General features: G+C 41.4%; 3 protein-coding genes and 1 pseudogene across 4 annotated transcripts; 2 read left to right on the forward strand and 2 right to left on the reverse strand.

The window, feature by feature from the left end:
- Nucleotides 1–30,704: 30,704 nt before the first annotated feature.
- On the reverse strand, nt 30,705–39,880 carry LOC100589933. Its single transcript, XM_003262268.3, has 3 exons — nt 39,376–39,880; nt 34,809–34,937; nt 30,705–32,486 (listed from the first exon to the last, which is right to left on the reverse strand). Exons 1-3 carry the CDS (start codon nt 39,736–39,738, stop codon nt 32,469–32,471), a joined length of 510 nt encoding a protein of 169 aa, XP_003262316.3. The 5' UTR covers nt 39,739–39,880; the 3' UTR covers nt 30,705–32,468.
- Nucleotides 39,881–45,233: 5,353 nt separating this feature from the next.
- ZBTB33 (zinc finger and BTB domain containing 33) lies at nt 45,234–52,890 on the forward strand. Of its 2 annotated transcripts, XM_003262270.3 has the most exons (3): nt 45,242–45,464; nt 47,167–47,268; nt 47,912–52,890. In XM_003262270.3, exon 3 carries the CDS (start codon nt 47,914–47,916, stop codon nt 49,933–49,935), a length of 2,022 nt encoding a protein of 673 aa, XP_003262318.1. In that variant the 5' UTR covers nt 45,242–45,464; nt 47,167–47,268; nt 47,912–47,913; the 3' UTR covers nt 49,936–52,890. The 2 variants fall into 2 exon arrangements, with proteins under 2 accessions (XP_003262317.1, XP_003262318.1); XM_003262269.4 differs by lacking the exon at nt 47,167–47,268 and having other exon boundaries at nt 45,234–45,464.
- Nucleotides 52,891–53,140: 250 nt separating this feature from the next.
- Nucleotides 53,141–105,794, reverse strand: TMEM255A (transmembrane protein 255A). Its single transcript, XM_003262272.3, has 10 exons — nt 105,510–105,794; nt 98,651–98,793; nt 89,149–89,211; nt 86,411–86,500; nt 82,325–82,393; nt 80,802–80,873; nt 80,304–80,392; nt 72,050–72,212; nt 62,756–62,899; nt 53,141–55,527 (listed from the first exon to the last, which is right to left on the reverse strand). Exons 1-10 carry the CDS (start codon nt 105,565–105,567, stop codon nt 55,369–55,371), a joined length of 1,050 nt encoding a protein of 349 aa, XP_003262320.1. The 5' UTR covers nt 105,568–105,794; the 3' UTR covers nt 53,141–55,368.
- On the forward strand, nt 65,291–68,063 carry LOC105738082 (annotated as a pseudogene).
- Nucleotides 105,795–144,179: the final 38,385 nt, after the last annotated feature.

Genomic DNA, 144,179 nt, shown 5'->3' on the forward strand with positions numbered 1-144,179 from the left:
ATAAAGTTCCAGCACTCTCTTTCCTTACTCCCTTGTTCTCCTGGTCTTGGGGACATCAGACTTCTTTAAACATTTGGTCTCACTGTAGAAACTTTGAGATCCAGTGTATTAGGGTTCCCTAGAGGGACAGAACTAATAGGATATATATATATATATCCTCCATATATATATCTCCTCTCTCTCTCTCTATATATATATATCCTCCATATATATATATCCATATATAAATATCCTCCATATATATATCCATATATATATATCCTCCATATATATATATCTTCCATATATATATATCCTCCATATATATCCATATATATATCCTCCATATATATATATATCCTCCATATATATATATATCCTCCATATATATATATCCTCCACATATATATCCTCCATATATATATCCTCCATATATATATATATATCCTCCATATATATATATATCCTCCATATATATATATATATCCTCCATATATATATATATCCTCCATATATATATATATATCCTCCATATATATATATATCCTCCATATATATATATATGTATATATATGGAGTTAATTAAGTATTAACTTACACGATCACAAGTTCCTACAATAGGCTGTCTGCAAGCTTGAGGAGCAAAGAGTTCCGGTCTGAGTCTCAAAACTGAAGAACTTGGGAGTCCCATGTTCAAGGGCAGGAAGTGTCCAGCATGGGAGAAAGAGGTAGGCTGGGAGGCTAGGCCAGTCTCTCCTTTTCACGTTTTTCTGCCTGCTTCATATTCACTGGCAGCTGATTAGATTGTGCCCACCAGATTAAGAGTGGATTTACCTTCTGCAGCCCACTGACTCAAATGTTAATCTCTTTTGGCAACACCCTCAGAGACACACCTAGGATCAATATTTTGTATCCTTCTATCTAATCAAGTTGACACTCAGTATTAACTGTCATACCCAGAGTGGCTGTTACTTCCCAAAAATATTATTCAGTCTGTAATTGATAAAGTGGGGTTTTTATCCTGGTATGTCAGACTTGTGGCTGAGACATTCTGACACTTGTGAGGCTGGAAGGGAAAGAGGCAGTGGATAAAGTGGGCCTTGGCTTGTTCTCATAGGTTGCAATTAACATCTGAAGCACTTGCTTTCAACCTGAAGAACTTCCTTTATTATTTCTTGTAAGGTGGATCTACTAACAACAAATCCTCCCATTTTTATTTAACTGGGAATGTCTTTGCCTTCATTTCTGAAAGGTAGCTTTGCTGGATGTAGGATTCTTGGTTGATAGTTTTTTCTTTAAGCACTTTGAGTATTTAATCTTATTGCCTCCTGGCCTTCATTGTTTCTGCTGAGAAGTCAACTACCAATCTTACTGGGGTTCCCTGGTAAGTGATGAGACGTTTTTCTCTTGCCACTTTCAAGATTTTCTCCTTGATCTTAGCCGGTTTTACTATGATGTAATCTGTTTGTGGATTCTTTACATATATCCTTCTTATAATTCACTGAGCTTCCTGAGTGTGTGGGTTGTTTTTAAAATAAATTTGGGAAATTTTCTGCCATTATTTCTTTGACTATTTTTTCTGCTCCTCTCTATCTCTTCCTTTCTTCTCTTGTCTATCTCTTCCTTTCTTCCCACTTAGGTTTGTGTGGCTGATGGTGTCCTACATTTGTCTAAAGCTCTATTTATTTTTCTTCACTCTTTCTTCTCTCTAGTCTTCATCTTGCATAATCGCTATCAATCCTGTTTCAAATCTGCTAATTCTTTCTTCTGCCAGTTTAAATGTGCTATTGAGCCCTGCTAGTGATTTTTTCATGTCAGTTATTGTACTTTTCAGATTCAGAATTTCCATTTGGTTCTTTTAAAATAATTTCTATCTCTTTAATGATATTTTCTACTGGATGCAACATTGTTATCATACCTTTATTTTCTGAATCATGCTTTCTTTTAGTTCAGTAAACATATTATTTTTTTTCTCTGTAGAGATGGAGGTCTTGCTATGCTGACCAGGCTGGTCTCAAATTCCTGGCCTCAGGCAATCCTCCGGCTTCAGCTTTCCAAAGTGCTGGGATTACAGGTATGAGCCACCACACCTGGCCTGCAAACATATTTATAATGGATATTTTGAAGTCTTTTTCTGTTAAATCCATCATGTGGTTGCTCTCACAGGCAGTTGGTGTTGTCTGCTTTTTTCTGCTGTATGGGGCATACTTTCCTGTTTCTTTGCAGGTCTGTATTGATCTGTTCTCACATTGTTATAAGGAAATAGCCGAGAGTGGGTAATTTATAAAGGAAAGAGGTTTAATTGACTCACAGTTCAGCGTGGCTGGGGAGGCCTCAGGAAACATACAATCATGGCAGAAGGTGAAGGGGAAGCAAGGCACCTTCTTCACAAGGCAGCAGGAAGGAGAAGTGCAAGCAGGAGAAATGCTAGATGCTTATAAAACCATCAGATCATGTGGGACTCACTCACTATCACGAGGACAGCACGGGGGAAACCACCCCCATGATCCAATTACCTCCACCTGGTCCCATCCTTGACACATGGGGATTATGGGGATTAAGGGGATTACAATTCAAGATGAGATTTTGAGTGGAGACACAGACAAACCATATCACATGCCTCATAAATTTTTTGCTGGAAATTGAAATCATTTTTGAGACAGGGTCCCACTCTGTCACCCAGGCTGGAGTGCAGTGGTGCAGTCATGGCTCACTGCAGCCTCGACCTCCTAGGTTCAAGTGATCCTTCCACCTCATCCTCCTGAGTAGCTGGGACTGTTAATGTGCACCATTACACCTGGCTAATTTTTTTTTATTATTTTTGTAGAGACGGGGGGTCTCTCTATATTGCCTAGGCTGGTCTTGATCTCCTGGGCTCAAGTGATTCTTCCACCTTGGCCTCTCAAAGTGCTGGGATTACAGGTGTGAGGCATTATGCTCGGCCACAAAATTTTTGATAATATGTTGTAGCAACTGCCCCCAACCTTGGCCTCTGGGACTTGTTATTTGCTGGTATATTTTTTTAGTGATTGGCTGGATTATTTTAATGAAGCTTATTCCTTCTCCTCATAGTCTTAAGCCTCTGATGATGCTCTTCAGGAATACATGACTTTGGATGTGTACACTGTCACTCTAGGATGGCAGTGGTGTTAGTAGGGCTCTCTATCTTTCCCTTACCATGCCCAACTATTAAACTCCACTAATTGCCTGCTGATCATTCTATTGTTTTCAGCAATGCTCTAGGACATAAATTGTTCTACAAACTAATTCAATTAAATTGTGGTTTATTTGAAGGAATAGTTTTTGAGGTCCACGTCTGATATAGGTTCTGATACCAGGAGTGCTCTTACTAGCCATCTTATTTCCTGATTTTCTCCTGAAAACTATCCAGCTTACAGGCCACACTTTATCTTCATTAGATCCACAACTCTCAACTGCCTTGTATAACAACGTCCACTGTTCTTGAGAGCAGTCTTAGGTTTGAACTTTACACTCTGTTGCAAATGAAGTCAATCCCATTAGGAAGAGATTAGGAGCTACCTGTTTTGTAGCCTGTTTCTCCTCCAAGGCAAAATCTTTGAACAAGAGCTCTAGAGACAGGGTGGGGACAGTGGCAAGCTTCTGCCTGAGTGGCAACCCCATTCTATGGGCTGAGGCCTTGGCAGAGTGGGGTGCAGCACCCTAAGGTGCTCTTGGCTCGCCTCTTCAGCATGTAACCACCACCTCATGAGCGAGGCAAGGAAAACTTGAGCCGCAGTTTCCTCAGTGTGTTGCATCTTAGGTAGAGCCTCCATTAAATAACTGGGGGACAGAGTAGGCAGATGAAATGAGCCACCATCACTCAGCTGTACTCATCTGATACTTAGCCTCAGAAACAAGTAGCTGGTGTCGGTATGAATGATGCTGAAGTGCTGCTCCTCTTGGGAAGAAAGTCCTCTGGCTGGGAGCCAGAGGGGAGAGGGAGCCCTATGCTCTTGTCTGCAGCAGTCTGAAGTAGAATTTCTGCCTTACTGATCTGGGAGGGGAAAAGGAAGAAGCTGTAGTGATTCAAATACCACGGACTTGCTTTTCTTATTGAATTTTTGTAGGTTCTCTTAGATAGATGTTTCTTCATTTGCTGTTTTCCCTTAGGACCATTTCCAGGGGCTTTAAGTTGTTGTTTTAAAAATAATATTTACCACTTTCACTTGGGAGTGCATCAGCAGAGTTCCTCAAGCTGTCATGCTGGAAGTTGAACTCCACGTTTGCTAGTTTTTTCATTTGCACAGTGATCTTGTTTTTTCTATGCCTAGACAAGGTTATGAAGTGGTATTTTTTTCTCACTTCATCAAGATCACAGAGTGATTTTGTCTGACAGTAGTGCTCTGTAAGACTGTTTATGTTCAATAGGAAAACAGCAAGACCTAGCTGTGAGTACCAGGCCAGTGCTGGCTGTCAGGGGCTGCGATATGGTTTGGATTTGTGTTCCTACCCAAATCTGATGTCGAATTGGAGGAGGGGCCTGATGGGAGGTGATTATATCATGGGGGAGGATTTCCCCATTGCTGTTCTCATGATAGTGAGTGAGTTCTCATAATATCTGATGGTTTAAAAGTGTGTGGCACTTTTCCCCCTCATTCTCTTGCTCTCCTGTGACCATGAAAAGATATGCCTTGCTTCCCCTTCAACTTTTGCAATGATTGTAAGTTTCCTGAAGCCTCCCAGTCATGCTTCCTGTTAAGCCTGTGGAACTGTGAGTGAATTAAACCTTTTTTCTTCATAAATTACCCAGTCTCAGGTAGTTCTTTATAGTGTGAGAATGGACTAGTACAGACTGCTTATCACCTTCTCACAGTGTAGAACAATCACTTCATAATTATCCTGTCTAAGGGGCAAGGAAGCTTGGGCATTTATCCACCAACTCCCAATAATCATTGGTTGAGGGCTGCTCCTGGGGGCATTTATTCCCCGGCCTTCCCTGTTCAGGCAGACGGGCTTCAGACCCCAGAGGAAGCATCAAGCTGTTGGAAATTGGGCCAAGTACATATGGCTGAGATCTAGTAGGACACGGACAACATCTACTATAAATGACCTGCCAAAGATCCTGAAAGGGCCAGGATTTGAGCTCAGTGTTATCTGATGACCATGTCTTAGCCACCATTTGATTTGGTGAATGGAGAGGTTTGACAAGAACAGCAGAACTTTGCTAGAGGGATTGTCAAGATTACTTGCCTGAACAGTTTCTCATTTATATATTACACAGACTGTTGGAGATACCTGCTCTGTTCCCAGCTCCTGGCTAGACTATGGGGTCACAAAGATGAAAGAGGCATGTTTTCTGCTCTTATGGTACAATCTGTTTGTTGAGGGTGGGATATCTGAAGGGAAAAGCTCACACTTCGTCCCCAGTCCTACCTGTGTTGGCTAGGGAGTCCTTCCTGGAGGATGTGTTGCATAAACAATGGAGAGAATTTAGGGAACATCGAGCCTACTCTTTTTACTTTACAGATGAAGGAACACAGGCCCACAGCAAGGGAATGGTCTGCAAAAGAGAACATATAGACTGCACCCTGGAGAAGGCCAGCCTCTAAGTGGCCATGCCCTTCCTTAGCTCCCCAGTCACCCAGATACAGGAAGTGCTCACTATATAAGATTCAGCTCCTCAGCACTTAACAACTCCATCCTGCCCAGAATGCTTTCCTTCAAAGGCCTGCAGGCTTAAGGCTCTGTCTCAAGCCTGAGCCTTTTTACCTCTAAAGAAAGTAATCAACCTCCTCCAAAGGCATTCAGTATCCTGGTACGGGAGAATATGTGTGTATACCAGGGTCTGGGAATTTTGAGAAACCATCTTAAGGTTTGGTGAGTTACTTTTTCCCCTTATGTGAATTTATACAGTCCTCTATGGAGTTCTGGAGGGAAAATGAACCAGACAAAATTTTTTTTTGAGACAGGGTCTCACTCTATCTCTTAAGCTGGAGTGCAGTGGCACAATCTTGGCTCACTGTAGCCTTGACCTCATGGGCTCAGGTGATCCTTCCACCTCAGCCTCCTGAGTAGCTCGGACTACAGGCATGCAGCACCACACTCACCTAGTTTCTGTATTCTTTGTAGAGACAGGATTTTGCCATGTTGCCCAGGCTGGTCTCGAACTCCTGGGCTCAAGTGATCCTCTTGCCTCTGCCTCCCAAAGTGCTGGGATTACAGGTGTGTGCTACTGCACCCAGCCGAAGATGTTTTTTTAAGTAAAAACAAAGTATGTTTTTATCTATTTCCAAACTATAGCATGAATTTCCCCAAGAAACTTTTAGCAGATGCTCTCCTCCCTTTTGCAAATATACTAAAACTATTTTATGAAAACAGTATTGGGAATATGGACCCAAAACACAGTTATCCTGTTGTGGAGATTTGGCCAATGGTACATTTGAATTCCCCTAAAATGAGCTCTGTTATACTGACCTACTTTTGACTATATCTTTTATACAGCACTGTAGAGGGCTTTCTGCAGGCCCAGAGCAATGGAGTGGCCTGCATAAGAGAACACACAGAGCTCAGCTTAGAGGAGGCCAGCCACTGAATGGCCATGCCCTCCCCTGGGCCAGGGATCATTCAATTAAGAGAAACACACACCAGCCCAAGTTCAGCTCTTCAGCATCTACCACATTATCTAGCCCAGAACTGTTTCACTTAAAGGGTTGAAGATTCAAGTCCCTTCCCCAATCATAGCACTGGGCCATTTTACCTCTAGGAATAGTAAACCTCCCCTAAATGCATTCAGTATCTTGGTGTCCATTCTTACAGGCCCTTGAGGGAGTGATACAACTTCTACCCTCCTCACAACTCTCATTTCTCCCAATTTTCTTGCAAATCTGTGCCGGAAGTGGGAAGCACAACACATGAACAATAACTAGCTTGGTGCTTGGTGTTGAATTAACTTTTTTAAGAAAGCAGGCTAATAGGTTGGAAATTGTTCTGTCAATATTTTAGAATCTAGTAATACAAAAGACCCCTTCTAAAAGCACGTTCTGTTGTGTTACACAAGCAAGAGGACAAAGGTGATTTCAGAGGTAGCATTCAGGTGTGAGCATCATAATTGATACATTTGGACCCCTCCAAAGCACAGGCCACAAACAAAACTAGGGCCTCTATGAGAACTGCAGAGTTGGATTATGATTTTTTATTTCAAGCCGAAGATTCTTGATTTAGGCAAAATAATGGAGGGAAGGCAGAGAACAAGGAAGAGTCTCTGTCCATCCCCTTTGAACAAGAGAGACAAAAAAAATTAAACAAAGGATGTTTTAAAATCAAAAGGTGAAAGACTGTGGAGACATAGGAAGAAAGAAATCCATGGCAATGGCTGTGCCCAGAGCTGTTATTGAGATGTGCGGAGCTTGATGATAAACAGCGGCTAGCAGCTAGGTACTGCCTCTGGAAGGTAGCCAGTGGGGCACAAGGAGGTAGCTCTGGCCAGCTGGGCTTTACCATAAAAAAACATAAAGGAAAAACAGAACTCTGGTTCCTATATAAATCAGTCCCTAACATCTCCTTCCATAGCCCTCATCGTGAGGCCAAGCAATAAGACTGCAATTTCTCTTTACCTCTGATCCCTATCCTCCCTTTAACTCATCTGGTCACATTAAGGGGTTTCAGTGCGATTGAAATTATTTATAAGGAAGAAAGGAAAGTCAAGACTGAGTGGAGGTTTCACAATCTGATTTTCCCTGGCCCAGGTCCCCAACCCCAGCACCTCAAGAAGCACAAAATACGATTCTATTCATTTTAAGCACAAGGAATTTCCAAGGATTTCTCACAAATTCCACAGGCCTACCCACCACATCAAAAAGGTCAACTCCAAAAGTGAGTCCGACAGAAATATTTTAAGATGCTAAATTGTCTCTTCTATTTATTTAACATACAGACTTAGATTTAGGAGCCTCTTCTTGGCTCAACCTGTTAGGTGAACACATTCTATAGTATCAAAATTTTGCATAACTCTCCACTAAGTAAATGTTTAGTCCATTCATTCTGAACTGGAAGGAAGGAGACTAGCTGCCAGCTGTGATCCTAGTCAACATGCAGGATGTGATGAAATGAGGAAGTCTTCTTCATGGTCATCGAGTTACTGTCCAAGAGTAGCAACCACAGCCAACGACAGAGATCAAATTTCATTCATCTCACTCTGCTCCTTCTCACCATTCTTTCCCCTACGAACCATAGGAAAGACTCAATCCACAGGCAAAATAAAAATGATACTCTGAATAACTCTTTTAACACCCTCCTGATATTTAGGCACCATGCCCAAACTGTCTTGTTCTCTCCCACAACTGGTAGCATTCTACTATTGTACATCAATATCGCAGTTAAATAGAATAACACTAGGAGGGAACTTTAATTAATCATGATTGCATACTTATTGCAGGAAAAGATAAATAACCAAGAAAGCCACTTTTCCTCTGCTGAGTCTTTTTCTTTGCTTAGCTGTTTTTTCCATATGTGTTGCTTTATATAACTATTTAGAGAAAGTCTCAGGGATCAGCACACATTCAATCTAATAGCATAAGTGTTTTTCAGCTAATGCCATGGCAATAAAGTTTGCTCTCTGGAGTGATGGCTCTTAGACACTGTATTAGTCTGTTCTCACACTGCTATGAAGAAATGCCCAAACCCGGGTAATTTATAAAGGAAAGAGGTTTAATTGACTCACTGTTCTGCATGGCTGGGGAGGCCTCAGGAAACTTACAATCGTGGCAGAAGGCAAAGGAGAAGCAGGCACTTTCTTCACAGGGCAGCAAGATGGAGGAAGTGCAAGCAGGGGAAATGCCAGATGTTTATAAAACCATCAGATCTTGCGAGACTCATTCACGATCATGAGGACAGAATGGGGGAAACGACCTCCATGATCCAATTACCTCCACCTGGTCCTGCCCTTGACACATTGGGATTATGGGGATTACAATTCAAGATAAGATTTTGGATGGGGACACAGCCAAACCATATTAGACACTACAAACTCACAGAGAATCTCTGGAATATACCATGCTCATTTCTGACTATCTTTGCTTGTGCTGTTCCTATTCTGCTTTCCTCACCTAGCCAAATCATTCATGTCTGTTTTCCTCTCACATTTTCTGCCTCCTTTCACCCGTCTTCTTCTTTTTCCTTCTGTTTCTCAACCTCACCTGCCCAATTGTCTCCCCTTCCAGACCCCCTGTAGACCTGAAGTATCAATCACTAATTAAGAGGCAACAGTCATGACTTATGGCCTCTCCCTGAAACATAACTGTTTTGTGGGTGTAATTCTTATGTTCCCTACCTGCATGGTAAGCAGGTAAGGGAACTTGTATTTTCAGACTGGGTTTCCTACTCTTCTTGTTTCCTTCACGGAAGCTAGGAGTGGTGCTTTATGTGTAATTTTTAAAAGGGCAATGATTATAGTAACAGCTAAAATTTTTGGAAGGCTTAATGTGTGACAAGTACTGTGTGTGAATTAAGCTTATTGCTATTTCACAAATGAGGAAATAAAGACAGAGAGAGATTAAATAATCTGTCCAAATCACAGCTGACAAGTGGCTATAATGGAATTCATTGACCAAACATCCCATTCTGTTCAGTAGACTCAAATGTGAGGGGAAAATAGACATACATAATCTCACATTTTTTTCAACAGAAAATAAGGAAATAAGCTGTGCACAGTGGCTCATGCCTGTAATCCCAGCACTTTGGGAGGCAGAGGTGGGGGGATTGCTTGAGGCCAAGAGTTTGAGACCAGCCTGGGCAACATAGTGAGACCCCCATCTCTAGGAAAAAAATAGCTGGGTGTGGTGGCATGCACCTGTATGTAGTCCTAGCTATTTGGGAGGCTGAGATAGGAGGATTGCTTGAGCCCAGGAGTTCAAAGCTGCAGTGAGCTATGATCAGACCACTGCACTCCAGCCTGGGTAACAGAGCAGGAGCCCATCTCTAAATTAGTTAATTAAAATAAAAAGAAAATGAGGAAATAAACAATGACATGGGATTCTTGTTCAATCTCATTTCTTTAAAATATTCCATTAACCAGACTAAATCTAACCCTTGGGTATTATGCTGAATTAAGGATTCATTTTAATATATAAGTACACAATATTTCTGGATACAAATTAAACAGAATAGACTGCTGGGTATGTACTAGATATTTTTCTTTCATTCTTCTATTTGCTCATTAGATTCCCTTTTCTGTGCTGCCATTTTTTCTTTATAATCATTAACCCATCCATTTATTCTCTGTTAGGAAGTAAGGCAACATATATACAATGAATATAATAAGAAAAGAAAAATGAAAAAAAGTTGTTTTAAAAAATAATGTTAATAGTGTCACTTGAACCCAGAAGTTTGAGGCTGTAATAAGCTATGATCGCGCTACTGCACTCCAGCGTGGGCGACAGAGTGAGATCCTGTCTCTTAAAAAAAAAATGTTAACTGTGGCTTAAGACACCTTTTTCAAAAGATAAAGCCATTTTCCTTTGCCTGGGTGAATGCTAAGCAGTCTGTGAACTCACAGTATCACTGGGATTTGGAAGTCTCACGTGTTAAAAAGTAAGACATGATCAAAGCTTGAATATAGCCAATAGGTCTGCTTGTTTGAATCCCATCATTTCAAGATATGCGTATTTTGTTTAGTGTTTCAGTGTATTGATATGGTTTATGTAACAATATATATAAAACTACTTTGTGGAGTATTTCCTGCAATTTCATGTACTCGCATTCAGAAGCAATCAGAAGCCATTCTTCTTTTTTCAAAACAAGAAAAACAATATTTCTTCCATCATTCTATATATATATTTGGCACCTGTTAATGTCATATATGCCAACAGCTACTTCAGACATCTCATTTTGATTGACTAGTATTTCATTTTTCAGTCATTGTCAGTCTTAAAGATTAATGTTTTGTTTTTCTAATAAATATGTAGTTAAATGAATTCCATACTTATTTTTAGATCGACCTTGTGTTTTCTTGCTTATCTTTCTGTGTTAACTGAAATTCTGTTAAACCTAGAAAATTACTTGGAGTATATGTTCAGATGACACAGGGCAGGCAAGCCCCCAAACTGGGGCTTAGCCTGGGAGAGTTCTTGGCTTTGCCCAGGAAAGAATTCAAGGGTGAGTTGGTGGTATTAAACAGCAATCTTTTACTTAACTGGAGCTGTTCCTTGTGAAGCACGGCTAACTCATTGACATAGTGCCCAGAGCCACACTTGTGGGCTGTTGGCAATTGTATTTATATCCACTTATGGTCCCCTACCCACCTTAAATTTGGAGAGCCTCATGTAAAACCAGAAACAAGCAGGGGACTAGATTCCCTTATTGTCTTATTTATGCCCACATTGTTTCATAATTATAAATGTTAGACAGGAACATAGGTTCCTTGGATGGAAGGATACCACATAAATATACTCAGATAGATGAAAGGCAGAACTCTTTGTTAGTTACAGCTCCAAATGAGAGAAGGCTGCCAGGTAGAGCCACACCTGAAGTTGTAACCCAGGACAGAGCTATACCTGTAGGAGGCAGCCTAAGTATGGCAAGGGAGGTTTCATGGGCTCCCTGTGGATTTGTTACTTTGAAACTTAGGCAAAAGGGCTGTCCCTAGTTGTCTGGTACCTATCCCTGTGGTGATTACAGCAGGTACATAGTTGCCAGGAATGTGAGAGCCCCATAAGGGAAGTGGTTGAGATGTGGATTTAATCAGCTGCTCAAGAAGAGGAAATGACTAGCCTCTAGCAAGGGCCTCAAAATTGGGTCAAGATGGCACTGAAGAAAAAAAACCCCACAATTGGTGGAGCCAAGATGGCCGAATAGGAACAGCTCCAGTCTACAGCTCCCAGCGTGAGCAACACAGAAGATGGGTGATTTCTGCATTCCCAACTGAGGTACCGGGTTCATCTCACTGGGGAGTGTCAGACAGTGGGTGCAGGACAGTGGGTGCAGCGCACCGAGTGTGAGCTGAAGCAGGGCGAGGCATCGCCTCACATGGGAAGTGCAAGGGGTCGGGGAATTCCCTTTCCTAGTCAAAGAAAGGGGTGACAGACGGCACATGGAAAAACGGGTCACTCCCACCCTAATACTGCGCTTTTCCAATGGTCTTAGCAAACAGCACACCAGGAGATTATATCCTGAGCCTGGCTCAGAGGGTCCTGCACCCATGGAGCCTCGATCATTGCTAGCACAGCAGTCTGAGATTGAACTGCAAGGCGGCAGCGAGGCTGGGGGAGGGGCGCCCACCATTGCTGAGGCTTGAGTAGGTAAACAAACTGGCTGGAAAGCTCGAACTGGGTGGAGCCCACCGCAGCTCAAGGAGGCCTGCCTGCCTCTGTAGACTTCACCTATGGGGGCAGGGCATAGCCAAACAAAAGGCAGCAGAAATCTCTGCAAACTTAAATGTCCCTGTCTGACAGCTTTGAAGAGAGTAGTGGTTCTCCCAGCATGCAGCTTGAGATCGGAGAACGGACAGACTGCCTCCTCAAGTGGGTCCCTGACCCCCAAGTAGCCTAACTGGGAGGCACCCCCCAGTAGGGGCAGACTGACACCTCACACGGCTGGGTACTCTTCTGAGATGAAACTTCCAGAGGAACGATCAGGCAGCAACATTTTCTGTTCACCAATATCCGCTGTTCTGCAGCCTCCGCTGCTGATACCCAGGCAAATAGGGCTTGGAGTGGACCTCCAGCAAACTCCAACAGACCTGCAGCTGAGGGTCCTGACTGTCAGAAGGAAAACTAACAAACAGAAAGGACATCCACACCAAAACCCCATCTGTACGTCACCATCATCAAAGACCAAAGGTAGATAAAACCACAAAGATGGTGAAAACACAGAGCAGAAAAACTGGAAACTCTAAAAATCAGAGTGCCTCTCCTCCTCCAAAAGAGCGCAGCTCTCCACCAGCAACAGAACAAAACTGGATAGAGAATGACTTTGATGACTTGGGAGAAGAAGGCTTTGGACAAACTACTCCGAGCTAAAGGAGGAAGTTCGAACCCAAGGCAAAGAAGTTAAAAACCTTGAAAAAAAATTAGAACTCATTTGATGAGGCCAGCATCATCCCGATACCAAAGCCTGGCAGAGACACAACAAAAAAAGAGAATTTTAGACCAATATCTCTGATGAATATCGATGCAAAAATCCTCAATAAAATACTGGCAAACTGAATCCAGCAGCACATCAAAAAGCTTATCCACCATGATCAAGTGGGCTTCATCCCTGGGATGCAAGGCTGGTTCAACATATGCAAATCAATAAATGTAATCCACCATATAAACAGAACCAATGACAAAAACCACATGATTATCTCAATAGATGCAGAAAAGGCCTTTGACAAAATTCAACAACACTTCATGCTAAAAACTCTCAATAAATTAGGTATTGATGGGACGCATCTCAAAATAATAAGAGCTATCTATGACAAACCCACAGTCAATATCATACTGAATGGGCAAAAACTGGAAGCATTCCCTTTGAAAACTGGCACAAGACAGGGATGCCCTCTCTCACCACTCCTATTCAACATAGTGTTGGAAGTTCTGGCCAGGGCAATCAGGCAGGAGAAGGAAATAAAGGGTATTCGATTAGGAAAAGAGGAAGTCAAATTGTCCCTGTTTGCAGATGACATGATTGTATATCTAGAAAACCCCATCGTCTCAGCCCCAAATCTCCTTAAGCTGATAGGCAACTTGAGCAGTCTCAGGATACAAAATCAATGTGCAAAAATCACAAGCATTCTTATATACCAATAACAGACAAACAGCCAAATCATGAGTGAACTCCCATTCACAACTGCTTCAAAGAGAATAAAATACCTAGGAATCCAACTTACAAGGGATGTGAAGGACCTCTTCAAGGAGAACTACAAACCACTGCTCAACGAAATAAAAGAGGATACAAACAAATGGAAGAACATTCCATGCTCATGGGTAGGAAGAATCAATATTGTGAAAATGGCCATGCTGCTCAAGGTAATTTATAGATTAAATGCCATCCCCATCAAGCTACCAATGACTTTCTTCACAGAATTGGAAAAAAACTACTTTAAAGTTCATATGGAACCAAAAAAGAGCCCACATTGCCAAGTCAATCCTAAGCCAAAAGAACAAAGCTGGAGGCATCACGCTACCTGACTTCAAACTATACTACAAGGCTACAGTAACCAAAACAGCATGGTACTGGTACCAAAACAGAGATATAGACCAATGGAACAGAACAGAGCCCTCAGAAATAATGCCACATATCTACAACTATCTGATCTTTGACAAACCTGACAAAAACAAGAAATGGGGAAACAATTCCCTATTTAATAAATGGTGCTGGGAAAACTGGCTAGCCATATGTAGAAAGCTGAAACTGGATCACTTCCTTACACCTTATACAAAAATTAATTCAAGATGGATTAAAGACTTTAATGTTAGACCTAAAACCATAAAAACCCTAGAAGAAAACCTAGGCAATACCATTCAGGACATAGGCATGGCCAAGGACTTCATGTCTAAAGCAATGGCAACAAAAGCCAAAATTGACAAATGGGATCTAATTAAACTAAAGAGCTTCTGCACAGCAAAAGAAACTACCATCAGAGTGAACAGGCAACCTACAGAATGAGAGAAAATTTTTGCAACCTACTCATCTGACAAAGGGCTAATATCCAGAATCTACAATGAACTCAAACAAATTTACAACAAAAAAACAAACAACCCCATCAAAAAGTGGGCGAAGGACATGAACAGACACTTCTCAAAAGAAGACATTTATGCAGCCAAAAAACACATGAAAAGATGCTCATCATCACTGGCCATCAGAGAAATGCAAATCAAAATCACAGTGAGATACCATCTCACACCAGTTAGAATGGCCATCATTAAAAAGTCAGGAAACAACAGGTGCTGGAGAGGATGTGGAGAAATAGGAACACTTTTACACTGTTGGTGGGACTGTAAACTAGTTCAACCATTGTGGAAGTCAGTGTGGCGATTCCTCAGGGATCTAGAACTAGAAATACCATTTGACCTAGCCATCCCATTACTGGGTATATACCCAAAGGACTATAAATCATGCTGCTACAAAGACACATGCACACGTATGTTTATTGCGGCACTATTCACAATAGCAAAGAGTTGGAACCAACCCAAATGTCCAACAACGACAGACTGGATTAAGAAAATGTGGCACATATACACCATGGAATACTATGCAGCCATAAAAAAGGATGAGTTCATGTCCTTTGTAGCGACATGGATGAAGCTGGAAACCATCATTCTGAGCAAACTATCACAAGGACAGAAAACCAAACATCGAATATTCTCACTCATAGGTGAGAACTGAACAATGAGAACTCATGGACACAGGAAGGGGAACATCACACTCCAGGGACTGTTGTGGGGTGGGGGAAGGGGGAGGGACAGCATTAGGAGATATACCTAATGCTAAATGATGAGTTAATGGGTGCAGCAAAACAACATGGCACATGGATACATATGTAACAAACCGGCACATTGTGCACATGTACCCTAAAACCTAAAGTATAATAATAATAAAAAAAAATAAATAAAATTATAAAAAATAAAAAAATAAAAAAAAATAAAGAAAAATAAATAAATAAATAAATAAATAGGTTTCAATTGTACTTAACTATTTGAAGTATTTAAAACCAAGCATAACCTCTGAGCTAAAATGAGTGATTTTGTAAATATTTAGGCAGTGGTGTGAAGAAGTAATTCACCCCCAAAACGCACTAATGTACATTTAGTTACAATGAGACTGAAGCAGGGAGATGAAGGCCAAGTCCTCCTGCTGTTGTTCTCAAGCATTTGGTAAAGCAACATAGGGAGTTGCATCTTTAGATTTGTCTAAAAAACACAAAGAACAGTTACAAATAAAATTCCATGTACATGTATCCCAGAACTTAAAGTACTATATATATATGGCAAAAAAACACAAAAACAAATAAAATTCCAGACAGAAAGAGGATGGAAATATTAGAGAATTATATACAGTCAAAGTATGCCTTGAAGCTGCCACACAAACTCAACATTATGAAACTATCAAATGCATAAATGAACACTCTCTTGAGGAATTTCTAATATCAAAGGAATTGTTTTTTCCCTTTTGGTGGTACAATTATGAAGAGGTGGGTTTTGCAGAATTTGTTTAGTGGTGGTAGGGTGGCTGTCAATTCAGGGTTGATTCAAACCTCGGTGAATTTGAAATACTCTTCAATTTTCTCCAGCAGTGAAGACTTATTTGTAGGTCATGAGATCAAAAGGTGACTACTTGAGACCATGGAAAACCTAAAGTTGTGTCAAAGAACTACTTGTCAGGGAAAAAACATCAAGATGAGTTTATTGTTAGTTTTGCTGCAGAAAGAGAGAGAGAGTGAGAGAGAGACAGAGAGAGAGAGAGAGCGAGAGAGAGAGTGTGTGTGTATGTGTGCACGCAGTAATGGAAACGTGCAGATCTGATGGTGGGTTGTCCAAAAAAAGCAGCCCCTGAGTGCTGTCATCCTAACACCATAGGTAGGGCTCACAGTCAGTCTTGGCTGACTCCCACAGTCAGGTTGGGAGGATGAAAGAAACCTCCCCTGTCTTAGGAGGCATAGAAAGCTCAGAGGAAATGAAAGACAAGGTTTGGTGAGTTGCTTTTCTGGTTTACATAGTGGTCTCTTAATGGAATTCTGAAAAGGAAAAGGAGCCACAAGAAACAAGAGAAAGAAAATGTTCTCATCTATTTCCAAATTCTAAGGCATGAACTTCCCCCAAGAAACTCTTGGTAGATGTTTTCTCCCTTTCTCTTATTTGCAAATATAATAGAACTGTTTTATGTAATCAGTACTGGGAATAGGGAACTAATATTGGCCCATAAAATAGACTACTTTGGGGATTGGCTATTTAGGGAGATTTGATAATAGATTTGAACATGCCCAAAATGAGCTCTATTACACTAGCCTTCTTTAGACTATATTCATGCAGAGAAAGGATCCTAAATCCTAAAATAGGAGAGGGAAAGTGAGGAGTCAGGCAGAGAGAAAAGGCCTGTAGTGTCACAATTTGCAGATTGGGAACTTCCAAAAGGATTAAATACAATGTTAACTCCATTAACTAGGATGCTGAGTGGACAGTAAAGCCCACCTGACATGGTTGTTTTGTTCTGTTTTTCAGTAGCTGCCAGGCATTTAAGAAAAAGCCTTTTCTGTGACCCCCCACACCCACACTGATGTTGACCTTGCATTAAAATGACTATTTCTGTTATGGGATCTTTGGGGTGTCAATTTTCTGGCAGGAAACCTCTGTGGCTGGTGACATCTTTGCCCTAGTTCTTGTCCTGTGTCCAGGAAGAATGAGGTATGCAGACAAGTGAAGAGTGAACAAGACAAAGAGGCGCCTGAGTTCTTGTCCTGCATCCAGGAAGAATGAGGTATGCGAACAAGTGAAGGGTGGACAAGGAGGAAGAGGAGCTTTATTAAGTGTTAGAACAGCTCAGAGGAGAACCATAGTGAGTAGCTCCTCTCTGTAAGCAGGTCATCCCATCTCTCCATCCTCTGCCCTGCTCTGGCCGAGCCCAGGACTTCTATGGACATCAAAGGGGAGGAAGTGTGTGCTGACTGGTCCATGGGCAGCCATGGGTGGGCCCAGAAAAGGCACCACAGGTCCTCACTCCAGTCGTCAGGACTGGCCGCCTGGCCTGAAGGTGGGGTCTTACTGAGGACCTGCCCTCTTCCACCCAGGAGCCTGTCTGCCTCCCGCAGCAGTCCATGGCACCCAGGCTGCTTGCACCAAGGGGCACTTGCAGGCCAGTGCTGAGCTGCCCTCAGCCCCCCTCAGCTTCCTCTCTCATGTTCGTGGGCACTGAAATTCTGGAGGGGGCCAAGGCAGCAAGGCACTGGCATGTCAGCACTGCCCTGAGCCTACACACATCCTCCGGGCTGTGACAGCACCTCCGGCTCGGCCCCAACTCCTCTCTGAGATGAGATCAGAGCAGGTGCCTGAGGGAAAAGAGAACAGGCAGTGGGAGCAGACACTCCTGAGCCTGTGGTGGTGGGGCTTCCTGGCCCCCAAGGATGCAGGCTGCAGAGACGCCCGTGTCCTGCACCTGGGAGGGCGGCTGCAGATGCACCTGAGGAGCTCCTGCCCCACCAACATGGAAGGGGTGGGGCTCCCACTTGTCCCTGGCTCCTGCCCGCTCTGTGGAGCCAGAGGCCTGGGTCTGCAGCCACGGATTGGGCAGTTATAGTTGCACTCAGGAGGACAGGGATCCTGCCTGCTCCTGGCTCCCTGGAAGAGCACAGGGAGGCTCAGATCTGCAGCCCAGTAGGGTGGGGGCTCCTGCCTGATCCATGGAGCTGGAGGCCCAGGTCTATAGCTGCAGTTTAGGCGACTGCAGTGGCACCCGGGAAGCTCCCTCCCCACCCTGGAAGGGGTGGGGCTCCCACCAGCTCCATGGAATGTGCAGCCCCAGCCATGCCTCCCTGCTGCAGCCAGCATGATTGCAGCAGCCGCTGCCATCAGTTCTACTTTCCTGCCTTAGAAATTGGTGATGGTGTAGCAGGAATTTTAAAGAATCAGAGAGACCGATGGGGTTCAGGGGGTATTTATTAATTATTTAGGTGCACCAGCCCAGTCGGATTAATATCCAAAGGACTGAGCCCCGAACAAAGAGTTAAGTTACCTTTTAAGCATTTCGTGGGGTGGGGGAGATCTGTGCAGGGGGAAGTGAGAAACAAAGGCATTTATTCAATTGAGACATGCATTACTTCATTTCTTACTTTTTAAGGAAAAACATGTTTTGTGACTTGAGTTTATCTGTCTAGTGACCTTACAGCTGCACAGCTAGGGAATCAGGGTCTTCACAATGCCTGGGGAAGGGAGGAGAGATAAGGCTCACTAGCCACAGAAAAATGGGCAGTTAGTTTTTAAAGGACTCCAGCTCTTTCTCTTTCTCAGAGGGAATTGGGTTTTCTTACGTACAACTGAATTTCTGCTTACATATTCTTTAATTTCTTTTAATTCCTGTTCGAATGGGAATGAGATCTCCTGGTTTTGGACTGGGGCTAGCAGGGCCTCAGGCGCACCACCACTTGGCAACATCAGCCTCTGTCCAGAATCCTGAACCTGTAAGCTAGAACAGGGTTAGCTGACAGTGTCCTGAACCCAAGAAGGTTGGGAGGGTGGGGTTGGATTGGAGTATGCAGGATTGACAATGGTATACCTCTTCTCCAAACTACTGGCTGGGCAGAAATCTTGAGTTCTAATGAATCTGAACCTAGTTAGGCTAACCTTTCCTTAGCACATTTCCTTAGCAGTAAAGTCTAAAATATCAAGGCAGTATCCAGGGCTTCAGCAACTCTTGTGTCCCAGTAAGACAAGCCACAGATACCTTTGGCCCCATTATCAGGCCTCCATTGCCATAAAATCTTTTTAACTCTCAAGAGGTTACAGAGAATGAATTACTCCTTAATCATACTTGAAGCAAACCTTCTGTCTAAAAATCCAATGTAGCCAGGCATAGTGACTGGAGCCTGTGATCCCAGACACTTAGGAGGCTGAGGTGAAAGAATTGCTTGAGACCAGGAGTTTGATACCAGCCTGAGCAACATAGTGACTCCCATCTCTAAATAAATAAATAGACAGATAGATAAGTAAATACATAGACAAATTGATAGAATGATAAATAGATAAATGAGTAATAAATAGATTAGATAGAGATAGATAGCCAGCTAGGTAACTAGCCAACCAGCTGTCTCAAAAAAAAAAAAATGGCTGGCTGTGGTGGTTTATGTCTCTAATCCCAGCACTTTGGGAGGCTGAGGCAAGAGGCTCTCTTGAGTCCAGGAGTTCAAGACGTTTGGGCAGCATAGTGAGACCCCGTCTCTACAAAAAAATTAAAAATTAGCTGCGTGTGGTGGTATGCACCTGTAGTTCCAGCTACTCTGGAGGCTGAGGTAGGAGACCAAGGCTGCAGTGAGCCATGACTGTACCACTGCACTGCAGCCTGGACGACACAGCAAGATCCTGTGTCAAGAAAAAAAAAAAAAAAGGAAACTGGGTTTTTTCCCTCTACTTTCACACACAGTTAATACAATACTCAGCACAAAAACACTTTTGACATCAGATTCTCCAGTGAACACCAACTGGGTGTCTTATGATTTAATTCAATTCTGACACTATCTACCTGGAGATAGTGTCAGATCCTATGGGTTAACGGCTCAGTCCCATGAGATTGTGACCCCCATTTCAGATGCCAGTCACAAGCACTAGATTGTCACTTATACGTCTGACTCCCTGGGTATAAATTGCAGGGTCGTATAACCCCCTCCTCAGGTTCAATTAATTTGTTAGAGTGGCTCACAAGACTCAGAAACACTTACTTAACATTTACTAGTTTATTATAAAGGATACAGAATAACAGCAAAATGGAAAAGATGCATAGGGCAAGCTATCAGGAGGAGGGTGCAGAGCTTCTACACTCTCTCTAGGTGTATAACCTTCCAGGCACCTCTGTGTGTTCAGCAATCTGGAAGCTCATCAAATCTCATTGTTCAAGAGTTTTTATGGTTCTGGCGTTCTATGGCACAGTAGGGTGACTATAGTAAACAACAAGGTGTTATAGATCTCAAAATAGCTAGAAGAGAGGATTTATATGTTCCTATCACAAAGAAATAATACATGTTTGAGGTGTTGGATATGCTAATTACTCTGATCATTTGATCATTACACAATGTATACATGTATCAAAACAAAATCACATTAGGCTGGGTGCAGTGGCTCATACCTGTAGTCCCAACACTTTGTGAGACCAAGGCAGGAGAATCGCTTGAGGCCAGGAGTTTGAGACAAGCCTAGGCATCATAGTGATACCCCATCTCTACAAAAGAATTTTAAAAATTAGTTGGGCATGGTGGTGTGTACCTGTAGTCCCAACTACTTAGAAGGCTGGGGCAGGAGAATCCTTTGAGCTCAGGAGTCCAAGGCTGCTGTGAGTTATAATCAAGCGACTGTACTCCAGTGAGGGCAACAGAGTGGAGACCCTACCTTCCAAACACACACACACACACACACACACACACACACACACACACACACACCACATTATACCCCATAAATGTGTACAAAATCATGTCAATGAAAAATACTTCATTTTTATGTTTTATTAATATTTTTAGAGGCGGGGTATCACTCTGTGACCCAGGCTTCAGTGCAGTGACCTGATCATAGTTCACTGCAGCTGTGAACTCCTGGGGTCAAGTGATCCTCCCACCTCAGCCTCCTGAGTAGCTAGGACTACAGGTATGCAGCATCATGCATGGATAATTAAAAAAAAATTTTTTTGTAGAGATGGGGTCTTGCTATGTTGACCAGGCTGAACTTGAAATCCTGCCCTCAAGCAATACTTCTACCTTAGCCTCCCAAAGTGCTGGAATTACAGGCATGAGTCACTATGCCTAGAAAAAAAATTTATTAAAAAGAGTTTTTATAGAACTCATCCCTTAGCCCTGCTTTCCCACCTTTCCTGGATGTTGGTGGGTGAGGCTGAAAGTTCCAACTTGCCAATCCTCTAATCCTCTATTATCTGTTTTTTTTTCAGGTGACTGGCCTTATCCTGGGCTACCTGGGAGCCACACTCTGAGTTATATCATTAGCATAAACTCAGATGTAATCCAAAGGGACACATTATAAATAAGAAGATAATACTATTTGTCAGGAAATTTCAAGGGTTTTAGGAGCTCTGTGACAGGAACCAGGGACAAAGACCTAATATATTTCTTATAATATCATAGGACTATTTCCTTCAATATGACTTTAAAAAGGTTCAGTTTTTATGATGCTCAGCTTCCCCCATGACCAGGGTGACACTATTTGTAGTAAGGAGGGACAGAACAGCTGCCAGCTGATAGTCAGTTGTCAGGACACAAATATTTCTTTATTCTGTTACCAAGCATAGCATTAACAGAAAGGACACAGTGCAATTCATTAGCTAGGTTTGCATCTAAGACTTGGACAAAAATGAAAATGTATTAAAAGTGGGTAGAAACTTTGAAAGGAAAATAAATCTCGGAATCCCCAAATCACTAAGCCAAAGGGAAAAGTCAAGCTGGAAACTGTATCGGACAAACCTGCCTCTCATTCTATTCCTAAATAAGATAGTTACAAAGATTTGTTTAAAAGCTACATACCTCTCTCACAATTTGCCCATAAGGAAAATCCTCATGGACAAAGGACAGACAGAACTCAAAGTCATCCCTCTGCTCCTGTGCAACAAATGCATATCTGATTGCTTCCTTTGCTCTATTGTTTCACTAAGCCAGAATAAGGCATAAGTGACTATTCCTGTAAATTGTGTATTCAGTGAAAGGCTAATCAGAAACTCAAAAGAATGCAACCATTTCTCTCTTATTTACCTATGACCTGGATGCCCCCTCCCTGCTTCGAGTTGTCCCACCTTTCTGGACCAAACCAATGTACATCTTACATATATTAATCGATGTCTCATGTCTCCCTAAAATGTATAAAACCAAGCTGTATCCCAATCACCTTGACCACATGTTGTCAGGACATACCGAGGCTGTGTCACAGGCGCATCCTTAACCTTGGTGTAAGGAACATGGCTGCACTGAAGCCAGGCAGACATAGGCTGAGGTAAACATCCTGCATGACTCAACAAGTTTGGTGTACAGGCACATAACTCCACTTGTTATATAATCACAGCCATGTAGCCATAACATGGGAAGGATCATCACTCAGCTCAGAGCCACTATTGTCTTTAAAAGGTACAATTACCCTGTTAATGCTGTACAGGTGTGCCCAGAGAAAGAGAGAGAGCCAGAGCTGTCTGTCTTGCAGATGGACCGAGGGAAGCCAGGACACAGTTTGGCTTGCTTGCACCCAGAGGGAAAGAGTTAAGCTGCTGACCCTGAAGGGAGAGCTGGCCGTGCGGCTGTGCGTGGGAGCAGCTACAGCAGTTAGCCAAGACAGAGACAGACAGTGTAAGAGGGCTGCTGAATAAAATCATCTTTCACCTGCCTACAACCCACCCCCTCCCCTGCCCTGAGTGTTCTTTCAGCTACCTGCCACCCATCCACCCACTCCCTTCCGACCTCGGCATAGGCTGGAACCTGACCCTGGACCTGACACTTGGCAAAATAAATTTTCTAAATTGATTGAGACTTGTCTCAGATACTTTTTGGTTTACAAATTGGTGACCACAGAGGGACTCAGCGGAGGTGGCCCTGACCTTTGGCAAATTTCCTGTTGGTGCTTGGTACCAGCTTCAGCTATCTTTATAGCTCAAACTAATAGGACAATTTCCTGAGGCCTGGGAGCTCCCCTCCCTCCAGAGAATCCCTGATCTCCCAAAATTTGGTTGAGATCTAAAGTATATTTTGCTGTACAACTCCTTTTCTGGAGTTTTACTTGCTTCCAACAAGGCAGGCAAGTTTTCCTGCTTCCATGACGATGGAAGGCAGGTAACTCCTTTCTGGAGTTTGAGCTTGCTTCCAACAAGGAAGGCAAGTTTGAGTTTCTTCCTGCTTCGAGGATCGTAGAGCGCAGTCTTCAGTCTGAGACCCATTTCTAGGTAAATAACTGTTTTTTTTTCTGTCTTAGAAATTCTCCTTAATAACTAAAGGTTAAAATTGACAATCAGCAGGTCTTAATTTCTCCTTACCATTAAAACACTCAGCGATCATATTGTTGGGGTTTTTTGTTATTGTTTCAGTCTTTCTCCCATCGGATTTGACCAACTCTACCCAGTTTGGTCAAATCTGAATGAGAATTCCAAATTATGGGGAACAAGGCCTCCGAATTGGCTAAAATTCCTTGCAGCTGAAAACAAAACAAAACAAAACAAAACAAAAAAACCATGTGTTTAGTTTCTGTGTCTGCTTCCTGTCTTTTCTTTCACCCTATTCCTCCTTCCCCTTTGCCATCGTCGACCAAGAAAAAAATCTAGAGAAGGCTTCTAATGAGTCAAACCCCTCAAAGAACTCAAAACGAAGGCACTATTCATGCCTCTTTGGAGTGTTCTGTTTTCTTTGTGGAGTTTCAAGAATCATGGGCAGATTCTTTGTAGGTCTAAAGCTCTGCTCTCCTGTATTGCCTTACCTGACCTCTTTGGCTTTTGGCAATACTAGAGATTACCTCGTACTGTAAGAGGATTTGACCTTGGCATGTGTAATGGCAAATGAGAGCTACAAAGTTAAGAGTGGCTGAGGACAGTTTACAGGAAGTGGTCTCAGCTGAGTATTTTTCCTCCTAAGAAATTGTTTAGGATCATAATTCTAGTTCAGAGGTTCATTCTAAAGGGTCTTCTTTGTTGCCTTTCCTCCTGAAATTAATCTCAATTGGCTTGTCTGCACATTTGCATGAGGAACTGAACTGTTGTTTTCATAGATAAATGAGAGACTGAGTTTCCTCAGCTCCGAAATGAAAGGGCATTTTGCTCCTCCCAGCTGAAAGGCACCCCTGGGTGATGAGTGGGAGCTTTCTTTTCTACCTGCTTTAAGTCTGCTGTTACTTTTCTACTGAAATAAAATTCACTGTTTGCATCCAACCATTTCTTTTCGTTATTGTTTGCAAACTGGTGAGTTTGTATTACTATCTCATGGCTAGAGTTCTGAATTAAAAGCTATGGGATCTTTGTATGAGTGTGCATGTGTGTGTTTATGTGTACATGCATGCATTTCATTATGTGCTTTTGGTCACAAGGTACCAAATTGGCTTAAAGTTAAGTAGTACTCATAAATTAAATAAGCCCAAATGCTTTTCAAGTTCATGTGACTTAAAATACTTAATAAGCTAGCTTTACAATTATTGGTAAAATAATATTAGAAATGTCTTAAGAATTGTCAGCATACATTTTTGTTTGCACTTACGAATCAAGAGATTTCATACTTATCCCTGCCAAACATGATTTGGCATAAGGGTTAAACTATAACCCAGCCCAAAACAGAATGATATTTGCTTGTGTAATTCTTGATAAATAAGATGTTAATACTGTTTTAATGTAAACAGCTAAATTATGGATTATTTAGTAAGATAACCATATATTTAATCTTAAGGTTCTTACTTAGGTAAACACCTGAAGTTCACAGGCTATAAAATGCTTGACAGGGAAATAATTTTAAATGATGACTATCACAGTTTTCATAAATAATCTAGGTAAACAATTAAATTAGGTAAATATAATGGGATATTTATAGACAAATTTGTCATAATTTAGAATCTAAAGTTATATTAAACTAAATAATAGATATTTCATTAAATGGGTATTTTCCAATTAAAAAAATATATAATATAGTAGGAAAACATTCTTTCTAAAAAAGGAAAGTGTGCTCTTATTTAAATGTGAATTACTTTTGTCTAACTAAAAGCTTATTTAAAGGTTATGTGTAAAACAAGATAAAAGAAACTAGGAAATAAGAGAGATGTAAGGAAAGTTATAGAAATAAAGAGGTATTTTTGGTAAAAAAAAAAAAAGCTTAAAGAAAAATAATTTTATATGAGAAAGAATATTAGGCCAGGTACAGTAGCTCATGCCTGTAATCCCAGCACTTTGGGAGGCTGAGGTGGGTGGATTGCTTGAGCCCAGGAGTTCAAGACCAGCCTAGGCAAAAGTGCGAAATCCCATCTCCACAAAAAAAATACAAAAATTAGGCAGGCATGGTGGTGCATGCCTGCAGTCCCAGCTACTTGGATAGGCTGAGGCAGGAGGATCGGATCGCCTGAGCCCAGGAGGTGGAGGCTGCAATGAGCCATGATGGTGCCACTGCACACCAGCCTGGGCAAGAGACAAGACTCTGTCTCAAAAAAAAAAAAAAAAAAAAAAAAAAGAAAGAATCGTATGTGGTAAATTTTTTTGTCCTAGAATAAAATGACTGGTTGTTTAAGAAAGAGGGATGTTCAGGACAAACCAGAAAGTCCAAGCATGTCATGAATGGTCTGTATAAGTCATAAGATTTATGGAAAAAAACTTTTATATGATCTAATTGGCTATAATTAAAGGGAAATGATTTATAATGGTCTTTCTAGAGATTGGGTTTTGATATTAAAAAAAGACATATACTAAAGAATTGGTTAGAACAATGAAATTTTCTTAAGGTATTGCTTTACTCTTAAAATTACAAGACATTTTAATTTTTTAATGCAAAGTTCAACTTTGTGTCTCACTGTTTTCACCTTTCTCTCCCCTTTTAAAAGGTCTGAAATAATAACTCTATCATTCAATTCATTTTCAGCTCCTGTAAGTTTTTTTTTCCCTTCAGGTTCTAATTTTTGTGGCCTGATGCTAAAAATGTTTTATTGTAAAGGTCTAAAGAAAACGTTTCCTTCCAACATAATATTCTGTGCTCTTGGCTCTAAATTGTTCTATGAACCAGAAAATTTGCATTTGTGACCCAGGAAACACTCTTTCTATGTCTAACTAATTCAAGTACCCTTTTCATTAGTTTTGAGTTGCAGGTTATCTAAATGGACTCCCCATAGGGAACAGCAGTCACACTGCAGATCTTTTCTTTTGCCTTTGGGTAACTGTCCTAATAAACAGATTTTATGCTTTATCAAAATAAATCCTGTCATTACTAAGTTTTGGTTTGCTTGGAAATAACACTGAGATTTAAAAAAAATTTAATTGAGGGTATTACATCCATGAAACTTTCTGTATGTGCTTTTAAAGTCCTTGTGCTATTAAGTTACGGGGCTTTGACTCCTGGGTCTAAAAAGGTCTAAAAAGGACCAAGTCCTGCTAAATCTTAAACACTAACAGCCGTTAAAGCCTCATCTTCAGAGCTGGTAGAAGATGCCCATCAAAATAAACTGCATTCATGAGACACAGGACAGAAATTAAAGCTATTCAACTCCTCAAGGCCCAGGGACTATCATGAGAGAGGTGGACATGTGAGATTGTAAGAGCTGATTTTGAGAGACAAGTTCAGTTTCTCTACAAATTAACCATTAATGTCAAAGGCACACTGATGTAAGACCAGCATATGGGTCCCTGTGTTAGATTAACAAGGTTTTCTTGAAGCATTCACCCACTCCTTAATAAAAGGTTATAAAGGTTATAAAAAAGACTTAGGAAAATTATATCTTGTGGTCAAGATGATTAAATTTTATAGGTTGTTTATAAAATTTTGAAAAACAAATTTAATTGGGCCTCATGCCATCTTTATTAGGACTTATTGTTTTGGAAATTAAGTCTCCTGTCTCAAAGAATAAAGGTTTTTAACTTTTTTAAAAAATCGAGTTATTACTTTGGCTAAATGAATGACTTATTTTACAATGACCTGTGATCCTATTTTGTGATATCATGTGTTCTAAACTATTTATGTTTGACAAACTTTTCAAAATCAAATTTTAACTTCAGACCTCATTAATTTTTTGATATTAGTCTCCTGAAGTCCAAAAGAGATGCCTTTGGCTTATTTGATATAATAAAATCATACAGAAGTATTGTTAAATATGGAAGTGTTTAACTTTCTTTGGATTATATTTGTATAAATGTGTTATTAGTATGTGTTCCAGAATTGTATGAAATTCCTGTGATTCTGATGTGTCTTATGGCATATTATCAGTGGTAATTGTGATTATTATGTTAAATTGTTGTATGCCGTAGAAGTAACCAAATTTCCTTGTCAATTGTCTAACTATGACTGTTCTAAGATTTTTTCATCCACAGTTATTTTACTTTCATCCTTTTTTTTTTTTGAGAGGGACTTTCACTCTGTTGCCCAGGCTGGAATGCAGTGGCACGATCTCAGCTCACTGCAAGCTCCGCCTCCCGGGTTCATGCCATTCTCCTGCCTCAGCCTCCCGAGTAGCTGGGACTACAGGCGCCCACCACCACGCCTGGCTAATTTTTTTTTTTTTGTATTTTTAGTAGAGACAGGGTTTCACCATGTTAGCCAGGATGGTCTCAATCTCCTGACCTTGTGATCCACCTGCCTCGGCCTCCCAAAGTGCTGGGATTACAGACATGAGCCACCGCACCTGGCCACTTTCATCCTTTTCAAAAGGTGGTTTTATAATCAGCATAGGACTCTGACAGGTGCTCCTGAATGCACACTTCAAATAACTTTGGAGATTGTGACACTAGAATAGAGGAAAAACTTCCAAGGCTCCCATGGAGAGCTGAAATGTTCATGATTATCAAGCAGAACAGGAGTTAACTGCATAGACTGAACTAATAGAAGACTGAAATAATTATGACTTTTGCTCAAAATGTTGCTCATCCTTTGTTTTTCAGAGCCAAGAAAACTTTTCTTTTGAGCTATTTACAGCTTTTAACACTGAAGTATACTCCTATAAACAAAATTTAGAGCATATTTCTTTCTACCTGATCTCTCCAAAATTTGGAAACTAGTTGCACGTATACTTAACTTACAGCAATATAGTTGGTTGCATAAGTGCAATAAGAATCTGTTTTCTTTTGTAACAGGACACAAATGGAAAAACTGGTTATTTTACCAAGGTATTGACAGGAATAACATACTTTCAGATACAGTCTCCTTTAAGAAATCAAAGTTGACTAACAGGGCCAAAAAAAGCCCCTTGTAAAAGCTATCCTCATACCTGATCTACACAGTCCCTGTACAGTCTCCTAACATGTGGTAAGTAAAGTGCCACTTTCTGACAGGCCCAGGAGACCCAAGTTTTCTTGGGACCTCGAGGTGAGGAATTCACCCAATTAATACAAGTATTTGCAGGCACAGGCTGGGCTTAAGGCATTAAAGTTGAATCTGAGATTCCTTATGGAATAAAGTTCCAGCAAAGCCAATTTTAAAAAAAGACTATATGGCAAATAATTATTCTTGCTGACTTTATGCAAATACTGCAGCCATAAGACTAAAACTTATTTTGCCAATGAATTTGTCCTATGATTTGTCTTTAGTGAAAATGGGACTGGAGAGAGAATAAAACATGTTTCAAAATAAACTATAGTATACCTGTTAGATTCTAGTTTTGCCTAGTGTTTTTCAATTTTTATTATTTTCTATAGTTTAGACTGAATTCTAATTTTTTTCCTGGCTACAAGTCTCCAAAATAATGTTTTCAAATTGTCCTTCTTTCCTTTCCCTTCTTCCCCATTTTTCCTCATTTAAAATCACTAAAAATTAAGCTGTGCTTTCTTCAAGCCCTGCAAACTGAAGCTAGACAACTTCAGAAGAAAATAACAGCAACCTATTTACATACATAAACCACTTTCATACCTGCCTACTGATGCATGGACTTCAGAGTATTATGGCCTATATAGATTTTCCAGGATTGTTCTTGTTTGTTTGTTGTTGCCTTTCTCCCTTCCTCCCTGTTTTCTCTTCCTAGGACATGAAACTTCACAACCTGCTAAACATGAGCTTTCCTAATAACATGGGACCTACTCATGTAGGAATAAAGCATCCTAGCCATGAGAGATCAGACAAATCTAAGACCAAAGGACTCATTTTCTTCTAAAATGCTTTCTCTGAAGGATTTTTAAAAGGGGGAAATGTAAAAAAAAACAAATCTTGGGACCCCAAAATCACTAAGCCAAAGGGAAAAGTCAAGCTGGGAAAAGTGAAGCTGGGCAGGACAAACCTGCCTCCTGTTCTATTCCTAAATAAGATAACTACAAAGATTTTTAAAAAAGCTATATACCTCCCTCACAATTTGCTCACAAGGAAATTCCTTGTGAACAGACAATTTAAAGTCATCCCTCTCTTCACGTGAGACAAATGCACACCTGATTGCTTTCTTTGCCCTATTGTTTGACTAAGCCAGACTAAGGGATGAGTGAATATTCCTGTAAATCGTGTATTCAGTGAAAGACTAATCAGAAACTCAAAAGAATGCAACCATTTGTCTCTACCTATGACCTGGAAGCCCCATCCCCACTTCGAGTTGTCCTGCCTTTTCGGACCAAACCAATGTGTATCTTACATATATTGATTGGTCTCATGTCTCCCTAAAAGGTTAAAACCAAGCTGTGCCCCGACCACCTTGGGCACATGTCGTGAGGACCTCCTGAGGCTGTGTCACAGGTGCATACTTAACCTTGGCAAAATAAATTTTCTAAATTGATTGAGACCTGTCTCAGATACTTTTTGGTTTACAAAACAAAGCCAGAGGCCTAGTCCAGAGCTTGGCAAATAGTCCATGCTCACTAAGGGTGAGCTGAAGGGAAGGCTTGCAGTGTTAACTTTCCTAAGATATTTTAGTAATAACATAATAGTCTCTCCCACTGTGGTTTAAAATTTCAATAGCACATAAATTTGCATGTTATATTTTTCTATTAAGATATGAACTATTAAATATACTGAACCAATTCTCTTTCTTGCCCTGAAGATTTGATTTAAGATTAGGAAGATCAAGTAGAGAAGATGTCAGAAGGCTTTAGATTTTAGATATATGTCACCCATTGCCATCGATCTCCCTGTCATCATAATCTTGGATGGGCCCTATAATGTCATCCTTGTTCTGGAGCCCAGTTGGAGTTGGTGCCACTGCAGCCTAGAATATCCAGGCTTCCCATGCTGTCCTTGCCTCCTCTGTCTATGCCTTGCTTTGCCCTGACTTTGTTTGGCCTGGTATAGGCCCCTGTCATCAGCATTCATTTGTAGTCTCCATTTTCTTAGGTCTGTTTTTTACAAATTTTTCCAAAATGTTTTTCTGCCAGATTCAAATTCTGCATGGCACAACCTCAAGTGCAGTTCACCAAATGTCTGTTAAACGAACTGAATAAACAAAAAAGTCAGTGTACCATTTTTTATAAGGCACATTTTTTATTTAAAAAAAGTTGTGAATTCCTTGTAAACACTGGTTCCCAGGACCCCTACAGATACCAAAATCCTGCATACTCAAGCCCCACACTTGGCCCTGCAGAATCCAAGTATACAAAAATTTGGCCTTACCTATCTGCAGTTTTTGCATCCCACGAATACTGTATTTTTGATCTGCATTTGGTTGCAGGTGTGAAACCTGTGGATATGGGGGGCCAATTCTATTTATTGAAAAAAATCCACATATAAGTGGACATATGCAGCTCTAACGTGTGTTGTTCAAGGGTCAACTGTATATCTGTTTTGTGTGCCAAATAAGGTATGGATAAGAATTTCAAAGGAAAAGTCATTTAAACAGAATTACAAGGAAGCCTCATTTTATGAGCTGACATTCCTCAATCACCAATAGGCCCTGTACATCTCACATACATAGGCAAAATGGGGATGGGGAAAGTCCCTAGTAAAAGAACAGTGTGTTTCAAGACAGGGCCCATCTCCATTTATGCTGAAGAGCTTAGACACAACCCTGTAGTCTAAAGGAATCTTCCGAAGAAGCTACTCATAGGGCTTTATGGGAAGGTGGCAGCCAAACATCTGTCTAGTATATTCCAAATTCTGTTCACTGTCCTCCCTTTCTGTGGAGGACTTAGGGAAATAGGAATCATTCTGGCCCAAAGGTCCTCTGCATCAAATGAAACACAAGAGGAGACTCTACCAAAGCCAGAATGAGGCCGTTCTCCCTTTGCTCTCCCATCCCCAGCCCAGAAGGCATATTGTTGCATATTCCCCAGCTCAGAAGCTGACAATCATGCATTCAAATGCATTTTGTCTCATTCAACCTCCTTGAATGGACCCTGGTTCCTGATGATAAAAACACAAAAAGGGAACCTTTTGTTTAGTGCTGCTAGAAGCAAGAGGGAGGAGGTAGTTCCCTGATTAATATTCTAGATTAATTGATCATCAAAAAGAAGCAGTCAGACCTTGGCTTTCTTCATGCTGTCTTCCTCATGTGAAACTGCCAGGCTAGAAAACAACAAAAATTTAAAAATGGAGTGTGATGAGAGTTGAGGAGTTATTGTTAATTTTTTTAGGCATGATAATGGTATTGTAGTTATGTTTTTAGAAAAAGAATGTGCATCTGATATGGTTTGGCTTTGTCCCCACCCAAATTTCATCTTGTATTATAATCCCCACATGTGAAGGGAGGGGTCTGGTGGGAGGTAATTGGATGGATGGGTTTCCCCCATGCTGTTGTCATGATACTGAGTGAGTTTTCATGAGATCTGGTTGTCTGTTAAGTGTCCGGTGCTTCCCCCTTCTCACTCTCTCTTCTGCTCCCATGTCAGTGTGCCTTGCTTCCCCTTTGGCTTCTGCCATGATTGTAAATTTCCTGAGGCCTCCCAAGCCATACAGAACTATGAATCAATTATACCTCTTTTCTTTATAAATTATTCAGTCTCAAGTATGTCTTTATGGCATGTGAAAACAGACTAATACACTGTCTTTTAGAGAAACATGCTGAATTGTTTATAAATGACATTATACCTGGGATTGGTTTCAAATTAATTAGGGGGCAGTGGCAATTTCCCACAAGTTGTTAATTGTTCAAGCTGGGTGCTATGTGCCTGAAGGATCATTATACCATTCTATGTATGTTTATACACATTTGACCTTTTCCATGATAAAAATTAAAGGAAAAAATCTGGCCATCTGCATTTCTTTTCCTTTTTCTTAGCTGTCTTTGCTCTCATTTTTGTGTCTTCATCTGCAAATTAAAACACATTATAATTTTTAAAAAGTTACCTCTAAAACCTCAATACTTTTGAGTAAATAAATATCCTTTTGCTGTTTCTCACTTGTTGTTACAGAGAAATTTATTCATTCAAACATTTATTACTATTTGTCAAAAACTGTGCTAGGCACTGGGGATAGATATATTATTAAAGTCACATTAGGTATTATATGATATAAGAAATTAATGTTAATTTTTAAATAAGTTAATGGTATTATGGTTAAGTAGGAAAATATCATTTTAAAGAGATGCATAGAAATATTTTGTATCAAAATGTGATGACATTTGTAATTTACTTTGAATCCCTTAGTGAAAAATCCATATTTGAAGCAAACATGTCAAAATGCTAACAAATGTTAAACCTGAGTACTAAGGTATATAGTATTAATTATACTATTCCCTTTATGTTTCTGAACATTTGAAGATTTTCATGATAAAAAGGGAAAGAAAACTATGTGTGTGTTGGAGTGGGGAAGGAGAATGCTTTCTAGGAGCTCAGTCTAATGGAGGAGACAAATAGGTAAAGAGATTGATATAATCCAGAGTGACAGAAGGGAGCTTGGGGTGCTCTGGACACACAGAGGAGTCTCAAAATCAGAACTGATTTGAGGAGGGTGGTTGAGGAATGCTTGACCAAGAAAGGTGGCTCTTAGAGTAGTTATTTGATTACAAAATCCATTGTTGCAATGAGTAAGCCAAGCTTGTTGGAAGAAGAGACTGGTATTGTAGGCAGAGGGCCTCTCTACCAAGTAATAGAGTCAAGAGAAAGAACGTGGAATACTGAGGAGACAGAAAGCAGTTCTAGCCTGGGCAACACAGCATGACCTCATCTCTACAATTTTTTTTTCTTTAATAGCTGGGCATGGTTGCGCATGCCTGTGATCACAGCTACTCGGAAGGCTGAGGCAGGAGAATCACTGGAACCCTGGAGGTGGAGGTTGCAGTGAGCAGAGATTGAGCCACTGCCCTTCAGCCTGGGTGACAGAGGGAGGCCCTGAAAAAAAAAAGAAAAGAAAAAAAGAAAAAAGAAAGAAAGAAGAAGGAAGGAAGGAAAGAAAAGAAAAAGAAAGAAAGGAAAGAAAGAAAGAAGAAGGAAGGAAGGAAAGAAAAGAAAAGAAAAGAAAAGAAAAGAAAAGAAAAGAAAAGAAAAGAAAAGAAAAGAAGGGTCGGGCGTGGTGGCTCACGCTTGTAATCCCAGCACTTTGGGAGGCCGAGGTGGGCAGATCACGAGGTCAGGAGATGGAGACCATGGTGAAACCCCGTCTCTACTAAAAATACAAAAAATTAGCCGGGCGTGGTGGCGGGCGCCTGTAGTCCCAGCTACTCGGAGAGGCTGAGGTAGGAGAATGGCGTGAACCCGGGAGGCGGAGCTTGCAGTGAGCCGAGATCGCGCCACTGCACTCCAGCCTGGGTGACAGCGCGAGACTCCGTCTCAAAAAAAAAAAAAAAAAAAAGAAAAGAAAGAAAAAAGTTTTCAGGCCACAGAGTATGGTGCAACAAAAAGTGACAGGGTATATGTGATTAGAGAAGGATCAGTCAGGGTCTGAACTTTACCCTGAGGGCTATGGAGAACTATTGAAGGATTTTGAGTATGGGACTGACATGCTTAGATGTGTGCTTTAAGAAAGTTTGGTTTTCCAGCAGCAAGGAAGTAAAGTGACATTGGGGACCAGGAAACTGGGGCAATATCAGAGGAAGCAGAGCCTTTGTGGAATATGCCAACCAAGAGGAAGCACCCTCTGGTCAATCATTAGCCAGGAGAGGGCACAGAAAAGGTGGCTTTTTGTGATGCACTACCCCAGATGGGGTGCCTTCCATAAATTGGCAGCCAGTCTAAAGGGAGTGCCTTTTTGAAAACTGTGCAGCGGTGCCCACTGGGCATGAGAATTACACAAAAGAGCCCTTCCACTGGGCTGATGCAGCCCTGTAAGGCTTACTTTGGTACAGCCCAATCCCCTGACTTGGTCTGGTGCCACATGGTTTGTACAACTATGCACAACCAATCTGCAGTCAGATTGCTTAGGTTTGAATCCCAACTGTGTGACCTTGGGGACAGTACTTATAACCTGCTCTGTCTCCATTTCCTCATCTATAAGATGTACCCAACAGTTATTTATGGATTAGATGGTAATAATGAATATAAAGCACTTATGGGGAATGCCTGGCACAAGGTTAGCAGGCGTTCAAAAACTCTTCAGTATTATTAGTGTTTTCAGGAACCTTCTTCTAAAATAAGTTTCAAGAAATAAAACTAGTTTTGAAGCAAGGCTTGCAGAACACTGTTGGCTTTCTTACCACTGGAGTCTGTTTCAGAATCAGAGTCACTGTCGCTATCTTCAGAATACTTATTGTGTTTTCTTTTCGATAAATTTTTCTTTCTTCCTTTCTTGGACCTTTCACTTGAATGGCTAGACTACTATTTTTCTATAAAAAATATAAATAAAAAAGTAACTTCTAAAAAAGTATTTCTGATTATCAATTTATTGCATTTGAAATACTGAAAAGGAATAGATGATAGGCAATTTGAATAAAAGTAAAGTCTAATGTTCAACTATTTACAAACTTTTTTTAACTTCTCAAGAAAGGTCTATATCTTAAAAATACCTTCTGATGTAGAAACTGAAGTAGTGCATTTCTTTGGCTCTTCATTCTTTACTTGCATATGTTCAGCAGAGCTAAATTTAAAGAAAATGGTTATAAGAATTAGAAAAGTGATGAAATATGGACTATAGAGTATAAAAACATAGACTTAAAACTTTTCAGCAACAACGACAATTGTCCAAGAACCATTAAAAACAAGGATTGGACTGCTTTCATAAGAATACAGTTCATGTCTGTAATCCCAGCACTTTGGGAAGCCAAGGTGGGAGGATCACTTGAGCCCCAGAGTTCAAGACCAGCCTAGGCAAAACAGCAAGACCCCATCTATACAAAAAATTTAAAACATTAGCCAGGTATGGTGGTGCTTGCCTGTAGTCCCAGTTACTCAGGAGGCTGAGGTGGGAGGATCACTTGAGCCTGGGATGTCAAGGCTGCAGTGAGCCATGATCATGCCATTGCACTCCAGCCTGGGTGACAGAGCAAGACTGCCTAAAAAAAAAAAAAAAAAAAATAAATAAATAAATAAATACAGTTCAAGGGTCTGCCACCTTCATAATAATAAAATAACTTACATTTGCACAATGCTTTACAGATTACAAAGCACTATTCAAACTGAAAGCAGCATGGAGGATTTATATTTTCAGAAGAAATCACAGGGTAAAAATAGAGAAAACAGAATCGGAAGGAAAGATGAAAGAAACTGTATATAAAAAGTATGAAGAAGATATCATAATTTTATTCTAAGCATGTAAAAAACAAATGGTAGAGCAGCAACTGTTCTGTCTCCTCAGAGCAAGAAGACCCTAAGAAGCTACAATCTAAAGAGATTTGGGGGACACATGTTCTCAGGACCTGAGGCTATGTCACGGTAAAAAATTGTGTGTGTGTGTGTGTGTATATATATATTTGTTTTGTTGCAGAGAATTCTTAAAATAAGCATTATTAAAGTTTTACAGTAGGCTTGGCGTGGTGGCTTATACTTATAATCTCAGCACTTTGGGAGGCCAAAGCACAAGAACAGCTTGAGCCCAGGAATTCAAGACCAGCCTGGGCAACATAGTGAGACCCTTCTGTACAAAAAATTTAAAAATTAGCTGGGTGTGGTGGTGTGCACCTGTAGTCCCAGCTACTCGAGAGGCTGGGGCAGGAGGATCACTTGAACTAGGAAGGTCAAGGCTGCAGTGAGCAATGATTGTGCCACTGCCCTCTAGCCTGGGTGACAGAGTGAGACCCCACATCAGAAAGAAAGAGAAAGAAAGCAAATAAATCAGTAAATAAAGTTCTACAATACTTTAGAAAGGGACTTTCTATATTATATAATCTTTCCCTTTGAAGATCACATCTGCAATAATTTAGGTATTGCCTAGAAAATTATTTTTAGGGTTCCCTCTGACTCTAATTCTATGAGTTCAGGTCCTTTAAGCATTTCCCAAGGGTATCTATAAGAATACACTTCAGATAATAATGCTTTATCACCTTGTCACAAATTACAGGTTTACCTGTGAAGCGCATTGCCTCAACTCAACCTAAACACAGAAATAGAGGAGAGGGAAGAAGAAACTTATGAGCAACACCAAAGAGAAAAGAAATAAAAAAAAAAAGTATTAATATTTCACATAGTATTGGATACAGGAAAATTAACTAAACCAAACTACACTGGCATCTGCATTTTTAAAAAATCCCTGTGTAATACTATTATCTGGAATGCAATCTGCTCCTGGGTTGAAGAAAAAAATCAAAATATAAATGTATTATCTGCTTTAACACTGAACTCCTCTATTAATAGGAAATTAGCACCCCATGAATAAAATTTAAAGAAAACAATTAGCATGCTAAAATCCACTAGCAACATGTTTTAATTCTTAGGTATGTTAGACTCCCTTTAGTTCCTCTTAAAAAAAGAGTACCTTACCTATCTGTTCTTTGGAGGACACTAATTTTTTATTGTATTATAATGTTTGTCATTTATTGTTTTAATTTTTGCTGTTACTCATAAGCTGAAAAAAATAAACTAAGAGAGGTTCAATTTCCCCAAAGTTCAGCTGCTTACATCTATAAAAATCCTTATAAAAGAAATATATTTGATTTCATTGTTTGAATAAATTTTTTTTACTTCTTTATTCAGGGAAAAGGTATTATAAGTATACAGAGTTAGACTCAGAGGGTTTCCCATTTCAAGAGCGGGCAATCTAAAAGTAAACATATGTCTAACAGTTCTTGGAATATGAGTATAGGGACCAAGGATGCCTGCCAGACTATAAAGACACACAGTCTTTGTGGTGTGAGGCACAAAATTAAGGCCCAATATTGTGTACTACCTTGACAATTGGGGAAACCAGGAGGGCTCCCAATGGCCTAACTGCGAATTCCCCTCTCCATTCTGCTCCTACAAATAAGGTCCCCTGGCCAAACGACCCTCCTTCTCAAAGAGACCAGACGCAGTTTCAGCTTATCTCAGGGTAGCAGATTTTAGTACACTGTCAGCTTGTGGAATTACTCAAACAAGCCAATCATATCCTTCCAAGGGGAAGCAGGTATTACCTCAATTTCTTGATACCACAAAGTCTACCTCCCACAGCCCCTGATTATTCACTGTCTTACCAACAGCAACCTCAGTGTGGCCGTTCGTGGCACGCTGTGTTCTCTCCCATTCCAGCTGTGAACATATGTGATTAATAAACCGCTGTTGATCTCATCTGTCCTGTGTTCAGCTACTCCATAACGCAAAGGGTGGGAATCCTTCCCTCATCAACATGGTGAATAGCAGACGATTATAACAGTCCCTGCTGCTACCTGGTTTTATCTGTGCCTTAAGATAAATTATTTATTTTCTATGTGCACAAATGCAAACTTTACCCAAGTTGTTCTTATATCTTTTGGTTAGGATTCTAAAATAAGAAGTTTTTTGATTGACACAAACTGGGAGGACCTTTCTATCCCAAAGGCAGGAGCGCTCCTCAGAGGACAGGTGCAGTAGTTTCACTCACCTCTCCCACATGGGCAAAAAATGTGTATCTCTAACCTAACTCAGGACTGTTTTTACTTCCTCTTCTCCCAGGCATGAAACCCTAATAGCCAACACCTGTGAAATGTTTATTACGTTCAAGGCACTACATCATTACAATAACCCTAAAAACGTCAGTACTATTTGTATCCCCCTTTTACAGGTGAAAAAAAAATGAAGCTTGGAGAGGTTACCAAGGTCACACAGGTATTAAGTAGCAAAGCAAGGCTTCACACTCAGAAAGTCTCAATCCAGAGGTTGTCCTTCTCATCACTATGCTTTATTACATCCCACTAGTGGAAGAAAAAGACTCATCAAGGTATCTCCCAACTGTTGGAGTTTCAACCTACGCCTCAATACCTGTAATGTTTTTAAATTTCTCATTTTTTAACCGAAGTGCATGTAAGGCACTCAGTATAGCACCTGACACACTCAATAAACATTTGATATGAGTACTTACACAGCAATAATTATAAGTATTTTCCTTCTCAAACCATCTACTTCCCACTCCAATATTCACTCTCATTAGAGGAAAACTCATCTCACTCTCCTCTCATTCTTCAAGGTCAAGATTGAGACCACTTAAGACCTTCCTGAAGGTAGCCACATCTGCAGTTTAGCACATCACTTTGCCTACGCTACATTCATCCAATTATCTTGTCTCAGAGGAAGGTATTTCTCCTTTCCAATTTAAACCCTTAATCTCAACCCTCTCCAACTCCCTACAAGGAATTTCCACTTAGTTAGCCTGTTAGGATCTCAAACCGATCATTCACTCAACACACAACACTTTCAGTAGATTGAGCCCCTATTAAGTGCCAGGCACTGCAAATTCTGTAATGAATAAAATAGGGGTCCTCCTTTCCACGAGCTCAGTCTAGTGGAGAATAAAAATATGTTCACGAACGATAACACAAAACAAATAAATGCTATACGTAGGTCTGTGACCCTTAGCTGTGTCTGCCCCGAGATCAGAGGCGAAAGAGGGTGGAGGGAGAACGGGGCACCCTACAAAGGGGCCCAAGGATGAGTGAGAATGTGAGAGAGGAGAAGGGCGAACAAGGAGCTGCCATGGATAGATTGCAGAAAAGGATGAAAATGGGCACAGTGAAGGTAGAAGGAGCGAAATGCAAATGGTCAGAAGCGGGCTGAAAGATGAAGCGGACTCGCTGAAGGGAAGCGGGCTGAAAGATGAAGCGGACTCGCTGAAGGCAAGCGGGCTCCTTAGAGCGAAGGTGCAGCCATGATCTCACTCACCTCTGCCACGGATTCACCTCCCTCTCCTCGTCCGGTAGGAGCGTGAGTAGTTGCCGCAATAGGCGCAGGAGGAGGCAGAAGCGAAAGTGATGCCCCGCGGCGCAGACAGCCGCTCTTGAGAATGCGACCACAAGTGGGAGCGGCAGGGCTGGTTTCGGGAGCCTTGGCTGAGCTCATTTCATTCCCCAGTCCAGAGAACAAGAGTTCCAGTGAGAGTTGCGCCCCAGCGGGGAACGGGCGGCTTTGCTGGGCTTGGGGCTCTTGGACTAACTGCAACACATTCCCCCGCCCGGAGCCCGAGGCCTCCCTCTCGGCACTACAGAACCGGACACTGGAGCTACTGCAGCCTCGAAAACGGGACATTCTCAGGAGCCTCAGCAGTATCCGTTGCCTTTGCTCCAAAAACCCAGCCCGCGCAACCGCTGGGAGCAAAGGAAACCATGTGAACTATTGCGAGTACGTTGGCAAAACATTTCCCCACGTCTGTGTGGCCTCCGGCCAAGGTGAAGAGGTGTGTGTCGTGGTGTAAATAAACCGCCACTGCAACCGATTTCGCTCATCCTTTGGTTCCGCATTGAGGCTCGCCAGGGTCTAAATCTGCACAGAGACCACGTCTTCCTTAGGCTTCTACTTGAAATAACTGAAGGGCAGGACGACAGTCCACTGGAGACATTTCACAGAATGGCCATATCAACAACATAGTCAATTCTGTTCGCGTACGGGTGCTTTCCGTGAGTGTGTGTATTACATGTTCTATAATATTGGGCGCACTCTGTGTCGTGTGTGTGTATAAAATATGTACATTTGGTTATGTGTGTATATATGTGCATATATAATAAATAGGACTGGCTCAAACAGATTCACATATTTTTTCGGAGTCTATTTGAATTAAAAGAAAAATCTGAGATGGGAAGAAAAGGGACAAAGTATTCAAAGTATTTCGTACACAACTGAAAGTGTTTATTTCAGTGTTGTCAGATTGATTAATAGCAAAAAGAAATATACAGTAGGCCACTTATCTTTGAATTTCATATAAAGAATAATGTTTAAGTATGTTCCATACAATAATACAGTAGAAAGTGACTACTTTCTATTAAAGATGAGGTGATAGCCACTGTTGTACTTCTTCCTCTCCTACTACTTCTAAAATTTGTTTCTTATATTCTTTTTTTGTTTGCTTATTTTGTTTTGTTTTGAGACGGAGTCTCACTCTGTCACCCAGGCTGGAATGCAATGGTGCAATCTCAGGTCACTGCGAACTCCATCTCCTGGGTTCAAGTGATTCTCCTGCCTCAGCCTCCCAAGTAGCTGGGATTACAGGTGCTCGCCACCACACTCAGCTAATTTGTGTATTTTTAGTAGAGACGGGGTTTCGTCACGTTGGCCAGGCTGGTCTCCAATTCCTGACCTCAGGTGATCCTCCCACCTCGGCCTCCCAAAGTGCTGGGATTACAGGCATGAGCCACCACGCCCGGTCTTGTTCCTTATATTCTAAGGCTTTTTGCTTGCTGTTTGAGAAAGGGAAGTGGGGGAAGCCCCTGATATCCACAAATTGACCTCGGACTCACAATTAGGGATGTTCTTCTCTTGTTGAACATAAACTCACAGAACACCAACCCAAGACAAGATCACTGGGAGCCTGACCAAGTGAGACAAAACAAGACCACTTCTTGGCCAAGATAGGTCACTGCTACTTTGCCAGTTAATGTACAGCTTTATCCTCCCTCTAATCTGCCCTCCCTATAAATAAAATTTATTGAAATGTGCAATCATACAATTGCCCCTGCTTTCTGATGTATCTGAGACAGAACTCCTGCTTCCTAGACCTTCCCCCAAATTGTCCAAATCCTATAATAGGTTCATTCTAACAACTTCTTATTGAAACACATCATAGTTACCTATAGTGTGTGTTGTCCCTCCCTGGAGTAAGAGTAATAAACCCAATCTGTCAACTATGGGTATGTTTCTGGTAGTCTTTGGTTGAAGGGCATTGCACTGCCTAAAATGTTCTTCCCCAGATATTTATATGGCCCTTTCCCTTAGTTCATTCCATTCTTTGGCCATACGTCATCTTTTCAGAGAGGCTGTCCCTGACCACACAATTTACAATAACACCCTCATCATTCTCTATCCCTTTGCTCTATTTTTCTTCATAGCACTTCCTACTTTCTGATATCATATTATATATTTATATTATATATACAAATGTTGATTGTATGTCTCTTCCATTATAATGTAAGTTCCATGAAGACTAATACCTCAACTTGATGATAATTATATCCACAGTGCCTACAACATTGCCTGGCACAGAGTAAATACTAAATGATATATATTTAATATGTATTGAAAAAATAAATGAAGTTTACAGTGTCAGGCTTTATAAGTTTCATTGTCACATAGTCATAATCAATCTGTTGTTTGGGCTTAGTCTTCCACTTAAATAGATTGGCTTACTGCAAAATCTCCATTTTTAATTCTTTATTTGGACTCATTTCGTATTTGATTTGACTTCATATATTGCCAAGTAATTTTCACAAATGACTCATGGGTAGTATATTCCCTCAATTTTGTTCAAGTTTGGAATAAGCTGTCTGTTGCTTTTTTTGGTAGATTGTATTATTGTTAGCAATTATCGACGACTCCTTTTCCAGTAGGAGAGTCATATATCCCTATCCAATTGACTTTGGAAAGTTTTAAGAAAAAAGGGCAATAGGCAGTATTAGGTAACTTAAAGAAAGATTTGTTGGGATTAAGCAGAAAAGGGGATAGTGGTGAGAAAGCAACATATATTTGGCACTTATTGGATTCCAGATGCTCATTCGTTCAGCATTAAGCAACCATCTCTATCTACAATTTGTTGGGCCAAGGGATGCTTCAAAAATAAGTTAATACTTGAGTTGGGGTTTTATGGAAGACCAGGCACTTGCCAGGAACTAACCAGACAACAGGTTAAGCGAGGCGTGGCTATGAAGGGAATGACTATTCCAAGCTCAGGGCTCCAGGCTCAGACTTGAAGGCAGTAAATTGCATGGCATATTCTAGCAGTTTGACACTATGCATAGTTAATTCATTTAATCCTCAAAGTGACTCTGTGGGAAGGTATTATTATCCCTATTTTACAGATGAAGAATCAGGCATAAGATCAAAGAGCTAGTAAGTGGCAGTATCAGAATTCCAACCCACTCACATCTTCTGCTTAAGACTTTATTTCTTCCACTCTACCTTACTAGGGTTTCTGCAGATCCCATGGAGTGAACTTACCAAATCTGTAACCATAAGCATAACATATAGGAAGGCCTCTAAGACTGAACGAGTGTCATTTTATCTTTTGTCATCAATTAATATATATTAAGCACCCACAAGATTGTTGGCATTTTAACACAGGAGAGGACAGTTACTGCCCTCATGGAATTCACAATCAAGTTCAAAAGGCAAGCAAACGCTGACAATATGGCTATAAAACCTAACTCATTCCATTTTCAGCCAATAAAACCTTTCTAGAATGTGAAACAATTGATACCTCCAAAACCATTTGATATAGGTTGTTCTCTGACCTCAGGTGATCCTCCCACTTCGGCCTCCCAAAGTGAGTTGTTGTTGTTTGAAATAGAGTTCAAACTACTGGGTTGTTTGAAGTAGGGTTAAGCCCTCCAGATTAAAAACAAAAGTAAAAGTGGAATAACTAGTTGAGAAACAGAAAATTAATTAAACTTTCCGGTGATCCTGTCCCAAAGACAATTATTAAGGCCACTCAGGCTTCTTGGTCTGTTCTGCTTTCCTACAAATAAAATTCCTTTCCTGACCATTGGATCCCCTTTCATGATAGGTAGCTTTTAAACTTGTTTAGTTTTTGCTTGGTTAGGGGGTGAGAGATACAAGAAGGGAAGAGAAGGTTTACTGTGCTTTGAATGAACAGGTTTCATCATATGTTAGTTGGTACTCCAAACTTCTAAAATACTTTCAGGAAAGTGACAAAGGCAAGGCAATTCTGTTGCCAGCCTCGGTGATGTAAATGCTAGTGCAAAATAAATTGTACTGTGCCTTCCAGTTTACTGAGAGGTGACCAACAAACATGATATCTAGAGTGGCATCTATTGCCACTGTGATCTGTATTTCAAATATAGGTCTCATTTTAGTTTTCATCAATTAAGCCACTGAAAGATAAATAGATCCTAAACTTTCAAGATATACTTTGTTCTAATTACTAAGATTTTTTTTTTTACTGCTAAGTTTTGGGGAGGATAACTCGGAAAAATGGTTATTAAGTACTCAGTTGCCAGGAAAAATATTAATCTGCCTTAGTTTATTTTACAACAGCATACTTCTATTTGCCATGAAATATCTTTATAGTAAACAATGAAACTTTCATAATGTTAAGTCCTAATCAAAAATCAGTAATGCAATAATTCCCACATAGTTTGTTTTCCCATAATACAAAATCTTGGAGACGAGCTTAAGGAATTGCATATTTCCATGTGAAATACAGCTATATTATACCACTTTGATGTTTTATTATACCATGTGGCTTTATTGAGGAGGATGAAGAATAGATTAGGGATAGGCAGATGATGACATCCATGTCTGATTTCCTGTCACAGAAAATTAGATATAGTTTGATCTGTTTTCAGTCTAATATCCTGATGGACATTTTCAGCAAGATTTTTTTAGGAAAGAAGCACAGGAATTCCACTGCAAGGTATTAATAGGTACAAATTTAAGATTTTGGAAATGAATGCAGTATTATCCTATACATATCTTTTTAAAAAGATAATGAAGGTAGTGAATGGCCTTAATTACGGCAGAAAAAAGTTACTATTTGGTTCCTTAGTTGAATATGATCAATAACCAGCCTAAAAGGGAAACATTTTGCTCTCCAAACACCCATCCTGTTGCTTCATTCATTATAGTACTCAGTTGGAAGGGTATTACCAGAGGATTTTAAAAAATTACGTAACTCACAATGTATTTTTTCGGTCATTAAACCATCACTGAACACATACTGTGTGTCAGACACTAAAGCCCTCTGAAGATGAAATGTTATGGAAACAGTAATAATAAAAAATTAAAATAGTAACAATAAAAAATTAAAAATGCAAGTGTTAATATTATTAATCTTTCAAGTTACAGGTCAAATGACAGCATTCAATTTGCTATTCTCTTCTCTCTGCTTCTACACCTTGTACAAATATTTTTGTCCATGTTTGTGTACCTACCTACTGAGCTCCCTAAAGAGGTAGAGACCTTTGGGTTATTCATTTTTGTATTCCCGAGAGCCTAACATAGGGTTTTTGCCACAGATCAAGCAGGGGGTCAGTAAATGCTAGTTGGAATGAGGGAATTAACATAGTACTGCACCATTTAGTATCCAATTAAGAAGATAGTTGGCCAAACACTAAATTTCTTTCTTAAAAGTAGTTACTGTAATGTAGTTGCTCTCTTGTTATCCCAGAACTTGAATTACCATAAGAAGTTGTGAATTTATATTTGATTGTATGTATTTTGATTATATTTCAAGATGGTTTATCATCTAGCAAACAGTCTAATAGAGCAAATTCAAACTTGCAAAATAAATGAAACCTGTATAGTCTCTAAAAGTTTGTATGCCCTAGAAGTTCACATTGAATTTCGATGAAAACGACTCGCTTCCCTTCCATCTAATTGCTGGCGACTGTCTTACCCGATCTTTCCCTTTCCTTTTTTCTCACCCTTTAGCCCTCCGGAAAGAGCCGAACACACAAGAGCTTCCGAGTCTTCCTCCGCCCCCTTGCGGAAAGAGCCGAAAGCAGAGCACGGCGCCGAAGTGGAGCCGCCTCAAGCTCGGGCCCTTCCGGACCACCCCGGCCTGCGCTCGGAAGAGGAGGGCGCCTTTGGCTTCAGCGCTTCGCCCCCGTGCTGTGCCCTCTGTCGGCGGCGTGGGGCAGCTGTAGCAGCGTTGGCGGCAGGAGGCGGCGGCCGCGTCGACGTCGACCCAGACTGGAGCGACGTTTAAAGAAGGGGCAGAATCGGTGGGGAGTGCGGCTTCTTCTTGTTGGGGGACTCCCAGCCTTCCGCGCGTCCCGAGGAGGAGAAGCGGCGGCGCCGGGAAGCAGGTGAGGACCCGGCCCCAATCAGGGAGGGGGCGAAGGAGCGCGCTTGCCTTCTCCGTCCCTGGGCCGCGCCTGCGTTTGCATTCGCCTCACTTGAACCAGGAAGCGGCAGAGTCGGAGGCTCCGCTCCTCCGGCTCTTTCTTTGTGTGGGCCGGGGAGTGAAGGAGGGGACAAGCCGCGAGGGCCGCGGCGCGGTCCCCTTCGTCGTTAGGGGCCGAGGGGCTGCCGGTGCCCTGGGTAGGCCCCGGGGCGTGGGGAGCCCAATACGGAGACCCACTTGGCTTTTCCCTCGCCCCTCTGCCTGCTTTTTTGTGCCTCTTTTACTCCCCCAGCCCCTACTTTGATTTAGAGCTTTTCTGCCAGGCCCATCCTCCCCTTCCGTCCCCTCCCCGGGGCACAACAATGCCGCCTGCTTCGCTTCACCCCCCTCCCCCCCACCAACACCCCACCCTGTCGTTCGCCACCTTCTACTTTCCCTGGTACCCCATATTCCTCCCGCCCTCACTCTGCTGTTTGTACCTCCATCTGTATTTGCAAGAAGCTTGCTTTGCACGTGAATTGGGGTTAAAAACCTCGGTTGCAGCTGGCAGGGTCCGTATGGGGAAGAGGGAGGTGGAGGAAGGGAGATGAGGTTCAGCTACCGCAGGGAGCCGCGTGTCGGTTTGTTTCACTCCCTCGCGGACGGCTTTTATCTCTTTCCACCGTCACCAGCTCCTCCGAACTGGCCCTCGGTCAAGGGTTTCACAGTGATGTGGAATGGCTTTTCCACAGTCGAATCGCAGATCTTCGGGGTGGGTTCAGACCGACTTGTGCTGTCTCTGGGGCTACCCTGAGTGGGAGGAGGGGGACACATAAACGAAACGAAACCGAGTCCCAGTGTCACCTGGACACGTACATTTGTCGCATTCCCATATTGGAAGAACCCGTGTGCAAGTGACAAAAATTGCGTGCCATTTTCAGAAAACCTGTCTTTCCACTTAATATCGACTTCTGTCGAAATGCCCGTATTTCGGAAGCCCTGGTTTTTGGCAAACTGTCCAAAGGTCACCCTTTCTGATGATGAATGCCTTTATGGTAACCTGGAATTCCTTGGTACTGTTAACATGCAACACCTTCTAATAATGTTTTAAATCTTTGATTTTTAGACTTTCTGCCTGATGTTTGTTCTTAAGGTATCATTTTGAAAAATTTAGAAGGTATTTGAGACAGAACTGCCCTCCACCTATGTATAACTTAAGCATTGTGACATCGACACCCTTTTGGTAACTTCAAAGGGAGAGAATATTAATAAAAATATTTCTTCACTAAAAGTACTTGTCAACTAATTGTTAATATATAATATCCATATATTAAAATATATCCATATATAATCATATGTATGGATATTATATATTTTTAATATATGGGTTTTTTTAAACTCTGGCCTCTTTGTTACTGGAAATATCTTCTGCAAAGTGCAAAAAATGATGTTTTGCTAGTGCTACACAACAATGCATTCTACTGACATCATCCCCTTTTTCTAGAGTAATCTATTCCAATAAGTTAATGTTTTCATTTTCACTAACTCATTTGGTGTGGAAAAAGTTCTCATACCAATGCACATGATTCTTTACCAACAAAAGTAAAATGTTTTGTGTTTTCTTGGAAGTGGGCATTTAGAAATGGTAAACTTTCCTTTTCCTTTGTCATATTTTTTCATGATAGTGTCTGTTGACTTCACTTGGCACTGTTTAATATTCCACCTCTGGAAATTGTAAAGATGGAGAGATGAGGGGAAGGGACAAGGGGATGAAGAAAGAGGAAAGGGTAAGAAAGATGTTTAATAGTTTATCAAGATGAGGCATCCCAATTTAAATAACAGAAAAATAATGGGACGTTGGGAGGTAATAATTGTCAGTGTTTATGAATGTCATTGGCTCCAGGGTGTAGATTCTGCATATATTCTTAAAGATTAGTTAAAATTAAGAGTATGTATTTCAGACACAGTATTGCACGCACTGAGCTTTTCTGACATTTAAATCATTTACAGACTAAATAACTTCTGTGTGTTCATGATGATTTTCCTTAATTTTGACAGTTAAAAATCAACTCTTACCTCTTCTTGGAGAGAAAACCCAAAATTGGGACTAAGAAAATTAATTCTAATCTTTAAAAATCACTTAGTGGAGATGCATGTATCTAATATTCAAAAGAAGGTGACTGTGGAGATTACTGTTCAAATCTCTGTAACAATGTAAAACTTGCTCAACTCAGGAGCAAGCCATGAAATTGGACACTTGTTCCAAAAGCCAACCTGTATGAACAATTTCTGTAAAAGCCAAAAAATTATGCCGAACTTTGGTTAAAACTTGAATAAACTATTTAATGATGCTACGGCTTAAATTCTAAATAAGTACTTTTGTTTTTTCTCTCTAATCCTCTCCCATCCCCTCCTCTCTTTCTCTTAAAGGCATGGAGAGTAGAAAACTGATTTCTGCTACAGACATTCAGTACTCTGGCAGTCTGCTGAACTCCTTGAATGAGCAACGTGGCCATGGACTCTTCTGTGATGTTACCGTTATTGTGGAAGACCGAAAATTCCGGGCTCACAAGAATATTCTTTCAGCTTCTAGTACCTACTTCCATCAGCTCTTCTCTGTTGCCGGGCAAGTTGTTGAACTGAGCTTTATAAGAGCAGAGATCTTTGCAGAAATTCTCAATTATATCTATAGTTCTAAAATTGTTCGTGTTAGATCAGATTTGCTTGATGAGTTAATTAAATCAGGGCAGTTATTAGGAGTGAAATTTATAGCAGAGCTTGGTGTCCCATTGTCACAGGTTAAAAGCATCTCAGGTACAGCTCAGGATGGTAATACTGAACCTTTACCTCCTGATTCTGGTGACAAGAACCTTGTAATACAGAAATCAAAAGATGAAGCCCAAGATAATGGGGCTACTATAATGCCTATTATAACAGAGTCTTTTTCATTATCTGCCGAAGATTATGAAATGAAAAAGATCATTGTTACCGATTCTGATGATGATGATGATGATGATGTCATTTTTTGCTCCGAGATTCTGCCCACAAAGGAGACTTTGCCGAGTAATAACACAGTGGCACAGGTCCAATCTAACCCAGGCCCTGTTGCTATTTCAGATGTTGCACCTAGTGCCAGCAATAACTCACCCCCTTTAACAAATATCACACCTACTCAGAAACTTCCTACTCCTGTGAATCAGGCAACTCTGAGCCAAACACAAGGAAGTGAAAAACTGTTGGTATCTTCAGCTCCAACACATCTGACTCCCAATATTATTTTGTTAAATCAGACACCACTTTCTACACCACCAAATGTCAGTTCTTCACTTCCAAATCATATGCCCTCTTCAATCAATTTACTTGTGCAGAATCAGCAGACACCAAACAGTGCTATTTTAACAGGAAACAAGGCCAATGAAGAGGAGGAGGAGGAAATAATAGATGATGATGATGACACTATTAGCTCCAGTCCTGACTCGGCCGTCAGTAATACATCTTTGGTCCCACAGGCTGATACCTCCCAAAATACCAGTTTTGATGGATCATTAATACAGAAGATGCAGATTCCTACACTTCTTCAAGAACCACTTTCCAATTCCTTAAAAATTTCAGATATAATTACTAGAAATACTAATGATCCAGGCTTAGGATCAAAACATCTAATGGAGGGTCAGAAGATCATTACTTTAGATACAGCTACTGAAATTGAAGGCTTATCGACTGGTTGCAAGGTTTATGCAAATATCGGTGAAGATACTTATGATATAGTGATCCCTGTCAAAGATGACCCTGATGAAGGGGAGGCCAGACTTGAGAATGAAGTACCAAAAACGTCTGGCAGCGAGATGGCAAACAAACGTATGAAAGTAAAACATGATGATCACTATGAGTTAATAGTAGATGGAAGGGTCTATTATATCTGTATTGTATGCAAAAGGTCATATGTCTGTCTGACAAGCTTGCGGAGACATTTTAACATTCATTCTTGGGAGAAGAAGTATCCGTGCCGTTACTGTGAGAAGGTATTTCCTCTTGCAGAATATCGCACAAAGCATGAAATTCATCACACAGGGGAGCGAAGGTATCAGTGTTTGGCCTGTGGCAAATCTTTCATCAACTATCAGTTTATGTCTTCACATATAAAGTCAGTTCATAGTCAAGATCCTTCTGGGGACTCAAAGCTTTATCGTTTACATCCATGCAGGTCTTTACAAATCAGACAATATGCATATCTTTCCGATAGATCAAGCACTATTCCTGCAATGAAGGATGATGGTATTGGGTACAAGGTTGACACTGGAAAAGAACCTCCAGTAGGGACCACTACATCTACTCAGAACAAGCCAATGACCTGGGAAGATATTTTTATTCAGCAGGAAAATGATTCAATTTTTAAACAAAATGTAACAGATGGCAGTACTGAGTTTGAATTTATAATACCGGAATCTTACTAAACTCCTTTGAAATACTAGAAAGTTTTGTTTTGGATGATGGGGCAGAGGTTTCAGAAGATCTGTAAAACAAATTAAGGTGCGAACAAGTTAATTTGATCTGCCACATTATCTGAAGGAAGTGTAGTGGGATTTTTGTTGATAATTTTTAGAAGCAAATTTTCCTGAAAGTTTTGAGTAGAGGTGAGACCCCCTCCCCAAGTATCTGTTTATATGTTAGTTTTCAGCTCATTTAAAAGAGGCAAAAATTAAAAGCTTGGAGAGATAGTTTCCAGAATAGAATTTGAAGCAGTCTGAATGTTCTTTGAAAATAACTGGAGTTATTAGCATACCCTAGTACATCTTACAGCTTTCCCCTTCCATGTTAGCACTTTACTGCTGAATTCTCAATTTTCTTAACATTGAGACAATAAATGTGTGTTTTGTCTTGTATATGGCATAAAGAGTAAATAAGTTTTAGAGTTGTTCTGGAAAATGTCAGAATAAGTCTCTACTTGGGTTGTGTAATCTGCTAGTCCAAGTGGACAGCAACCTCCTGCTACCCTCCCTCTATGAAAATAGCCATGCAGACAAGTCTCTTATCTGAAGAATAAATTAGATTTAGCTAATTAGAATTAATCCTGGCTTTCATTGCCATAGTCTGTAAAAGACTTTGGTGGCTAGACCACTTTATACCTTTGCAGTGTGGTCTCTGGGGGCAAAAAACTAATGAAAAAAAATCTCTGTAATGGCAGATAGGAGGAGATGAAAAGTTCTGTTGCATGTATTTTTAATTCTCTGGCTACCACATAGTAGAGAATGGAATGAAGATTTCCTTTTTGCTTCTTAAGGTTAAAAATATTCCCATGAGAATTTTCAAATTTTGAATCTGAAAGCCACCAAATGAATCTTTATGTATAAATCCTTGTAAATGATAGATTCCATGGGTGAGACTTTACATATTTTGGGTGGGAGGCTCCTGGCATATATTTTTAAATGTTCATATTGCGTAGAATCTCCAATAGGAAGTCTTTATTTGAAATAGTTGAATCAGTGATCTAGTATTTTCCTTTCAGCAAGATTTGTTAGGTTTTCACCCCTTCTAAAATAAGTTTTATTCCATCTGCAAATTGCCGCAATATTATAGTAATCAGAAACTACATAAGGAATGTTATATAGGCTTGTCAGTTCCCATTTTTCTTGACAACAATAAATACCACTTTTTAAAATGACACATATTTAAACACTTAGAAAATAAAGTTAACACTTACTGAAGTGCTAGTACTAAACTGTGCTAGTACTAAAAGAAAGCAGGTTGGAACATACATATAGCCTAGCATTTGTAACAGAATTGTTGAACGTCTGTAAATGATTTTTTTTTTTTTTGCAAAGGAAAAAATTGATACTGGAAAAGATTGTTGTGCATAGTTATTAGTCATTTGTAACCTTGCTTAAGTATTTCTTAGTCCAACATAGATATTTTCTTTCTCCTTACCATGTATTTTAAAAAATAGTCTATTTCTTGACTTTGAACTTAAAGCTTTAATCATAATTTCTCATGTATACATCGTTCTTCTGATGGTAAGCTGGATTTGAAGGTAGTGGTTTCAGTGTTTCTTAAGTTGGTAGCTGAGGGTATCGGGCATCAGTTCATGCAATAATACAAGAAAAAAATCCTTTGCTTGCCAAGAGGTAGAGTGATGTGCATTTATCTGTTTTCTGTTCTGTAAGTCTAGACCTTCAAACCATTTGTAAACTAACCCCTGGGAAATTTGAAATTACCTTATAACTTAAGACTCTGTAATCTCTGGAATCACCATATCTGTTTCTTTTTTGTGTAGATATTAATAACATTACTCTTTGACTATAGTGTGCACTCTGAAATGTTCTCAGTGAAAATTTGTTTGAGTTTCATTGATGCTATTTCACCAGTTAGACATAATTACTTCTACCAATGTGAATGATACGGATGCCGGCAGAGCTTCCAGATCTTTCAGACTCAACTGCTAGGTCAATTAGTTTGTCATAATAAAACTTGGCAGTTTCTACAAGTCTATTATGACAAACCAGGAACTAATTCTATAATGGAAAACTATCCATTCTGAATAATAGGGATGTAATTATTTGCTGCTGCTGTGCTCTGTAAATTCTGAATATGACATTTAAACTCTGTGCCTACTAAAGGTATCTTCTGGAGTTTTTTGAGAGGAGAGAAACTGGAAAATTAAATTGTATTTTTGCCAGAAGACTCTTACTTGCATGTGTCTCAGGGTCTTCAATTTTTCTGTAAGTTTCCATAGCCAAAGTTCAGAGTACATGTGAAATACTTCTTTGGGGCAAAAGTCCTTCATTCCTGGTATTTATTGGATTGGAAATCTGTAGCAAGATGCTGTTTAAAATTACCATGTGGTTTTTCTATCTTATACTTAGCTCTCTGGCTATTGAACTTCCTTTTCTTCTTTGAAGTTAGCTTCAAATTTGCTCCTATGCTAAATTACCTGTAAATATTCTGGATAGGAACTACTTGAAATAGTAATTTGTTAAAAGATATGACAAAATGAAAATGCTTAAACTACAGAAATTTTACAATGCCATAACAATCTTGCAAGACTAACTTTAAAATATACTTTAAATGATTATTATGATTTTGGTGGTAACGATCCCCCCCACACAACCACTATGAAGAAATAATGCCACATTTTTCCCCATTGTACCAAAAAGATAAAAAAATGGTAAACACTGATCAAGGTATTTTGTATTGTCAAGGCATGCATATTCTAAAGAATTAAATGCTAACTTAACAGCACTGGCTCTCTGGCTGGTCAACCATATGAAACCTTGTTCATTCCTCCGAGTACTGTAATGTTCACACTTGTACAATCTTCCCTGTCATGACTTTAAGTTCTACTTTTCATTAACCATGGCCTGATATTAGTTCTTAGAGCTTCTTGTGGCAAAAATAAAATGATTTAATTCTGATGTTTGAGTGTGTGTTTTACAAGATTGTCTTTCAGAAATTACATGGGTTTTTATATTGTTTTTCAATTTTTATAGCAGGAGACTGGGGCTGTATTTCTGATGGCAGCATGGCAAAATTTCCCATTAGGTTTTATATATTGGTTAATCATGTCCCCTTTTATCTTGAACCCTAATAGTCAAAAGTGAGTCAGCTGCTGTCAGTTGCTTTAGAGCATTTGCTGTACTTTTATAGTACCTTGACACAAGTGGATAAGGAGGGGAGGATAGTTTTATTCATTTGAAACATCACAAAAGCAGTCTGAGTTTTCAACATGGCAGTGATACAGATTTTAAGCAACATCCAGTTTATACAGGTTCTGGATTAATATTTTAATGTTTCATGCCCAGTTCAGTACTTTAAAGCAGAATTAGGAATAAAGCAGTAAATATTACAAAATGCAGTCAAGATACGTATTGGAAATACAAATCCCTTCATTACAACAAATGTTTTGCAAAAGAGTAAAGCAGCAAATATTAATTTTTCTAAGGTAACATGCACTTTATATAATTCAATGTAATAAAAAAGCTGCTCAAATTAAGTGTTACAAAATCTATACTGTTTCAGGTTATTTTGTAAAGTAAGAAAAATACATAGAAATGAGCCATAGAATCTTAACACTTTAAGAAATGTGATAAATGTAGGATAAACTGTGTAATGATGCCTTAAAAAAATTAAATATGGACATTCACTAAAGCCAACGGTCAAAGGTAAATGGCAAAAAAATTCATTGAATATTACAAGTTGATATTTCTTTAGTAAGTCAATTGGGTATTAGTCTCTTTTTGAAATCCAGTAGAATTTTAATATGCTCAGAACTGTAAAAAATCATAGTAATTCTGTATAACATAAAAGGATTATAGTTTTTCAGATTCAAAATCTGGGTAAGACAACATTCATGATGCTGAAAGTTAAACTGGATATCTTGCAAACATTTACTGTTAATAATGAGAGAGTGCACTTCCTGTGCCTCGATTCTTGATGGCTGGGTGTCTACAAGGTAGATGGGAGCACCAGCATTTGTGCTACCTCTAATCCATCAAGTTGGGAGGTAGCAAAATTGGCCGGAAAATTTTCCAGTGTGTGTTCTGTGTTTGGAGAACTGTCTAATTAGGTACCCTCCTGTAACCCCTGTATTTTTATGTTATAAAGTATAGGATTATCAATCTTCCTTTAAATCAATTCTCAGGTTAACATAAGATCACAATGAAGGTGTTCATTCTGAAGTGAAGGCATGGGTGCAAAAGTGTTTTAAACTCATCAGGTTGATGGTTTAAAGCTATGTGTAATTAAAAGAACTGTACAAATACCTACCACGGTGTGCCAGATGGATTTTAAATCTGCCGTAACACTTAAGTATTTGTCAAGTTGGCTACGTTTGAGGTTTTGCAGACTTGAAGCGGCATTGTAACACTTTCATAATCTTGAATGCTGTCATGACTGGTCTCAACAGACAAAAGGACCGATAAGACCAGTGGCATTAAAATACAGATGAGTCTTTTGGGTTGGGGTGCAGGATACGTGCGAATTGCTGGGGTTAAGCACAATATTTGAAGATTAAATAGTCACAAAGATTAGTAACAATTCATATCACGACCCAAGAACCTAATTTATCACATTTTTAAACTCTGAATTGCAACCATAAGATTTATATCTCCTGTAGCAAATGTATTTTGTAATAATGCAACATGTAGTAGAACCACTGTCTCCTAAGTGATCTACTTAAAACATCTCATGTTGCTGTGTATTTCAGTGTTTCCGGAACAATACATCCTGTTCCCCACTACTCAAGATGCAAGAATATTGCACTTTTCCCTTTAGGAGGTACCAATAACAAAAGCTGAGCTGAGTGATCACAACAGCCATTTTTACAGTACTCACAGAGAAGGAAGGAGTGAGAGATATGGGCAGCCTTTTTCAACATCCAGACACAAGCAAACAAAATCTTAGCCAGAACTCTCTGTATTGGAACTACTGTGTAGCCCATCAGCTGGGAAATTGTCCTTAGGGACTGACTTTAGGGGTAAGGAAAGATAGGGCCTATGAGCCAGGTGCTTCAACCTAGGTGCTGGGGTGGCAATCTGCCAAGGGCCCGAGGGCAACACTCCTTTACATAAAGTGAAAAAGATGGCAACCACACTTCTGCTGAATACAGAGGTGGAGCATAGGGTAATGCAGGTCCAAACAAGCTTCTTGCTGGGCTGGCTCCCCAGCCTTGCTTAGAGAGTGTGAGCTGCCCTTCTTCTGTGCTGAGTTCAGCCTGGCCACCCCTGCTCTGCACTAATAACGAATAAGCTTCGTCCCTATCTTTCCCTAGCCTGGCAGGCCATTGTAAAACTTTATGCGTAAGAGTCACACTTTGAATTTTGTACCCTACACACTTCCACTGAAGCAGAAATACAAAAGCCACAATAATCTCAATAGCCAGCAGGCATTCCTCTTTAGGGACTGTAAGGTGGTGGCTTTTCAAAAGGTGGATAGTAGGGTGGAGAGTAACGGGGCGGTGCACTTGAGGACCACATGTAGCTGGATGAGGGAGAGGCAGACTGGGGCTCATCAGAAAGTCCAGAGGGAGGGGAGGATGGAAAGACACCGGAATGCTGTGTGATAAAAAGAAAACGTTAGTTTAGGCAGTGAGTTTGCAATTCCCTGAACAGTCATTACTATTTAAAAATGAATATGGGCCAAAGCTTTTTTCTATTTGGAAGAACGGAGAGCTCCCAAACCTCAGAGTTAATGAGCCTGGAACAGGTGGTTCTCTCGGTCACTCAGGCTACAAGCCACCTGCAGAAATACGGAATCCTCCTCTGCAACCCCTTACAGCCCACATCCAATCAATTACCAAATCCTGTTGCTTCTACTTCTGTGTTGTCTCTTGAATCCATCACTACCTTTTCTACATTTATAACTCAAGCCTCCAATACCTCTCCCTTAAGCTATGGCAACAACGTCTCAACTAGTCTTCAAAAGGTAATTTTTGGCCTTGAGAACATTTAATGAGGTTAAGCCAGTGATCCCTGGGAAAGTCTTTGCTAAAAGAGTATATCACAGAGAGGTAGTACAGTGGTCAGGAGCTCCTCTCATAGACAAGAAACTAAGGTCAGAGAGGTTAAATAGCTTGCTTGGATCTGGAGTCTTCTGACTCCAAGTCCAACATTTTCTACTCCACCTTAACTGCTGCCCCCTCATCCCCAAGTGCAGAGTAGGTTGGAGAGCAAAGAGTAACAAAGGCATGGAGGTGAGAATGAGGAGCAATATGCCAGGTTGCAGAGACACTGAGTATTCAGTTTTACTTTGTGTTGTCTTACTTTGGGGAAGGTTGTTAGTCTTTGGGAAAGGAATGGAAATGAATTTTTTAAAATATGCAGTGAATTGGCAGGAGTCATTTGCCCCTTTCTCTCCCTGGCTCATGTATATCCTTGACTCTAGTGATTTCCCTGCCGAAGGAGAGTTGGCCTGTTGTGTTTGTTGCTGTATCCTCCAGAGCTCAGAACAGTACTTGCCAAGTAATAGGTGCTCAATAAATCTTGAATGAATGAATACCACTTCAGGAGCATAGTAGATGAACTTGGCATGCTTTTAAAAAATAAAATCTAGGCCGGGCGTGGTGGCTAACGCCTGTAATCCCAGCACTTTGGGAGGCCAAGGTGGGTGGATCACCTGAGGTCAGGAGTTCGAGACCAGCCTGGCCAACATGGCGAAACCCCATCTCTACTGAAAATACAAAAATCAGCTGGGAGTGGTGGTGGGTACCTGTAATCTCGGCTACTCAGGAGGCTGAGGCACGAGAATCGCTTGAACCTGGGAGGCAGAGGTTCTAGTGAGCTGAGATCATGCCACTGCACTCCAGCTTGGGTGACAGAGTGAGACTCCATCTCGAAAATAAATAAATAAAACCTATGTCCAGATTTCTAAGCCTTGCTTGAGACACAGAAAAATCTTCCTTACCACATAATGTTAAGACTGAGAAGAGATGATAGCTGCCATCATCCCCTGCCTCCCAAATCCCATCCGTTATTTCACTCCGAAGAAATGTCAGGGTCGTAGAACCTGGAGAGCCCTTAAAGGCAAAACAACCTGAGGCAGTGGACTCAAGACAATCTAGATTCCTTCCTAAAAACTCAATTTTTCTCCTCCCTCCAAGAAGATACCCTTTGTTAAAAACATCGGTATGGTGATTTCCTGATTTTCCATCTTGCACCCTTCAAACTCTCCCTTCCTCCTCTCCCTCCCTCCTGTTCTGTTGCTTTCCTCAACTAAGAACTCTCTCCTCTTAACCAGAGAGGGGAACAAAAACCCACCAGGGCAAAGAATCTCTGTGCCTGGGCATATGGCACTCACTGCCTCTCTAAATCCCACTACAGAGATGACATGAGAGGCAGCAGGCCAGTTTTAGGTGTTCCCAGCCACAGAAGGGAGAGGCAAGTTTCCTGAAGTGAAGCTAAAGGCAGTTCTGTCCTGAGAGGCATTAAAAGGCTTCTGTGGGCAGCAGCTGCTGTGGGTGGCAGTTGTACACTTTGATAATAAAAGGGGGTGGTACAACGGCCCTTGGGTTTTCACTTCTCAGTTTTGTGTTTGAGAAGTATGGGGGGAGGGGGTCATGATTCTCACTTCCCTTTGAGGATGCTGGGAGTCTTAAGGATAAAACTGAAGGGTTCCTGGCAGAGCTAGGGAGCTAACTGGCTGCAGTCCACACACCCTTGGGGTTTAGCGGGGGAAAAGGCCCACAGTACCAGTGCATAGTTTCCTAGCAACAGGCAGGCACCTTGGGAAAGATTTGGCTTTGTCGCAGCCAGGGAGTTGGCCTGGTGTATTCTGGTTCCTGCCTGAGAGTGTGACTTTAATAATGCTGTGGGCAGCTCAGGAGAACAGAACTTTGAATCCTTGTGCACCACCAAGCATGAAGAGCATCTAAATAGCCTACTGCTGGGCCTAGTCAGCTCCAGCTTCCTGAGCTGCTTCTTAGAGGCTGGGGTGGCCAACAGGCTGATGGTGCTTAAAGAGGAGCACCACCCTTTCAGGGACACAGATGGCTTTCCTCTTCCACCTTAGCCTGCCTCCTGTCTGCCTGATGGCTGACCCACACCCTTCAAGATCAATGCACATTTCCATCAGGGCATGCTTCTCTCTTCAGGAGCCTTGTGGGACAGTGACTTCACAAAGAGCCCGAGAACTGGCTGATAATAATTACTAGTTAAAGACACTGTGTCCCAAGGGTAAAATCCAGCATCTGTTGGTATTGTGCATTCCCTCTCTGTTCTGCCCCCGGAAGCAAAGGCTGGGGAGATGGAGAGAAGAGTGGGTAAAAGAAAGAGGAAAAAAAAAAGGATGAGTCAGGAACATGGGAAAGGAGGGGAAGAAAGGAAAGACTTGACAGTGGGGCGGCGGGCAGGTGGCGGGGGGAAGAAAAAGTTGAGTGATAGCAACAACAGCCTTCTAAGGCTCTCAGCAACCTGTGCCATAAACTGTACCCTCCTAGGATCAAAGCAATCCTTTTACTAAATGGGCCCAATTTATAATGAGTAACTTTTAGTGGCTAGGGTGAAACCTAGTGTACCCTCGTGATTTAATAAAGAGGAAAAACAGAGGCACTTTTGAATTGCATAGGTTGAGACTTTTATTTTAAGCTTAAACTTGGCAGGTCACCAAATGGATAGGAAAGGGACCATTCCATGGTTAGAGTAAAGTAAGGGTACTGGCCCAGTATGCCAGACTGGGAAATATTGCTGGGAACCTTGAGGGGTTTATAAATAGCTGGGTTTAATTTCCCAGCAGAAGTAAAAACTGATGCTTTGTACCCTACAGATTTTGGACTACTTGGCTAAAGCTGAAGGGGTAGTGGGGAAATAGTGCAAAGGACAAGAGAAATGAGTGTTGGATAGATGAGCAAGGAGGCAAAGGTAGTCTCAGCTTATATCCTTCCTGCTTTGGAGTATGGGGAGTTCCTGAGAAGCAAGGACACCCTGGAGCCCAGTGTTTGAAAGAATCCAGTTTCTCTAAGCTCAGCATTCAAAACTTCCTCAGGGCCAGCTGATCAGACCCAAATCCTTGCTCATGTCTGACCACAAGAAGTGTTTCCCAAGCTTCCTCACTAGACAGCTACCCAATAAGGGTATGACTTGGAGGGGTTAAAACAAAACATTGTAAGTCTTTTTTCCTCATCCTCCTATTAGCCTCAGGGTCAAAAGGAAGTTGAAATCACCAAACCAAGTCACAGAAATAGTCCTACTTGGAAATAACCAAAATGGGAAGTCATTCAGAAGAAAGTCTAGAAAGGTCCATTTTCTGGCTGTAACTTAGGTCGTTTTACAATCAGAAGAGCATGAGGGAGCTCTGGCCTTTTGGGGGTGGGTCTGTGCTTCAGGTGGTTTTATCGTCAGATCTGGAGTACATTTGCTGACTGCTTTTTATTTATCTGGGAATATAAGCAGATGTTTCTTGGCCTCCTGACTTTCCTTTTTTTTTTTTTTTTTTTTTTTTTTTTGAGACGGAGTTTCTCTCTTGTTGCCCAGGCTGGAGTGCCATGGCGTGATCTCGGCTCACCACAACCTCCACCTCCCGGGTTCAAGTGATTCTCCTGCCTCAGCCTCCTGAGTAGCTGTGATTACAGGCATGCACCACCATTCCTGGCTAATTTTGTATTTTTAGTAGAGATGGGGTTTCTCCGTGTTGGTCAGGCTGGTCTCGAACTCCCGACCTCAGGTGATCACCCACCTTGGCCTCCCCAAATGCTGGGATTACCAGCATTACCAGGTGTAAGCCACCGCACCTGGCTGACTTTCTTGTGTAAAGAATGGTATTTTCGCCTATGAAACTATAAGGGAATGAAACTTGGTGAGCAAAAGAAAGCTAAACTAAAATACTAAAATGAAACCATTTAAGTTCTAGAGAGAAATCACTTAAAATCTTACCCCCTCAAGCCTTAGGCTATACAATTATAAAGTCTTCAAACAGGAAATACTAAAGACATCTTGAGCCTCGGGAAAGATGTGGGAGACATATGAAAAGTATCCAAGCAGCCCCTGAATTCCCCTCTGAGGAACGCATGAAGGAGGGGAATCCTTTTTCAGTGGGGATCAATTTAATAATTTAATAAAAAAGAGTAAAGAGACCCTTTCTGAGGACCATGAGTAGGAAGCCCACGATTTAAACCAGTAGAAAGTATAAATATCCCTAAATTAACTGGGGAAAGATCTGTGCTCCACTTAGATTCACAACTTCAAAAATCCCCCAACCCAATCTCTGGAATCAGTCAGCCCTAGATATAAATCCTTGCTCTTTCACTTACCACCTCTGTGACTTTGGTGAAGTCACTTAATCTCTCCATGATTCAGTCATCTTATCTTAAAAATGGCAATTGCAAGAGTACTTCTCCCAAAGAGGTAAATGACTGAATGATGATATATGTAAAGCACTTAGCACAATGCTTAGTACATAGTAAGTACTCAGTGAATAGTAGCTGTTATTAAAAAGTAAGGGCGGGCCAGGCACGGTGGCTCATGCCTGTAATCTCAGCACTTTGGGAGGCTGAGGCGGGTGAATCACGAGGTCAGGAGTTTGAGACCAGCCTGGCCAACATGGTGAAACCCTGTCTCTACAAAAGATACCAAAAAAAAAAAAAAAAAAAAAATAGCCGGGCGTGGTGGCACGCACCTGTAATCCCAGTTACTCGGGAGGCTGAGGCAGGAGAATTGCTTGACCCCGGGAGGTGGAGGTTGCAGTGAGCCAAGATTGTGCCATTGCACTCCAGCCTGGGTGACAGGTCAAGACTCTGTCTCAAAAATCCCCTAAGTCCCTGCTACAAGCCCATAGTATAGGTTTGGACTAGGTAGCTAAATCTGGATCCCTTTTCTGGGTTAGGTATGCTGTTTCCATAGCGTTCTGGGTAATGTTTTCTTTACTTTTTTGTCCCCACTACTGTCCCCTGATCCCCCACCCCCAAGTCCCTAGACTAATGCAGGGACTGTCTTATTTAATTTCTATTTCCACAGCTCCCGGCTCAATGCGTGGCACATGGAACACAGAGTAAACATTGATTGAACTGAAACCAACAATCCAAGTCACTATTGGCATTCTCAATCTTGCTTTCATTTCTGGGGTAGGATTTGAATAAGGAATGATGGCTCCATACCCAAAAGAGAGGTTTCCTATCTTATAATTTGTGGTAACCATCACCAGATGTATTATTGTCCCTACTTAAAGGGTTCATTATAAAGTGCAAATTCCTGAAATCAACGTAATTACTTTGATATAAAAGTAGAGGAGGCCTCTTGGGCTAGACCCATGTGTGGCTCCTCTATTTAAGGATGACTTTTTATTATAGGGACCCCAAGAGAATGATGACCTTCCTTGTTTTAGCTTCAACATCGCTGCATTCTCTTGAAGAATTCCTTGTTGCCTCGGTCACTATTGAAATTATCTATGCCCTTCTTGAACATATTTTTGTTTTCCAGTCTATACCACCTATTTGGGTAACAAGTTACCTGAGTTGTCTACCTGTGTACACAGTAGGCTTTAGAACGAATTTTATAATTATATTTTCTAAGCTTTAACCCATTTATGCCTAGTGTCTCATTATTGGAACGCTAAGCTTGTGGGAGTTATTTATATCCTCCTGCTCAAGGTCATCGCCAAGGTCTGATTTTTCACAAAAAAATCTGCAACCTCTGGCATCAATGGGTTAATGGATACCTTTTTGAACTAGTACTATATTTTATACAAGTGAACAAGTGCATGTGCACACTATATGTATTATTATTGCATTATAGAGCCACAGACCTCTCTGAACGGTATCTAAACCAAACACAACAACACTTTGTTCAACTTAATCAGATTTTTAAGTTTCAATTATTTTGCCAAACTGAAGTTGAAATTAGGTTGCCCAAGGGCTTTGTATTGCCAAACTGGGTGGTTAATTGGAAGTACCCCCAGATAGTCCTACTTTTATGTCCCCATGGAACATTCATGGTCTCTTGATCAATAGAAGCAAATTTATTATGAGTTTCCCTTCTTTAAAAGGTATTTCCTTTGGTCTCTAAAGTTTGAATTAACTAGATTTTAGTGTAACCTTGCTCTTCTATGGTCAAGGGTTTATAATCATTATACATACTTAAAGGACCATTTCACTTGTTTGCCCAAAGTGTCTAGTTCAGTGTTCTGCATGCGATGAATTCCTTTTAAGTAAGTGCCTTTTTTGGTTCTGTTTTTCTATTAGTAGTCACGGTTCAAAAGGAAAAGGGGAAAGTGCAAATTTGGTAACACTATTTCTGACCTACTTGATAACAGGGCAAAAGGGGGAGGGGTGTTATAAAAATACTCTGTGTAGTCTTAGTTAGGAAGCCTGGAGAAAAAGAATGGGACTTCTTCCTCATTACAGGTTTGATTCAAACCCTCGTGTGGCTCAGAATGCCCTTGTGTTAAGGAGCAGGATTAGGCCTCTCCCCAAATCAGAGGAATGGAAAAAGCCACTGTTGCATGGGGGCCCATGGTAGCGTACTAATGAGCTGCCATTTCCCAACTAGCTTATCTTCTCCTTGGTGTAGTTCAAGGCAATTTGGGATACCTTGATCCTACCTCCCTCTCTCCCTTTTTCTTCCATCCCTCTGTTTCTTCTCTTGGGCAGCTTCCACCTGCCCATCTCTGCCATCATTGCCTGTCTACACAGTCCTTAAGCTAGCATCCACAGGCTGCTGGCCATTAGGGAGATGCATGGCTACCTCATACATATGCAGACAATGGAAAGGTTCCATAATTGAATTTAGGGAGAGAACAAGAGAGCATGAGTGAGAGAAAGGGTAATAGAGGGTTCTTTTTTCTCCCAAAACATACCTGAAAGTCATAAGCAGAATATGGTGGCAGGTGAGGAGGGCTATGGTAGTAGGTATTGTAGGATGCCACTTGGGGATGAGCATAGTAAGAAACTGTTGGATGGGTATTTTCAACAGAACAGTTCAGTGCTGGGAGAGTTGGGTTCTGTAGAAAAACACAAATTAGAAACAACATAAACAGTCATCACTAGGAGAATGGTTAAATAAACTTAGTACATCTATACTATGGAATACCATGCAGCTATTGATAAACAATGATGTGGACCTATTTAGAGAAGGTTGTCCAGGATATATTTTTATGTTTTAAAAGCCATTATGTTATATTAATATAACATGATCCCAATTTATGTTTTAAAAAAAGACCCCAAAAATTATACATGTATGTATGTTTGTAAATGCAAAGAAATTAACCTGGAAGGATGCATAGCAAACTGTTAACTGTGGTTTATCTCTGGGGAGCGGAGTAGAATTAGGAGGTATATAGGGATTCTTAACTTTCTACTATATATGTCAAAATGTTTACAACTAATTTGTATTGTGTCATTTTCCCCAAACTTTTTAACTTGAAAAATTTAAACCTATAGAAAAGTTGAAATTATTTGTGTGATTTTTAGAAACAAGAATTAAAAAGAAAAAATAAGACTCAAAATGCAAAACATCAAATAGACAAGGCCGAACCAGCTAGTGTTCTTGCTGTGACAGAGTGTGTTCAATCACAAAGAATTTGTAAAAGTTGTAAGGATTCTTAGAGATCCCAACCTTGCTAAGGGGGTCTCCTGAAGACATGAAGGGTATTCATTTCTCATCAGCCCTGTAGAGTAGAGGCAAAATCCTAGCAGTGCATAGAAGCCATGAAAGACTAAGAAGAAGAATATATTGATTCCCCCCTTTTTTTTTCAAAGAAAACGATGCAGACATAATTTTATATCCTTTTCACAACATGGTGGTGTGTGTAGCCCTTCAAGGGTTAAAGCTAACCTTGTCCAGAATGGAGGCCCTGCTCTCATCAGAGCCAAAGCACTGCTAAAGGAAGTTACCACTACTCATTAGTTCCCAAGTAGGACTGTGCTTTGTGCCACATGGGTCAAAGTGTGGGGTAAATGATTTTTCCATCTTCCATGTCATCGATACCTCCCCCATTCATGTGTATAATTGAGAGCTGTCTGAAAAATCAATGTGTCTTCCTTCTGGAACATATCTACAGCACATTAACAGAGAAGCAGAAGCTTCCTCTCAAGTGATGAAAATGTGTAGGCAGGCTTTGGCAGTCACAAAGGCAACCATGTTAGGGTGTTGGCAGGGGGAAACTCCCTTCCAGCAAGTTTCAACACAGTTCTGTTGCTCTCTTCCTTGGAGTGGGTTACTGTTTACATCTCTAGGAGGTTTGAAGAGCTACAAACCTCAGTCATAATGCAGCTCACAGACAGCCAGATAAATGTTTGTCAGCCTCTTTAATGTGTGAAAGAGGGCTGAGATCTTGACCATTCCAAGGGCTGGCTTGCTTTACATTTACTCAGAAATGCCCTTACCTCTCCACCAGAATTCTGAAAAGAAATTCTGTCTCTGGGGAAGTACCAGAAATCATGTTCCTTTGGCATTCTGTCAATTAAAAACACGCCCTCCAGCTCTTGCAAAATGAAACCAGCTCTTCTATCTAAATAAATTAAGACTAACTGTGGAGAAACAATCATGCAATGTAAACTATATAAAAGTTTTTGTGTGTTCAGCAAGGCCAAGGGTCTAGACAATATTTGAAAGGAAGTTGACTATTTAGAGAAGGCAACACAGAAGAAACATGAGAGTAAGATTAAATGGGTATAGGAAAGTCTCTGAAGAGAAGACAGGCAGGGGTAGAGGATATAGAGAAAATGGACAAGCCAGCAAGAGAAGGAAGAAGAGGGAATGGGGAATGGAGTGAAGACTTAGTCAGGGATGGGGCAAAAGAGATGGGCCAAAATAGTAGTGTGGTTATATTTTAAATCAATAAATCTGATTTTACAATAAATCTGGGCCCTGTTTCTATTTGTGTGCACGTATAGGAGTGTGTGTTTGTGTGTGTGTGTGTGTGTGTATGTGTATTTCTGTTAGAATTCTGGGGCTTACGTTGTGAGACGCCCGCCCTGCTCCCCCATTATTGATCAGTAGCATTCTGAGCTCCAGGAACACAAAAGGTTACTAGGTAGCACAGGAAATGGTGAAAGCAATCTTGCCTGGACAAAACTGAGTCTATTCTGAGACAATGATTGTGGACTTTGGAAAGAATGCTACTTTTTTTCCCTCTCCAGTTTACTCTAAACCAGCGATACCAATTAGAAGAAAATGGAAAGATATATTCACTTTTTAAAAATTCATCTCAAATCCTCATATCTTTGGTCAAAAACACTTCTTCAAACGTTTCTTTAAGATTTTTTTTCACCAAGCACCTCTTGTCAGGGTTCCTTTCATGATCCCACAACTTTGGAAATGGTGGTTCCTAACTGATTCCATTGAAGGCTGCCAGCTCACAGCCCTCGGCTCCTGTCCTCACTCTCTGGAAATGGCTTTCATCAGCCAGCACCCCTGGGCCTCCCTGCAGACCACGGGGACTCTACTCAGGGAGAGGCACATCACAAGTCACCAACCACACTTGGATGTAGGCCAAGGATTTTACTTAGGCTCACCTGAATGATGTTCCTGGACTTTTTACACCATGGTCTTATTTTAATAGAGTGATCTAGGCAGTGATTCCTCCTTGGTATCCTTATCTGTGCCCCCACTGGTGTTCTCTAATCTCATGAATCAAAGATCTTCTCCCCAGATCTTTGCTTTCATTTTTTTTCTGCCCTGGTCCTTGATAGAGTTCCCAGGATTGACATTTGATAATGCTCGGTACTTCCCTTGCTCTCCTTCCGTACTGTGAAAGAAGCTCCCAACAGGTGGAAACAACTTGCTTTTAATTTTTTAATTAAATCAACTAAACAAAGGAGGTAATATCTGTTAAGACACTCATAGAACCAGAAAAGGCTATCCAATTGTTAGTCAGGGGCAGCTGGGATGGAACAGAAAGAGCAAAGGCTCTGGCATTTGACAAATCTGGGCTCCAGTCCCAGTTCTGCTACTCAGCTCTGGGCAAGTCACTTGACCCCTCTTGGACTGTTTCCTCACCTGTTAAACAGAGACAGTAATACCTACCTCACGAGGTAGTAATAGTGAAGATTAACTGTGCAAAAGCACTTTGTAGAGGGTTAGGGGCCATTATTGCCGCTATCAGGACAGACCATCAGCAAACCCATTTTTTCCTCAAGAGATCAAAGATAACAGTGAAATTAAGAATGCAGAAACAAATCTATATATCTGCAGTTAATTGATTTTTGACAAGGTTGCTAGGACCATAAAGTAGGGAAAGAGCACTGTCTTCAACAGATGTGCTGGGAAAACTGGATATCCACATGAAAAAGAATGAAATTGAACCCCTAACTTATACTAGACATAAAAATTAAATCAAAATGTGTCAAAGCCCTAAATGTAACAGCTAAAACTATAAAATTCTTAGACAAAAATGTGGAAATCATGGCCTTGAGCTTGGCAATAGATTCTTAGATATAACACTAAAAGCACAAGCAACAAAAGAAAAGATAGATAAATGACACTTCATCAAAATTAAAAACTTTTGTGCATCAAAGGCCACTATCAAGAAACTGAAAAGACAACTCACAGAATGGGAGGAAGTACTTGCAAATCACATATTTGATAATGGTCTAGTATCCACTATTTTTAAAGAACTCTTACAAATCAACAACAACAACAAAACAGATTTTAAAATGGGCAGGATTCTTGGTCAGTGGCCAGGTCTCAGCCACAGCAGGGGAGTGGAGGGTGTGGGATGCTGGGGGTGCCCAGCTCTGAAGCTCAGTGTGGGGCCCAAGACTGAGGCCCCCAGCCCTTATAGCTGCTCTGTGGGGAGCCCTGTCTGCACCCAGGGCCCTGAGCATTTGCTTAGGCACCTGGCTTGTTGAGGCAGGGGGTCCCCAGGCCGGAATCCATGGAGGGCTCTGGGCACCTCTCTCAGTACTGAGGGTGCCTCTGGGGAGCATGAGGACCCTGCAGCCCGGGCCTTGTCCTTAGGGTGTGGGAAACTGAAGGTCCCATTGACCGAGGTTGACTTTTACGCACCTGATGCACTGATATGGTTTGGATTTGTGTCCCCACCCAAATCTCCTCTTGAATTGTAATCCCTGTAATCCCCAGGTGTTGAGGGAGAGACCTGGTGGGAGGTGATTGGATCATGGGGGTGGTTCCCCCATGCTGCTGTTCTGATGATAGTGAGTGAGTTCTCACGAGATCTGACGGTTTTATATTTTTTTGCTTCCTTCACATGCACTCTCGCCTGTTGCCATGTAAGATGTGCCTGCTTCTCCTTCTGCCATGATTGTAAGTTTCCTGAGGCCTCCTCAGTCATGCAGAGCTGAGTCAATTAAACCTCTCTTCTTTATAAATTACCCAGTCTTGGGCAGTTTTTTTTTTGTTTTTTTTTGTTTGTTTGTTTTGTTTTGTTTTGAGACGCAGTCTCACTCTATTGCCCAGGCTGGAGTGCAATGGCGCGATCTCGGCTCACTCCAACCTCCACCTCCCAGGTTCAAGTGATTCTCCTGCCTCAGCCTCCTGAGTAGCTGGGATTACAGGCATGCACCACCATGCCCGGCTAATTTTTGTATTTTTGGTAGAGACAGCGTTTCACCATGTTGGCCAGGCTAGTCTCAAACTCCTGACCTCGTGATCTGCCCACCTCAGCCTCCTAAAGGGCTGGGATTACAGGCGTGAGCCACTGCACCCAGCCGGGCAGTTCTTTATAGCAGTGTGAGAATGGACTAATACATGCACTTTACCTGGGTTATCACATCAGCCCTCAAAAGTCCACAGGTAGGTGCTACTAGTACTATTGTTTACAGGCTGCAGAAAATTTCAATTCTACTTTTGAAGATCAGCATTAGGTAAACAAATTTGCAAGGAATATGAGTGGAATCACAGAGCTGAAGGAAGAAACAGAAGTTAAAAGGAAACAACTCCACAATTTAGAAGTTGTTTGCAATGACATCACGCTTGCAGATGATGACTGCTTAACGATACCTTATCAAATTGGTGATGTTTTCATTAGCCATTCTCAAGATGAAACACAAGAAATGTTAGAAGAGGCAAAGAAAAATTGGTAAGAAGAAACTGATGCCTTAGAATCTAGAGTGGTATCAATTCAGTGAGTGTTAGTGGATTTGAAACTTCAGTTATATACAAAATTTGGGGGTAACATAAACCTTGAAGCTGATGAAAATTAAACATTTTATAATACTTTAAAATTTTGTTTAACAATCTTGAATATTGTTTGGAAAATAAAAAATGGGCAAAAACTTGATAGATATTTCTCCAAAGAAGATATACATACAAATTGCACACAAACATATAAAAAGATGCCCAACATCACCGGCCAGCAAGGAAGTACAAATCAAAACCACAACAAGATACCACTTTGCGCCCACTAGAATGTTTATAATTTTTTTGAGAAAGTGTTGGTGAGGATGTGGAGAAATTGGAACCCTCACACACTGCAGGTAGGAACGTAAAATGACACAGCTGCCGTGGAAAACAGTTTGGCAGCTCCTCAAAAAGTTAAACATAGAATTACCAAATGACCCAGCAATTCCACCCATAGGTGGAAAAAGAATTGGAAGCAGGTAATCAAACAAATACTTGTACATGATTGTTCATGGCAGCACTATTCTCAGTAGCTAAAACGTGAAAACAACCCAAATGTACATCGATGGATAAAAAGTAAACAAAATGTGGTCTATCCATACAATGGAATATTATTCAGCCATAAAAAGAAACAAAGCACTGATATATGCTACAAGGTAGATGAATCTTAAAAACAAAAAAATATGATAAGTGAAAGGAGCCAGACCCAGAAGTTCGAATATTGCATGATTCCATTTATAGAAAATACCTGTAATAGGTAAATCCATAGGGACAGACAGCAGATTAGGGGTTGCTGGGGCCTCAGGGAAGGGGCAACAAGGAGTGATTGTTTAATGGGTACAGGTTTCAGGTAATGAAAAAGTTCTAGAACTAGACAGAAATGATGATTGCACAACATTGTGAGTGTACTAAATGTCACTGAATTGTACACTTTGAAGTGATCAATTTTATGTTTGTGACTTCCACCTCAAAAAAATTTTTTTTTGAGACGGAGTCTTGCTCTGTTGCCCAGGCTGGAGTGCAGTGGCGCGATCTCGGCTCACTGCAACCTCCGCCTCCCGGGTTCACGCCATTCTCCTGCCTCAGCCTCCCGAGCAGCTGGGACTACAGGCGCCCGCCACCACGCCCAGCTAATTTTTTGTATTTTTAGTAGAGGCGGGGTTTCACTGTGTTAGCCAGGATGGTCTCGATCTCCTGACCTCGTGATCCACCCGCCTCGGCCTCCCAAAGTCCTGAGATTACAGGCGTGAGCGATCGCGCCTGGCCCCACCTCAATTTTTTTTTTAAGGGGCACAGTGAGGGAAAACAGGGGACTAAAGCTAAGGCTGAAAGCTTGGCAGGGTTGTATTCCTTAGCATATCATCTTCCTACTCCTCCCTTCTTTCCAACTTCCAGAAATTTCTTGAAAGTGTCCATCTAGCCACTCTCTCTGTCTTCCTCAGATGCTCTTTGCCTTCAAAATCCAATTCTTTCCATCATCATGGAAAAGGGTCTTATCAAATCCTTCATGCTGAGAGATTAGTACTTAAAGTGTAAACACCTCTGTGGCCTACTAGCCTATCCCTTTGTTTAACACATGCATTTTGAAAGTGGACAAGGAGAAAAAGGACAATGCTTATCTTAAAGTAAGGAATAAAACATGGTGGCAGTTTCAGCGCCCACAGTAGGGTAAAATTGGAGAGGAGGAAGCCTTACAGGCACCCCACAGAGCCTACCAGGTAGCTACCACCTACTCCATTTGTGCATCAAGGTATCTCTGCCATCCAAGCCTGAAAGCTCTAGGGACAATTTAGAGAACTCTTAACACCCATCCTGAGGTCCCATCTCCTCAACTCGCGAAACCTGGGAGCTTCTCTTCCAGCCAAAGCTGCCGAGATTCCACACAATACCTGTACTTTCATCTGCCACCTGGGGAAAGTCTCCAAGAACAAAGGGCATTCTTTTCTCCAAAGAAGCCCCGACCCAGAAACAGCTTTTTTGCAGCTCTCTAACCTAAAAGCTTCCTCAAGGCCAAATTTACAGGAAATCCTTTTCCCTCCTGGGGCTCCACCTTTGTTGATGCTTCCCCTACTTGTTAGTGCTTGGGCATTCCAGAGTCCGGGGAGGGAAGCTGGGATGAGAAATGTGCGGATGAGAGAGGGAGAGAAAGAAGAAAGACAGAGGCCAGGCGCGGTGGCTCAAGCCTGTAATCCCAGCACTTTGGGAGGCCGAGGCGGGCGGATCACGAGGTCATGAGATCGAGACCATCCTGGCTAACACGGTGAAACCCCCGTCTCTACTAAAAGTACAAAAAAAAAAATTAGCCGGGCGTGTTGGCGGGCGCCTGTAGTTCCAGCTACTCGGGAGGCTGAGGCAGGAGAATGGCGTGAACCCGGAAGGCGGAGCTTGCAGTGAGCCGAGATCGTGCCACTGCACTCCAGCCTGGGGGACAGAGCAAGACTCTGTCTCAAAATAAAAAATAAAAAAAAAAGAAAGAAGAAGAAAGACAGAGTGCAGATGGGCAGGAAAGGATTTCTCTTGACTTAGAGTCACTAGCAGGAACACTTAATACTTCCAGTCAGCCCAGTACTGCTGGAGACTTGCAATCCAAAACGACAGTTTCTTTCTTTTCCCTTGTCCTACCCCACCTTTCACTTTCCAACATTCATCCTTTTGACAGTCCAGGATCAAATTACAAACTGCCTTTCAGGTTTCTGTTCTTCAGGGACCCCAAAATCTGACAGAAACAGCCAAGGGCCTAGGGGCTAATTTTTGGGGTCAAAGGAAAGTCCCTCTTAGGCACAAAATAATTCCATAAACAGATGTGGAACGTTCATTTTTAAAACAGTGGTATTCAATCATGGCTGCAGATCAGAATTACCTGGGAGCTTAAAAGAAAAACAAAAAACAAACAAAAAAAACCCTGATGCCTGGGCTTCAATTTAGACCAATTAAATCAGAATCTTTAGAGAAGGAGCCCAAGCATTTTTTCTTTGTCTTTTTTTTTTTTTTTTTTTTTTTTAGAGACAGGGTCTCACTCTGTCACCCAGGCTGGAGTGCAGTGGTGCGATCATGGCTTACTGCAACCTCAACCTCCTGGGCTCAAGTGATCCTCCCACTTCAGCCTCCCAAGTAGCTGGGACTACAGGTATGCCACTACACCCAGCTAATTAAAAAAAAGTTGTTTTTTCTTAATAGAGACAGGGGCTGTTGCTCAGCCTAGTCTCAAACCCCTGGGCTTAGTCAATCCTCCTGTCTTGGCCTCCCAAAGGGCTCAGATTACAAGCATGAGCCACCATGCTGGGCAGGTGATTCTTATATGAAGCCAGGTTGATAACCATAACTCAAAGCTATTATCTCCATAATTAGAGATCTAGGTTTATCAAATAAGCAAATAAATGCTTAGAAATGCCTTAGAAGGAAAGGAAAAAAAGAAGCCTACTATATGGAGTACCTACTGAATGCTGAGTCCTGCTGTGCCTTTGCAGACACACATACAAAAATGGAAAAGATTTGGAAGGAAAGAATGGAAAGTGGGGAGGCTGAGGTTGAGGTCCAAGTTGAAGGCAAGACCTGGCAAGCAACTTAGCCTAGAGCTGGCTCTGCGAATGCAAACAGAAAAAAGCCCAGATGCTCTTTCTGAAGAAACTTCAGGATGAAATACCTGGGGAGGGGAAGACTAGCATTAATCCTACCTATAGCTAAAATAACCTTTCCTTCCATCTCTCCCAAAGTTTGTTAGGGGAAAACTATTCCCAAAAAATTTTACTGAAAGTGTGGGGTGGGGCTATAAAAGACTATGTTTACATAGTGCAATGGGGGAACTGAGAACACCCCTTCCTCCTTTCACTCCCCACCCCCAGAAGGTGCCTCCAGAACACAGGTAATTTGTGTATAAAAAGAAATATTTGCAGACTGATGACATTACCTGGCTCCTTCAACTTGAGACATTGAAGGCAGCTACATCCTTGAAGCAATTGCTTCTGATTCTTCCCTTCAAAACATGTGTCTGCATTTCCTCCAACTGCCTAGCCTTCCCCCTATCCCCAACAGGGGCCACTGTGAAATGCAAAGTCAATTCTTTCCTTACCATGTCCTTAAAGCCTCCAAGGACAGCGGCAGTGATGATGCCCAGGAACAGGCCAACAATGTTGAGGATGGTGGCAGACCAGAGCAGGTGGTAGAGGTGGATGATATCTTGGCAACTGCTGACATCGATGTATTCGTAGTACCCACCAGTGATCTCCACCCGGCTGGACAGGGAGGAGCATGCTCCAGTCAGTCCCCAGGGAGCAGGCTGTCCTCCCCGGCCCCCTCCCCAACCCTGGGATTGGGCTACCATACAGCTCAGTGAAAAGACAGGTGGGCAGGTGGGGAGCTACAGTAAGAGACATCATAGCCATGTACTATAATAAATCAAAGTGTGATTGCTTATCCCCACTCCCCGAAAAAAACCTCCTACCTGCCAGAAAAATACTTGTAACCATCACTAACACTAATCCTAGATAGCACTTATTGACATTTGCTATGTACCAGGCACAGTGCTAAGCATTTTACGTATGTGAATTCATTAAATCTGTGCTGTTTAATGTGGTAGCTACTAGCCACACGTGGCTATTTAAATTTAAATTAAGTAAAATTAAGTAAAAAGAAAAATTCAGTTGGTAAGTCTCACCAGCCACATTTCAGGTGCTCAATAGTCACTTGTGGCTAGTGTTTACTATACTGGACAGAGCAGATTACAGAACATTTCCATCATTGCAGAAAGTTCTGCAAATCCTTACAGTATTCTATCAAATAGGGACTATCATCATGCCCATTTTACAGACGAAGAAAGTGAAGCACAGAGAAGTTAAAGAACTTGCCCAAGTCATAAGTGGTAGAACTGGGACCTGAATTCAGGCTTCAAAGACTTCAGTGTGTGCCCTCTCAAAACGAAACAAACAAAAAAACAAACAGATAAACAAAAACCAATGTGCTGGTAAAGAACTAAAGCTGAGTTGCTACACAAAACCTGAAAGTCGCCTCCGTGGGGAGGCCTTTCTTGACCACTCTGTCCAAAGACACCCCTTCCCAGCCCTGTCGCTCTCTATCACATTATCCGCTATGGAATGAATTTTGTCCCTCCAAATTCATGTGCTAAAGCCCTATCCCCCAATGTGACCGTATTTTTAGATAGGGCTTTTAGAAGATAATTAAAGTTAAATGAGGCCACAAGGGTGGGGTCCTAATCGGATAGGATTGGTGGCTTTATAAGAAAAGGAAGCTCTCCTCCTCCTCCTCCTCCTCCTCTTCTTCCTGCATTCTCCCCTGACTTCCCTACTCCACGCCCCCCCACCCCGCCTTTCTTTCCCTCCCTCCCTACTTGAATGTGAAAGGAAAGGTCACTGTGAGCACAGAGGGGAAGTGGCACAAGCCAGGTAGAGAGCCCTCACCAGAGCTCGACCATGTTGGCACTCTGATCTTAGACTTCCAGCCTCCAGAATTGTGAGAAATAAGTACATTTCTATTGTTTAAGCCACCTGGTCTATGATATCATGTTATGGCAGCCCGAGCTAAGCAATACATCATCCTTTTCTAATTTCTCTGTAGCATTCATTCCTATATGAAAATATCTTACTGATGTGTCTACTGTGTTATTGCCTGCCTCCCCAACTTGAACGTGAGCTCCATGAGGGCAGGAACTGGTTCATTTTGCTCACTGCTGTGCTTGACACACAGTTGGTGTTACATAAATACCTGTGGAATTAATTAAATGAAAGTTCCTGTCCTCCTGGATGTCACAAACCAGTTTACAACTTGGCCACTGGAGTTCATCATGAATCTAAAACACTATGGTTCTTAAAGTCACAACGAAATGCCCTGGCATTAGGATGATTATTACATGTGACTCCCCTGCTATAAGAATGCAAAAAAGAAAAAAGAAAAACAATCAAAGGTTGATCTCCAAAATGAATCAGAGAGGGATTATTCACATATGAAAAGACTTAAACTTTACAGATGAATTTATCTTCAGATTCTTTAAAGTCAGTGTTTCTCTAAGGAGGTGAAGTCAGTGTGGTTACAGGGCAGACTGCATCAGAATCATCTGTGTTTGTGCCTATGTGTGCCTGCCTGTTTGTATCAGTGCGTTATTTGTGTGTGCCTTTGGGTGTCTCTGCGTGTATCTGTGCATGTATCTTTGAGGAAGAGAGATGGTTAAACATGCAGATTCCTAGGCCCAGCCCCAGTCCTACTGAATCTGGTAGAATCTCTGGGGATGGGGTCAGGAATCTGTGTTAACAAGCTCATCAATGTTTGAGACCCACTCTTTTTAATAGTAAGCTTCCATAGTGGAATTTTTTTAAAAAATATTTTTTGTAGAGACAGAGTCTTACTATGTTGGCCAGGCTGGTCTTGAACTCTTGGCATCAAGTGATACTCCCACATCAGCCTCCCAAAGTGCTGGGATTCCAGGTGTGAGCCACCACACTTGGCCCATAGTGGAATTTTAAGGGGTTTCAATTAATCAAGAGTTTGAATTGGATTTCAGTATTTTCAGGAGCATATCTCAAGAGCTCATGCATGAGCATACATTGTCTCCTACTAGCTGGCATTGTACTAGGCCCTGGGGATAGGGCAGGGAGGTTGCACAGATTATTTACTGCCCCCCAAAAGGGACAGCTGTACAAGGACTATTCTCTGAAAATGACAGACCTGTGTGTATGGGTGAGTGTGGAACTGTAGGAGCACCTTTGTGGCTTGGGAGTCAACTTCTGACATCCCCCAAATTATGTTTGCCTGCCTCCTAAAACACCAAGCGTGGACTAGTAGTATATATAGGCAGGCAGTATGCCATAGCTGGCTCTGAAGTCAGACTGTGTTCGAATCCTGGCTCTGTCATCTATGCTCTGTCACCAGATGCTGACTCTAGCAACTTACTTTCTTACTCTTAGATTACTTACTTTACTTAACTTCTCTGAGCCTGGGGGATGTAATGCCAGCAGGCATGAAAGCAGTACTCCAACATATAATAAAAGCCCCCACTAAAATATGTAGCTACATTTTGTTCCTTCTAAGAGCCAGCCTCTGGCAACACAATTCAAACCTTTGAACCCTGTTCTTAAAGGTATTAACACTTTATTTTGTTTTTTGTTTGTTTGGTTGGGATTTTTCTCTTTTTTTTTCCTTCTTTTCTTTTCTTTCCTTTTCTTTCTTTCTTTTTTTTTTTGTTTTTTTTTTGTTTGTTTGTTTGTCTTTTTTTGACAGGGTCTTGCTCTGTCACCCAGGCTGGAGTGCAGTGGTATGGTCATGGCTCACTGCAGCCTCAATCTCCTTGACTCAAGTGATCCTCCAAACTCAGCCTCCCAAGTAAGTGGGACTGCAGGCTCACACCGCCATGCCCAGCTAATTTTTTGTAGAGATGCGGTTTTGACATGTTGCCCAGGCTGGCCTCGAACTCCTAGGCTCAATCTATCCTCCCATTTCAGGCTCCCAAAGTCCTGGGATTACAGCCGTGAGCCACTGTGCCTGGCCAGTATTAAGACTTTGTAGGCACAAACCACAACCACAATATGGGAATAGGATAGTAGTTTTTTAAAAAATATTCAATAATTTTAGATATTATATACTTGGTTTCAGTTTGAGTGGTTCCAGCAGCCATTTAAATTTTTTTTTTTCACTGAACCGTGAAGGAAAAGAAAGCTAATTCTTAGATATGGTTCGGGTTTAGCAAATTAATGTGTTTTTTTTTTTCTGCTTGAGATTCAGGATTCCATTTGGTTCAGTCTCTGGGCAGAGCTTCCTCTGAAATTGCACCTTTTGCATTCCCACTGCTCCCATCCTCATGCCTCCATCACTGTAAAGCTGTCCTGCCAGACCCTACTGCTGCCTGATTACTCTTCCTAAAACACTTTTAATAATATCTCATTCACTTAATCGAAACCCTTCTGTGGCTCCCCAGTACCTTCAAGGGAATGTTCAAATTCCTCAGTCTGTCAAAGTCCAGCCCCAAAATGGAGTACACACTCCAGCCAGGCTGGAGTCCACAGAAGCCCCACACTGGCTATGCTGGGTACTAATTCCAAACCTTTGCTCAGATTTCTCCCCCTGCATTGAAGGTATTGCTTTCTGTTCTCTGCCTATCCTAATCTCTCTCACTGCTCAAAGCTTCAATAGTGCCTTCTTTAAAGACGCCACTACCCGTTCATTAGCTTTTTCCTTGGACTCCCATAGTCTATTCCTCTTAGTTTGGCACTTTGTATATATCAATAATCAGTTATTTATTTAATCTAATATGTATTGGTAGCATATCAGTGCTAAATACTGTGCTGGTGCTAATGTTACAATCAAGGCCAAGGCCGACATGATGTCTCTGTCAAAATCGCAACCTCTTGAGGGCAAGGGTCGTCTCTTAACATTCCTTTGTGTCTCTCTCACTGCCTAGCACAGTGGTAGAAACATTAAAGGTCATCAATAAATACTCTGTGAATGAGTAACTGAGTGCAAAGACTAATCACTGTATTGATCATGAGATTGATTACCCAGTGTGGGCTTTTACCCCCTTGCTCTCAACATTCTGGGTGGACCTAGAGAAACGGATAAGTTCTCTGTGTTTCAGTCTCCTACTTAACAAAGTAGGCAGCAGAAGATCTTAGATAAGGCAGGAAGGCATCCTTCTGCTCTTCCATAAGGGCCTGGAGCACTCACCAATTCTTGGTGGACGGGCAGTGGCAATGGCCAGCCTCTATGTGTCTCTCTCCTGCTGTATGCATTCTGCATATACGTTTAAGTCCCCCTCCCTGCAATCCCCCTGGCAAATTCAGTTCCTTAAGGGCAAAGCTGTGTCTTATTGATGCCCATTCTTTTAGAACAGCCCCAGGACACAGTAGGAGCTCAAGAAAAGTTTGTCAAAGAAAAGAGTGAATGGAAGTAGGCTATCTTCTTTCATTTTATTACCAGCTGATGCTGTTCACAAATCACTTCATTTCCTTTAGGTCACACGCTGAAAACCAGTGATATTGACTTGACCTTTCCAAAGATGAGTGAGTAGGTGAAAGCCTGAAGTACGCTGAAAGGCAACTGCTGAGGAGCTGTGTCCTAGAGAAAGCCACATTCCTGCATGAGGCTAAATAGAATAATCTATGTTTGGTATTAAAACCTCAACACCCCTGACGTCAAAGAAGGCCTGTGGGTTCGAGGGGACAGTAGAGACTCTGTTTCTGTAGCACTGTACAAATGACTGCCTGATGTTTTTGTTCCCACTTTTTTTTTTCTTGGCCTCCTTTCCAGGAAATGGACTGGAGGAGCTGGCAATTGATTAAAAATAGGCTTCGTGTGAGGAAGACAAACACACATTTGGCAAAATTAAAGTCTCCAAGCCTCAGAATGCTTATTGCTAGCTATATTTAGGCCTTGAGTTTAGGTCTCTTTGGCTCTGGCTGGAAAAAGCCCCAGGTCAAGAAAAAGCATTTTCCTCTATTGTGGGACCCTTGCCTCTTCAGGCTCAGCCTGGGTTTATGGCCTGGTGGGACCGTTTCCTCAGGAAAAGCTAAGGAAGTCCTTTTCTAGTGGCTCTGCCCTTGGAATCTTAGCACTACAGACTTGGGAAAGGGCTTTGAGAGATGTCCGGGGCTGGCTTCCAGGCACTAGGTAGGTGAAAGACATTTCTAGCCTTGAAGATCTTTAGTAGGACTGTTCCCATGACCCCTCTCAGTTGCCTAGTCCAATATTTTATTTTCCCCAGTGAAAAGGGAGTTCTTCTTTTTGTTCCTTTTCAACAAATATCACTCCCTTTTCATCAGCTCTTTACTCATGCCCAGCCCTGTGCTGGGGCCAGGGAAGTATAGATAAGATTAAGTCATGCTCCCTGCCCTTAGGGAGTGCGTAGTTTAGCACAGCTCCTCATAAAATTCCTTGAAGACTATTCTGGTATAACTTGCTTTAAGAAAGTAAGGAAGTCGATTTTTATGAAGTTCAGATTGACAGGAACATGGAATGGACTTGAGCCTCCACTTTCAAAAACAATTCATCTGAGGGCTCAGCCAAATGGAATTTAAAGTAGGATTTTGTGTATTCAAACCTTTTTCAGAAACACACTGTCACAGAGAGAAAGGTGTGTCTGCAAGGAATCACTTCTCAACCCTCTCAGTGGGCCTCCTCTCTCCTTGAGATCTCAGGCCCAGTTCTGGCCAGCTCCCAGCACCACCCTAGGAGGCCATGAAATGGGAAAAGAGAGGAGAGGAGAGCACCAAGGAAAATGGAGAAGGATGGTAGGAGGAGGGAGAGAAGAGGGAGGAGATAAAAACAAAGGGAAAGACAGATCGGGGAAGGAAGGATGAGGGGAGGCAAGAGGAAAGATAGTAAAATAACCCCAATTCCCCTAGGACCCGTGTTACATTTCTTTGATCATTTTTGTGAGGATGGGCTGAGGAAGTACAGTTATAGCCAGCTCTCCATCATTGCTGCTAAGGAGGGAAGTCCTTTACAAGTGATGGTTATTATTACAACATAAATAATTGAACTCCCCAGACAATCCCTAAACCTCATTCGAATCTGTAAATTTCTCTTCCTCCACTGCCAATGAAACAAGACTGGCACAAGAAAAGAAGGTAAAGGGCTGGTGTATGGTCTCTGCCTTCTCCTCCCTGCCTCTAGTCTGGCAAGTCTTAATCTTAAACCAGAGTAACTGACCCCAAAATACCAACAGTAGGGAATGTGAGTGATGAGAGGGCTGCATCCACCTGCTGCCTCTGAATCTAGCTCCATCCAGCCCCACTCTGCAGGTTCCTCCCCTTACTCCCTGCCTCCTGTGGCCCTCAGTTCGCTTTCACTAAGATTCTGAAGGAAATACATGCGTGACAAACATTGGTCGACATACCCTGCATGGAGAGGTGTTCACTCACTGTGCACATCACCTACTCACACATCCCTATTGATTCTACCTTCTAAATTGCTCTTAAAATGATTCCCTGCTTTGCATTGTCTCCAACTTGATCTAGGCTCCATTCTCTATGGCCTGCACTCTTGCAGTGGCCTCCTAGCTGCCTCCATTCCTCAACCACTCAAGTCCATCTTCCATGCTGTACCCTTCAATGGCCCCCAATTGCCTACAGGGTCAAGTCTGAAGTCATTCCTATGGCCAGTGAGCTCTCTATCATCTGATCTCTGGCTACACCTCTGTCTTACCTCCTACCACACCTTCTGTAACTACCTCCACCCACTACCTCTTCACAACTTCCAGGAATATCCTTCCCACCTTTATCTTCTTTTGGTTTGCCTCCTAATTCCCTACTTATTCTGTAAGTCTCAGCTCCCGTATCACCTACTCTTTGACACTGCTCCCTCCCGGCAAACTCTGACTTTCATTCATTGGGCCTCCAGAGTCCCCACCACATCCACTGATCCCCACCGCACTTATCACATTATATTGCAATCGATTGTTCACATGTCCATCCTCTTTACTAGTCTATGAGCTGTTCAGTGGCAATCTCTGTATTCCTAGCACCTAAATATATTTTGAAAGAAAGAATAAAGGATGTTTTAGCAATTTGGAGTGCACAGAGCCAGAGTGGCTGTAGCAGAACCAGCACCAAAACTGCTCCTGCCTCAGAACCTTTGCACTTGCTATTCCCTCTGCTTGAAGCACTCTTTCTCCAGGTATCTACCTGGGTTGCCCACCCACCCCCAAGTACATTCAGGTCTGCACAAATGTCACCTGCTCAAAGAGGCCTTCCCTGGCTACTCTATCTAACATAGAGTGTGCATGCATGTGCACGTGCACACACACACACACCCCCCTCATCACTATCTACCTCTCCTGCTTCATTTTTATTCAGAGCTCTGATCACCACCTGGCATTATATTAGATATTTTTGTATTTGTTGACTGTCTCCCCTACTAGAATATAAGCTCCACAGGGGAAAGGACTTCTGTTTTGTTGGCTGCTGAACCTTCAGTGTCTAGAACAGAGCCAGGCACCAAGAAGGTACTCAGTAACTATTCATTGAACATTGTTAAACTTGGATATAGACAGAGCTGAGTTTGAATCCTATACATATTATTTTCAAGTTCTGTGTAACCTTAGGCTAGTTGTCTGTTTCCTCCGAACTTCACTCTCTTCATCTATAAAATGAGGATGACTCTGCATACATCCTAAGTAAGAATTAAATGAGATCAAGTATGTGAAAGTACCTAGCATGATGCCTGGCACAGAGAAGGCAAGTAATGTCTGTTAGCCAAAATCTGTTAACAGATCAATGTCTTCCACTTCCCTAATTCCCACAATGCACCCTTCCTTAACCTCAGCCCTTCTAGTGTCCATTGTGGTCAGACTGTTATTCCTGTGTCTGGGCCTCAACACTTACTTGCCACAGTTGTAGAGGTCACAGCAGAAGCAGGTGTTGCCCCGGATGCGAGGTGTGCAGAATTCACGGCTGAGGTGAGGGCAGTTAACCTGACGGTATACAACAGTGAGGAGATGAGCTGGCATTGGATAGGAAGCAGGACCCTCTGGGATTGGAAATGCGAGTTAGTGACTGACAGAGACAGTAAGGATGGCTTTGAAATGAACACCCAATGTGTGGGAGGGATGGGGCTGGACAGGGAGCTGGCTGAACTTGTGCATGAGGCAAGTCACTGTGTAGCTGGGCTCATGTCCAGCCTCAGCCACAGCCCTCAGTGCCCCATCCCTGAATGGTGGAGATGGAGAGAAGGAAGGACAGATGGAAGGACAGACGGAAGAGCAAATGGACTGGAGGAAATGAGCATATGAGGGCAGGCAAAATCAGGGTACAGGAGGAAAGCAGGTAAGGTGGGAAGGAAGACAGAGGGGCCGCCGCATGCACTCTGAAGTACAATAGTACCTCTCTAGCTGCCTGGGTAAGGTTCCTCATAACCCTCGTGGAAGGAGAATTTTTGGTTGAGGAACTTATGACCTTATATAGGAAAAATAGGGTTAGGGGGACCAGGGTTACAAGTGAACCTACGGAAGTCATTATTAATATTTTTACAGTCACCAAATTAACACAAGAAAGCTATCACAACAAAATCTAGAGAACAGCAATGACATTTTACACATTTTGAGTTAGCAAAAAGGTTTTAAAAATGGAAAAGAATTTCATTTACCATCTCTTGTTAGCAAGAAATTGTCCAGCTCTCTCCCCCATCCAGATGCAATGAAGTGCTGCTAAATTTGTCTTACTTTGTTATAGAGAATATTCATAGCAAATGGGCATTTTTTTCTATATTGGGTCCTTCATGCAAATGCTCACTGCCTTTCAGATAAGCTGTTATCATATATGCATTTCTATTCCTCCTATCTAACCTGAGAACAGTGAGAGAAATAGTAAATTTATGGTTGTTAAAAGAAAAAGGAGTCAAGCAGAGACATAATCAAAGTATTTGCCATGGTGCCTTTGGAGCAGGACTGCTTTGCCTTACTCCAAGGGCACCCATTCACATTGTATTTTATGTAAAATGGCTTCCCCTGAAGCTGTGCAATGCAGTGGCCATTTTACATCCACTTGCCTTCCTTTTCTCTTCCCAACTGAAAGTTTACCATTTTTCTAACTATTTGGGAATGATTGACTTTCAATGTGAGGTTAATAGAGTACAAAATTGTCAAGATTCCTGGAAACCTAGGTACAGTTTCATATGGAGAAATCCCTGGGTTGGGAAGGGATTATTGTGTACTGAAATGAAAGCACTCCAAAAATGACCTGGAGTCATACTTTGCCTCACTACGCATTGCATCTAGCTCTGCTTGAGGCAACATGGAACATAAGGAGAGCTGTTTGGGGCAGAAGAGAGACTCATCTGTGCATGCTCAAGCATTATTAGGCTGGCCTCTTGGAGGTGTTATGAGGGGGACCAGGCTGACAGTCCCAGCCTCCCCAGAGCATAGAGGTGGATCTGGCTTCTCAGTTACCCTCATTGGGCTTCCAGACTCATCCTATGTGTGGAACTCAGGCTCTGCCTCCGTAGTTCAGGCCTTAGTGCCCTGGTGGGGCTCCCACTTTTATTCCAACTGAGCACTGAGTTCAGGCAACTGAACCATCATCCACAGAGATGGGGGAGGGTCATGTCCTGTAGCCTCTGTACTCTCATCCGTCTCCCTGAGGATCAAAGCTACATACGGGGAGGCTCCTGGCTGGGGTCAGAGGGTCAGCCTGTGGCCACAGAACAAAGTAAAACTGATTAGGCCTCATGAGGCTCCAACCTATGACCATGGCCTGATTAGCAATGTGCTCTGACCCACTGAACAAATCAGCTATACATACCTAGAAATAAACCTTAGGCCCATGAAAAGGAGTAAAAGAAAGGGTGTTTCAGGCAGAACAGGGGACTTTCCCAGGAGGTAAAGACATGCAGCCTCATTCTGGCTCACCTCCTCAGCTTCCTTCTGTGATGTCTTGGGAACATAATGGCACCGGTTAGCGTAGAGTGGTTTCAGATCCTGAAAAGGGAAACACCAAACCAAAGGGGTTTTGGCTTTGGAAAATAAAACAGCAAGTGTTGTACTTGGTAATAAAAGGTTTGAACACACACACACACACAGAAGCAGGCAAGCAGTAGATTGGGTTAATTTCTGAAAGTCACCTGTCTAGGGAGACTGAGTGAAGATTAGACAAAAATACTTTAAAAATTACTTTCTATTAGACTGCTTGGTTAATGAGAAATTATGAAACTGATTGAGAAATGGGCTTCTTGAAATTTCCTCTCTGGTTTTCTTTTACTTCCAGCCTTTGTCTTCTTGTAAACAGTCCCCAGGGAACAAGAAGCAAAACTCCAGGTTATTATGAAATGACACTTTCAAGTGGAGAGAGCTCAAGTCCAACAATGAGGTTTCATTATCACCTGGGGACAGGACTATGGCTGGCTGACTTGTACCTCTTGCTGTCATTTCTGCATCATTTTCAGAAGGAAGAGCTCAGGAAGTAAGCCTCAGGAGGAGGGGAAGCTCCTGAGGCTGCTGTAGATTTTAACTCAATTGAACTGTGAGCCATTTTCACCCAACTACATAGATTAGATAAAGTCAGTGAACTCCAAAAACACTGTTCAAGCCTCAGAAAACTAACATGGGGCTCAAGGACAGTCGATTTACTCTGCTGGCTTGGCCAGCTTCCTGATGAGAGAGAACTCTCATGCATGGGGGTTGGGGTAGAACCAATAGACACAAGCCAGGGCTGCCTGGAAGCTTCCAGGCAGGAGCTGCTGTTCACTTTCCGGACTGATGCTAAACCTCCCCTGAGTGGTAGGGGGCTTCTGCCAAAGGCACCTTAGGACGGGACAAACAACTTATGCAAATTGACCTTGGGGTTTGGAAGAAGTACCCAGGCAGAGGGAATTTATGTATTGTCTCCTTCCCTTCTGCCCCCACTTCTTTCACCATTTCCGATCATCTCAGTGGCTGCTTTTCCTCACACATGTGATTTATCATCTCTTGTACTTGGCACTCAAATGCCTCCTGCCTTCTAGCCGGCCTCCCCATTAAGGTTCTAGGACTTTCCATCAGCTAGCTACTTCTACATGAAACTCCTGCCTGCTCAATATTCTAAAAGTACCTTGCCCTGTTAGCTTAGCTTGGAGTCTAGCTGGAAAGGAATGAGGGTGTTCATGCTCACACCTGGAAGGGCTTATTGTCCACGTTTGGTGTCTGGGTAGTGGCAGAATAGCTATCATAATTATCCTGCTGAAGAGGAGACTTAATGTGCTGGTCATAGCCCTTCTCACCTCCTGGTTTTGCAAAAAGCATTCAGCCACTAAGTGCCCTAAATGAAGACAGACGTGTGATAGTTGCCCATTTGCTGCCTCTGGCTGATACTCTTCATTGAGGCCCAGAAGAGGAACAAGAACAAGGCAATTGGGAAGCAAGAAAAGGTCACTCAGCCAGGGCTTGGCAACCTCTGTAATCTGAAGGGCTACCAACTATGGCATGAAGGGGTAGAAAAGGAAATTGTTTTATGTTGAGTGTCTGCTCTATGCCAGGCCCTCTTAGGGCATGTCCATTCCCATTATTTAATTTCATGTTCATGCTAACCCTGAAAGGTAGGTTACTACTATATCCCTTTGGAAGAAAAGGAAACTATGGTACAAGAAGGTAAAGTGATTTTCCAAGCTAGTTAATGGCTATACTAGGGAGAGGGGAAAGGAAAGAAATATGAGACAAAAGAGAAATGGCACAAGACACATAGAGAGGGGTGAGTGAGAAGGTGGGAGGTCTTGAGAGGAAGTTCAGATTCACCCAAGCCAAAGGAACAGGGAAAGATGATGTTAAAGGGCCTCAACAATAGGACAGCTGGCTCTCACCCATCCAAGCTGTGCTAGGGTCCAAATGTGCTTTTCATTTAAGTTGGCCAACAGATACTATCATAGATTAATAAAGCCTCCTTCCTCAAAACTCTCTGGGTGTCAATGAGGACTAGCCAATGTCTTAGGGCAGGTACAGTACAAGCAGAAAGATTTTCTTAAATATTCATCCAGTCTTACCCCCAAATACTTGAGTCAAATGCTGTACTGCAGGTCACCAGCAGCAGGAGGTACAGAGGGCCTGGACTCAGAGGCAAGTAGTGGTCATTAGAGGAAACTTCCAGTAAATATAATTTGAATTTTTGCTCATTGCCTTTGACTGGAGCCAATGATCAAAAACATTGGAATGTCAGGAAAATGCAAATCAAAACCATAATGAGATACTGCTTCATACCCGCTAGGATGGCTGGAATCAAAAGTCAAATAATAATGAGAGTTGATGAGTATGTAGCAAAATTAAACCCATCAAACACTCTGGTGGGAATGTAAAATAGTGCAGCCACTTTGGAAAACACTCTGGCAGTTCCTCAAACAAATAAACATACTTACTATATGATCCAGCAATTATACTCTTAGGTAGAAAGAAAATGAAAATGAAAATGAAAACATATATCCATGCATAAATCTGTACATAAATGTTTACAGTAGAATTATTCATAATAACCAAAAAGTGGAAACAACTCAAATGTACACCAACTAGTGAATGGACAAAGAAAATGTGGTATACCCACACAACGGAATATTATTCGTCCATAAAATGGAATGAAGTACTTGCTACAACATGAACGAATCTTGAAAACGTTATACTAAGTGAAAGAAACCAATGACAAGAGAATATATATATATTATATGATTCCATTAATATGAAATGTCTAGAATAGGGATACCTTACACAAAGAAAGTATATTAGTGGTTGCTTGGGTCTGGGGAGAATGGGGGAATATGGAGGTGAAAGCTAAATGTTATGGGATTTCTTTTCAAGTTGATGAAAATCTAAAATTGACTGTGGTAATGGTTGCACATAAATAACTGATACATACTAAATATATTAAAAATCATTGAATTATACACATTAAATGGGTGAATTGTATGGGATGTGAATTATATCTCAATAAAGCTATTAAACAACATTAGGAGTGAGAGGAAGAGGGGAGAAATGGAAGCCATTTTAGCTCATGCTGCCATCAAAATCTACTGCAGGCTTCTTAGCCACTAGGCCTATGTTGCCATGGAGACTGCCTCAGAGTGAATACTGTTTGTCAAATGGGGATAATAATGCCTGCCCTATATATATCACAGGATTACTGTGGGTCTCAAATGAGGTAATAGATGTGAAGTCACATTGAAAAGCTAAATGCACTACACAAAAACAAGGAATTATTGTTATTAAGATGGCTTCTGTTGAATACAAAATAGTATGCATGCTATGATTGACTGCAACTATGCTACAAAAATAGGTATATACTCAGCAGCTAATATGCAAAAACAATAAAAATTGTCAAGTTAGGGTGGTAGAATTATGGATGTTTAAAGTTACTGATGTGTCATTTGACTTTATAAGAAGAAAAAGATGATGAAAAAGATGGCTGATCTCAGCTAAAATCAGAAGGGATGGATCTGGTAGAGGGGCCTACATTTATATTCCTGGTCCTGAAAGAAAATCAGGCAAAGGGCCTTTCTCTGGCATTCCTTGTTTTTCCCCTTGCCCAGGAATTGTTTCTTCAGATGCCATTTCATAGACTGTTTGGGTGACAGCATTGACCATAAGTCATGTGGCTTCTTGGTGCTCTCTGTCTACCCTGTTACCCCCAACACTAGTTCTAAGGAATTCCCCTGACCCTTTGCCTTCTCAAATCTTACCCACATGTCAAAGGCATAGCTCCAGCCCTACCACCACTGAATTCCTTCTCTGACCTCTGGAATCCAAGATAAGACACTATGGCACTTGGAGTTTGTTCCCCCAGCTTAGACCCCATTCTCTAGATGTCCGTGTGTCCATTGGTGTCTTCACCTTGACTGCCAACTCCTTGAGAAAAGGGACTATGTCTTCTCCCTTTCATGTAACCCTCATAGCACTAAGCAAAGGACTGAACATCCAGCACACATTCAGTGGGGCCTTTTTGTATTGCATATTTACTTTAACTCAGGACGAAAAAATACTCACAATGTGTCTGGCAGCAAAGACCCCGTCAACTATGGCACAACAAAAAGCCGCAATCACACCAAAGCTGATAAACACGATAGAAGCCACCAGCTGTAGGGGGGAATAAAACAAAAGCGTCTGTTAGCCTTCCACACTTGCTGCCTCTGGGGACCAGGCGATCCCCAAGAGACTTCCAGCCAAAGCAGAACTCTAGCCTACCACCCCATGGGAATGCTCTTTTTGGTCATGCAGGATGAGTGGAAGGGAGGTAGGCAGGGGAGGCAAAGAATGGGCAACTGAAGCAATTTTTACATTTTCAGGGAAAGCTAAGAAATTCACTCTGTGAGCACCAAATGAAGAGGAGGCTTGCTGGTATCTAGCACGCTGTCCATGAAGGAATTTGACTGCATGGCCCTTCCATCCTTGGACTCAGAAATACTGTTGGACTTTTGACATTTGGTAGTTCAATCCTCTATTTTATTTATGTAGAAATGGAGGCACAGTGAGGGGAGGTGGTGTGCCCAGGGTCTCCATCTAGTCTGTGGAAAAGCCTGGTGTCCACCAACTCCTAATCCAGTGTTCTTTTTACCCCCTCACACTGCTACTTGATGCTATAGTGGGCACTGATGAAGGCAATGATGATTCTGAGGTCCTGCAAAACTCTACATGACCTTCTGCAACACTGAAGAAACAGGACATTCAACTTAAGACTTACAGGTCAAAGACATTTTACAAAGGATTGAAGTCTCTGAATCAACTTTGTATGATACATATTTTTTGAATTTTTAAATTTTTTTAGAGACAGGTCTCCTATGTTGCCTAGAGTGGTCTCAAGCTCCTGAGAACAGCAATCCTCCTGCCTCAGCCTCCCAAAGTGCTGGAATTACAAGTGTGAGCCACCATGCACAACCAATATGGTACATATAAAAACTTTCAAGTAAGACAAATGTTTGCTAGAACCAGGCTGCCCTATTCTCTAATTGTGTTAGATAACAGAAATTTTCCTAATAATTTGTCTACTATTACAAAGATGCTACTACAACCCAGTGTGGGGGAAAATAGGAATTTCAAGGCTTTTCCAGGGGCAGGGATAGATGCTACCTGAGCCCACTGCCTGCCTGTGTTGACCCTCAGAACTAGATGGAATCAGCACTTTTTTTCCCCGAGATTTTTGGAAGAAAAGTGGGGGAGATCACATGGCATCAAGCTGCTCTCCAGGGAGAAGGAGAAAATCAAAATCAAGGCCACCCCGGGTGCAGTGGATCACACCTGTAATCCCAGTACTTTGGGAGACTGGGGCGGGTGGATCACTTGAGGTCAGGAGCTCAAGACCAGCCTGGCCAACATGGCAAAACCTCATCTCTACTAAAAATACAAAAAATTAGCCAGGCATGGTGATGTGCACCTGTAATCCCAGCTACTCGGGAGGCTTAGGCAGGAGAGTGGCTTGAACCCGGGAGGTGGAGGTTGCAGTGAGCTGAGATCGTGCCACTCCACTCCAGCCTGGGCGACAGAGCAAGACTCCATCTCGGAAAAAAAAAAATCAAGGCTACCCTAGGGTTCTCCCACCTCAACAGGCTAGGAGGAAATACATATCTCCTTTAGGAGTTGTTCAGAAACCTCTCCCCATAATTCTCACTTTATAGTGTTACAGAGAATTGGTAAATAATGTATGAACAATATCATGAAATTGACATTATTAGCTATGCTATGATCAGCTCTACAATTAAAATTTCCCCATTGTTTTGAATAATTTAAGCCTAAAGTGCAAACACAACTGGCAAGGAGGCAGTCCAGGTGAAATGGAAGAAAAAGACTATTAGAACTCCCTTGAGGGTGATTCCCCACATCGCTGGGGGAAAACATATGGTTAGAGTTCTCTGTCCCTGGAGCTATTACGTTATCTGATTAAACTTGCTGTGAAATAGACCCCATAGTCAAAGTTTCAGTGCCACACAGACTGTACACGGGGAGCCCAATCACCATCTGACCACTCACCAGGCATCTTGATTTACAACTCTATAAAACTGCAATATGCTTGCAATTCAGTCTATATCTTCTACCCTTACCCTTGAGGAAGCCTTTTCAGATTGAACCAGGAAAGTACAACAGCTTGCCCTTGTGGGCCCCTGTTAAGACATAGAAGCTTCACCTTCTGTTATATGCTTGTCCTTCCTTTCAATCTTACAACAAGCTTAGCTTTGAACTATGGGTAATGGAGATACTTTAGGATGGCTTTATAATTTTATTTTATCTTTTTTTGTGTGTGCCACAAGTACATTTGCTCATGCAATCAAAGTCTGATATATTGTAATCTCCTAAAAGGCAGGAACTCTCTGTGAAAACTTGCCGAAAAGATTATGTATCAGAGAGAAAGATGTGAGGGCCACCAATAATCCAGGGCTGTAGTAACAGAAATGTAAGCAAAAGCATTCCAGGTGAGGACCATAGCCTGATTGGATAGGTTGGAGCACTCCTTTGGGAGTAAGGAGGAAAGCAAAGGGCAAGATCCAGAATATTCTATCCCTTTGGCATAAGGAATCTAGCTAGGCCAGTGAGGGAGCATCAAGCAAGATGAGAACCAATCCCATATCACAGGGTCACAGTAAAACACATTCCCTAGAGGTTTAGGAGAAAAGGCAAAGTAGCAGTTCCTTTTATGACCAAATCACGCAAACTTAAGAAATGTGTTACTTATCCACATAAATGTTGTGCTTTTTTAGAGGAAGAACTTGACTCTATAAGGGATGAAAACTTACCATCTGCCTTTTGTTCTCAATAAGGTTTGATCCGATGATTCCAAGGAACGATCCAAAGCCGAGCTGCAAAGCAATATGGCATGCATAGTATGTGGGATGACAGTCAGGCTGACCACACACTCATTCCAGCCCCTTCATATGATTCAGGATAAAAGAAAAAACTGGGGTGTTGGTGCTAAAGCCACATGCAGCTGTTACTTACACAAATACAGCATGTACAATAAAAGTATTTTTCCTACCATTTGCTGGTTTTCCCTTGTAGCTATGAATCATACCTAAGAAGAAACTCATGTGCCCGAAAACTAAAAGTAAAGGTCAACCATAGCTTTCAGAGCCTGCCTATTTCAATTACAATATCTATTACCTAGCATGTGACTGGTGAGTCAGTAAGAGACATATAATGATGAAAACACACGTTATATTTTTATCTTTATCTTTTTTTGAAAAAGACCTTCCACTTTGATGTATAGATCACAAGATAAAGGTTTGCAAAAGCAATTTTGATGCATCTGGCATACCAATCCAACTCAGGAAGTACTTTAGAAATCAGGAAGCACCTTAACCCACACTAAAAAAATTTAAAAAAAATCTTTTTTTGAAAGCCTATATTTGTGGTTGACCCACTACAATTTATGTTAGCACTTATTCACCTCTTCTTCCATCCCTGCTTCATTTATGGACAGAAAGCATTCATTAAAGGGTGAACAGAAATGGCAGTGTAAAACCCTAAAAACAATTTTCCTGTCTAAGTGGGTGGGATTATGGCTTGGTGTAACAGATCTCACTGCCCTCTCAGCTCTGCCATTAGAGGACTGAGTCTGCTAGTCTTAGATGAAAATGATCACTAACCGATAGCTGTTGATGGGGATGAAAGTGGAAGAAGTAAAAAGTGGTGAGAACGGACCAATAAATCTTAACACAAGTGCAGTGATGTAGTTACTTTTCTCTTTAGCCTCGCTAATGGTCTGGGTTTCCATCCGCAGCCTTACTTTGGCTCACAGGGACATCTATTTCAATTTGAGACCCCCAAGCCTTGCACCTAGGTTTGGGAATCTAACAGACCCAAGGGCTGGGCAGGAGCTTGGTAGGGCAGTGTAGGGGGACTGGGTGGTTTTCCCAGACCCCAAGAATGAGAGAAGGAATGGAAGGAATGAATGTAAATCTCCAGGACTCCTTGTGCAGGGCCACTCAGACAGCAATGTCTCTTGGGAAATAGATGCTGCAGTGCATGAGGGTAATATCCAAGACTCTACTGAGAACATCCTCATTCAACAGTCAAGCTATGCCTGTCTCCCACCTGGTCTTATTTCGGATATAATTAAAATATGTTGCCATAAAATATACTGATTAAAACTTAGTTATCACAGTAGCCTAGCTTCCAACCCCAGCTCTTCTACGTCTGTGTAACCTTGAACAAACTGGTTAAGCTCTCTAAACCTCAATTTCCTTATATTGTAAAAATAGGAACTACAGTAGTGACTACCTTATAGGGCTTTTGTGAGAATTAACCAGGATGATACATTCAAAGAACTTTGCACAGCGCCTGGCACACAGTAAGTACTCAGTAAATATTACTTTGTTCTAGTGGTTATTATTATTATTTTTACAGCCATTTAACTTTTGAACCACTCTAACCTGATTTGAGCTGGAAAATCCTATAATTACGTGTTCTATTTCGTGCTAAGAGAGTTTCCTTGTTCTATCTTGTCTCCCCCTCTGATATGTTCCACGGCTTCTATTTTTTAGGAGAAAATCCATGAATAGTCTGTGCTTTTGGCACTCTGGGCCACTTGTGGAGTTGAGAGAAATTTGGAGGCAGCTTCTTACGGGAAAGTAAGTCCTTTTACTTAACAATTCATCAGCTTCCAAAGGTATTCGCAGAATGTCTCCTGAATCATGATAGCAGTCTTTGTCTTAAGACAGGAAGCAAAGACACTCCCTGTTCCTCATATTCTCTCATGGCAAATAACTCTCTGATGGCAGTGACCAGAAGAGGTGGATGGAAGTCTTGTGGAATTGTCTGGAAAGACAAGGCACTCCAGAACTGGAAATCCCAGGCCAGCCAGTTACTTCATCCAGTTATCTCCCCTTCTCCTCTATTCTATTCTATTCTATTCTATTCTATTCTATTCTATTCTATTCTATTCTATTCCACTCCAGTGCATTCAGTTTTCTGACGTTCACTACTAGCTTTATGTCAGATGAATAAGAAGACGTGGCTACTGTCCTCCAAGAGCTCACAGTCTAGTAAGGGAGAGACAGACTGGGTTAAGGACCACAGACCAGGTAAAAACAAAGTGCTATAGGAGCAGGGAATAATTCATGCAGCCAGGAATATAATATATTCCTGGCTCTGCTACTTATAAACTCTGCGCCCTTTGCCCAATTCCTTAACCACTCTGTGCTTTGGTTTCGTCATCTACAAAATGGGAATCATAATAGAGCCTGCCGTACAGGGTTGCTTTGAGGATTATATGAGATGAAGTATGTAGTGTGATTTGCATAAGGTAGGCTGCTAAATAAATGGTAGTGCTAAGGTTTCATAGAGGAGGAGACATTTTTATATGGGCTCAAAAGATGGATTAGAGCTCAGCAGGCAGGGAACTAATACATATTGAGTCATGGCTGGAAGAATTCACTTACCTGGATGACAAGTTAATGAACTCACCAGTGTTGCTAAAACAATCTTCTATTTCAAAAGCATTTTAAGTTAAAGAAGCACTTGCCCCCTAGTTTGGTCACAGGAATACTATGGAGTTTGGTGGAATTCATATCATTCCCATTTGATAGACAGGAAAATGAAGGCATAGATAATTGTAAGGATGTATGCCCTCTTATGGTAAGTTAATGGTAGGTCTGGGACTAGCCCTCAGGTCCCCTGAATAACAGCTTGCATTCTTTTAGCCACACCTCACTGTGTTTGTGGCCAGTGGTAGTAGAACAGTGACCTCCAAGCAACAAGGACTTCATTGTTGCCCCCTAGAGAAGAAGTTCTCTGCAAGGACGGAGTGAGAAGTCTTATTTGCGGAAGAGCTGAGGGGTTGAAAATAAAGAAGGGAATACCAACAGTTTCCTTAAAATGGACAGCTGCTTCTAAACAATTGCCTGAGACCTCAGAAAGGTAAGCTCTGTGGTATCCCCTCAAGAGCTTCATGGAATCATGTAATGTTCAGACCTTTGGACCTCCATCTTGATTCCCCATTACCTGAACAAATAACTAGTTTGCTTTGTTTTGGCTGTCCTCCATTTGTGGAAAGAAAAAAAAAAGACAGATGATTAGATATCAAAGTCAGATTCAAGGGCTTTTTTGAGGCTGGACTCTTGTCACCTATGCCTATTCCCACTCACTGTCCCAGACATCTAGGACAAAGGCTAAAAAAATTAGTCATTAGGTAAATATTAATTGGACATCTACTCTGGCCGGCACTGTGTTCCATCTGTAATTTGGAGGCCAGGAGGTGGGATGGGGTATGATCAAGACCACTCAGGCTAAAGGAGCTCATACTACAATTAGGTAAACCAGTCCACAATCCCTTTCCATAATCCTGAAATCCACAAAGCTCTTAAAATCAAAAAGCGCTTTTTTTTTTTCTTGAATGTAACTAACTTGGTGGCAAAACCTGATCTTGAACTGATGTGAGGTTATAGTATCATCTTTATCTCACTTAGTGTAAAAATCCATGTTTTATTATAGAAACATGAGGTGCTTGATTATGGGATGCTTCTCAAGGCTCTACTTGGTTGTTAGATAATATGTGGTATATGTACTGTATAATTTTTCTAAAATAAGAAGTCTAAATTCTGAATCCCATCTGACCCAAGGGTTCAGAGAAAGGATTGAGGACCTATATAAACAAAACTAAATGAGAATATAGCCCAAGAGATGCCACAAAGCAGGACATAAGTGTTTTCCAGCAACCATGAATAGGAGGAATCTATGGTAGGGAGTTCAAAGATGTAGACACCACTGTGGACCTCAGTATTTGAGAAATGTTTCTGCTGTGTTTTTAAGTTGGGATAGAACAGAGCGCCTAGAGAGAGACAGAGAGAGACAGAGAGAGCAGGGAGGATATTCCAGATGTGAGGAAAAAATGTTATGATGGCCCCAAGGCAGAAAAGCCCAAGTCGTGTTCAGGGGACTGTGAATTGACAATTTTGGCAAAAGAGAGGTAATGAGAGGCTAGGCTGAGGGCATCTATGGAGAGCTCTGAATGACATGCCAAGGAAGCAACAGGGAGCCAATGAAGGTGAGAACCTTGTGGTATTATAAAAGTCTTATCCAGCAAATCAAGATTCAAATGTATTTATTCGTTTAGAGACAGGATCTCACTCTGTCACACAGTCTGGAATTCAGTGGTGCAAACAAGGCTCACTCTAGCCTCGAACTCCTGGGCTCAGGCAATCCTCCTGCCTAAGCTTCCTGAGTAGCTGGGACTACAGGCCTGAGCCACTACGCCTAGCTAATTCTTAATTTTTTTATGGAGACAAAGTTTTGCTATGTTGCCCAGGCTGGAGAGCAGTGTTGTGATCCTAGCTCATTGCAGCCAGCCTCGACCTCCTGGGCTCAAGGAACCCCCTTGCCTCAGCCTCCTAAGTAGCTGGGACTACAGGTGTGCACAACCACACCTGGCTAATTTTAAAATTTCTTATAGAGATGGGGGTCTCACTATGTTGCCCAGACTGGTCTCGAATGCCTGGCCTCAAATGATCTTCCTGCCTCGGCCTCCCAAAGTGATGGGATTACAGGCATGAGCCACCGTACCCAGCCAAGGTGCCATTTTAAAAATGTACTTAGTAAGTTAGGGACTTATATTTTAGAATGAACTTAGATTTTAGAAACATTTTCAAACAAGAGGTAGAAACTTTTTCACCTCTTGTTGAAAATCTTTCTGCCTAATTCACTATTTACTACAAAATCCCATTATCCAGAGCTCCTTATGTTTTCTGAGCATTCATGTTAATCAAAATTTCTTTGGACTTTTCAAATTAGTCTTCACATGTGAATCTGAGGCCACACTGACCTAAAGAAGGTTTCTGGGATATTGATTGTTTTGAATGATCCCTGTTGTCCCCATCTCCTAATATCCCACAGTAACTCTGAAATGATTTTCAATTAACTGACTCTCCTAACCACTCCCTGGGAAAGGGGGCAGAAATTCTTGCTCTCTTTCCTGAAAGAAGACTCAGGCTAGTATGGGCCCTAATAGTATCAATACAGCAGCTGAGGAGTGGGTGCAAGAATGAAAGGCTTGTCTCACTATCCAGGGGACCAACTCCATCTTGTGGGTTGCTTGGGAAACACATTTAGAAGCCTCTTTTTCCTGCCATCTAAGGTAAGAGGAGGTGTACCGGGAAGCAGCAACCACCCTCCCCTGTCTCTTTCAGCTTCAGACAACAAATGAAGCTCTTGGGTTTTTAGGCCTTCAGAGTAGAAAGCTCCTCTGAACCCTCCTGAAATAAAATGCCTTGAATATTTGAGGACAGTAAAATTCTTAATCCAGTTTGTCTTTCTTTGTTGGTGTTCGGTTTTTTGTTTCTGTTTTTTTTGTTGTTGTTTTTGTTTCAGTTTTTTTTTTTCTTTTTTGAGACAGGGCCTCGCTCTGTCACCCAGGCTGGAGTGAAGTGGCGCGAGCTCAGCTCACTGCAACTTCCATCTCCTAGGCTCAAGAAATCCTTCCACCTTAGCCTCCCACATAACTGGGACTACAGGCTCATGCCACAGGGCCAGGCTAATTTTTTTTTTTTTTTTTTTTTTTTTTTGTAGAGATAGGGCTTTGTCATGTTGTCTAGGCTGGTCTCAAACTCCTGGGCTCAAGCGATCCGCCTGCTTCGGCCTCTCAAAATGCTGGGATTACAAGTGTGAGCCACCGCACCTGGCCATTTTTAGTTTTTAAATTTTATTTATTTATTTATTTGAGACAGTCTTGCTTTGTGGCCCAGGCTGGAGCCCAGTGGGGTGGGTGATCATGGTTCACTGCAGCCTTAACTTCCTGGGCTCAAGAGATCCTCTTACCTCATCCTCTTGAGTAGCTGGGACCAGAGGCGTGCACCACCATACTTGGCTAATTTTTTATATATATACTTTTTGTAGAGATGGCGTCTCACCATGTTGCCCAGGCTGGTCTTGAACTCCTGGCCTCAAGCTATCCTCCCACCTCAGCCTCCCTAAGTGCTGTGATTACAAGCATGTGCCACCGTGCCCAGCCTGGTTTTAGTTTTTTTAAAACTTTACAGTTCAGCCTGTACAGACTAGCACATCTTTACAGAGGCATATGTGCGTATGTCTCTTAGAACAATGATACCACATGCTAGCTCAGGTAGAGTAGCTAACATGCCATGATAATGCACCTCACTGTACAAAGATATCTCATTTGGCAAAATAAAGATGCTCCCGAAAAGCTTCGCGTGACTTAGAATTATGCAAATTGAGTTATATTTTAAGTACCTGAGATCACAATATTTAAATGATTTGTATGGTAAGTCTTCTTTTAATCTAATAACTTCTCCCTAATTTGTCTGTTTTGAAAATTTAAATTCTCATGGATTGTTAACACATTTAATCAGAGTCTAAAACAGCAGAGTTCTAAATAAGCTGAAACTTTTTCACAGTTCTATACATTAGTAATTTGTATTTAAAGTGACTGCTTTGACAGTGCAGAATCTCCAGATGACACATTATGATCCTTCTGGTTTTATTGCTAAGCATATTTTACTGTGTGTTAATTCTCCAGCTAGTTGCTAGTCCACCTGAATTAGACTCCCCCCACCCCCCATGGATTCTTTCCCCTCAGGTGGATTCAACATTTATTACTTTTTCAATCAAAGGTTAGTTTATAAAAAGAAAATTCAGATTGCAGGGGCCCATGCAGACCAATTGAATCAGAATCTCTTGGGCTAGGGAGTAGAGATCTGCATTTTTCGCAGGTTCACAAGGTCATTCTTATTCACATCAGAGTGGGGAAACCACTGGTTTGGAGTTTCTATAGTAACTCCCTAATAACCAAGCTATTCAATTAGTGAAAGTACCCCATTCCCAGACAAATCTGGATTCTCAGGTGTTTACTGTTTCTGAGGTATGAGTCGTAATTGTATTTGTTACAATGTGATCTGACCTATAAACTCAAATGGATTTTTCTGCTATTCAGTCTGCTATCTTTTCCCCTTTATTTTATGTAATTAAAATGCATTTTAAAGAAACAATCTCCAGGAACTATGAGAGCACATTTTTAAAGGTTAAACCATGGGGGCACAGTGTCCGTTAGGGATGTTTCCACTCACGTGCAAACACCGCCCCCACTGCTTCAACTTCTAGTGCTAGCTGAACATCAGGTACTTGAATAACAGCAATCAGGCACCCTCCTTCCTTTGTTAACGTATTCCAACCTAGCCGCCCACAGTAAGATATTCCACAGAGAAGGTTCACAGCTACTGTTTATGAATAGGAGTTCGTACTCTTAAATAACATGGAAAATACCTTCCCCTCACCCACAGAGACTCTGAATCTTGGCTTCAGCATTTGCTCATCAGTCAGAAATATTTTACTAATGCAGCTACCTGAAATACACAAAGTCACACAGACCCTATAAATTGCTTTTCCAAGCCACTGAAATGCTATCTTACCCTCTCCGTTCCTCCCCACACCCCCACCCCCACCCCCCGCCGGCTTTGCTTGTGTTTAAAAATAAAACCCAATTCTGCTGACGACTGGTTTTCTTGCCTCACCACAGGAAGTGGACTGGGTGAGTTCTCACATCACATGTTTAACACAGGGCACCAAACAGTGTCTATGGGTGACCTGCCCTCAGCTGGGAGGAGCCCTGCCTGCCCTGGAGCTGTGGAGGCGCTTCCCCCAGCAGCCTTCAGCTCCAGGAAGGCATAGCCTGCAGCCCACTTTAGGTTCCAGCTTCTCAAGAGCTATTGAGGAGGTTGACTGTGGAATGAAATCAGTGACCTAGGCAACAGGCTCCAGGCTTGGTCACTCATAGCTCTGGCTTGTCCAAGGCATCATCTTTAATCTCTCCTCTCGCTTTGCTTCTCTCTCCAATCCCCACCTCTCTCTCTCTCTCTCATTTCATTTCAAAGAGAAATGAAACAAAACAACAACAGAAAATACATCTGACCTCTTTGCTGTACTAAAATACTTCTTAACTGAACTGTCCTAAACTTCCTTCTGCTCTCTAGCAATTGAGGAGCCATTTAATTGATATTTAAAACATGAGCTCACCTCTAGAGTTAGGTTTTTGGGTTCAACAGCAGTGTAGTAGACTCAAATGAGGTTTTGGTTTTTCTAATGCAACTAGTTTAGCAGTCTCCAAAGGGAACTGCATGCACCCTAGGGTAGATAAAACAATCCACTGGAATACGGCTGTTTCCTATTTATTGTTTATCTAAAATAATAAGAAAGAAACCAAACATTACTAATATTTAATAAACAGACTGTCACTGGCACCCTCTGTCCGTGTGAATGTCAGGTGATCAGGTGAGCTATCCTTCTGGAGAAGGGCAAGTTCCAAGCAGCAAAGGGTTGATGGTGGGGCATTTTATGTGTGCCTGGACAGTATTATCCAATTTTAACAAAACTAGTCTCAACAAAATGGACAAGAGGCTTGAAAAGATTCCTCTTGAGAAACCAGAAGTTGAAGATGACCCTAATAATGTAAGCAAACGTAAGCAACAAGAAAATGGCAGAGTTTAATACTTCTAACTCCCAGGGTAGATTTTTGGCAGCCAAATTGTGAGATTGACATTTAAAAACATGACTCCAATGACAATCTAATCATATGGGATGAGAAGGCAGCCAAAAATATTCACAATTATCTAGTGGGCCATTTGAAATAAGGATTTAAAGCCACTGTGTTTAATGACAAGCTTCACACTAAGTGCATATTATCTGGTGACATTTTAGTTTGTGTTCACACGAAGATATTAAAAGTCATTGTATACTTATTTTTATCTAATTTTGGAATGTTCATTTTTATATAAGTTTTAGGAACATGTATATATATATGTAATTTATAAGAGAATAAATATACATATTTTAGGAATATATCTTCCACAGCTTTTTCTGATAGGAGTGCAGGATCACTTTGGAGATCAGTGCTGTTGGTCAGAGTGTCAAGCTGCCAGGATCCTCAGATTTCAGGTAAGATCAGATGACCTCTATTATATATGGGAATGCAGATGCCCGGAGAGAAAGGGCCTTAGCCTAAGGTTAACACTGCTGGTAACATCTCCTAAACCAGAAACCTGACGGATTAAAGAGTGAGATGACTTGCTCAGGATCACACTGTTAAATAGGGATGGTGCTGGATTCTTCTGATTCTCAGTCCAGTGCTCTTCTCAGCGGGCCCAGAGTTGCCTCTCTACATAAATATAGAGAGATATAAAGGAGGAAATCTGAGCAAACACTAGACACTCAAACAGAATTGAACACTATCAGAGCAGAGCCAGAATTTCTGTAGACAGCAAGCTACTGTGACCTACCTGTGCCTTCTATACTTACAATAACTCCAGGGTAATAACCTCCTACAGTGACATTCTGGGTCCTGGTGGTTGCAGCAAGGCCCACTGTGAGAATTAACACGGACACAATAAGCAAAGTCACGGTGACATAGATGGAGTTTCGTTTCCTCCGATTGAATGCTCCTGAAAGCACAGAGAGAAATTAAAATTGCTCATTTCAGCTGGGGAAAGGATTGACTTAAAGAAAAAAACACTAAGAAGGTTTTCCTTTCCTATTCCTACTGGTAACTGAAGTTATCTTTGGTGGTGATGGTTGGGGGATTGTGGGGAAGGGATAGAGCATTATTTTTTTGTAGTCATCAGGTGCCACTTTTATAATAAAAAATGTATTTCCAATTTGAAAATAAACAACAGAAGAAATTTCACCAGTGACATAAAAACAAAATGAATTTTTGTGCTCCTGGCACTCTATAAGAGATGTGTCATAACTACTTAGTAGAGTGTTTTTTTAGACCAAATTAGAAGGCATATGACAAATGGGAAGTGTGTGTGTGGGGGGCGGTATTAAATGAAAACATTTTAAAGCCAATATCCAACTAAAAAGATTTTTTTCATAAGCTAGAGATATGAAATTTCATTTTCAGTGTAAATATCACAGCCAAGCCAAGTTACTGGGTTTTTTTTTCATTTATTTCTGACATTTGCCACCTCATGTATAAACTTTAAAATGGTGTATTGGCAAGATTTGTCACATAACAAATGTGTGTAATAAAGTGAGTGTTTGGAGGCCATTAGTCCACAAAGATATGTATTGGGGGAGTTAGGTGGGGAGGATTATAACTTATACACATTTAGGCTTATGTGAGGGTGACATAAATATAAATGATGAGAAGCCCATTCTCCCACTCAGGGCTTATCAGACATGATAGTGCAAACCAATATTTTTTTTTGAAAACAGGATTATTAAGTCAGATAGAAAAATGGTATCTAGGCTCACTTTGTAATTTATTTTTTTTTTAAAGGAACCGAGCACTGTCCCACACTCTGCAGGGATTTCTCAGGCATAGGGAGAGGGCCTTCAACAGGAAATAACCAGGGGAGAGTTACTACCTAGGAGTTCTCAAAAAAAAAAAAAATAAACAAGTGAGAAGAGTCTAGCTCTCTAGTGGAGGTATGGAGCATGAGGAGGATGAAGCAGTGAGGAGTCCTGGTGGAGCCGCCCGCCCACATGGCTTGACTGTCATTTATGGCCCTAAAGAGATCACTTGAGTCTGTCCATAAGACCCCGTCATTCTGGGAGACCTCACTGCAGCCTCAGGAAGCAGTTGTTGAGAGAAGCCATGCAGACTGCTCCATGGGGAGGGAGGGGAGAAGGGATGGAGGAAGTGGGAGGAGGTCAAGGAAATGAAGTGAGACCCAGGAGGCAAGGTGGTGGTGAGACAGACGGGAGGGGTTGTGGCTGGCCTTGCAGCCCCCTGCAGATATCCCCTCCTGTATGGAAGAAAAGCATTGGGAGTATCACCCGGGCTTAACCCCACCATCCATCTTGTCTTCCCCAGTAGGGTCCCTGCTGAAGTCTCCAAGGGAGGTGGGAGGGGCTGGCGGTCTCTCCTGACGTCAACTTCGAAAATGAGGGATGTGACTCATCAGGGTCATTTCTAATATGGGACTATTCTAAGACTATTTTTTCATTGAAATGTAGTAGTGGTTTGAACGTTTATAGGCATCTACAATGCTAAAGCACTATGTCTCACCCTGGGGAAGAGGTAAGAAGAGTTGGCAAATGAGACTCCTCTTTAAAGAGACCTGACTCCAGCCTCCATGGGACAAAAACATAAAAGCCTACTAGAGACACCTGTAACATCGGGGCCCTTTCATGACAGGGCTGTTAGGGATGCAAATGGGAGCTGACTAATGGTAAACACAGGAGCAAAGCCGGGAGCTCTGGACTGCATGGTACTGGGAAAGGAATAGTAGAGGGGTGGGGGAAGGCCAGGATTTATTTCTTCTGTTTACCTGAAGTTTAGTTATCCTTCCTCTTGATTTTGAGGGACCCTAAATTAGTCTCTAAACCAGAGTGCCTAAGTTTATTTGATGATAGATACTTCTCAGTGAATCTGTGAGTTGGTTCTACAGAGGGGCTCTAACATAAACTTACCAACATCGCCTCCCATTCTTGTCTTCCCTTGTCTTTCGTCACTCACACAATCTCTAGCCCTCCCCTGCCCCAAACTGGCAAAAGAGAGTGAGAGAACATTTGGATACACCACGGATATCTTTGTGACATGGAAGTGTCTCAACACCTTACCCAGAAAACATGTAACCTTACCGACTAAATTGGAGAAGTGTGTGTGCATGCATGGTCTTTTTAATTTTTGTTTGTTTGTTCCATTTGCCTGCTCCTTCCCCACCAGCTGGCCTTTAATCTTATTCACAGCTCTTGGGTCTTCTTTGCAAATATCACTCTAACTTTTAAAAGCGCAGGAAGAGCCAGGTCAGAAAAGTGACTCAGCAAACCACATAGTGTCATTTGAAAATCTTTTTTCCTGCTTTAGAACCTGAATTGAAAATTCAGTCACTTGAGCAACCCAGGCAAAGTTCCTACAGCCCCACAGGGGCCTTGACTCCAGATAGGATTTGCTGTGGATAAAATCCCTAAGAAAACTCTCTGATCACCATGTCGAATATCTAATCTCTGTCCCCTCATGAGCGTCCTTCCCTGTCACCACTTATTTTATATTATAAGGACCATAATTGTGTAACATGAAATTATTTCTAGTTGCACTTGGGGAATTGACTGTTTTAAGGAACCCCCACCCCCAGGGTGACTCGTTTTGAAAATGAAGAATCACCCCTCAATTTATCTGTAGTGTCAATTTGACTCAATAAAATTCACATCTACTTAGAGCAAAATATACCTATTTTCTGAAGGTGTGGCCCAGGCTCCTAAAAGGCAATTTATTGTGTCTGCTTAGGACATTTTCCTGGTGGCTGTTTTATTTTAGAAGGGAGAAGTACAGCCCTGTTCTTATTCTGGTACAATTTGGGGCTTGCCTTAGATGTTTCTGTAAACACAGGACCATCTTATTCTGATTTTGTTTAGTAAAGTGACACATAAAAAAACTCAGGCACCATGAGGTACTTAAATAAAGCAGCAGGTATATGAAAATCATGCCTATTACGATTTACACCTAGTGTTTGATACCTAATAAACAATCGGTACTTGTTGAATAAACAAGAGGCAACATCTCAGAATTGTTTCCCTTTTAATCAAGAAGGATGTGGGAGGAATTGTGTGAATAAATATGGGCTATTCTCATAGAATTGATTTTTTAATGTAGGGTACACCTGAGGGTTCCCTCAAATTAAAAGCCTTCTGACTAACTAGTGTGAAAACTACAATCTCTCTCACTACTCTGTCTCCTTGGCACCCAGTATATTTCTGCTTAAACAACAACCACCTCTGCAACCAACAGCAGTGACAGAGTCTGAAATCTTTTCATTGGCCTTGCCTGCCCCCCCTCAGCAGCCTCCCTGCAGAACTACTGCAGCCCTCCCTCTCTGCAGTGCCCCACCTCCACCCCAGATTCCTGATGACCAGGATGCTTAGCTCTAGAAGCACCCAATTATTTGCTGTCTCCACTCTTCCAAAAACAACCAGCTTTTCTCTCATCCGGGTTTTCCCCCTGATCAGAGCCCCCATCTGCATTGCGGTCTTTGAATCTGGGTGCCTCCCTTCCTTCGAAACATGCTCAAAATTCCCCTCCTCCAAGAAGTTTTTCTTGATCCAAATTAATCACTTATTCATGTCCCTAAATTCCCAGGTACCTTATTCAATAAGTATATTAATTGTAACTGGTACCATTACAATTGTAACCGTGGGTCTGGTCCACAACCCATATGATATCTGCCAGTCCCAGGATTATGTATCTGAGGGAACCAAGATGTGAGTTGCTAGAAGGTAAGATGCTGTTTCTGTTACTTTGTTTTACCTTGCACACGTTCTTGATTATCCTCTCCCAAGAGAGTAGATAAAGTGTATAATCTTTATTGGGCACAATAAAGTTGGGAACCCAGTATCCTGTCCTGTACACGGTGTTGTTGATGCCTGGCTAGTTCTCTGGGTTGATCTTTTGAACCGATTAGGATTTGCTTACCTGAGTCAGCTTTGCCACACAGAGTGGGTCCCCGGATATCCCAGCCTTGAGTATCCCTAGAAACAGGTGGCTGCCCACACAAGGGCCTCAAGACGCTGCCAATCTCCCAAACATTTCCTTAAAGGCGCTGAAATCCATCCCTCCCCACTTTAGACGGTTCTCTGAATGGAGAACATCCGAGGCCGCCCGCGAATTACAAATGTGTTATTTGGGAGGAAGGAATACCCTACTGTAGTAGAGGTGCCTTTGCGCCTGGGGGCGGTGTTGCCAAAAGGGAGAAGGGGGCTGCTGGGAGGGGATGGGGGGACGCTGGAGTCAAATTACCATCTTCTTAATTGCCAAGCGCCTGCTCCACTCTGAGCCTTGGACGAACTGCTCTATTCCCAGACAGCCAGCAAGCGTAGAGTGCAGGCACCTTGGTGCAGTGTGTCCGTGTGTTTTAAATTTTATTGTTTTGGTTGCGGTTGTGTCTTGACAATAAAGGGAATCCCCTCGGAAATGCTGCCCTTGGAGGCTGAAACACTAACCTACCTACCCACTGTCCTCTTCCCCCCACGCAAGGGAAGGTGGTGTTGCCAGAGCTAAGTGGGAGTAGCACCTAAGTAGCCTAGACGCTGATTCAGGCCCGGACTGTGCGGGACCAGGGCCAGGGAACTCCGGGGAGACTCCCCTGTCCAAACTGTGGAAACCCAGCGTTACCACTCGACTCAGGAATTTGCTAGTGCCGTCGGTCTGCGGACTTTAAAAAGTGGAATGCGTGGCGCCGGCTCCGCTTCTATCTGGGATTTATGATTCCTTTCCAGGAGTGTGGAGACTGGGCTGGGCGAAGCCCACTCAGCTGTTTGTTGCGCAGACCTTTCGAGAAACACAAGATCGCTGAGGGCCCCTGGGAGCCCAAGAAAGAAAGCTCTTCATCTTGTTCCCCAACCCACAGAGCAGTGCGCCAAGTAGTAACTCTTTAAGCCCTGGACCACCAATCAGCCCACTCCCGGAAGGCAGACGGGCCCCGGGAGTCGTGGCTTGATTTGCAGGTGGTTAGGTGGTTGTCGTCCGCAGCGGGAATGGACGCTGCGGAACCCTAGCACTCTTCCACTCAGCCCTTCCTCGCGAAGCGCAACAGCCTGGCGTCGGGGAGCCAGGGCTGCGTTGTTGGCGCCACAGCTGGCCAAGGTAAGGAGTGCATTCCCACCTCTCTGTGTCTCTCTCTCTCTCGCTGTCGCTCTCTCTCTCTCCCTCTGTATGTGTGTGTGAGTGGTGTGTGTGTTGGAGAAAGAGTGCGCGCGCGCGAGCTGGGAGTAAGGGGGAGTCTGGTACTGCTGGGCTCTGGATTCGGACCAAGTCCTTGGCCTCATTTGTACCCCATTGTAAATAACTACGCCCTTAAAAATGAAAAAGTAAATTCTTATACTGAATATGCAAAAGCATTGAGGATACGGATCTTTCCACCATCCAGGAGATAACACTTTCTGGGGCCCCTCCGGTGAACGAGTTTTGTTGACACTGAGTCTTCTGCGGGCAGTAGGGAGATTATATAGGGGGTTCGATCTTCTCCCTGCCCCCTCCACTCGAGATGTTCCCGCAAATTCATCGGAGAAGACCTGAGCAGACTGATGGCAGGAACTGCGGGACAGAGGGATTTTGCAGAATGTAAAGTATGTTGGAAAGAGAGAGTTCGATTTGATTGAAGTGTATCCGAGGCGAATTTTAAAAGATTAGGTGGGATCATGAGTTTACAATTCCCTCCCGCTCTCCAGGGCTCCAAATTAATTTCTCCGCCCAGTGAAATCATAGGGTTTGGGAAGGTGCCTAACAGCTGAGGGGGACTGGGTTTGTTTTTTGTTTGTGACTACCAAAAAGCAGCTTTGAGGGGCAGCCAAGTTGGTGCCCTAAGGTAGCTGTACCCCAGTTTCTATAAGGAAAGGAGTCGAAGAGTGCCCCTCCCCCTCCATACCGCCCTGAGAGGAAAAGCGCGACTTCAGAAGATGCGCGGGCTGGCGCTGGATGTTTCTTTCTCGCGCTCTCACTCCTGCCCCTTACTCCCTTTTCACACTGATGCACATTCCCTGCATTTGGAGCAGAGTAACAGTCAAATTCAAAGAATGTTGACCGTGCCGCTGCAGAGGGCAGGGCTGGGCTGTCTTGAGTGATTCCTCAGGAATTCCCCTCCCTTCATCCCCCCCTTTCTTCTCACCCCCGCCCATCCCCCAGAGTTGCGCAACCCGCCCCCCCAATCAGCGAGGTGCAAGTCAGACCCCCTCCCAACTGCATCTCTAAATTTCAGGGCAGCTTCAAGAGAGCTGGGAGGGGGCGAGGACCCTGCTTCTTCTAATTGTCGTTAGTCGTGAGCTCTTAGAAGTGACCAGGACTTTGCAAAGAGTGAGTGTCGAATGGAAAGCGAAGGCGCAGGGTGCAGGGAAGTGTTTTGATCCTCAGATTGCTGGGATTTACCACCGACTGCAAGTCTGTAGACACACGCACACAAACAGGCACACACCCGCACTCCGGGGCAGAGATACTCCGACGCAAGCTTGGCGCTCCGATCTCCACACGTCGCTCCCGCTGCAGCCAGGCCGCTCCCCTGGGACTCTGGTCCACCACCCAGACGCTGGGGCGCGAAGACCACCCCATCCATGCCCAGTTTCCCGCTCTCTGGCTTTTGGGGCAGCCGGGGCGTTCACAGTCCAGAGGCCAGCGCACTCAACCCCTGTTGCCGCCGCCCGAAGGAAGGGCCGCTAGACTTACCCATGGAATCGGGCAGGGACATGTCGCTGGACCGCTGCTGAGTCAGGGACTGATGCATGGTGAAAACTGCCCGGTTGCCCCAGTCCCCGAAGCTGCTTCAAGCACCCCCGGCTCTGGGCGCCCCGCAGAGCATCCTACTCCGCGGTTGCCTCTCTCGGTCCCTCCGAGAGCTGAAAGAGACTGCCTCTGGTTGCGAGCTGCAGCCCAAGTGCCGCCTCCCCCTCCCTTCCACTCTTCTCCCTCCCTCCTCTTCTGCCTCCTTCTGCTCCGGGAGGCAGCAGCATTGGCGGTCCGTGCAGCCGCGTGCGCTTGCGCAAGACCCCCCCCTTCTCCCTCCCCCTCAGTCTCCCCATCCTAGTTATCCACCTCCCAGCCTTCCAAGGCAGACAGGGAGCAGTTTTAGCCCCTTGGGGCCAGGGCTGCGCAGAGAAAGAGGGGGGAGGGTTCAGTCTGAAGCCAACCAACCTTCTCTGTAGTTGGACAGGGTCTTGGGTAATTATCCTGTTCTAAGATTTATAACTGGGGAGGGGGTCAGAGTCAGAGGTTCAGAGCTGAGGAACACACACACACACACACACACACACACACACACACTTGAGCAGGTCTGGTCTTAGTGCTTCCAGAATGACATAATGGAGCTGGAGATGATCCAGAGAAGGGCCACTCTATAATCAAAGGGATGGTGTGTGTGTGTGTGTGGTGGGGGGGGGGGGCGGGGAATGGTGGCTGACATATGAAGATAGATTAAACAAACGCAGACTCTTTAGTCTAGAACGATGAAGGCTGGGAAGTGATGTGACCAGAGTGTATAAAATTATGCAGAGACAGAGAGAGGGAACACAGCCTTATTCACCAGATCTGAGAATTCTAGAACCAACAGCCCCCAATCTTTAGCTAGAAAATTCAGCTAAAATAGGACTCTGCACCAGAACCCCAGTTTGTACTGTTCAAGTGCTTTTATATCAAGGGTCTCATTTTCTCATCATAGCAGCCATAAAGGGAGGAAGAGGAGTTATCAATAACCCCATTATGCAGAGGAGGAAACTGAATCTCAGAGAAGGGAAGAAAATGTCCTGTGCCCACTCAGCTAGTAAGTGGCAGAAGTGAGAGCTAGAACCTAGATCTGTTGGACTCCAAGGTGAGTGTTCTTGCTATGGCGCCTGAAAAGAACTATTATTCTCTATAGCAAATGGAAAACCTAAGGAATTCATTAGCTCCAAAAGATGCAGCAAGATGAAAATGCAAGTAGCTTTGGAAAGAGTAAAAGTAAAGTCATGGCTGACAGATCCACTGTGGATTACTAAGGGAAACTGGGGATGAGGTGGGAATGTCACTGATCTTGGAAGACAGCCAACTCCTTCTCGAACCTATCCTTTTGGACCCCATTAGGATATTGGGCTTGAAGCACCTTGTGGTTGGACCAAAAGGTGGTTCGAATGTTCTCAAAACAACTGCGGAACAGGATGAGGCCTCCTTGGAGTGCCCCCAAGACATCTGTCTGGTGGCCAGGGGAGGTGGAGGGTGAGGAACTGGGTAACAGTGGACTCCACCTCCCTCTGGAAACAGCCCTGGAAGCCTAACATAGCTAAGAGAATATACCTGTTTGGAGGTGCCCATTCTGTCCCACTGAGGAGCTCCCAGGCTCTGCTTGCCAGGTCTCCTTCTGATGGTTGCTGCAATCCCTTCTCCATGTCTCCCTAAAAACCCAAACCAAATCAAGTATAAAACTATTCTAAGAGTCAATGGGATGAAGAAGAGTACTTGGCTCTTTCCAGATCTGCGTTGCTAATCTACTGTAAAGCTTTGTTTTTCTTATCCGGGAAATGGGACTGAAGGCCCTTGCCCTTTCCCATCTTCTGAAGGAACAAAATATGTTTCTTGAAGGTTAAAAAGGAAGCCCTTTGTAAAGAACTTGGGCACCCAAGGGGCCACGTTGAATGCTGTGTCAGGTATTATTAGCAGCCCTACACTATAGATGTGGTTTAGAAATCTGTGATATATGTCCTAGATAGAGACAAGATGCCTACTACTGTAGATGTGTGTGTCTTAAACCTGCTTAGCTTGTGTCAGGGTTTCCATAAGCTCCACAAAGGCAGAGAGAAATCCTGTATTTATACTTCTGCAATAATTGTCTTTGAGTCCTGTTTACTTATCTGTTTCTCCTCTCATTCTAAATATCTCATACTTAATGTGGAGGACTCCTGCAACCAGCACTGATTTCTCAGGAGTGCTTGCTAATTAACATATTTTGTTTCTGTGAAAGTAGCCTGAAAGAAACCAGGTTTTTATACAGGCTCTAAAGACTATTTAACACCTTCTTTAGAGATTCTTGGCTCCCCTATGGCAATCACACAGCAAGAGATCCCTAAAGAAACCAAATAAAAACTTGTTACCATGCTGGTTTTGATGGACAGATCGAGGCCTTTTCAATTCAGAGAGAAACACACTACCCACCAAATGATGCAGAGGGCATATGTAATTTGACCTTTATAATCCCAAAGACACAAACTAGTGAGGTACCTTTAGTGGGAGTGAGGTTTGCTTTCTCAACATCTGTATTCCTGAATCCTGCTTGAAATTGAACATTATTTTATAAAGTACTAGAGGAGCTGGCTATTTAAAAGAACTGCATATGGTATGTTTCTTTTGTGCTGTCTCTTGGGGTGCCTTATGGGACTTGGAGCACAGCACGCACTCAGTCAAGTTAAAAATGACTTTGAGACCGGTAGCAGTGACAATAGCAGCAGCTGCAGCAGCTCAGAGAGTAGTAGCAGTCTTCTCCCCAGAGATGGTGTATTTGTTTGGAGAGAGGATCGGGAAAAGGGGAGGGACTAGAAAGGGAACTGGGGGGAAAACCCCCTACATTTTAACTAAGCCCAGTACGTACACCTCTTTTCCTTCAAAAAAAAGTTTAACTCAGACTGAACCGGATGATTAAAAAGCAAGAGGCAATGTTTCCTGGGCTCCATTCTGATTTTCTTCATGTCAAAACACGTGGAGTTTATACATAAATAGGTTTATAATAAGACTTACTGATAGGCAAGCCACCTAGATGAAGAAAAAGGTCTTTCATGCAAGTGAAGGCTACTGTAAAACAGCTTGGTTAGCTTTTGATAAAAAAAAGAAATTATTAAAATGCCTTAAAATAAATCCTTTTCATAGCAAGCTTAATCAAACACACAGTGTTGCCCTAGGTTGCAAACTGCTTTATAGCATCGGGAAATGTTTACCAATGGGGCTGCAGCCTACTTCTCTCCATCTTCTTCAAACCAATGATGAGCGCCCTCCCCAGAAGCCTTCAGAACAGTAGAAAAATGCCAGATGGTGCTCTGCGTCTAACACATTCTCCCTGGGAAGAGCCATAGCATTCAATTATCTCCTTATTTTGCTGACCAATTTGACTATTTAAGTTACATAGTATACCTTTCTGATTCCAATTCTGGGAATGTGGGCTGGAGAAATGTCTACATGTATACACACACATACACGCATACATGCATATTTAAAATGGTGGCCATACAGGTATTCACAAGTGCACACACTTATAGACATCCCAGCTAGTATCTCTACGCTCTGGTTATCACCATCCAACTCTCATTTTCCAGACTTTGGTTGATCAAGTACAGAGAGAAGCTTCAGAATAATGGAGAGCCTCAAAGAGTCCAAACATCCCTAGCTGAGGTTGGGGTGTGCCCACCACACTACCTTAGGTCAATGCCTGGTACTCAGTGCCTGCACCACAAACATATGAATCTTGATTGAGGAAAACCATAGTTAAGGGTGTTGCCTGATTCTCATTGCCAGCTGGTCTTTTTCTTTGGGTACCAGGAAAATAACCATAGCACCAGGGAACAGCACTGGTACTTGTCTTTACTTGGTTATTGATTTATTTCTATTTTGTAACCTGTGTTAGTTACCGAACACTATATAATAAATGTTTTCCAATATCAGTAAAGAAAAAACTTTTGATAATAGGATTTAAAATGAATGGAACATAATTTATTTACCATTTCACTGTTATTGAATATTTTGGAGATTGCCAGTTTTTTAACATTGTAAATAATGCAATGAACTAAACCTTTGCATCTTTTTCACCATAGGATACAATACTACCATGGAATTATTGGTTCAAACGTTCCAAACACATACTTTTAATTAAACATTTTTTTATCAACACACATGGAATAAAATGTACAGGCCAATGTATTTTAACACACACACACACACACACACACACACTTGTAAACCACCACCCAGATTAAGATATTGAACCTTTCTAACATCCCAGATGGCTCTCTTGAGCCCCCTCCCCAGTCAATAACCCTACCAGAGGTAACCACTATTCTGATTTTTATCATCAAGTCAGAATATTTTTAAGGCTTTGAAAATGTGTTGCCAAATTGCCCTCCCAAATATTTGTAGCAAAGCACACTCCCACCATCAGCATCTGAAAGTGTCTGGGTCCCCGTGACCTCTTGATTTTACCTTGAAAAGGAGATGTTTAACACCGAAGACACACCTAATTGCAGTCAGCTACGGGAAGGGCCAGTCAAGAAGCTGAAGTTCAGCTGGGCACAAGGCATCCAGTGGGAACCACAGATCTATGAGGCAGAGGCCGAGGGCAGTACCGGGGCAGACAACACTGTCACAGCCCACAAGTACAGACATGTGCCACATAACGATGTTTTGGTCAACAATGGAACGCAGATATGAAGGTGTTCCCATAAGATTATAATGGAGCTGAAAAACTCCTATCACCTAGTGACATCATAGTGCAATGTGTTACTCACGAGTTTATGGTGATGCTGGTGTAAATAAGCTCACTGTGCTGACAATCACATAAAAGTGTAGCATATACAATTAGGTACAATCCATAATACTTGATAATGATAATAAATGACTATGTTACTGGTTTATGTATTTCCTATACTATATACTTTATCATTATTACAGAGTGTATTCCTTCTACTTAAATATTTTTTAAAAGTTAACTGTAAAACAGCCTCACGCAGGTCCTTTGGGAGGTATTGCAGAAGATGGCATTGTTGTCATAAAAGATGACAGCTCCATGTGTGTTATTGCTCCTGAAGACCTTCCAGTGGAACAAGATGTGGAGGTAGAAGACAGTGATATTGATGATCCTGACCCTGTGTAGGCATAGACTAATGCGTGTGTGTTTTGTCTTTGTTCTTAACAAAAAATTTACAAAAGTAAAGAAAAAAGTTAGAATAGAAAAAAGCGTATGGAATCAGGATGTAAAGAAAGAAATATTTTGTACAGCTGTATGGTGTGTGTTTAAAAGTGTTATTACAAGAGTCAAAAGTTAAAAAAAAAGTTTATAATGCGCAAGTTACAGTAAGCTAAGGTTAATTTATTGATGAAAGAATAATCTTTTAAAATAAATGTAGTGCAGCCTAAGTGTACAGTGTTTATAAAGTGTATAGTAGTGTACAGTAATGTCCTAGGCCTTCACATTCCTTCATAATAGGGCACAATACTACCATGATTGTACTGAGTCACTCAGTGACTCACCCAGAGGAACTTCCAGTTTTGCAGGCTCCATTCATGGTAAGTGCCCTATACAGGTGTACCATTTTTTATCCTTTATACTGCATTTGTACTGTACCTTTTCTATGTTTAGCTATGTTTAGATACACAAATACTGACCATTGTATTACAACAGTATTCAGTACAGTCACATGCTGTACACATTTGTAGTCTAGGTGAGATAGGCTATGCCTTATAGCCTAGCTGTGTAGTAGGATATACTATCTAGGTTTTGCCTGATAGCCTAGCTATGCAGTAGGATATACTATCTAGGTTTGTGTGAGTACACTCTATGATGTTTGCACAAGGACGAAATCACCTAACGACGCATTTCTCAGAAGGTGTTCCTGTCAATAAGCGATGCATGACTATACCTTAGAAACTTCTAACTGCTCAGGTGTTTTCATTGTCATATTCATTATTGTTCTCTGGTGCAAATACTCAAAGTCTTTCTTATATGTAGCCTTTACCATTTCGATAATGATCACTTAATTATGTCTGGTACATAGTTGGCATTTAAATACTTGTTGAACATGTTTTATTTATCTATTGCTTTATTCTACCTACTAAATAAAACATGACATGGTAAAAGTTCCCAAAACTGCAGAGGTGCTTGATGCAGCAAATTACTCCTGCTCCACAATTCTACTCTCCATAGATAACAATGCTTTATGAGTTTGAATGCATTTTTCCACATTTTTTCTCCATGCGTACTTTTACCTTTGTTTATTTTGAGAGTTAAATACTCTAAAAAGTATTTTAAAAGTAAACTTGCTAAATAATGAAATAATACATATTTTTATTAAGCCTTGTAAGTTGCATTTAATAGCTTTCAAATACACCACATCAAAGTCCATCTTCAATCAATCAAACCCAGTAGTAGTTTCTTCTTGCATAATAAAATTCCCTCCAACTTACATTATGATACCCACTTAGCTATCATGGGCAGGGAAAGGAAACTGTATCTCCTTTCTGATCACCATTGTGTAAGGAAGAGCATCAGGAGAATTACATAAAAATGAATATAAAGAAATGATTCTGATTTCAAAGTACATTGTTTGGAAGCATTAACAAAAACAAAAATGATTCAGGTATACATACTTCTACTGAATTTTTGATAGGAAAGTTCTGAAAACAGTCCATTTCCTACTACAGAAAGGAGGTAGTTTATTTTTAAGGTTAGTCTTTGTTTTCCACAGAATTTCACATATTCCTAATTTGAAGGCATGAAACAGCAAGAGAGAACCATAATGCATGAATCAATGAATACACTAGGGACACGGTGATGTTTAAGAAGACTAGGTTTTTTTTTTTTAATTTCAGAATAAACGTAACGGAGGTTAATAACCACAAATGTTAAGGTTAGAGTGAGATCACTCTATGAGAAGCATAATTAACATTTTATACTGCAAACTATTTACTACCGAAGGAAAACATCTATACAGAAAAATTCACCATATGTATTACTTTTAAATCGGGGGAAAGGGAGAGGAGATGAGTAGCTTTAAGCCCACAGGAACTGGGTTGGGGATCATTTGGGGAACCTCACTGTTTAGATGCTATGATTTACCTGCCAGAGATAACAGTTGGTAGGGATAGTAGAATAGGATTCAGTTAAGCTGTTTCCTTCCTTTAATTAATGACAGAGCTCAGTATATCCTTCTCCCTTATCCCCATCAAAAAACATTCATTAAACACCTAATTAGATGTGACATTGTTGCAAGCGGGGGTGCGTGTGTCCAGCTGCTTGGTTCAGGCTTGCACTGAAGAGGATTTCTGTGTTCAGTAGTTCTTAGGAATCAATAAATTTGCTACCAGCTCAAACTGCTCCATAGAGCCTTTAAAAACGTTTACACTGTGTGACCCAGTAATTCCACTTCTGGGAATCAGTCCTAAGGAAAGAGAAATCTGGACTAAGATTTATGTGCAACAATGTCCGTGGCAATGTTATTCATAAGTTAAAAAAGGAAAAAAACCTGAAATGACAAAAATTAGGAGAACGATTAGCTAGATGATACCACAACCAAATGATTCCATATGTTATATAGCTATTAAAATTGTATTTCAAATATTTAAGAACACAGAAATATATAAAATAATGAGTGCAAAAGTAGGCTAAGAACTGCATGTATAGTTTGATCCCATTTTGTTTAAAATTGTACATATATACAGAGAAAAATGACTAGAAAGAAACTCAAATATTCACTGTAGTTATCTCTGAGTAGTGAAATTACAGGAGATTGCTTTCTTTTTTATACTCTTCTATATCTTTCAAATACATTCAATGAGCATGTATTATTAAAAAGCACAAACTACTTCAAATCCTATTTTACAAATGAATTAAACAGGCGAATGTTTAATAAATTGCACTGTGTCTGTCCTGCAGTGTGAGCCTAGGACTGCCCAGGACCCACCTACTTTGGTTTGGCCGGTCTCTCTCTCTTTCTCTCTCTCTCTCTCTCTCTCTCTCTCTCTCACACACACACACACACACACACACACACACACACACACACACACACAGCTCTTCTGTTAGTCTTTCTTGCCTGAATGCTAGTTTCAGGCAACATGTCACCTCTCTCAAGGGAATTTGTACTTCTTTTTCACTGTATGATTGAGGCTTGTTGGTGCTGGCAGGTGGGCAAGTACTTTTTCTGGTCTGGCTTTGTCGATGCCCCTAAAATTACACCGGTAGGGGGCTGTCTGCTCTGTGGATTGCCTGGAAGGAGCAGCTTTCTGGGTAACTGATCTGTCCAGGAAGATAGAAGAAACTCTGCCTAGGTGGGAGGAGAGGAGGAAATTTGGAGGTAAAACAGAATAGAGAGAGGAATAAAAATCAGCAGCTGTGCTTATTAGAGAGGATTCCTTTCGTAAGGCTATATTTTAGTGTATTACTGTTTATAAGAAATACAGTTCAATTGGACCTGTAAGAAGTTCTATTGAAGGTGAAATGCACCTAAATCCATGCCTACTGCTCAAATCTGCTCAGGAACCTGGAATCCCGCTATAACGAGAAAGGGGCTGTTCAATAAAGGCTATTGTCCTTTAACATAAACACCCAACATTACAAAAGTAAAATATGCACACAGATTTCAAACAATACAAAATTGTATAAAATAAAAAGTGAAACTCTTTCCCTCCCCAATGTCATTCTTCAGAGGTAACCTCTATTCTGATATATATTTTCCCAAGATTTTCCACTTTTCCTACGTATAGATAAGGATATGCATACACACATACAATTACACACATAGTGAAGAAAAGTGGAAGCAAACTATAAATATTATTCTGCAACTTATTTTTTAAGAAATCCAATACTATTTCATAAATACATTTTGCATGTCAGTATATATAGGTTTGCCTCATGTTTTTTAAGCTACTGCCTAACATTCCATTGTGCGAATGTTTCAACTTACTTGAAGAACCCCCATGGGTGGACATTTAGTTTATTTCCAGTTTTTTATAGTTACAAGCAATGTTGCAATAAACATCCCTGTACATATACCATGGAATCAATTTAAAGGAAAATCTTCTTTCTGTCAGCTGTGCATTACCTAACCATTTGCAATTAGTTTCCTGGGCTCTGGAGAACAGCTTTTAATGGCTATGCCAAATGTTCTGTAGTGTCCCAAATGGTCCGAGGCATCCCTTCCAATTAAGTTGCAGTCTACTACACACTGCATTTTAAATTACATTATGCTTTAAGGACAGGGGACTGTCTTACATTATTGATACAGTGTTATAATGTTCTATCTTAGTCCTTATGCCCTAGACTTGAATGCGCACCACCAGAAGAGAGTGGGCAGTCAGAGGCAGCTGGTACATGTCACCAAGGGTAGCCCAACTCAGCCCAACACAAATATGTGATTGTCCCTCCTCTGATTACATCCAGCATCTTTTCACCACTTCTGGCAGGAAAGCACAACTAGAGATAACGCACTTTATTTGCCACCTACCAGCTTGGGGGAAAGGAAAATGGGACCACTTACACTAACATCTGAATTGGTGAAAGAGACCAGGCTGCTTTCAGCCCCTCTCCCATCCTGTCTGCCTCCCCTCACCCAGGTGTTTATTGTCTCCAACATGTCCTCTGGCTGTTTGCAGGCCTTTTCTTTGACATCCTACTTAGACATGACCTCCTTAGCCATTGCCTGCACCCCACTCCCCATCAAAACACATCTCTTTTTAGAACTCTCAGTTGACAGCATTCATTTGTGTTAGCATGACAGAAAGCACTTAAGGCGTGGCATCAGAAGACCATTTTCTAGCCCTATGTTTCTGACCAAGTCAATTAATCTCTTTGAGGCTCCATTTTGACATCTGTAAAATGGGGATTATAGTAATATTTTCCTCGTATAGTGGATGTAAAATAAAATGAAATGACATATTGGAAAGTACATTGAGAGCAAGAAAAAGTGCTCTGAGATTGTAAAATGCCATTATTACTTATGAATTCTTTCTTCCAGGTAAACCAGTTTTATTTTATTTTGTTTAAACAAGGGATTTCTGAAGACTACAATGTTTTCACTGAGAGAAGTGCTTATTACAGTGAAAATGTCAGGCAGTGTGAACAGGCCAGTGGGGAAGTTATTTTGAGATGGGAAAACTCTTTCAGACCTTCAGATCCACATATGTAGGGGGCTGATGGTATCACCAAGACAGAAGGCTGACCAGAGTCCTCCAGGTAAAAGTATCAGAATGGTTTCTGGTACTGTTTGCTCTCTTCAGGGAAAGAAAGGTTGGGTGGAGGGGGATGAGGACAGCATGGATTTCTGTGGGCTGGCCTGAGGATCTGTCCTTCTTAGGGAGATGTGTTCTAGCAACTGTTTGGTGTATTTTTAAAGGTCAGAGAGGCTTTGGCTCTATAGGATGGAGTGGCTGTGACACCTGATTAATGTCTGTGCAGTATTTTCCAGAATGAAATTTAATCAGCAGAATGATTGCAGCAAGCAGCTGCCTGGAGGAAAATGATCCTGTTCTAATGGTGGCTTGTTTGATATGTTGGCATTGTAGTGGGGCACGTACATTATTAGTCCAGCTCAGGGGGCCCAAACTAGGATACTGGATCAACTAGTAAGGAAATACAACGAACAGCAGCGCCTACTCCATGGCTCTGTGTATGGTCATCACTGTCAGATTGTCAGTTCTTCCCCACTTCAAGGACCTTTACTGTCAGCCTCCCTCCCACCCCCAGGATCTTCTTTGTCAGCTCCTTTAGCCCCCTCCTATCATTATCCATTCTCTGAGTCCCTTCAGATCCATCACTCCCACCCTGGCTTCAAGGCCTTCACTGACAGCTTCCTCCCAACACACTCACACATGCACAAGTGCATGCATACATTTCTCCCCTAACTCCATGGGTGTTCTCAAGACTTAAATGAAATGAAAAATGACCTCTCCTCATAAAATGACTCGAGTCTGCTGATCTAATTAATACTTCTCGGACTATTTTTCCCATCAGAGGCACAGAGGTTATTACACTGCCTTGCAAAAATTCTGTAGTCAGTATTATACTCCCTAACATCTAGGAAATACAGTGGAGACCTATGTGACTACCATGTCCTACCACTCAAATGACATTGGGTGCATTTCATCCAAGCTGAGTATGCTGAGCTTTCCTTACAGGATCTGTGGTATAAGATGTTTCCCAGTAGTAGAGAAAATTTGGATGAGCTAGTTACAATTTCTTGCAGGTATTTGTTTCCCTAGTTTGAAAAACTTCCACCAAATCCCTCCACCACAGGGATCTGACTCAGGATGGGGGCAGTGCTTGGAACTATTAAGGCCACAGTTTACAGTGGAAAGAGTAGCTTTCAGGACCAAAAGAACCCAAGCTGATAGGGCCATAACAACCCTTTCTAAATTCAAAGAAAGGATAGAGTAGTCTACTGCTCTGTGGGCAGTTGAGAGTGCTTCAAGATTCCTAGGCTTTGCCTGTGGTACCATCTCTGGGCAAAGGACACCATCAAGAAAGTAAAAACTGACAACCCACAGGATGGGAGAAAATTTTTTAAAACCATATATCTATATATCTGATAAGAAACTCTCTCTCAAACATATATATATAATATGTTATAAACATATATAATGTACATATGTAATAAATCAGAGATTAATTTATAATAGGAATTGGCTCATATGATTATGGAGGCTAAGAAGTTTCATGATTTGCCATCTGCAAGCTGCAGACCCAGTGGAGAACCAGAAAAGCTAGTGGTACAATTCAGTAAGAATCTGAAGGCCAGAGACCAGAAACACTGATGTTGAGTGCAGGAGATTATGAGTGTCTCTGATCAAACAGAGAGTGAATTCACCCTTCCTCCACCTACTTGTTCTATGTAGGCCGTCAGCAGATTGAATGATGCACCCTACATAGGTGAGGGAGATCTTCTTTACTCAGGTTACTGATTAAAATGCTGTCCAGAAACACTCTTTCACAGACACACCCAAAAGTTTTACCAGCTATCTGGGCATCCCTTAGCCCATTCGAGTTGACAGATGAAAATTCACCATCATGCTAGGGAAATGCAAGTCAAAACCATGAGATACACTCATGATTGTATAGTTAGGAAATGCAACAAATGACAGCACCCTCTCCATGCCTCCATATAAGGTCATCACTAGGATGAATGTTATAAAGACAAATAATAACAAATGCTGGAGAAGATGTGCAGAAATTAGATCCCTTGTATATTGCTGGGTGGAGTGTAAAATGGTTAGAGCCACTTTGTAAAACTGGCAGTTCCTCATAATGTTAATTATGGAGTTAAGATATTTCATAGATATTCCACTCCTAGGTATAAGCCCAAGGGAATTGAAAACATATGTCCACACAAAAACTTATAAATGAATGTTCATAGCAGCATTATTCACACACACACACACACACACACACACACACACACACACACACACACATATATGTCTCTTATTGGTTCTGTTTCTCTGGAGAACCCTAACTAATACACCTAGTGATTAATGGTATTGAGCATCCCTTCATTTGCTTATTGGTCATTTGTATATCTTTGGAGAACTGTATATTCAGACCCTTTATCCATCTTTTAATTGGGTTATTTGTCCTTTTGTTATTAAGTTGTAACTGTTTTTAATATATTCTAGATACAAGTCTCTCATCAGATATATGATTTCCAAAAATTTTCTCCCATTCTGTGGATTGTCAGTTTTTACTTTCTTGGTGGTGTCCTTTTAAGAATGGAAGTTTTAAAATTTGATAAAGTTCAATTATGTATTTTTTTCTTTTGTTACTCTTGCTTTTGGTGTCATGTCTAAAAATCCATTGCTTAATCCAAAAACCACAAAGATTTGTGCTTACGTTTTCTTCTAAAAGTTTTCTAGATGTAACTTATGCTTAGGTCTTTGATCCATTTTTTGTTAATGTATGTATGTGGTATGAAGTAGGGGGTCCAACTTCATTCTTTTGATGTGCATATTCAGTTGTTTCAGCACCATTTGTTGAAAACACTCTTTTTTCTCTCAATTGAATGGTCTTGGCACACTTGTCAAAAATCAGTTAACCGGCCAGACCCGGTGGCTCACGCCTGTAATCCCAGCACTTTGGTAGGCCGAGGAGTGTGGGTCACGAGGTAAGGAGATCAAGACCATCTTGGCTAACACGGTGAAACCCCAACTCTACTAAAAATACAAAAAATTAGCCAGGCATGGTGGCCGGCACCTGTAGTCCCAGCTACTTGGGAGGCTGAGGCAGGAGAATGGCATGAACCCAGGAGGCGGAGCTCACAGTGAGCCAAGATCACGCCTCTGCACTCCAGCCTGGGCAACAGAGCGAGACTCCATCTCAAAAAAAAAAAAAATCAGTTAACCATAAATGTGACTTTTATTTCTGGATTCTCAATTACATTCTATTGATCTATATGTCTATCCTTATGCAGGTACCATGCACTCTTGATTACTGTTACTTTGCAGTAAGCTTTGAAATTGGTTAAGTGTGAGGCCTCTGCCTTTGTTCTTTTTCAAGATTGCTTTCGACCGGGCGTGGTGGCTCACACCTGTAGTTCCAGCACTTTGAGAGGCTGAGGCAGGCAGATTGCTTGAGTTCAGGAGTTTGAGACCAGCCTGGGCAACACGGTGAAACGCTGTCTCTATCAAAAATACAAAAAAAAAAAAAAAAAAAATTAGCTGGTCGTGGTGTCAGGAGCCTATAGTCCCAGCTACTCAGGAGGCTGAGGTGAGAGGATTGCCTGAGCCTGGGAGGGAGAGGTTGCAGTGAGCCGAGATCACATCACTGCACTCCAGCCTGGGTGACAGAGAGAGACTCTGTCTAAAAAAAAAAAAAAAAAAAAAAAAAAAAAAAAAAAAAGATTCTGATCCCTTACATTTCCATTTTTTTCCATTTCTGCAAAAAATAAAAATAAAAATAAAAAAAATTTTAAAAAGGCAGCTGGGATTTTAATAGGAATTGCCTTGGGTCTGTATATCAGTTTAGAGAGTATTGCCACCTTAACAATATTAAGTCTTCCAATACATGAAAATGGGACAATGTTCCATTTAGTTAGGTCTATATTTTCTTTCAGTAATGTTATCTGATACACTCACAAGTGTACAAGTATTGCAATTCTTTTGTTAAATTTATTCCTAAATACCTTACTTTTTTTTTTTTTTGAGACAGTTTCACTCTGTTGCCCAGGCTGGAGTGCAGTGGCACAATCTCAGCTCACTGCAACCTCCACCTCCTGGGTTCAAGCGATTCTCCTGTCTCAGCCTCCTGAGTAGCTGGGATTACAGGTGCGCACAACCACGCTCGGCTAATTTTTGTATTTTTTTGCAGAGATGGGGTTTTGCCATATTGGCCAGGCTGGCCTCGAACTCCTGACCTCAGGTAATCCACCTGCCTCAGTCTCCCAAAGGGCTGGGATTACAGGCGTGAGCCACTGTGCCCAGCCTACTCTTTTTTAATGCTATTATAAATGCAATTATTTTATTACTTTCATTTTTCATTTTCATTTTTCAGACTGTTCATTGCAAGTATATAGGAATACAGTTGATTTTTGTCTATCTTTTATCATGGGACTTTGTTGAACTGTTAATTTATTAGCTTTAATAGTTTTTTTGTGATTTCTAAAAGATTTTCTGCATACAAGGTCACTTGCAAAGAGAGTTTTCCTTCTTCCTTTTCAATCTGGATGCCTTTTACTTATTTTTCTTGCCTAGTTACACTGGCTAGGACCTCCAGTACAATCTTGAATAGAAGCAGTGAGAGTGGACATCCTTGTCTTGTTCCTGATATTGGGGAGAAAGTTTTTAGTCTTTTACCATTAAGTGTGATGCTAGCTGTGGATTTTTTGTAGATGCCCTTTATCAAGTTAAGGAGGTACCCTTCTCTTTTTAGTTTGTTGAGTGTTTTTATTATGAAAAGATGTTGAGTTTTATCAGATGCTTATTCTGCATCTGTTGAGATAATCATGCTATTTATTCCTTTCTTCTATTAGTATGTTGTATTACAATGGTTGATTTTTATATACTGAACTAACCTTGCATTTCCTGTAATAAATTCCAATTGGTGATGAAGTATAATCCTTTTGATACATTGTTGGATTTATTTGCTAGTATTTTGTTGAGGATTTTAGTGAATAGATTTTAAAGGAATGGATATTGGTCTGTAGTTTTGTTTTGATGGCTTTTCTGGTTTTGGTATCAGAGTAATACTGGCCTCACAGAAGGAATTGGGAAGTATTCCCTTCTCTTGTATTTTTTGAAAGCATTTGACAAGCCTTGGCATTAACTTTTCTTTTATTCTTTAAATGCCTGGTAGAATTCACCAGTGGAGCTATCTGATCTTGGACTTTCTGTTTTTGGTGGGAATACTTGATTACTGATTCAATCACTTTATTTGTATAGTTCTATTCAGACTTTCTATTTCTCCTTGAGTCAGTTTTGGCAAGTTTTGTCTTTCTAGAAATTTGTCTGTTTCATCTAGGTTATCTAATTTCTTGGCATACAATTGTTCATAGTATTCTCATATATTTTTTCAAATTTCTGTGATGTCGGTAGTAATGTCTCCTCTTCTATTCCTGATTATATTAATTCAAGTGTTTTCTCTTTATTTCTGGGTCAGCCTAGCTAAAGTTTTGTTAATTTTGTTGATCTTTCCAAAATATCAGCTTCAGTTTTATTGATTTTCTCTGTTATTTTTATCCTCTATTTCATTTTTTCCTTTGTAATATTTTTATTTCCTTCTTTCTGTTTGCTTTGGATTTAATTTGCTCTTTTTTCTAGTTTCTTAAGGTAGAAGCTTGGGTAATTGGTTTGAGATCATTCTTCTTTTTCAATGTAGGCATTAATAGCTATAAATTTCCCCATAAGCAATGCTTTAGCTCCATCCCATAAGTTTTGTATGTTGTGTTTTTTGTTTTCATTCATCTCAAAATATTGTCTAATTTTCCTTGTGATTTCTTCCTTGACCCATTTTTTTAGGAGTTTGTCATTTAATTTCCACATGTTCGTGAATATGCCAAATTTCCTTCTGTAATTGACTTCTAATTTTATTCCATAGTGGTCAAAAGCATACTTTGTATGCCTTCAATCTTCTTAAATATATTGAGACACAATTTATGGTTTAGCACGTGGTCTAATTTGAAAAATATTCCATGTGCACTTGAGAATAATGTGTATTTTGCTGTTGTGGGGTGGAGTGTTCTAAAGATGTCTGTTAGGTCTAATTGATTTATATTGTTGGTCAAGTCTTCTATTGCCTTGTTTATCTACTCTCTGTGGGCTGCATGCAGCCGAGGAAGGCTTTGAATGCAGCCCAACACAAATTCATAAACTTTCTTAAAACATTATGAGATTTTTTTTTGCAATTTTTTTTTAGCTCATCAGCTATTGTTAGTGTTAGTGTATTTTATGTGTGGCCCAAGACAACTCTTCTTTTTCCAATGTGGCCCAGGGAAGCCAAAAGATTGGATACACCTGGTCTGATTGTTCTATCCACTAGATAAAGTTAGGTATCGAAGTCTTTAATCATTATTGCTGAATTGTCTATTTCTTCCTGCAGTTCTTTCAGTTTTTGCTTCATATATATCAGGAGTCTGTTTTTAGGTGTGTATATGTTTATAATTGTTATATCTTCCTGAATTATTGACAACTTTGTCATTATAAAATGCTCTTCTTTGTCTCTAGTAACAATTCTTGTCTTAAAGTCTATTTTTGTCTGGTATTAGTATATTTTCTCCAACTCTCTTTTGGTTACTGCATTAGTCCATTCTCACACTGCTATGAAAGAATACCCAAGACAGGGTAATTTATAAGGAAAAGAGGTTTAATTTACTCACAGTTCCACATGGCTGGGGAGGTCTCAGGAAACTTTCAATCATGGCAGAAGGCAACTCTTCACAGGGTGGCAGGAGAGAGAAGTGCTGAGCAAAGGGGGAAAATTCCCTTATAAAACCATCAGATCTCGTGAGAACTCACTATCACAAGAACAGCATGGGAGTAACCGCCCCCATGATTCAATTACCTCCCACTAGTTCCCTCCCACAACATGTGGGGATTATGGAACTACAACTCAAGATGAGATTTGGATGGAGACACAGTCAAACCATATCAGTTACTGTTTGTAAGGTATGTCTTTTTTCCATCTTTTTACTTTCAAATTAATTCTGTCTTTGAATCTAAGTCATGTCCCTTATACATAGCATATAATTGGATCATTTTTAATTCATTCTTTCAATCTCTGCTTTTTCATTGTAGTGCTTAATCTATTTAAATTTAATATAACTAACAAAACGTAGGATTTGTGTCTGGCATTTTTCAATTTGTTCCATGTGGCATGTCTTGTTTATCAGTTCCTTCATTACTGCCTTATTTTGTATTAAATGGATAGTTTCTAACCTACCATTTTAACTACTTTGTTCTTTCTTTTGCCATTTTCTTGATCGCTTCCCTGGGGATTGCAATTAACATATTAAGTTAGAAAAACTAGTTGAAATGAATACTAACTTAATTTCAATATTGTACAAGAATGTTGTTCCAATACAGCTCCATTCCATCCCTACTCCTATGTATTGTTATTGTCATACAAAACCCATCTTTATACATTGTATGTGCATCAACACATATTTGTTTTTATTTTTATTTATTATTATTATCTTTGAGACAGGGTCTTGCTCTGTCACCCAGGCTGGAGTGCAGTGGCATGATCTCGGCTCACTGCAACCTCCACCCCTCAGGTTCAAGCGATCCTCCTGCCTCAGCCTCCCTAGTAGCTGGGACTACAGGTATGTGCCACGATACCCAGCTAATTTTTGTATTTTTAGTAAAGATAGGGTTTCACCCAGTTGGCCAGGCCAGTCTCGAACTCCTGACTTCAGGTGATCTGCCTGCCTTGGCCTCCCAAAGTGCTGGGATTATAGGCATGAGCCACTGTGCCTGGCCACAGTTGTCTCTTAAATCAAAAAAGATAAAAAGGAATGTGTTATGAGGCCTAAAATTAATATTATGTGCTGCCTTGACATGGTAAAATTGGCCTAACTGCAAATTATCCTTCCCACTCTGTTTCCACAGATAAGGTCTTCTAGCCAAGCAATCCTCCTTATCATGCAGACCAGGCACAGTTCATGCTTATCCCTGAATATTAACAAAGATTTTCTCATTGACAAAACTCTACTCAGGCTCAGGCTCCTCTGAACTCTTTTTCAACCAGGCCTAACTTTTAGACTTCCATGTGCATCTCTGCATTGTCCAATTTTAACAAGAATCCATGAAGTCAGTTTAACCAGAACCTCTCACCCTTGATATCTGATCCCTCCATATCTAATCAGGCTCTTCATCTTCATCCTCCATCATCACCCTGGCCTGCCTTCAGGAAGCATCCTGCTAGGTTGGTTTAATCAGAATTCTCCCTGGCCTGGTGCAGTGGCTCACGCCTGTAATCTCAGCACTTTAGAAGGCTGAGGTGGGAAGATCGCTTGAGCCCAGGAGTTTGAGACCAGCCTGGGCAACATAGCAAGACCTTGCCTCTATTAAAAAAAAAAAAAAGAATTCTCGTTTACCCCTGCTGCTTCCTCTTAGTAATTTGCCATCCACTGACCCCTACCCTGCCCCCTGGCTATAAATTCTCACTTTCTTATGCTGTATTGGGAGTTAAGCCCAATCTCTCTCTCACACTACAAGATCACGTTACAGTGGTCCCTACACCTATCACGATGTTCCTGAATAAAATCTTCTTTACCATCTTCAACCAGTGTAATTTAATAATTTCTTTCTTTAAGAGTAGTGGGCTTTAGTTCCCTGCCAGCCCATAGAATTGTTTAAACAAGCCAATCACATCCTCCCTCAGGAAGCAAAGGCTACCCACCCTCTTGCTACTATAGAGCCTGCCTCCCACAGCCCCTGGTTATTCCCTGTTCCAGATTGCAAACCTCTTGTGGCCCTGTGTGTTATGTGGTGTCCTTCTCCCCCAGGCTATAAGTATATGTGACTAATAAACTGCTGTCAATCTCATCTGTCCAGTGTTGGATGTTGTGTTTTCAGATATACCCATAACCCTTTGGTGGGATCCCTCCCTCACCAGTGGGGTGGAGGGGAAGTGATCAAAACAATTGGTGTCATGAACGGGATGTACCAACAATAACCAAGGACACCTCGTCAGCTTTAATTAATTGCTCATGGCTAGTTAACTGGTTTCATGATATGGCAAATACTGCCTGGAACAGAATCGCTGATTACTAGTGGACTTGTGCTTTGGCTTGCATGGAACTATGTTTTTTTTGCCAGATGTCGCCATCTCTTCCCACTCTAAATGCTATAATCCTCAAGACAAGAACTTTTGTTTATTGACTATACCTTGGCATGATGTGCCACTGGGTTTGGCCTGTGTTGGGCAGATAATCTCTGAGGCTTCTGCCTGTGAAAGTGACAACACAGCATCCTAATCAGCTGACACCTGAGTCCCACTTACCAAAGGCAGAGCTGGAGCTCTCTGATCACTGTGTATAGCCTAGTTACCATCACTGGATGCTTGGGACAGCCATGAAACTGTTCGTGAGTGTGTACTCCCAAGATGGCCTTTGTAGAGTATATGGAAAAGAAGAAGACCACCACCCTGCGGAGAATTAAGCATGGCATTTTGGTTGCGTAATAGTCATTGTTGTTCAGGCAAGAGTTGCTTCTCTCCTGTGATACTGCTTCCATTGCTGCTGTTGTATGTGCTCTCCTGACCTCCAAAGGTATTGAGGTGCACATCCATGGTGGCCCATGGCCACACACTGATTATTTAAAAATGGGAAGGAGCATTTTGTACTCAATTGCTCTCCCAATGCATAACCCCTAGCCAATGTACCTGGAATTTGTTTAGTGCTGTTGCTTACCAGCACGCCAAAGGGCTAACCTTGTGACAGCAGAGCTTGATAGATTTCATCCAGGCCACAGACAAAATTATCTTACTGGATGTGGAACTCAACCCTGGAAAGACTGACTGGCATTCTCTTGAAGAGGAGGCCACCACCTATGAGTCGGGCCCCAGGAACCCAAACCTGTTCCCATAACCATCAAGAAGGGCTGCATCATGGTGATTGTGCAGACAGCAACTGAAAGCAACAACTTTATGTGACTATAAATCTAAATTATTACAGAGGAATTTTGTGTTTGTTTGTTTGTTTCTTTTAGAGACAAGGTCTCCCACTGTCATCCAGGCTGGAGTATAGTGGTGCAGTCATAGCTCACTGTAACCTTATACTCCCAGGCTCAAGCAAACCTCCTGTCTTAGCCTCCTGAGTGGCTAGGACTACAGGCACACTCCACCACACCTGGCTTTTTTTTTTTTTAAGAGATGGGGGTCATTTTATGTTATCCAGGCTGGTCTTGATCTCCTGGCCTCAAGTGATCCTCCCCTTGCAGCCTCCCAAAGCACTGTGATTACAGGCATGAGCCATTGTTCCTGGCCTAGTATGAGGGGATTTTTACAGAGGAAAAAGTACGGACAAAAAGGAAGCCTGTGTGGGAGAAAGGGTGGGTCTGTAGCAGAATTGTGGGCACAGTGCTCTTCTGCTACGCCACTCTGCTGCTTATCCCTCCATTGCAATAAAGAGCTCAAATTTCAAGCTTGCAGGAAAAAAATTAAATTGAAACAGAGGTCCACAATTTGACATAATTAGATATTATTGACAAAATTATTTTCACAGCAAAAAGACAAAAAGGCGCTGATTGGCTTTTGTGCCTCTACAAAATAGGTTCTGAATTAACATCAACATTTGCTGAAAGAACAAGAAAAAAGGAACAAAAAAGAAAAAAGAAAAGAACAATAAAAAATCATTTGCCGAAATGCACCAATTGGCAGGCCTTCATGGACTTAATCAATACTGAGGCTCAAATTACAGTTATACATGGGGACCCATTATATTTAAACAAGATACCCCCTAAAATCTTAAGGGAGTTGCCAAATATGAAATAGAGGACAAATAAATATGCCTCACCTTAACCATCAGAATTAATATTTTGCCTAAACTCCTTATGGTCATAGTACCCATTATCCTAAAGTATCCTGTGGTGGGCAAGGTTACTCTGACCCATGAAAAATAAAGTTAAATTAAGTCTTTCACACTTAAAAACTGGCTAAACTAAATGAGATGCCATGGATCCCCCCCTGTTAAAATAGTTAGTATGGCCCAATGTAACTTAAAACAGGGCTTCAAGGGTTAAAACTTTTTATTTAAGACCTAATTAGTGAAGGAGTGATTACTCCCACTGCTCCTCTATTTAGCGTCTCAATTTGTCCTGTTCTTAAACCTGAAAAGAATGAATGGGGCCTCACACTGGGTAGCTACAACCTCAATGCTATGGTCTCATCCACTAAGGCCCCCATACCAAATACTCAATATTATTGGAATTACTGACTCATCCAATGAGCAATTGGTAAATATTGTTCCATTTTAGATTTGGATATGTTCTGTTCAGTGTCTGTTTCATAGCCTCTCAATCGCATTTGTCTCCACCACCTAAAAGACACAATACACTTTTGCCAGGCCTTGCCTGGCACATAATCTTTGCAGGCAAAATCCCAGCTGCACTCACCTTTCTCTAGGGGCACACGTATGACCAGGTATGACATTACATTGATGACATCCTCCTCCAAGGAGATTCATTTGACACATTTATTAAGGACTTTTGGGGTTCTGGAAGCAACATATTCCTCAGTTTCAAATTTAATTAATTTCACTGATGTTGTTATTTGGAAATCAGCCCACCTTGAATGGATCCTTCTCCAACAAAAAGCCTAGAATCTGTCCAAATTCAAATCAACAGGCACTGCTGTTAGTGTCCTCAGAGACTCATTCACCATAGAAGCTTTAGCAACCTCCTGTCATGCCTTCTAGGGTCTCTGGACCACCTATGACGAACATAAGCAGTCTATAGGCTTCTGGTGCAAGAAACTGCACTGCCCTTCTCAGACCTGCGCTATATACCATTAGGGCAGCAATTGCTGGCCACATACTGGACTATCCTGAAAATCTAGGCTCTTGCAGCCCCTGTACCTGTAATCTTCTATACCCAGCTGCTCATTATGTCTTGTGTTATGGAAGCAGAACCTCACAAGCACAGCACAGCTACTGAGGCCTCTTTGCTACAGAATAGAGCCAAACCTGGTCACTCTAGTAAATCTTGCAGGAGGGATTGGCCTCCCTTATTCTCAGTCTTGTTGGATGCCATAATACTGGAGGAGGTCAACCCTCTCCCAGGCCCTTGGCTACCTGAAGAACCTCCTTAGGATCAACTGAGTGATCAGCAATAGAAATTCATACACTTTATGGATGGTATCTTGCCATCATACATGATGGAGTTCAGCAGAATGTTCCTGCTTTTCCATCCCTTAACCAGAATGTCCCTGAAAAGAATGGGACCCAAGAGTCAGCACAATTAGCCACACTTCAGGCAGTCATCTTAACATTGAATGCCCTGGCCAAAAAATAGTTCCATCTGGACATTTTTGCAAACTCTTGGTCCACTGCCTAAAAGTTGCCTCCTTTGGGGTAAAGAACTCTGGGAATCTCTTGCCTCATAGATACCCAATCTGTAAATCAAGGTCACACACATCTCTACATATACTAAGGCCACAATACATGGCCTTACCAGGATACGTCTTATCCCCTTTGGAGTTCCAGACATTTCTGATATTGGCAAAGGCCCTCATTTCGCTTCTCAGAATACACAACGCTGAGCTATTGAAGAAAGCATTCAATGGAACTTCCACCACCCCTATAGGTCTCAGGCAGCTGGTTTAATTGGAAGCATAATGGGTTCTTCAGAGAACTCTAATTTAAGTTGCAAAGTGACAAATGGACCCCCCACTGGGTGTCACTGTTGCCACAGACATTGATTAGTCTAAATTCATGCCCCCTGGGGACATGCCTTCCCTGTACCAATGCCACACAGGTCCCTCAAATGCCTTTATTGGCCATAAATGGGGATACCTCTAATGTTAATGTATTTTTGACGACCACCTCACCATGTACCCATTTTTCTTCTGGTCAAGTGCCTACTTTGCTTCCTAGGAATGTTCTGCTTCTATTCCCCCCAAAGTTGCAGTGATCAACAAGTTTAAACTGATGTCAAAACATCAAGGGGTCAGTTGTGATATAAATCCTAAAATTAATAGTAAGTGCTGCCTTGACATCTAGAAAAATCAGGAAGGTCTCAAATAGCCTAACCACAAGTTCCCTTCCCCATTCTGCTCCTACTGATAAGGTCCCCTAGCCAAAAAGCTCTCCTTATCATGGGGATCAGACACAGTTGTTATTTATCGCTGAGTAGCAGGCCCCAGTCCCTGCCAGCTCATGTCGTTATTCAAATGAGCCAATCACATTCTTCTGTGGGAACCAAGTATCGCCTCATCCTCTTGATATTACAAAGTCTGCCTCCCACAGACCCTGCTTGTTCACTCTGGTCCCAAACGCAAGCACCTTGTGGTCTTGCATGGCATGTTTCTTCCTCCCCTAGGTCGCGAGTATATGTGACTAAAAAACTGCTGTTGATCTCATTTGTTCAGTGTCAGGTGTCTTCAGCCTTCTCCATAACCCTCAGTTGGAGATCCATCCTTCACCAATGGGATAAAGAGGTGATTATCAAAACAAAGAGTAACAAAGAAAAAATACACTTATATTGTCTTTTATATTTACTATGTAGTTAAATTTACTGGTTTATTTGCTTTTTCATGTAGATTCAAGTTGCTATTGCATGCTTTTTCATCGTGGCCAGAAAAACCCCTACTTTAGTATTTCTTGTAGGCACATCTGCCAGCAACACTCTCAGTTTTTGTTTATCTGGGAACGTCTTAATTTCTTGTTCATTTTTAAAGAGTTATTTTGCTGGCTGTAGAATTCTTAGTTGACAATACTTTTATTTCAGCACTTTTAGTATGTCATCTTACTGCCTTCTGGTATCCATGGTTTCTGATGAGAAATTAGCTGTTAATCTTGTTGAGTAACCCTTCTATCTAATGAGTCACTTCTCTCTTGCTGCTTTCAAGATTGTCATTTGACAGTTTGATTATAATGTGTCTATATGTGGATTTTTTTTTTTGACAGAGTCTTGCTCTGTCACCCAGGCTGGAGTGCAAAGGTGTGATCTGGGCTCATTGCAAGCTCTGCCTCCTGGGTTCACACCCTTCTCCTGCCTCAGCCTCACGAGTAGCTGGGACTACAGGTGCCCGCCACCACACCTGGCTAATTTTTTGTATTTTTTAGTAGAGATGATGTTTCACCATGTTAGCCAGGGTGGTCTCGATCTCCTGATCTCGTGATCTGCCCATCTTGGCCTCCCAAAGTGCTGGGATTACAGGCATGAGTCACCGTGCCTGGCTAGATGTGCATCTTTTTAAGTTTATACTACTTGGAGTTCTTTTTGTTTTTTGAATGTGTAGATTCTAGTTTTTAGTGAAATTCAGAAAGCTTTCTGTCATTATTTCTTCAAATATACTTTTTCTGCTATTCTCTCTCTCCTCTCCTTCTGGGTTGCCTATCATGTCTATGTTGGTATGCTTGGTCATGTTCAACAGCTCTATGAGTCTCTATGCATTTTTCTTTTTGCCCTTCAGATTCAATACTCTCAATTAACGTATCTTTAAATTCACCAATTCTTTCTTCAATCGGCTCAATTCTGCTGTCACGTTCCTCTAGTGACTTTTTCATTTGGTTTTTGTACTTTTTGACTCCACACTTTCCTTTTCATTATTTTTATAATTTCTATTTCTTCATTGACAATCCCTATTTGTTGAGACATCATTATTATACTTTCCTTTAGTTCTGTAGATTTGGGTTCCTTTATTTGAGCATATTTAAATAATCTCACATAAAGTTTTTTGTGTAGTAATTGTGATGTCTGGGCTTTCTCAGGGACAATTCTTACTGACTGCCTTTTCCTACTGCCACCTTCCCCTGACACACACACAGCGTTATGGTCCATACTTTCTTATTTTTCTTTGTATTTCTCAATTTTTTTTGAAAACTGAATATTTTAAATATACAATGTGGCACTTCTGGAAATAAGATTCTCTCTTAATTCCAGGGCATGTTTTTGTTGCCATTTTTTCTATTACTGTTGCTGTTTAATAACTTTACTGAAGTAATCTGTAAAGTTTATATTTTTGTCATGTGTGATCACTGATGTCTCTGTTTGATTAGCTTGGTGGTCAGCTAATGATGAGACGGGTATCTCCTGAAGTGCCTAAAACCAATAAGTCTTCCACTCTTTATTGAGGTCTCTGTGTTTATTTGGAGGCATTTGTCACTCAGCCAGTTGATTTGAAACTTTGTCATGGCTTTCATCTCCTCCTCATGTAGGGCCTCAAAGTCAGTTAGGGATGAGAGCTTTGGACATTCTCAGGTCTTTTCTGAACATGTTCAAAGCCCTGGGAATGGGAAGTCCTATGCATATGTATTCCCTCCTAGGTCCTTGAGAATTTGTCAGAGCTTGTCAAAGCCCCTGTGGAGCTTTAATTTCCCCATTTTTTATTTTAAGCTTTTTTGTCAGTCTACATTGTTTGCCCTGTTATCCACTTCAACAGCAGGCAGCCATGATGTTAAACAATTGCCACTTATTGTTTTCAACTAATATCTTCAATGAAAGGCTGTTCACACTGAACAAGCTCTGAGTCAGGTAAAATAAAGACAAGCTTTGTGAGTAGAGTCTTCCAGGGAACTATCATATGGGTCAAGTAATGACAATTATATGAGTATAGAGCTTTGAAGGAGCTCTAACTCCATTCTGCCTCCTCTAGTGACTCACAGGTTCCTGATTTTCCACATTATTGTGTGATATGTTTTAAAGGCTACTTCAGAGCTGGAGAGAAGGGGATGGGCATAGAACAAGTTAAAACATTGTAGAGCTTGTTGTTTTTTGCATAATTTAGTCGTTTTTCTTCAACAAACACTTCCTGCTTCCTACAGAACTTTGGTTAATTTCCAGAGTCTAAAAAGTTGATTCTGGGCCAGGTGCAGTGGCTCACGCCTATAATCCCAGCACTTTGGGAGGCTGAGGTGGGCAGATCACCTGAGGTCAGGAGTTTGAGATCAGCCTGGCCAACATGGTGAAACCCCATCTCTATGAAAAGTACAAAAATTAGCTGGGTGTGGTGGTGGGTGCCTATAATCCCAGCTACTCGGGAGGCTGAAGTAGGAGAATGGCTTGAACCTGGGTGGCAGAGGTTGCTGTGAGCCACGATTGTGCCACTGCACTCCAGCCTGGGTGACAGAGTGAGACTCTAAAAAAATTAAAAATAAAAATAAAAATAAAAGTTGATTCTGGCCATTTTTGCCACTGTTCTCATAGCTTCTTTGGAAAAATTTTTCTTCCTTTCTACACTATTGCTTTTGACATCACTCTAATTCAATTTTGAACTTTTGGAATTTGAGATATCTGTAAGATATCTAGGTAGAGATACTAGCTGTGTATAAAAATCTAAAGTTTGGGAGTGGGCATTCTGGTACAGAGATAAAAATGTGGAAGATGTCAGAATAGTTTGAAACATTGGAATGGGTTAGGGATATTGTAGACACTTTCAATGAAGCAAAACAGTGAAAGGACTCGCTTTACCAAATATCAGACATATTATAAAGCTATAGTAAATGAGACAATACAATATTGGCAGAGGTAGACAAACAGAAAAATAGTACAGAAAAGAGAGCACTGAAACAGATTCATATATATGGAGACATTTTATGATAGAGGTGGCAATGCAGAAAAATAGAATATGGTGTGTCATTTTAAGACCTCCAGTAAACAGATGCTAAATGGAGTTAGAAATACAAGAGGTTTATTGGGAGTGTGTGAGTATCATCTCTAAAAGATAAACAAGAAGGAAGCAGAATTGGGTAGTAAGAGTATATATGAACCTTACTTCAATTAATACCCTCAAATCAGTTACAAGTAGTTATAAATCTAAATCTGAAAGGCAAAATTATGCTTTTAAAATATAAATGATTATATTCAAAACCATGGGCTAGTGAAGAACCTTTTCAGCAGTACCAAAATCATTAACCATAAAGGAAAGAATTCATAACTTTGACCACATTAAAAATAAATAGTCCAGTTCATCAAAAGACACCATTAAGAGAATTAAAAAGTGAGCTATAAAGTAGCATCTATATCTGCCTATTGTCATCATGCCTTTTCTTCTTTAATCATGATTTCCAATAGATAGATAGATAGAGCTATAAATATGTCTCAAATAAAGTTCTAGGACCTGGAACATATACAGAATTGCTGGAAAAGGATACAAAATTTAAAAATGGGTGAAAGCCATAAACAGTTACTTTACAAAAGTGAAAAATCCAAATGGCCAATATACAAATGAAAGTGTTCTCCATTGTGTCTAATGAACAGTCAGCTATCTCATTCAGGTTCCGTTGTAGGTGATGAATCATTTTTCACTTGCCAATTTCCAGATTTTCTCCTCGTCTTTGACTTTCAGCAGTTTTACTATGATGTATCTGTTTTTGTATATCTTTGTTTATTCTGCTTAGAAATTATTGAGCTTCCTAGATGTGTAGGTGTTTTACAACAAATTTGTGAAATTTTCAGCCACCATTTCTTCAAATAATTTTTCTGCTTTGTTTTCTCTCTCTTATGCTCTTCTGGTACTCTCATTGCATGTATATCAGTGTCCTTAATGGTGTCCTAAATTTCCCTGAGGGTCATTTCATTTTTTATTGATCTTTTTTTCTTGTTCTTTGGATTCGGTAAACTCTATTGGTCTATCTTCAAGTTGACCAATTATTTCTTTTGCCAGTTCAAATCTACTGCTGAGTCTCTCTAGAGACATTTTTAATTCAGTTATTTTGCTTTTCAACTCCAGAAGTTAGATTTGGCTCTTTTTCATAATTTATATCCTTTTATTGATATTTTGTATTTGATGTGATACTGTCATCATGCCTTTTCTTCTTTAATCATGATTTCCTTTCATTCTTTGAATATGTTCATAATGGCTATTTAGAAGAATTTCTTAAATCTATCATGTGGTCGCTGTCTGTCTTAGTTGGCTCAGCTGCTGTAACAAATACCATAGACTGGGTAGCCTAAACAACAGAAGTGTATTTTCTCACATGTATAGAAGCTGGAATTAAAAAATTAAGGTGCAAGCATAGTTGGGTTCTGGTCAGAGCCCTCTCTCTGGCTTGCAGATGGCTGCCTTCTTGCTGTATCATCACTGAGGGAGAGAGCATGTGTGCAAGCTTCAGTCTCTTCTTCTTATAACTACACTAATCCCATCATGGGACCCCTAACCTCATGCCCTCATCTAAACCCAGTTACCTCCCAAAGACCTTGCTATGTTTTGAGTGTGTCCCCCCAGTTTTCTTTTCTTTTTATTTTTTATGTTTTTAATGATGGGGTCTTGCTATGTTGCCCAGGTTGGTAAAACTCCTGGGTCAAAGCAATCCTCTTGCCTTGGCCTCCCGAGTTGCTGGGATTACAGACATGAGCCACTATGCCTGGCAAGTCCCCCACATTTTATGTGTTGGAAACTTAATCCTCAAATTGATATGTTGATGTCATTTGGCTGTGGGACATTTAGGAGGTAATTAGGATTAGAGAAGGTCACAAGGGTGGGGCCCCAATGGTGGAACTGGTGGCTTTATAAGAAGAAGAGACTTGAGCTGCTCTTGCCCTCTCACTATGTGATATCTTTTACTGTATTATGATGCAGCAAGAGGGTCCTCATCAGATGGCAGCTACTAAATATTGGACTTCCCAGCCTCTAGGACCATAAGTTAAATAAACTTTTATTCTTTATAAATTTCTCAGTCTGTAGTATTCAGTTACAGCAACAGAAAATGGACTAAGACAGCTCCACTTTCAAATACCCTCATAGTGGAGTTAGGGCTTCAACATATGAATTTTGGATGGACACAAACATTCAGTCCATAACACTGTCACAAACAGTTTCTGTTGCCTGCCTTTCTCCCCTCTTGTATAAATTATACTTTCCTGTTTCTTTGCATGTCTCATAATGTTTGTTGGAAGCGGAATATTTTAGATAATATATTATAGCAACTCTGGGTACTGATCCCTGCTTAAAGACTTGTTATTTGTATTTGCTTGTTTTCATTTTGTTTTGTTTTGTTGTTTAATGGCTGCCTGGATTATTTCAGGGAAGTCTATTTCCTATTTACCATCACAATGTGAAGGCTGTGATATTGCTTCTTAGTGATGCAGCCTTGGGTATTCCCACACTTACCAGGTGATAACAATGGTTTTCACATGGCTCTCTTAGTCTCTTTATCCCTAACCAAACCTAGCTGTCAAACTCATTTTCAACTGATTGTCCTATTGTTTTCAACAATGCTCCGGGAGCATAAATTGCTCAACAGACTAATCCAATCAAATTCAGACTCCCTTGTACTCAGGGGGAAAAGGGTGGGAAGGGGGTGAAGGATAAAAGACTACAAATTGTGTTCAGTGTATGTTGCTCGGGTGATGGGTGCACCAAAATCTCACAAATCACCACTATCATATAACCAAAAACCATCTGTTCCCCAAAAACCTATGGAAATAAAAAATTAAACAAACAGACAAACATTCAGACTCCCTTGAAAGGACAGTTCCTGAGGCAAGTATTTGAGATTTGTTCTGACCCTTGAAAGTCTTCTTCTAGCTGTCTCTTTCCCAGGTTCTCTCCAGCAAACTAGCCAGCTTACAGTTTAGCTTGTAATGAATGAATCTCCCATTCTCCTGCCTTTCACCACACTCTCCACTGTTTCTGAGAACACCTTTAAACTGGAACTTCTCTGCACTCTGTTGCAAATGAAGTCAGTTCATTTGGGAAGACATTCAGAGCTTTCTGTTTATGGCCTGCTTCTCCCACAAGACAAAATTTCTGAGCCATGGCCCTGGAGCTGGGGGTGGGTAAAACAGCACACTTTTTTCTGAGTGACACCCCCACTCTAGGAACTTAATGCTCCATAAAATGGGTGGGTGGGAGGCAGTAGTGTTATGTCTCCCAGGCTTGCCTCTACCAGTATGAAACCATTATCTTATAAGGCAGGGCAAGGATGATCAGGGCCCCGGTATTCTTAGCAGTGCCATGCCCAAGGTAAAGCCTCCATCCCACCAAGTGGAGGATGGTTGGAAGAAGGAAACCCACACCTCTTGACTACATTCACTGGATCTTAGCCTCAGCAACAGGTAGTTGAGGGAAGGATGAAAAACACTCACATCCTGCCCCTCCAGAGAAGATAATCTTCCAGCTGGGAGCTGGGGGAAGGTGGAGCCCTGTGTCCTTGGCTGTACCAATCTGGAATGGAATTTCTTCTCACAGAGCTGGGAAAGAAGGGAGAGGATGAGTCTTGGTTCAAGTACCAAACTCTCAATGTTCTCACCGAGTTTTAGTAGACTTTCTTGATTAGATGTTCCTTCATTCACTGTATGTCTTCATGCTCATTTCCAGAGACTTTTAATGGTTTGGGGATTTTTTCATAATTTTTCATTTCATGGGAGAACCAGTCCACAGATCTCACATTCTTATGCCAGAAATGGAACTCCCATACATATATTTCTCCTGAACCATATCAAAACATGTTGCAGACATTAGAAAACTTCATCCCTATGAACTTCTGCATGCATCTCCCAAATTAAGGACATCTTCTTATGTAACCACAATACATTATCATTCTTGAGTAAATTAACACAGTTCTATAGTATTATTTAATGAATAGTCCATGTTCAAGTTTCTCCAAGAATCTTTTATAATTTTTTAGGTGGGTAGGGTGGGAAGCCAGCAACCAAACAAGATTCACACACTGCATTTTGTTGCTTGTCCTTTTATATTTTTTTTAACTTAAAACAGACCTCCTAACTTTTCATTTCATGTTATTGAAATTTTAGAGTCCGGACTAGTTTTCTTTTAGAAGTCTACATGGGATATGTTGTTTCTTGAATGCTGTCAGTCTTTTATTTCGTGACTTAGGCAGTGGTTATCCTGTGATGTTATCTTTATAAGTTTTCATTAGGCTGTACAGTAATATTTTATGCATCAAATCTGTATATAATCAGTACTAAAATAAATGAACTCAAACCGTGAAAAGACATGGAGGAATCTTAAATGTGTATTACTAAGTGACAGAAGCCAATTTGGATGGCTACATACTGTATGATTTCAGCTATATAACATTCTGGAAAAAGTAAAACTATAGAGATCATAAAAAGGCCAGCGGTTGCTAGGGGTTAGGAGGGAGGAAGTAATCAATAAAGTACAGAGGATTTTTAAGGCAGTGAAACTATTCTGTATGCTACTACAATAGTCAATGCATGTCATTAACGTCATTATGCATTCGTCAAAACCCTTAGAATGTGCAACACCAGGAGTAAACCCTAATGTAAACTATGGGTGATATTTGGGTGATAATGTTTCTTTCTTTTTAACTTTTATTTTAGTTGCAGGGGTACATGTGCAGGTTTGTTATATAGGTAAACTCGTGTCATGGGGGTTTGTTGTACAGATTATTTAGTTACCCAGGTACTAAGACTAGTATTCAATAGTTACTTTTTCTGCTCCCCTCCCTCCTCCCACTCTCCAGCCTCTGACAGGCCCCATTGTCTGTTGTTCCCTTCTTGTTCCCTTCTATGTGTCCATGTGTTCTCATCATTTAGCTCCCTCTTGCAAGTGAGAACATGTGGTATTTGGTTTTCTGTGACTGCATTAGTTTACTAAGGATAATGGCCTCCAGCGCCATCCATGTTCCTGCAAAACACATGATCTTGTTCTTTTTTTTGGCTTCATAGTATTCCATGGTGTATATGTACCACGTTTCCTTTATGTAGTTTGACATTGATGGGCATTTAGGTTGGTTCCGTGTCTTTGCTATTGTGAATAGTGCTGCAGTGAACATTCATATGCATGTGTCTTTATGGTAGACAGATTTATATTCCTCTGGGTATATACCCAGTAATTGGATTACTGGGTTGAAAGGTAGTTCTGTTTTTAGCTCTTTGAGGAACTCAACACTGCTTTCCACAATGGTTGAACTAATTTACACTCCCACCAACAATGTGTAAGTGTTCCCTTTTCTCCACAACCTTGCCAGCATGTGATTTTTTGACTTTCTAATAGTAGCTATTCCGATTTGTGTGAGATGGTATCTCATGTGGTTTTGATTTGCATTTCTCTAATGATCAGTGATATTGAGCTTTTTTTCATATGCTTGTTGGCCACAAGTATGTCTCAATTGAGGTTCATCAGTTGTAACAAATGTACCACTCTGGTTGGGAATATTGATAATAAGAAAGCAATGCATATGGGGGGGTAGGGATTATATGGTATGTCTGTGCATCTTTCTCTCACTTTTGCTGTGAGTCAAACCTGCTCTAAAAACTCTATTAAAATTGTTGTATGTATATTTCACAATTTTAAAAAGGGAAAAATATCTGGAAGTAATTATTGTTATAGTGCTCATTTTTTAGTGGATGCATCAATATGTTAACTTTAGACTTAAGTATATTGAGCACTTCAAAGTCCAAATTCTATGCTTTACCCATTACACCACTCTTCTTCTCTAGAAACAAGTTAAGAATTATTGACTTCCCAAGGTACCCTAAATTGAGTCCTGGTAAGTGAACAGTCAAATTCAATGCCTGGGCTAATTTTTGCAGTTGTTATAGCCTTTTCTTCTTCCCTACTTGTGAAGGTCTCCTTGCTGCCACATTGAAAGTTCCTTCCAGGGGTGGAGCAAAGATGACAGAATAGGAACAGCTCCAGTCTACAGTTCCCAGTGTGAGCGACACAGAAGATGGGTGATTTCTCCATTTCCAACTGAGGTACCGGGTTCATCTCACTGGGGAGTGTCAGAAAGTGGGTGCAGGACAGTGGGTGCAGTGCACCGAGTGTGAGCCAAAGCAGGATCAGGCATCGCCTCACCCGGGAAGCGCAAGGGGTCAGGGAATTCCCTTTCCTAGTCAAAGAAAGGGGTGACAGACAGCATCTGGAAAATTGGGTCACTCCTGCCCTAACACTGCACTTTTCCAATGGTATTAGCAAACAGCACACCAGGAGATTATATCCCGTGCCCAGCTTGGAGGGTCCTACGCCCACGGAGCCTCGCTCATTGCTAGCACAGCAGTCTGAGATCAAACTGCAAGGCAGCAGCGAGGCTGGGGGAGGGGCACCCACCATTGCCAAGGCTTGAGTAGGTAAACGAAGCAGCCTGGAAGCTCGAACTGGGTGGAGCCCACCTCAGCTCAAGGAGTCCTGCCTGCCTCTGTAGACTCCACCTATGGGGGAAGGGCATAACCAAACAAAAGGCAGCAGAATTCTCTGCAGACTTAAATGTCCCTGTCTGGCAGCTTTGAAGAGAGAAGTCGTTCTCCTAGCATGCAGCTAGAGATCTGAGAACGGACAGACTGCCTCCTCAAGTGGGTCCCTGACCCCTGCGTAGCCTAACTGGGAGGCACCCCCCAGTAGGGGCATACGGACACCTCACATGGCTGGGTACCCCTCTGAGATGAAACTTCAGGAGGAACGATCAGGCAGCAACATTTGCTGTTCAGCAATATTTGCTGTTCTGCAGCCTCCCCTGCTGATCCCAGGAAAACGGGGTCTGGAGTGGTCCTCCAGCAAACTCCAACAGACCTGCGGCTGAGGGTCCTGACTGTTAGAAGGAAAACTAATAAACAGAAAGGACATCCACACCAAAACCCCATCTGTACGTCACCATCATCAAAGACCCAAGGTAGATAAAACCACAAAGATGGGGAAAAAAACTGAGCAGAAAAACTGAAAATTCTAAAAATCAGAGTGCCTCTCCTCCTCCAAAGGAATGCAGCTCCTCACCAGCAATGGAACAAAGCTGGACTGAGAATGACTTTGACGACTTGAGAGAAGAAGGCTTCAGAAGATCAAACTTCTCCAAGCTAAAGGAGGAAGTTCGAACCCATTGCAAAGAAGTTAAAAACCTTCAAAAAAGATTAGATGAATGCCTAACTAGAATAACCAATGCAGAGAAGTCCTTAAAGGACCTGATGGAGCTGAAAACGATGGCACAAGATCTACGTGATGAATGCACAAGCTTCAGTAGCTGATTCGATCAACTGGAAGAAAGGGTATCAGTGATTGAAGATCAAATGTATGAAATGAAGTGAGAAGAGAAGTTTAGAGAAAAAAGAATAAAAAGAAACGAACAAAACCTCCAAGAAATATGGGACTATGGGAAAAGACCAAATCTACATCTGATTGGTGTACCTGAAAGTGATGGGGAGAATGGAAGCAAGTTGGAAAACACTCTGCAGGATATTATCCAGGAGAACTTCCCCAACCTAGCAAGGCAGGCCAATATTCAAATTCAGTAAATACAGAGAATGCCACAAAGATACTCCTCGAGAAGAGCAACTCCAAGACACATAATTGTCAGATTCACCAAAGTTGAAATGAAGGAAAAAATGTTAAGGGCAGCCAGAGAGAAAGGTCGGGTTACCCACAAAGGGAAGCCCATCAGACTAACAGCTGATCTGTCAGCGGAAACTCTACAAGCCAGAAGAGAGTGGGGGCCAATATTCAACATTCTTAAAGAAAAGAATTTTCAACCAGAATTTCATATCCAGCCAAACTAAGCTTCATAAGTGAAGGAGAAATAAAATCCTTTACAGACAAGCAAATGCTGAGAGATTTTGTCACCACCGGGCCTGCCCTAAAAGAGCACCTGAAGGAAGCACTAAACATGGAAAGGAACAACCAGTACCAGCCACTGCAAAAACATGCCAAATTGTAAAGACCATGGATGCTAGGAAGAAACTGCATCAACTAATGAGCAAAATAACCAGCTAACATCATAATGACAGGATGAAATTCACACATAACAATATTAACCTTAAATGTAAATGGGCTAAATGCTCCAATTAAAAGACACAGACTGGCAAATTGGATAAAGAGTCAAGACCCATCAGTGTGCTGTATTCAGGAAACCCATCTCATGTGCAGAGACACACATAGGCTCAAAATAAAGGGATGGAGGAAGATCTACCAAGCAAATGGAAAACAAAAAGAAAAGCAGGGGTTGCAATCCTAGTCTCTGATAAAACAGACTTTAAGCCAACAAAGATCAAAAGAGACAAAGAAGGCCATTACATAATGGTAAAGGGATCAATTCAACAAGAAGAGCTAACTATCCTAAATATATATGCATCCAATACAGGAGCACCCAGATTCAAAAGCAAGTCCTTAGAGACCTACAAAGAGACTTAGACTCCCACACAATAATAATGGGAGACTTTAACACCCCACTTTCAACATTAGACAGATCAATGAGACAGAAAGTTAACAAGGATATCCAGGAATTGAACTCAGTTTTCCACTAAGCAGACCAAATAGACATCTACAGAACTCTCCATCCCAAATCAACAGAATATACATTCTTCTCAGCACCATACTGCACTTATTCCAAAATTGACCACATAGTTGGAAGTAAAGCACTCCTCAGCAAATGTAAAAGAACAGAAATTATAACAAACTGTCTCTTAGACCACGGTGCAATCAAGCTAGAACTCAGGATTAAGAAACTCACTCAAAACCACACAACTACATGGAAACTGAACAACCTGCTCCTGAATGACTACTGGGTACATAGCAAAATGAAGGCAGAAATAAAAATGTTCTTTGAAACCAATGAGAACAAAGACACAACATACCAGAATCTCTGGGACACATTCAAAGCAGTGTGTAAAGGGAAATTTATAGCACTAAATGCCCACAAGAGAAAGCAGAAAAGATCTAAAATTGACACCCTAACATCACAATTAAAAGAACTAGAGAAGCAAGGGAAAACACATTCAAAAGCTAGCAGAAGGCAAGAAATAACTAAGATCAGAGCAGAAGTGAAGGAGATAGAGACACAAAAAACCCTTCAAAAAATCAACAAATCCAGGAGCTGGTTTTTTGAAAAGATCAACAAAATTGATAGACTGCTAGCAAGACTAATAAAGAAGAAAAGAGAGAAGAATCAGACGCAATAAAAAAATGATAAAGGGGATATCACCACTGATCCCACAGAAATACAGACTACCATCAGAGAATACTATAAACACATCTATGCAAATAAACTAGAAAATCTAGAAGAAACGGATAAATTCCTGGACACATACACCCTCCCAATACTAAACCGGGAAGAAGTTGAATCTCTGAATAGACCAATAACAGGCTCTGAAATTGAGGCAATAGTTAATAGCTTACCAACCAAAAAAAGTCCAGGACCAGATGGATTCACAGCCGAATTCTATCAGAGGTACAAGGAGGAGCTGGTACCATTCCTTCTGAAACTATTCCAATCAACAGAAAAAGAGGGAATCCTCCCTAACTCATTTGATGAGGCCAGCATCATCGTGATACCAAAGCCTGGCAGAGACACAACAAAAAAAGAGAATTTTAGACCAATATCCCTGATGAACATCGATGCAAAAATCCTCAATAAAATACTGGCAAACTGAATCCAGCATCACATCTAAAAGCTTACCCACCATGATAAAGTGGGCTTCATCCCTGGGATGCAAGGCTGGTTCAACATACACGAATCAATAAATGTAATCCAGCATATAAACAGAACCAAAGACAAAAACCATATGATTATCTCAATAGATGTAGAAAAGGCCTTTGACAAAATTCAACAACCCTTCATGCTAAAAACTCTCAATAAATTAGGTATTGATGGGACATATCTCAAAATAATAAGAGCTATCTATGACAAACCCACAGCCAATATCATACTGAATGGGCAAAAACTGGAAGCATTCCCTTTGAAAACTGGCACAAGACAGGGATGCCCTCTCTCACCACTCCTATTCAACATAGTGTTGGAAGTTCTGGCCAGGGCAATTAGGCAGGAGAAGGAAATAAAGCGTATTTAATTAGGAAAAGAGGAAGTCAAATTGTCCCTGTTTGTAGATGACATGATTATATATCTAGAAAACCCCATCATCTCAGCCCAAAATCTCCTTAAACTGATAGGCAACTTCAGCAAAGTCTCAGGATACAAAATCAATGTGCAAAAATCACAAGCATTCTTATACACCAATAACAGACAAACAGAGAGACAAATCATGAGTGAACTCCCTTCACAATTGCTTCAAAGAGAATAAAATACCTAAGAATCCAACTTACAAGGGATGTGAAGGACCTCTTCAAGGAGAACTACAAACTGCTGCTCAATGAAATAAAAGAGGATACAAACAAATGGAAGAACATTCCATGCTCATGGATAGGAAGAATCAATATCGTGAAAATGGCCATACTGCCCAAGGTAATTTATAGATTCAATGCCATCCCCATCAAGCTACCAATGACTTTCTTCACAGAATTGGAAAAAACTACTTTAAAGTTCATATGGAACCAAAAAAGAGCCCGCATTCCCAAGTCAATCCTAAGCCCAAAGAGCAAGCTGGAGGCATCACGCTACCTGACTTCAAACTATGCTACAAGGCTACAGTAATCAAAACAGCATGGTACTGGTACCAAATCAGAGATATAAACCAATGGAACAGAACAGAGTCCTCAGAAATAATGCCGCATATCTGCAACCATCTGATCTTTGACAAACCTGACAAAAACAAGAAATGGGGAAAGGATTCCCTATTTAATAAATGGTGCTGGGAAAACTGGCTAGCCATATGTAGAAAGCTGAAACTGGATCCCTTCCTTACACCTTATACAAAAATTAATTCAAGATGGATTAAAGACTTACATGTTAGACCTAAAACCATAAAAACCCTAGAAGAAAACCTAGGCAATACCATTCAGGACATAGGCATGGGCAAGGACTTCATGTCTAAAACACCAAAAGCAATGGCAACAAAAGCCAAAGTTGACAAATGGGATCTAATTAAACTAAAGAGCTTCTGCACAGCAAAAGAAACTACCATCAGAGTGAACAGGCAACCTACAGAATGGGAGAAAATTTTTGCAATCTACTCATCTGACAAAGGGCTAATACCCAGAATCTACAATGAACTCCAACAAATTTGCAAGAAAAAAACAAACAACCCCATCAAAAAGTGGGCAAAGGATATGAACAGACACTTCTCAAAAGAAGACATTTATGCAGCCAAAAGACACATGAAAAAATGCTCATCATCACTGGCCATCAGAGAAATGCAAATCAAAACCACAATGAGATACCATCTCACACCAGTTAGAATGGCAATCATTAAAATGTCAGGAAACAACAGGTGCTGGAGAGGATGTGGAGAAATAGGAGCACTTTTACACTGTTGGTGGGAGTGTAAACTAGTTCAACCATTGTGGAAGTCAGTGTGGTGATTCCTCAGGGATCTAGAACTAGAAATACCATTTGACCAAGCCGTCCCACTACTTGGTATATACCCAGAGGATTATAAATCATGCTGCTATGAAGACACATGCACACATATGTTTATTATGGCACTATTCACAATAGCAAAGACTTGGAACCAACCCAAATGTCCATCAATGATAGACTGGATTAAGAAAATGTGGCACATATACACCATGGAATACTATGCAGCCATAAAAAAGGATGAGTTCATGTCCTTTGTAGGGATATGGATGAGGCTGGAAACCATCATTCTCAGCAAACTATCGCAAGGACAAAAAACCAAACACCACATGTTCTCACTCATAGGTGGGAATTGAACAATGAGAAC

Source organism: Nomascus leucogenys, chromosome X, assembly GCF_006542625.1.
Source record: "Nomascus leucogenys isolate Asia chromosome X, Asia_NLE_v1, whole genome shotgun sequence".
NCBI classification, from domain to species: domain Eukaryota; kingdom Metazoa; phylum Chordata; class Mammalia; order Primates; family Hylobatidae; genus Nomascus; species Nomascus leucogenys.

Bases quoted from the DNA above. Each gene is read 5' to 3' on its own strand.
- LOC100589933 (XM_003262268.3), bottom strand. From the start codon at position 39,738: ATGTCCCGTTTTCGAGGCTGCAGTAGCTCCAGTGTCCGGTTCTGTAGT. The intron at 34,938-39,375 runs GTGAGTGAGATC...TATTTTTTATAG, and splicing joins GAGGTGAATCCGTGGCAGAG to AAAAATAGTAGTCTAGCCAT.
- ZBTB33 (XM_003262269.4), top strand. From the start codon at position 47,914: ATGGAGAGTAGAAAACTGATTTCTGCTACAGACATTCAGTACTCTGGC.
- TMEM255A (XM_003262272.3), bottom strand. From the start codon at position 105,567: ATGCATCAGTCCCTGACTCAGCAGCGGTCCAGCGACATGTCCCTGCCC. The intron at 98,794-105,509 runs GTAAGTCTAGCG...CTGTGCTTTCAG, and splicing joins GTCCCTGCCCGATTCCATGG to GAGCATTCAATCGGAGGAAA. The intron at 80,874-82,324 runs GTGAGCCAGAAT...TTCCTATATAAG, and splicing joins CACAGAAGGAAGCTGAGGAG to GTCATAAGTTCCTCAACCAA.